We start from the raw sequence: 144,179 nt of genomic DNA, 5'->3' as shown, positions 1-144,179 counted from the left end.
TTGAGGTGCAAGGTGTGGTCCCTGCTTTCAGTTCTCTTGGGTATATACCGAGAAGCGGAATTGCTGGAGCATAGGGTGATTCTATGGTTACTATTTTTTCTTTTTTTGAGGAGTTGTCCTATTGTTTCCCACAGACATTGAATCTGATCACTCACCTAGGAATTGTTCACAAGAAACAAGGATCTCCTGAAAACTTCACCAGTATCTTCCAAAAAGGACTTGAGCCAAGGGACTTACAGATCAAAGTCAAGGTCGGAAGAGGCTTAACTAACCTCCTCACCTCTATAGGTGGAAAGATGGCACTGCAGGGGACCCTCCGAGGACCTGGCACCCAATGCCCTCACTTTACAGAATGAGAAGATGGGAGTTCAGAGAGGTGAAGATGCCACACAACTTTGGCTGGCTTCTTATCTGCCCAGGCCTCAATCCAAATGTCACCTCCTCAGAGACCCTGGTTACCCTGTCTATGTAGTCCTCCCACCCTCAATCACTCGCTAGCCTTGTTTTGTTTTCTGTGCGTTACAGTCTAAAATTATCTTACTCATTTATCTCCTTGTTTTTCTCTGTATCCTCACAGAGATGTAAGCTGGGGGAACTGGTACCTTATCTGCCTTACTCGGGACCCACCCCCAGCCTCTGGAACTGTGCCTGGCAGGCTGTAAGCACAAGAGTAGTTTTACATAAATGAATGAAATATGAATGCCTTACTAAAACGTATACACAGCTCTAATGTTTGCAAGAGAGATACACCGAGACCTTCACAATTCTCGCAAGCATAAAATCTTTCCATAAAAATGAACAGCCAGTTTTTAAAAGACAGACAAAGCCACTCCGAGATGCTCGCTAAGTGACTGACGGCAGCTCCTCAGTCCTTGCAATGAGTCTAAAGCTCAATGTTAGCTCTGCGAATCCCAGACCTCTGCTGTCTCTGCAGGCTGGGCTGGATACGGAAGGGTTAACGTTCCCCCAGGGAGCTGAGGTCTTTGATTATGATCACACCGATAATTTTCTTTCCATTAAGATGTTGAAGCCTTTTGGCTGTTCCAAGGATGACAGAAACGGTTTTCTAAGTAATGGTCTCTTCTGGCGTAAAAATGCTGTAGGTAATGGGAAGGAAGGGAGGAGAGAGAGGGACGTGGCCTCTCACCCCATCTCTGTATTCAATCGATGGTGCTGTTTCTGCTCCTGATGTTTTAATAGGACTCATCATGGATTGTGGCAGAATTGCCAGGAATGGCAGATGTGGTTTTACTATTTTTATTTCTGATTGAACACTGAACAGAGCACGGTGAGACTTTGTCCTGAGCCTGAACTACAGCTAACTGGGGGGCAGGGAGGTGAGACCACCATAAGCCACACAACTTGCTCGGGACCTGGGGATTTCCGCTTGTGGCTTAGTGCTCCCCTCTGCCTCCCCTTGCCATCCTCACAGGCCTCTGTCCTGGCCTCTCTCTTAGTTGCTGTGCTTCTGCTAAGGCTGAGCTGCTTGTCCCTGGCCAGGCTAAGCTGTCCATATTCCCTGCAGTGGCGGTGGGATTGGGAGGGAAGAAGCAGAGCAAGTGACCCAGCCCAGAGGGAGTCATCCAGGGTGTGGCCTGTCAGTGGTCCTGCCCAGGTGACTGCTGGGATGGGGACAGCCCTGGGGGACTAGCGGGGAAAGTCATTTCTCCTTTCTCAGTCTGCTGTGTCTCTTCCCTCTTCCTCCTCCTCTTCTTCCTCCTCCTCCTCCTCACCAAGCCATACTCCTTCCTCCCCTCGGCCAGCTCCTGTGAAAGACTCTTTCCACCTGACTTAGGTCGCTGAACCCCCTGTGACCCCACTGACCTCATGTGTATTTATGATGGGCCTGACTTCTTTGAGGGCAGCATCTGCTTCTTCACGGGCCGTTCATGTATTTAATGCAAACAAATGTTGGGAGGCCGAGATGGGTAGGTCAACTAAGGTCAGGAGTTCAAGACCAGCCTGACCAACAAGGTGAAACCCCATCTCTACTAAAAATACAAAAATTAGCTGGGTGTGGTGGCGGGCACCTGTAGTCCCAGCTGAGGGGCTGAGACAGGAGAATGGCTTGAGCCCGGGAGGCAGAGGAGGTTGCAGTGAGCTGAGATCGCACCACTGCACTTCAGCCTGGGCGACGAAGCGAGACTCCGTCTCAAAAAATAAAAGGGGGTAGAGGCTGGGGACACCCATGAGGAGCTGTAGCCTAGGAGGCGAGGGCAGAGAGAAGCAACCAGAGACGTGGCTGGGGATGCAGAGCAGTGGAGAGTCATGGGTGCTGAGGGAGGAGAGGACTTCAAGGGGAAGATAAGGCTGTGGAGTCCTACAGAGACACAGCAAGAGAGATCGAGAGAGGGAGAAGGCACCAAAAGAGGTTTTGGGATTCAAGAATTAGAAAATCACCAGAGAACTTGGAGAGGTGGCAATTTTGTCACCATCACAAAGGGAAAAGCTAGATGGAAGAGTTAACAAGTGAGCGCAGGATGGTTACCTGTGCCGGTAAGATGCCCCTTCAGATAGCTCACAGAGTATTCATTGATGTGCCAATGTAACTGAGACCTGCAAAAGTACGCATGTCCACAGCAGAACATGGTGGTTCATCTCTGTAATCCCAGCACTTCGGGACACCAAGTCCAGGAGTTTGAGACCAGTCTGGGTAACACAGTGAGACCTTGTCTATGCAAAAGAAAAAAAAAAAGAAAAAGAACAAAATTAGCCAGGCGTGGATGTGGTGGCACACTCCTGTAGTCCCAGCTACTTGGGAGGAGGAGGTGGGAGGATTGCTTGAGCCCAGGAGGTCAAGGCTACAGTGAGCTGAGATGGGACCACTGCACTCCAGCCTGGGTGACAGAGCAAGACCCTGTCAAACAAAACAAAACAAAACAAACAAACATAAAAAAACTCATATCCTTTGGCTCAAAATTTTATTTCTAGGCATACAATATAGACAAAGATGGAGACATCAGGTTAGTTACCTCAACACTATTTATAATTGTGAGAAAATGAAAACTGCCCAAGTATCCAATTTGAATATCAAAGATGAAATATCAGTGAACTGTTACCGTTATTATAAATATTGAATCACCTAGGATTACAATATTATGTTAAACCAAACTTCAGGGTATAAAACACTATATTCAGAAATTTGTAAAATAAAAAGTCGGCAAAAAGTCTAGCTGTCTGTCTGTCAATCTATCCACCTACCATCTATTTCTCTAGCTCTATAGAGAAAAAGACTGAAGAGGAAACCTGTACATTAGTAGTCAGTGGTTATGTCTGTACTGTGGCTCGTGAGTGACTTTTACTTGCTCCTTTATATTTTTCCGTATTTTCCAAATTTCTGTAGTAGTTATGAGTCATGCCTATAAACAGGGAAACAGAAAAAGTTGCTTTTAAAATGAAAAGCAACTTCTACCTGTGGTGAAGGTAGAAGCAAGGAATGAAGATTGTCTTGTAAAAAGTCCTGCAGTGAAGTGGCAAGAAGAAAGAAAGCAGTAACTCAAGGGGTAGCTGGTTTGCGAAGACTTGGCTCGGGGTTATTTTACTTTATTTTTTTAGAGATGGGGTCTTGCTATGTTGCCCAGCCTGGTCTCCAACTCTTGATGTCAAATCCTCCGCAGCCTTGGCCTCCAAAATGCTGGGATTACAGGCGTGCACCACCATGCCCAGTTCAACTTGGGCTTATTTTTTAAGACAGGATGCTCTAGACCATCCTTTTAGGCAAAGGAGAATGCAATAGAGAGGGTGAGACTGAAGACTCAAAAGGATGGCAGTCATTCACGAGAATGGCCCTGACTTCAAGGGGTTCTCACGAAGTCAGCTCAGCAACCAGGAGCGGCTGGTCTGGGAGGGAAGACGGTCTGAAGCTGGGGCCATCACCGCTGCCCAAGCCAGCTGCCCTCCCAGGTCCTCTTCTGTTAAAGGCTCTCATCTGCAGGTGCAGGGCTGCAAAACAGAGCCATCTTTGAAGCCTTCCTCAAGGATCCTGTCTACTCTTCTTTGGGTGTCTCCTGTGCCCATCTTTTTCTTCCTATTCTCACTTCCACTGTTAGCCTCAGATCCTAATGTCTCCAAGGGATGACCAAAGTCCCTGCCCTTTGACCTCTGCCTCCAACTGCCCCCGCTGCCCCCACCCCCATGGTGCTTGCTTTCCCTGGCTTGGGGGTCTTTGGCTATGCTGTTCCCTGCTCTTAAAATCTTCCCACTACCTTCTCTGGGCCAATTCCTGGTCATCCTCCAGACTCAGCTCCAGTGTCCCCTCCCAGGGAGGCCTCTCTGACTCTCCCACTCAGCTCCAGCCGGTCCGGAGGATCCTTCCCTGATGTTTGTCCTGGCATTGAGCAGGCAGCGCCATGTGCCTTTACTTCTCTGGATACCCCATAGGATGGTGTGAAGACGGGGCCATGCTTCTATCTGTCGTCTTAACCTTAACATCTAACCTGATACCTGGGACTCAGGGAATTCTTGGTGAGTTTTGATGAAGGAAGGAGTGATGTGCACAGCTTATTCCATTCAAGGAAATGATGAGGGGAAGGAACCAACATTTGTCTTCTGTCTACTCAGGCATTATACAAAGTGTAGTATCCTAAGTGCTTTGAATATGCTATTGCAATAAGTCTCAGATAACACAGGGAGGCGAAGGTTATTATTACTCTTTTGCAGATGAGGAAACAGGCTTAGAGAGGGAAAATAGTTCCCTGGAATGTATCCAATTTGCACATAGTTAGCACCCATAGCTAACTCTAAAGTCCCCACAGGGGCAGACTGTGTCATCCCTCTATCTCCTTCTCCAAGAAACTTCCTGGTGATTGATTCCCATGCCTAGGGAACTAGAAAGTTACCCCTTTGCATAAGTTCTAACAAATAGCTTTGTATCACGCACACATCTTTAAATAGCTATTTCTTTTCTTCACAACAGGCTGAGAAATCCTTGCAGGCAGGAACTGTCTTATTCATCTTTCTACAACCCATGGTTCTTGGCAAGTTGTAAGTGTTGTGTAAATATTTACTGACCTGATTATCAATCAAATTATTTGTGATTTATTAAGCGAAACTAGAATGTTGGATTTTCTGGAGTCAGAGGAGGAAGTATTTTTGAGCAGATGGCCTATTCCGCCACTCATCAAATTATACTAGATGGGTCATTTTCTAAGCACAGGGCCAACCCTCAGGCTGTAGAGAGAACACATCTAAATTCGTGATGAATTCATTTAAAATTCCAGGACAAGAAATCTTTCAGGAGCACTAACGACATCCCCATTTAAAACTAAATTAATTCTGTGTGGTTTAAATGTTATTATAGTGAAGCGCAAACGAACGTCATTGTGATGAGGCCCTGCTTCTGAAAAGGAATCCATTAATAGAGTCAATCATCATAGTTTCGCTATTCATTAATACTACTTGACGTCGATGCTACGTCACTCTTCTCAGCTCGTTTAGTCAATACATATTTATGGACCACCCGTTCCAACCACGCAGGGGACGGGGTGCTTAGAAAAACACAACAGAGATGGAAGGCGCGGCCCTGCCCTGTAGCTCCTCGCGGCCCCACATGTGGTCTCACAGCCGGCCGCCTCAGCATCCCTTGGGAGCTTGTTAGAAATGCAGGCTTTCTGACCTACTAAATCAGAGTCTCCAGTTTAGCCACATCCCCAGAAGATTTGTATGGCCATTGCAATTTGAGAAGCACCGTGGAAACCATGATCATCCTGTTGGCAATATAGGACCGTCAAATGAGCTAATTGTTGAATGATATAAAATCTCAAAAGGGCTTACCTACCCTGACTACTTGATTTGCTCCTGCAACCTGAATCTCCCTACCTCACCACCCTTATGATCTCCTTTCTCTGCTCTACTTTTTCTTTTTTCATGATATTTATCACCTTCTCACATATGGAAGAGGAGTCTTTGTCCATTTTGCTCACTGATACATCCCAAGAATTACAGATTGGAGCTCTTCAAGGGCCAGATACTTCTGATGTTTCTCCAGCCCCCAGCACAGTCAGAGGCTTTCTAAGTGAGGAAAAAAATCTTTCTTAATAATCAGATGGAACTGGGCGTGATGGCTCACACCTGTAATCCCAGCACTTTGGGAGGCCGAGGCGGGCAGATCACTTGAGGTCAGGAGTTTGAGATCAGCCTGGCCAAAATGGTGAAACCCCGTCTCTACTAAAACTACGAAAATTAGCTGGGCATGGTGGCATGCACCTGTAATCCCAGTTACTCAGGAGGCTGAGTCAGGAGAATCTCTTGAATCCAGGAAGCCGAGGTTGCAGTGAGCCAAGATCGTGTCACTGCACTCCAGACTGGGCAACAGAGTGAGTCTCCATCTAAAAAACAACAACAGTAACAACTCAGATGAAGATATGCCTGGCTGCTTCCAGAGTCAAAGACTCTTCCTTCCCTGGGTTTTCAGCGTGTCTCCTTGGTCTGAGTCTTGCAGGCCTCATGGCTAGTGTGATTATATCATCTGGATTGGGACACCTTTGAGATTGCTGGGGTGGGTGGTGGTGAGGAATTATTAATAGCTCCACAGCAGGTACAAATGGGGACCATTTCAAGCAACTATGCCGTTACTTACGGGACCCATTGAGTTCTGTTAGTCTACAGTCCAGTTCCTGGAGGATGGATCTGAAAGTTGCTTCCGTGTTAGTTCTTCTGATACAAACTCAGATTTAAATATGTGTGTAGCAAAATAGTGCAAGTTTTCCCCCGACATACTTTTATGACATAAAGTGAGATCATCTAGGTTGTACATTTGTATTTTTGTTTTTGTGGTGCACGGTATTGCTATTTTTATCGGAAAGGGGGAAATGCAAACATACTTATTTTTCCAGAATTGGCTTGTATGCAGACAGTGCTGCCTATCCCAGTGCCAAGCAGAGGAAACAGCAAGTGCAAGAACTTGGGGGTTGGAGGTTAGGGGTGGTGGGAAGCAGGACCCTGCAGAGTTTCAGAGTTTGGGTTTGGCTGGGTCTTCTCCCCTCTGCTGCTTGCCCTAACAGGGCTTGGACCTCTTTCTCAAAACGAAAACCAAACCGAAACAACAAAACAAATGACTCTCTCCCCAAAATCTACTTTTCCTCCTTTCTGTCACACAACCCAAGTATATATACTATTTATCTTTTTTCTTTTTTTTTGCAGGAATGGGGAAATATTTGATATTTTTTCATGAGTATTGAACCATATATTCGGAGAGACACCCTTATTATGCTACCTTCAGTAAAGCAAAGACTGACAACGAATTCTGTCACTAGGACACACCAGCCTCATTACTGGAGGTGCTGTGTAAGGGTATGTGATGTTCACCTACTCTGTCCTGTCTCTCCACTGAGTTCTAAGCTTGTTGGGGAAGGGATTGTGGCATATCTTTTTTCTAAGTCTAGACTCATTTAGTTGCAAAAAACTAATTCAATTCAAACTAGGTCAATTTTTTTAATGCCTTATTGGAAGGTAATAGTAACATCTCACACCACCACAGAATGGAGAGCATGAGGAGTAGCCGACCTGCAGACAACAGGAGCAGTGCCTGGAACAGAGCCGTCTCACCACCCTTCAGAGCCTTGAGGTCTCCCTCATCTTTGTTTCACTGTCTCCCTTCTCAGAGCCCGCTTTCCCTCCATGCCTGTGCTCCCACACACACAAAAAAAAAAAAAAAAAATCACCTTTCCTTGACTTTGTGTTTTTCCAATGGAAGTGCCATTGGCAGCTCCGGTGGGACAATTCTTTGTTGAGTTGATTGTCTGATGTGTTGGTGTATATTTTGCATCCCCCAATGCATGTCAGTGACATCTCCTCACTTGTTCATTGTAACAAACTGAACTACCTCAACGCCTTTCCAAATGACCCCAACTCTGTGATAAGATGGGTACAGCATCCACTTCCAACAGAGTTTCAGTGTCTTCGGTTCACATTTTCCAGAGAGAAACTGACTGATCATCCTGCAACCATTAAATTGGACTCTGGTCCACTCAGCCATGACTGGAAGGCTGCCAATTCCTGCCCTTTCCACAGGACCTCAGAGAGGGATTATTCCCAGAGCGGGGTCTGTGACCAGGCAGTTAATCCCAGGTAATTAACCAATTTTTTCCCTCCTTGCTCCTGGACATCTAGCTTTTGGTAAGTGCCTATAAATATGTATTAATTGTTGACTGACTGAAGGACGGGGCCAATGGAAGCTAAGGGATAATGAGACTGTCAAGAATAAAGGGGTTACTGGAGAACCTCCAACCAGCCTGCACACTGGGAGGAGTGCTCACTGGTGCCTGTTGAAATGTATGAGGTGTGTAGAGGGGAATGGGGGGGAGGCTGGCCTCTCCTGTTCCAGTGCAGCACCTGGGATTCAGTCTGTGAGGTGGGAAGCCAGCTAGCTAGCAGGACTTTCGCTTTGTTGAGAGTTCCTGTTTCCCTTTTTGCCTAAAACATTCCATTTTTCTCACCCTTCAAAGTGTCTGCAAGCTGCCGGGCGCGGTGGCTCAAGCCTGTAATCCCAGCACTTTGGGAGGCCGAGACGGGCGGATCACGAGATCAGGAGATCGAGACCATCCTGGCTAATACGGTGAAACCCCGTCTCTATCAAAAAAATACAAAAAACTAGCCGGGCGAGGTGGCAGGCGCCTGTAGTCCCAGCTACTCGGGAGGCTGAGGCAGGAGAATGGCCGGAACCCGGGAGGCGGAGCTTGCAGTGAGCTGAGATCCGGCCACTGCACTCCAGCCTGGGCGACAGAGGAGACTCCGTCTCAAAAAAAAAAAAAAAACAAAGTGTCTGCAAGCATAATCTCTCATGGTTGTGTGACAAGGACCCCGTGTTTAGCTGAACTAAGGAGATGGTCCTACAACAATAATAGTCATGTTTGCTCAGGAGGCCCCGTTTCTCTGCTGTCTCTTGCCACACTTTTGGAACCAATAACTCCAAGTCGTCTATTTTCCCTTCTCTTTCCCTTTGAATCTCAACTTTAACCCTATCTTTCATTTTCTCTATTTCCACTTTCCCTCATTTTGCATTTTTCTATGTCCCCTTCAACTTTTATGTCCATAAACATGTGACCTCAGTGATTCTCACTCCTCTTGCATTCCAGATAACATAATACTAATTTACTGAAACTTGAACATACTACTTTATAATCACAAGAATATATGAAAATGCCCTAATTTACTCCCTGAATTAACATACTTTTTGCTTATGTGTTTGCTTTGCACAGCTGTTCACCATTTGAAGAGGTCATCACAATGCTGAAAAGATAATCAAAGAAGCTACTTAAGAATAACATGCCCTTTTTAAAAATAAAAAACAAACAATCCCCATGCTGAACTTGGAATGGTAATGAGCTCAGGCAGGAACCCAACTGTGACCTCCATGGCCAACCCACCCAGCTGGGATATTTGCATTTTATACAAACCATTTTATGATGCTATAAATTTCACATTTTTTACAGTTACAGGTCTTAATCATCATGAAAACCATTTCTGCACGTATCTTTGGTAAACGGAATTAAAATTTCCACATGATCTGAAAATGCTAAATTGTTAATAGCTTCTCTAGGGCTTTGCAGCTTGGTTTGACCTCTGATGATCTCGTCATTGTTTAGGCACATAAAAATCACAATTTAGGCTGATGAGCCTAATTTAAGTCTCCAGGCAATTTTCAATCCATTTTTGCTGCTTTTTCATGTTCTTCACCATAGAAAAGCCATTTAATAAGCAACCTGGGTACAAAATAACAAACCCCAATTAACAAACCTGGCATATATTATAAACATCACTGTATCTGTCGCCATCTCTAAAGCACTCTTTTGTAACATTCAGTCACAACGTGTAATCCTTAGATTTTTAGTTGTTTTATTCAGTAGTTGGCCCATAAACAAATCTGCTCTTCCATTTAAAATTTTCCTCTTGGAGTTGGTTTTAACCTCATTCATTTGAAGTTTTTAACTTGTTCTTTTTATATTTGCTTTAATTTTAGGTCATACAGCTTTTTGAAGCACATTCAAGCAAACTTCTTGGATCTAGATAAGCATTCGATTTAAAAGTGATCTTTGAGCTATTTAATAACTTCTTATGAATATTGTGTGCTCTATGGGAATTCCTCTGAGTTTTTCATTCACTGGCATTTTCTTTATCAATTCTGTATGTTTTGGGTAAAAAAACAAACAAACAAAAAAACCCACATAAAATAGGGGATGTGTTCACAAGACAATAAATGTAACAAGCTGTTCTTGATTTAACCATGAAATGAAAGCTTGTACTTTCTTGAAAACATCTTTTGCACGAAATGAAGGCATTGATGATTTCTATGGCTATTAGCTGCCATAGTTGATGGACAAACACTCGGTGAATACTGAGCAGGAAGCAGAGTGGCTGGTTCAGGAACAGTGGCATCAGCTTTGCTGCAATCTTGAGGACCTAGGACTGGAAGAGCAGTGAGTGTATTGGTTGAGGCTTGTAAACCCTTTTCTCTCACCAAGTGTGTGTAGTTGATGGAGTAATGGAGAGATACAAAATTGACTGTTAGTTAAATTTTCATGAGAATAAGTGAAAACGGAAGAACCTGGACACATTGGTAAAGGTTCTGATGAATTCATCTTGTCCTTATGGGTATGGGTCATATCAGATGCTGAATTTGTCTTTTGGATTCATGTTAAGAATTTCCAGGAGGCCGAGGCAGGCGGATCACAAGGTCAGGAGATCGAGACCATTCTGGCTAACATGGTGAAACCCCGTCTCTACTAAAAATATTAAAAAATTTAGCCAGATGTGGTGGCGGGTACCTGTAGTCCCAGCTACTCGGGAGGCTGAGGCAGGAGAATGGCGAGAACCTGGGCCTGGGAGGCGGAGCCGAGGTCGCGCCACTGCACTCCAGCCTGGGCGACAGAGAGAGACTCTACCTCAAAAAAAAAAAGAATTTCCTAGTTGATCTTGCCTACTTCAGCTTCATCACACTGCCCCTAGTTTATCCTTTCCAAATGTAAATGTGATTCAATTATGCCCTCTTTAAAACTCTTCACAGTGGTTCTATGGTTTATAAGGGGAAAATACACATGAGTTGGCAAGACCTCTAAAACTAGCATGAGTTGGCCCCAAGTCACCCATCTGGCTATGCCCCAAAGCCTTCCCCATTTGCTCATTCCATTGCAGCCACACAGCACTGCATGGAGCCCCTGCAATGAATCAGTTTTCCCTTCATGTGTGTGCATCTAAAGAACTCTCCCTTCTCTGCCCCTATAACCCCTTAGCAAACTCCTATTCATCCTGCAAGACCCAGTTGAAGCATTACCTCTGAAGTTTTCCCTGACCACATCCCTCTCCTAACTGAATTAATAGTCCTCTCCTTGCTGACACATCTCTGTGTTCACACCTCTATTCCAGCACTTACCATATAATGTTGTAACTACTTTTCTATGACAGGCTAGTAGTTCTTTCCTTGGTTACATAACAAAGACACACAGGAAGACTTTTTCGAAATACCTGTTTTTTGGCGGCAATCTTAAAGATTCCAATGTAGTAGGACTGGGGTAGAGCTCAGGAATCTTTTCTTATCTTTTTTTTTTTTTCTTAAGTGTAGCAGGTGACTCTGACCAGGTGCACATGTGGTTGAGAATCATTACACAGAACTGGGAACTCTGTGCAGGCCGGGACTGTACCTTGTGCATTTTTGTCCCCCCTGACCTTAAAAGAGTGGCACATAGTAGACTCCCAGGTGATGTGGAAAGCAGAAAGAAAGAGAAAAATGAAGGAAGGAAGAAAGGAAAGGGAAGGAGGGGAAAGGAAGGAAGGAAGGAGGGAGAAAGGAGGAAGGAAGGAAAGAGGAAGGAAGCAAGAGAGAGTGAGAGCAAATGAGAAAGAAAGAGAAAGAGAGAGAAAGCAGAGCAGTTCTAGACTTATTGGAAGAATCTTACCCTTAGGGGGAAAATACTGCAAATTAATACAGGGAGTTTTGTGAAAAGATGTCCCCTGGTTTAGCTATAAGGACCAGATCTATCTCCCAAGAAGACAGAAACCAGAAGATAGATACACTTAGAAAAGTGTACTGGTATCTGCTGAGTGTGTGGGCACAGTCCAGCCATGGGAGTTGTTCCTCTTCTTCTAGTTATTGTGTAAGCACCAATCTGAACCATCCATGGAAGACACCTCAATCGGCCTCTTCAGTTTGACCTGCAGTACATCACCTTCTCTGGTAGTCGGACACCCAGTTTTCGCTTCTGTAAGTGGAAGCCTCGCCAAGTATCCCCACTCCCAGAGCAATCGTGTGGCCATCAGGTGGTCCTTATGTCACTGCAGAACACAGGGATCCTCCTCATGGCTCCATTTGTCAGTCCCGCCCCAAGCCCAGAGCCACGGCCAGGCTGATTTACTCTGATGTCAAGGGTCTGCACAGGACTGGCATCTTGTAGAATAGGATCGGGCACACAAGAGAAGATTCCAGAGTGGGGGTCTTTTCAATCTCTGGAGGAGCTTTCCAGTGGCAGGCATAGTGCCATCGTTCTGCTCTGTACTGAATACCAGGCTTAAGGCTAAGCACCATGCAAAATCAGCCCCACCAGGGCTGCCAGACTGGTGCAAAAACAGATCTTTCCCAACTACTGGGATAACGCTTTTACACTCCTGGTTTTCCCAATCATTGGAAAACAGACCTCAAGATTTCAGCAGCCTAGATGCCTGATATGTGCCTAGTCAGAGCTATCTGGAATTGCTAACCACTGTGGGGTTTTGTTTTTAAATATATGCCCTGGTTATGGAAGGAAAACTCATTGTGCAGAGCTCTGCATTTCAAGCACAAAACCTGATATGAGGAAGAATTATGATTGCAGCAACCACAGTGCAGCTCCACTTTGGGGCTCTGCCAGAGTTCCCATAAAACCCTCCTTTTTCTGTAGTCTACACCATGCTCTCTTTGTAATCAATTTAAGAGGCTTTTATGAGATGCCAGAGCATGTTACTTAAAACATTCCCATTTATTTTGCCTTACTTTAAGTTTTTATTACACAGAATTTGAATTAAATCCATTTGGCAATGTTTTACAGTGGAGGGAGGCCAGGCAGGGGTCCATCAGGAAGAGAAAAGGCATTTGTCATGGAGGAAAAGCGCACATGGTCAGGTGGCTTAGACCCCAGCATGGGGAAGAGAGATGGAGGCACCCGAGGGTGGGGAAGTGCGCCAACCCTCCCCTCAACTCAGTGAGACGTGGAAAATTCCCCATGCTCATCTGGAGCCTCTCTCCTTCCTACAACTTTTGGTAATTTTTCCAAGGGCTGGCTCTGCCCTCGATTGTTCTGTTCAAAAACCTTCCATGACAAAATTTGTCTTCAGAATAAAGCCCAAATTCCACACTGTGGTATTTTTCATCACTTAGGATTTTCCCTCAATCTGCCCCTACCACTTGATGAAGTTCTTTCCTTCTCTTGCTTTTTATTCTCCAGCTAAACATGAAGTGCTTTCTGTTTATGTCTCCTGCAGCAGCCTTCAAATCCTACTCCATGGTCGAAGCCAGACAAAGTGTCAGCTCAGCCCCCATATTTCCCTTAATCCTTTCAGAAGGAAGTAGTTGGGCCCCACTGTGAGTGCCTGTTGGATTTTATTTGTTCTTCTTATGACAATTAACACGTTTTGTCTTGATGTCTGCAATACACGCCCTTTGTTTTCCAAATTATAAGTCTAGAGCAGTAGTTGCCTGAATATTTTATCTTTGAATCACACTTACCACCTAGCCCAGTGACTCGAACATCAGAGGACTCAGAAAGTACCTGTTGAATGGCTATGTGTATGCTGGCACCAATAAGCAAGTTCAGAAATAAGAAACATTTGCCACTTATCTGTAAGTGGGGCTAAAGCTCTTGTTTTAGAGGCTGTTTCCACTGTTGCAGCTACTCGCACACCCACCCCACAGCAGACGGGCGATCACATGAGTCTGCCCCATGGCCTCATGCTCCCACTGATCACCCTGCTCCACACCCAGGGCCACGCCAGGCTGATTTGCTCCGAGGCCAGGAATCTGCATTCATGTCTTGTAGAAGTGATTCGGGCAGACAAGAGAAGAGTGGCATCAGAACGAAATCCTCCCCATCTCTGGAGGAGTATCCTAGCCACGGGAATAGTGCCATCCAATCAGGCCAAGCCACTGGAGGACTCACCCGGATCTGGGGACTGACAGAGGAAGAGGGCGGAAGAGGGCGGAAGAGGACAAAAGTTTAGTCAAGGACCTAAAATGAAGCCAGGAGACCATTTTAGCTTGAGCCTCAGGCACATCTCAAGTAGAGAACACTAGACCCTGGAGATCACAGCCCCTGGTTGAGCAACTGCCAAAACACCTGCTGTTACCTTCATTATTTCCTGCTGAGCTGGGCGGTCCCTGACCACAGGTGCCCTTTTAGACTATTATAACCAACCCCTTGACTCCAAGCCTGCTTTAGATACAATCACACCAATTGCAATATTTGAAAAACAACTCTTGTAATTGCCCCATCTTCTCGTTTGGCTTTTTTTCTGTAAAAGTTTGAATTTCGTTTTTGCTCTCAGGAGCACTTCCCAAAGTAACTTCGAAATGTTTCCTGGGCTGTGGTCGCTCAAATTTGGGTCACATAAATTCATTGTTGCCCAAGCCATGCCTTAGTATCTTTCTAGGTCCACAGGACTCTGCCACAGGGCTGAAACCTTATTCTGGTGTTCCACCTTGACTGGACGCAGCCACACACTTCACATCTGTTTTTCCTCTGTGGAGCCACCAGCAGGGCTCTTCACCTAAATAAGGTCTGACTCTGCTGCATGACCTTTTGGCTGTAATTCCTACAACCAGTGGGCAAATGCACTGCATCTTTCTTGGTTTGAATTTCTGAGCAAAAAAAAAAAAAAAAAATGGGATGGGTCCTGCCCATCTCTGTAAGCCAGATGATCACAGCCCTTAGGACAGGTGCCTGCCTTTGAATCAGTTAGCAGAGACCAGGAAGCAGGGGCAGGTGTGCACCATGGGTGTGAGCAGTGGGAGCTTGGTCAGGCAGGCACCACAGCAGAAGTGTCCAATAGTATCAATGCCCCCCTCCGCCATGACCTTACAACTAGGGAAGGATGAGGAAGAAAGTCACTCTGCTCCCTAGTCGGAGCAGCAAGAGAAACCTGGTGATCAGAAGATATGGCAGCTCATTTCCTCAGATGCCAAAGCTCTGACACACTGCAGATGACACCTGGGGAGAAATGAAATTACTACAGGTGAGCTCAGAGTTACTGGTGCTATGATCTGCTATTGGTGTGGTCCCCAAATTCATGTGTTGAAATCTAATCCCCAGTGAGTTCGTAGTAAGAGATGGGGCCTTTGGGAGGTGGACTAGGTCATGAGAGTGCAGCCCTTGTGGATGGGATTAGTGACCTTATAAAAGAGGCTTGAGGAAGTCTTTTTGACCCTTCCACCATGTGAGGACACATCGAAGGTGCCATCTACGAGGAACAGGCCCTCACTAGACATTGAATCCACTGGTGCCTTGATCTTGAACTTCCCAGCCTCTGGAACTATAAGAAGTAAATTTCATTGTTTATAAATTACCCAGTCTAAGGTACTTTATTATAGCAGCCTGAACCGACTAGGACAGTTGTGAAATAAAAACTAAAAACATACACAAGGGAGAGAAAGAGAGAGGAAAAAAGTATTTTAAACACTTTAATTAGTAGCTGAAGCCAAAGGCTAGTCTTTTGAACTGAATAATAACCAGCTATATTTTAGATTCATTTTCTATCCTGGGTCCTCATTTTTAAGACATTTGAGGTTTGGCCTTAGATACTTAAAAAGAATAAAACTTCATAAGACATTGCTTGATTCATGCCTAAGACACAACAGCTTCTGATGTTCATTGCAAGTTTTGCCGCTAGAAGTGACTAATTCTCATTCAATTCTTACCTAACAAGACTTCCATTCTGAGCAGCTTTCGCTCCTTTATAATCACAGATGGAGAGCCATGATTAGCTGTTTAATCTGGTGACTGCAAGCACTAGTTATTTCTTTTAGCAGATTCAAGCAATCACCCCCATGTATCTCTGAGAGAAGAGTCTGCTAAGATCTGATTACAGGGTGCTAACAATCAAGGGTAGCCTAGTGCCCTCCTCTGCCTCCTCCCTCCTCCCTCCCCTACTCCCTTTTCCTCCTATTCCCCTCCTCCTTCCTCCTGTTGCTTCTTTCTCTCTTTCTCCCTCTAGGCATGCTCTGGTTGAGAGGACAAAGCCAACAATGATCATAAGAGCCAACATCTATTGAATGCTGAATACATGCCACGCACCCTGGCAAGCACATTCTGTAATTACCTCATTTAATTCTCATGACAGTCCTAGGAGGCCCATATCTCTGTTTTGCAGAGGGGACCACGAGGCAGAGAGTAGTTAGGTAATGTGCCAAAGATCACAGTTGTGGTGGGAGGATGAGACCCAGGGAGGCCACCCCAGAGTTCCTGGGTCTTTCCACTGGCTTCTCTTTGTATCTTTTATACTCTCCTCCCAGTCCCAGCTAGGAATGCAGTTGAGGGAGCGGGGAGGAGGGCACAGGGAGATGAAGGCAAGGCATACGCCCAGCAGGGCTGGACTTGACAGAACTTGCTAGCTGTGGGACCTGAAGCAAGCTACAGAACCTCTCTGGACCTCAGTTTCCTCATTTGCAAAAGGAGAATAATAAGTGTCTCTCTCATTGTTGAGAGGGTTAACTCATGCCTGAAACAGATGAACAGCTCAATTAATGAAAGCATTACTATCACGTTATCGTACTTCACTTTAGGGCTACGCTGTGGCCCATCCTGAAAGGTCTTACTTCCTGAATGGACTAAGATAGCCGGGAAATAAAAACTGAAAATATCCACAAGGTAGACAGAGAGAGAGAGAGGAAGCAATCTGTACTATTGATAATTAGGACTTTCTGAATTGACCCTTCCTAAGAGACCTACAAGTCTTTGACAAGAGGGAATCTTTTTTTGACAAGATGGAACTTCTGGATCCACAAGGTGATAAAATGTTCTTAGGTTGTGGCACGTAGTATTAGTTTAGGTTACATAATTTGCATAACAATTTCTGAGATAATAGATGCAATTATCCTCATTTTATAAGTGGGGAAACTGAGGGACTTGCCTAACATCACAACTGGATGAGTGGCAAAGCCAACATTTAGAACTGGGCATGAATCAGCAGCAACCCCACCTCTTACCACACAGAGTTGCCACAACCAAAAGAGCAGAGAGCCGTGGGAACGTATCTAGAAGAGACTTGAGTTTCATCAGTGGGTCCCTGTCTACGTGACCTTTTTTCCATCCAGCAGCCCTGCCACCTCCTGCTCCCTAACCTTGGCAGCCCCTGCCCCACAGAAGATTTAGATCTAGGAGTCAATGCCACTCTAACATCAAGACGACAGAAATATATGATGATTATGGGCTACTTATTTTGTCAATTCATTTTTAATTTCACATTTTTTTCTGTTTACTTTCTTGGCGAAAATTCCACATTCTGCCCCTCTGTGCTGTGGGTGGAGGTCTTCAGATCTCTATTATGTTCCCTTGTGATTTTCATGCTTTAAACAAACAAACAAGCAAACAAACATTTTTTTACTTTTGTCATTCCCTGGGGGTTATATAAACTCTCCTAGTTTCAGTGATCTCCTCTCCCTGGGCCGTATTAAAATTCACACCTGACTTCTGGCCACTGGCATCCCCATGAAGTTTCTCATCTCCTTACAGCCAGGGCTTCTCTTGTTCTGACTCTGTTGATGGAGGAAGACAAAGGTGAGGAGAGTTATCTTTTGAAGTCTGGCCACATCCTGTGTTCAACATTTGCTGCTTTTGAGTTAGACAGATGAGTGTTTTTTAAAGAAAAACTTGAACCTTTATTTCCATTTCCCTCAAAAGAATTAAACTTCGGCAGGGCGTGGTGGCTCAGGCCTGTAATCCCAGCACTTTGAGAGGCCCAGGCAGGCAAATCTCAAGGTCAGGAGATTGAGACCATCTTGGCTAACACAGTGAAACCCTGTCTCTACTAAAAATACAAAAAATTAGCTGGGAGTGGTGGCGGACACCTGTAGTCCCAGCTACTCAGGAGGGAGGCTGAGGCCGGAGAATGGCATGAACCCGGGACGGGGAGCTTGCAGTGAGCCGAGATCGCACCACTGCACCCCAGCCTGGGCAACAGAGCGAGACCCCGTCTCAAAAAAAAAAAAGAATTAAACTTAATCAAATTCACGTAAATTTTATTGTTCCAACAGAAAGTTCCTTACTGGTCTTTGCCCTGGGCTGGAACAATTCCATTTCATAGATAATCTTAACAAAGCTAGAAGACCCTCATACTTCAGCCTCAGCCAATCAAACTTGGAGGTGTCTCCTCCCCCACCCTTGCCCTACCCCTGCCTGGAAATCCCGCGTACCCAGTGTTGTATGACAATGAGTGTGCTTTGCACTTTTCCTACAGTGGGGAAGGAAAGTAGGGGCCTCCCATCCCCGAATCTTTGAGCAACTTATTATGCAACAGATTGCGAGCACATATATTATGTACCAGGCCCTGTGCTGGTCATGAGGATGGAAGCGATAAGGAGAACCTAGTAGGGTTCTAAGGGAGAAAGAAATCACATTCCTGTCTTCGTCCTCTGAGTTTGAAACCAATGGAGAGTTATTCAGGAGTCTGAAGGAGGGAGATTGAAATGCCAGCTTTATTACTGGTAAAAACTGGATTGAAGGATGTGGCTTTGATGTTCCACCTCCTATTACTTCACAAGCTTGTCCAATCCATTACCGCAGAGCCAGACCACTTGAGTGTCCTCCCCAGAAGGGCTGAGTGCGTCCAGGGAGCTTGCTGTGAGGCTGAGGGCTGATGGGCATGCGCTGGCTCCTCCACGGGCAGCCAGATTGGAGACAGAGAGAAGGGGCAGAGCCCAGTGTACCAGGCATTTCAGCTCATCAGCTAGATATGCCAGTTACTCTTCTGCAAAGAAGGAATTAATATTGGGGGGAGGGGGGTGGGCAGGAATGTTCTGGCGGGAGCCCTTCCGCCTGGAAACATGGCCAGGAAAATAGAGATGCTTCCCTATCAAATATGCTCCCTCCTCCCATGGAGGGAACAGCCCAGTGGGAGGAGAGAAAAAGACTTATATAAAACAATACAGTCATTGCTTTACAGAGCAGGTGGTCTCTGGACTAAGGCCAGGGGATGATCAGGGCCCCAGTTGTTGGACAAGTTGCAGGAGGACGAGGGTGCACCAAGGATCACAGATGCAAGAGCCTGAGATAACGAGGGTGAACATGAGAGGAGTGTGGACCTGTGGGAAGGGACGGAGACGGCCTTCCTCCCCCATCTCTTTTGTGGTCAAGGAATAGAGAACTGAGCGCCAAAGCTGGGAGGCAGAGGCACGGCAGGGCAGAGGCGGTCTTGTCCGTTGCCTGCTGCAGTGCCTGTTACTTGTCTGTGCTCAGCAAAGATTTGTTCTTTGAATTCATGTCATGATGCTTTGGCCTCTCTGTATCCTGCCTGGAGCAGGCCACTTTTCCTTTATGCCTGTTTCTTTTAACTGTGGAGATCCTAGTCCAAGTCACCTCCTCACTTCCCTGAGCCTCCGTTGTCATTCCAGAGTGATGTTTGTACAAAGCCTGGTGCTCTCACAAGCACAGCTCTCAGTAAATACAGAGTTTTCTTATTAGACGATACTGAATTTTAAAAATGTCAGTTCTGGCCTTTTCATTACAGAAGCGTGAACTCAGGTCTGCATACAATTTGCTCCTTCTTCATCACACGCCTCCCCTGAGGCCTCAGCTCTGGGCTGAGGGCGTGAGTTCAGGTGGCAACCAAGGTCACAGATGCACAGGGAGCTAGGCAGGTCCCGCGGGGAAGGGAGCCCCCCCACCTGCAGCACTGCTGCCCAACTCCTGGGGAATGCTTAGGAGCATAGGCCCAATGTGGCTTGTCAAAAGGAGGTAGAAATCGGCATTTTATGTAAAATCTCCTGAATTGTAAACACTGAGTTCAAGTTCAAAAATGCTAAAAAAAAAAAAAAAAAAAAAAAAAAAAACAAAAAAACTTCTGAAGAAAAAAATAAGGCCAGATGCCATGACTCATGCCTGTAATCCCAGCACGGAGACCAAGGCAGGCTAATTCCTTGAGCCCAGGAGTTCGAGATCGACCTGGGCAACATGGTGAAACCCCGTCTCTACTAAAAATACAAAAAGTTAGCCAGGTGTGGTGGCATGCTCCTGTAGTCCCACCTACTCAGGAGGCTGAGGTGGAGAATCACCTGAGCCCAGGAAGTCTAGGCTGCAGTGAGCCATGATCTGGGCCGCTGCACTCCAGCCTGGGCAATGGGAGTGAAACATTGTCTCAAAAAACCCAAAACAAAACAGAACAAAAAAACAAAATAAAAACACTAAAAGGTCAGACATGATCTAGCTGAGGGCTGAATTGGCTCTCCCTCCCCTCCCCCAGGCTCCTGGCTTCTGATCCACTGCAACCTGACCCGAATGTCAAGTTGGACCCTATCATGGGAAAGAGAGCCAAGGTCTCAAGGGAGTCAGCCTCAGTCACCCGGGGTGGGGGGTGGCGGGGGACGGTGTCTGTGCTGTGCGTGATGTTTTAAACTACTGGTCTTTAACATTTCCAGCTTCACACTAATTTTTCCTTTCATGTTTTCAACTGGAAAGCTTGTCCTAATTAAGATTTATGCCCAGTAGTGTTGATTCTTAGCCAAACTGGGAGGCTGTAGGGTGAGGTACACAGAGCAGAGCCTGGACCATCAGACAGGCCTTCGTTCCAACCCTGATATCATTACTTTTTGACTGTAGAATCTGAGCAAATCACTGAACTTTTCTGACCCTCATCTGCAAAACAGGGATAGTCATAATCCCTAGTTCAAAGGATGACTATGAGAGATACTGTAAGTGAAGCACTGAGCACCTGTCCTGGCAGAGAGCAAAACCCAGAAATAGGGTTTCCTTGTCCTTGATGTGTCCCACCTTCAACATACAACCCCAAAGAATATGGGAAGCCAGATGGGCAACTCTTGGGGAGAGAAAACTAAGAAGGAGACCAAAATAAGCCGGCACTTTGAGCATGTCCTAAATTCTCAGCAGGCTGCTGATCTAACTAGAAAATCATTTGCCACACGTGTAACTGGCCTCTTTTACTGACAGGATGAATTTCTTTTCAGAACAGACTTGGGGGCACGGAGCCCTGGCATGTACCATCAGCCCTGCATGAGTAGACAGTGATTCCTTCTCTTGGATGGAGATGACTTCCCTTCCTCCTCCTGGGCTTGCACCGAGCTTGATATCTCCTTCCTCCCAGAGCATTGACTATTCTACCTGATTTTCCAGTTGCCTGTGGGCAGGTCTCTTTCCCTCATTAGAATGTCAGTGGACAGCAGGTGGGATTGAGGGCAGGCAGAATCTGTTCCTCAATCATCATTTTATTTCTCTCTTCCTCCATCAACTTGGTTGGTGGATGCTAAAAAACCCAAAGTGCCAAAAAAAAAAAAAAAAAAAAACACAAAAAACAAAAAACAAAAACAAAGAAAACCCTCTGTTAATTAAGGGCTAAGGCATGAGGCATGAACACCACAGTACCTAAATTCTCTATTATTCCTCTTCCAGCTTTTATCCATGAATAGTTTTCATGTACCTTTCTGCTTTAAAGCTCTCAATGATATCGAAATTATTGCCTCCATTTCTAGATTGTTGTCTGTCTCCTCCATTACATTACAGATTCTTTGGATGCCCATACAACTCCAGACATAAAACTGAAAATAATGCACTGTGAGGAATAAAAATTAGATCTTAAAAAAATTATGTTTATTTTGGTGAAATTCACACAACATAAAATTAACCATTTTAAATTGCACAATTCAGTGGCACTTAGTACATTCATATTGCTGTGCAACCACCACTGCTAGCCAGCTCCAATTTCATCACCCCAAAAAGAAATTCCGTACCTTTTAAGCAGTCATTATCTATACTGCCCTGCTCCCAGCCCCTGTGTTCTGTCTCTACAGATTTACCTCTTTGGGATATAAGGGGAGTCTTTAATATGTGACTGCTTTGGTTTGGATATGGTTTGTTTCCACCAAAATGCATATTGAAATTGGATCCCCAATGTGACAGTGTTGGGAAGTAGGGCCTAGTGGGAGGTGTTTGGGTCATGCGGGTGGATCCCTCAGGAACGGCTTGGTGCCATTCTCGCGTACTTAGTTCTCATTCTCACGAGACTGGATTTGTTCTCTGGGAATGAATTCATCCTGTAAGAGTGGGTTGTTACAAAGTGAGATTCCTCCTCCCATCTTGTCCCTCTTTGCATGTGTCTGCTTCCCTTTAACCTTCTCCACCATGTTATGACAGCACAGAAGCCCTCGGCAGATGCCAGTGCCATGCCTGGGAACTTCCCAGTTTGCAGAACCGTGAGCTAAATAAAACTTCCTTTCTTTTTTTTTTTTTTTTTGAGAGAGTCTCACTCCGTCACCCAGGCTGGAGTGCAGTGGCGTAATCTCAGCTCATGGCAACCTCCTCCTCCTGGATTCAGGCGATTCTCCTGCCTCAGCCTCCTGAGTAGCTGAGACTACAGTTGCATGCCACCACGCCTGGCTAGTTTTTGTATTTGTTAGTAGCAGTGGGGTTTTGCCATGTGGGATAGGTTGGTCTCAAACTCCCGGCCTCAAGTGATCCACACTATGTGCTGGGATTACAGGTGCCCAGCCTAAACCTCTTTTCTTTATAAATTACCCAGTCTCAGGTATTCTGTTATAGCAACATAAAATAGACTAATATAGTGACCTTTTGTGATTGACTTCTTTCATTTAGCATATGTTTTCAAGCTTCATTCATGTTGTAATGTATATCAGGACATCATCCTTTTATATAGCTGAGTAATATTCTGTTGTGTGTGTGTGTGTGTGCACACACACCACATTTCGTTTATTGATTCATTTGCTTATGGCCACTTGGATTGTTTCCAGCTTTTGGCTATGATGAATACTGTCATTATAGACATTCTTGGGGAACTGGGTCTTGTTCACCATTGTATTCTCAGGGCAGTAGGCCTGCAATCACTATGTATTAAATAGTTGGGTGGATGCTCAAAATATGTCTGTAGAAAATGCCAATGCAATAGATTTTAAGCTCCAAGTTTAAAAGGTGATGTTGCCTCTTCTCCTCTAGCTCCAAGGAAAACAGCTCACACTGTTTTGGTGCTTGACAAATTGTTATTGGTGCTGAAACCAGGAATGATGTTTATTCTAGAACCTGTTCTAGTAGTAACATTGCATTTCATAGAATCATAGGTGAATTTATGATCATAAAATTGGATAATTTAAAGACAAATAGCCTGTGTTTTAGATGTTCTCAGCTCCTACAGAAATCCAGAAAAGGCTAATCTTGTGTGGATTAGAATCCAAACAAGAATTATGATATTGGAAAAGAGCTTCACATCATCCCCACTCCTGCATAAGACAGCATTAGAATTGCAGCACACAGAGCAGGGCTGCTGCACACTGGGGCTCTGGAACCACCAAGATTCCAGCCTGCTGAGAGATGATGGGTGACAGGGTGGCTCTTTGGAGGAAAGGCAGCAAGCAGACCTAGAGTCGAAGAGAAGAAGTTATGAACAGAATACTGACAGACCCCGAGGAAAGAGCCACGCGGTGGCATATCAAAGCAAATCACATTGTAGGAAGAAAAATTAGTCATGCAATGGCCTTTCAGTGACACCCGAACAAATTGTTAGTAAGTATTTTCAAGGTATTCATGTGAATATAAAGTATGTCCTAGTTTATGACACATTTTGAAGTATAATGAATTGCACAGTTACGTCGTTAGAGTGCCGCTCTAAAGTTGTGTGGGATGGAGAGCTTGAAACAATCAGTGATCCCACATTGATTCACTTATTCATTCATTCATCAAACACTTATAGAGTAATTACCATGTGCAAGGCTCTGTAGTATGGATGACTGAGTGGAGCTCATGGTCAGTGGTGACATACAATTTGGTCTTGAAGACAGAATAGAAATTTACCTGGATGGGCATGGACTGGGGAGAGGAAGACATAGGACCGAAAATCAAACTCAGGGAAGATGGAAAGATATGACATAGGGACAAGGTTATTTTAAACCACAGATAATGCAATTATTAATTTTAAATTATTTGTGATGCTGTATAGCTGGGCAATATTCAAAGAAAATGATTTTGGAGTAAAATATCTTACTTGTAATTTATTAAACAATGGTTACCTGCCAACATTTAAAAAGGAATTGAGGTGATTTACAACAAAATCTTATTCTCAACAAAAAAGATTTCTCTTCTGAGCACCTGAAGTTGGAGTGGACGTTCTTGGTAGTCCACAGCCCTCACTACCCCCAGGCGTGATGACTGTCTACTGCCGACAGGACTCCTGTGACTCTGCCCCTGTGCTCAGGTGCTGGGTGTCTTGCTGTGTGCTCAGATGCTTGTTATTGCACTCTGTACTGGTTGAATTCTTCCTCTTCCCTTTCTCATTTCCCCACTTACTTCCCAGTGCTTTCTGAGACCTCCTCACCAATAAGCTATTTGCATTCAAATATTTGTCTCAGTGTCCATTTTAGGAGGAATCCAACTGCTGTGGTTTGAATTGTGCCTCACATAAAGATAGGTAGGAATCCTAACCTCACCCCCTACTTGTGCACGTTACCTTATTTGGAAATAAGATCTTTGCAAATGTAACCAATCAAGTTAAGATGAGGTCATCCTGGATTAGGGGAGACCCTAATCCAATATGACCGGAGTCCACATAAGAAGAAGAGAAGAGACACAGACACACACAGGGAGAACACTATATGAAGATGGAGGCAGAGATCGGGATGACCCATTCGCAAGACAAAGAACACCAATGAGTGCCAGACGCCACCGGAAGCTAGGAGAGACCTACAGGAAGGAATGTCCTTCAAACCTCCGGAAGGAGCCAATCCTGCTGACATCTGGATTTTGGACTTCTGGCTTCGAGAACTATGAAAGAATATATTCTTGGTTTTTTTTAAGCCACCCTGGGAAACGAATACACCATCCTATGACAAAAGTATTTCATTCTTCTGAATTTTCCAGGAGTCTGGGGCTCCCGAGTCCCTTATAGCAGGGGTCTACATTGTTCTTGCTGTGGCGTCAGACTACGATGGCCAGAGAGATCAGGCAGAGGGGATGGAAGAAAGAGATGAATGGATTTTTCTGGAATCTTCCTGGGTGGTTAGAGCCAAGGAAAATAACAATGAAACAAGATATTACAAAGAGAGGATTGGAAAGCCTAATGCTTTTGTAACACTTACAGATCTTTCTACACACATCTACAAACCCTACACTCACAGGTAACTGACCTTGTACATCTTTTAAATGCTAAGGTATGTTTTTTGTCCACTTTAGGTGGATCACAGCACTTATCAAAACCTGGCACAAGACTGACTTGCTGGAGGGTGTATAATTTTGAAACTTGCCTGTGTCAAACTATGCATTCCAAACCTCTTTGCTTTTTACATTTCTATTCCATTTTTTAAAACAAAAACAAAACAAAACAAAGTACCCACAGGCACAATTATTGAGAGCTCTTGAAAATTATCTTAATGCTTTATCAAAAACAAATTCCAATTTTCAAATCTTCAAATGTTTTTATCTTCTTTTATCTACCTTCATTGAGCAAGCTACCTCTTCACTAGTTTGCATGTCAGTCCATTTCTATAACAGATAAATCTTTTAAGTGTTTGACTTTGAATTTGGAAGATGAGGCAAAGACAGAGGAAAATAAGCAGAGCCTGATAAAGACCCTGAGGCTGGGGGAGATGCTTCATATGTCTTCAGTAACTTTGAGTTTGACTCCTGGATTTTCAGGCCTTAGGCTAGGATCATCAGATAGATACCCACAGCAAAACCCAGTGTGGGCCTCTGGCTGCAAGTGGCCACACCAATTTGGAAGTCTCTTTTAAGGATTTGATCCTGCCATTCTGCAGACAGGGGTTGCCATGGTAACTCCCTGGGGGGGCATTTTCAACTAGACAGAGACATTCCAATACTTGGAGATTGTTGGTTAAGAAAAGTCTATCTTGACAAATAGTTGGCGTTTTAATTTGGGGCAGAATCAGAAGCTCTCCCAGCATCTCTGAGTGATCCTTTGAGCAGAAGAATGTCAGTGATCAAAGTAACCTGTGATGTCTGTAATCAGATTCCCAGTGGGGAAGAGGAGGGCCCAAAGCCCTTTGTGGGAGGACTCTTCTTAAGAAAGCAGCCCAGTCAGCTAAAGACCCTGTTAGTGCTGTCAAGAGCAGAGTTAATGATGCTGATTTTAGAAAGGGAGACCAGCATTCTCTTTCTTTTACTCACTTCCTCACTCATTCACTGTTCCCATCTCTCTCCCAGAATCTTCCTGTCTTTCCAAGTTCTTTTTCTCTTAGCCCGTGTACCATGTTGGATTTTGGATTCATTTGAACATGGAGTTCAATCCCAGTTGTGTGACCTTGTTACCTAACCTTTCTGGGTCTCAATTTTCTCATCTGTTAAAAGGAGATACCACTTATGGTAAAGGATATTTGAAAACAGTAAATAGATGAGATCTGTAAATGGCTTAGCACAAAAGGAGCACAGTGCTATCCAATAAACACTGGCTCCTTCCCCTCTTATAACGTTTCTTATGTAGTCTTTGTGTAAAGAAGAATGACTACAAATTAGAGATAAACATGTTATTCACCATGGTTCTGTGGGAGGTTGGCTGAAATTAAAGCGTTTGGTGGTATTACTGTTCAAATGGAGGAGAGACCCTCACAGGACAAAGGTGTGAGGAGTTAGAATGGGACAAGTAGAAATAGCAATTAGTCAACAGAGTCTTCTGTGACCATTATCTGAGTCCAGACTGGTAAGGGTGGGGGTAGGAGGAAGGGCAAAATTGTAACAAATAGCACGATATGAATGTACTTAATGCCAGTGAACTGTATACTTAAAAATGGTTAAGATGGTACATTTCATGTTCTATGTATTTACTGCAATTTTTTTTTAAAAAGGATCACAAGTGGTTTCTTGAGGATTTTGTACCAGATGGAATAATAATAATGTAGAATGAAATTAATGCATTAAACTAAGAAATAAATCCATTTAGGTTCTTCATTAATAACAACAGCGACATGCTTCACTGGAGCTCTGCAAGGAAAAAAGTTGCTGTACATTTTGAAAAGCCAGTGAGAGAATGAAAAATCAAATCCCACAAATCACAAATGTCTTTTCAAATCTCCTTGAACCAGGATCTTATGCACACACACCACCGATAAAGCTTCAGGCTACCTTTAAAACATCGGCATTTGGTTTTCTCTCTAAATGTCTCCATATTTTACCCCTGAAGGTAAATTAATCTTCATGGAATTGCAAAGTCATTAGACAACTGCGTTTTGCCAGAAAATATGTGAGAGCTTCTGGCTTCTTATACTACCCAGATTCCCGATTCCAGAAAACATGGCCGCCTCCTAGAGGAAGGCTACTTCTCATTTATGGAATGGGCCCTAGGGAGGCACTAGGTCCTGGCCTTCTCTTTGGTAGGAAACTTTTTAAATATTACTGATTCAACCTCATTACTTGTTATTGGTCTGTTCAGGCTTTCTGTTTCTTCATGATTCAATCTTGGTAGGTTGTATGTGTACAGGAATTTATTAATTTCTTCCAGGCTTTCCAGTTTGTTAGCATATAGTTGTTCATACTAGTCTTTTATGATCCTTTGTATTTCTGTGGTATCAGTTGTAATGTCTTCTTTTTCATCTCTGATTTTATTTGAGTCGTCTTTTTTCTTTGTTAGTCTAGCTTACGGTTTGTCTATTCTGTTTATCTTTTCAAAACACCAATTCTTCATTTTATCTATCTTTTATAATGTTTATTTAGTCTCTACTTTGCTCATTTCTGCTCTGATCTTAATTATTTCTTTCCTTATACTAATCTTGGGTTTAATTTGTTCTTGTTTTTCTAGTTCCTTGAGGAGCAACATTAGGTTGTTTGAGATCTTTCTCCTTCTTTGATGTAAGTGTCTATCGCTGTGAACTTCCCTCCTAGAACTGCTTTTGTTGTATAGGTTTTGGTATGCTGTGTTTCCGTTTTCATTGTCTCAATAAATTTTTTAATTTCCTTTAAAATTTTTTTGTTGACCCATTGGTTGTTTAGGAGCATGTTGTTTAATTTCCATGTAATTATACACTCTCCAAAGTTTCTCCTGTTATTGATTTCTAGTTTTATTCCAGTGTGGTCAGAAAAGATACTTGATGTAATTCTGATTATGATTTTAAAAAATTTGATAAGATTTGTTTTGTGGCCTAACTTACAATCTATCCTGGAGAATGTTCTGTGTGCTGTTGAGAAGAATGTGTATTCTGAAACTGTTGGATGGAATTTTCTGTAAATATCTGTTAGGTCCATTTGGTCTAGAGTCCAGTTTAATTCTGATGTTTCTTTGTTGATTTTCTGTCTGGATGATCTGCCCATTGCTGAAAACGGGGTGTTAAAGTACCCGCCTACAAGTGTATTGCAGTCTATCTCCCCCTTTCGATCTGTTCACTGCTTTACATGCTTAGGTGCTTCAATGTTGAATATAGATATTATTTTTTTCAATTGTTATATCCTCTTGCTGTATTGACCTCTTTGTTACTAGAGGATGCCCTTGTTTCTTTTTACAGATTTTGGCTTAAAGTCTATTTTATCTGATATAAGTATAGCTACTCTGCCATTTTTTGTTTCTGTCTCAAAATTTCTGTCATAAAGGAGGCTTCAAGGATGTTTATAATAAATTACCACTTAAAATGGCAAATGCAGTAAATTATTTAATGACTTTTCCACTGCAAGGTTTGGGCTTTTGTTTTCTTCAAATTAAAAAAGAAGAAAAAAAGCAATTTCAGCAAGACACCATTCAATGTTTCTCAAGCCTCTGGAGTTTCATTCCCAACTTTACTGCCAGAAAAAAAGCATGTCAATCATGTAACTGAAAGGAGCCGAAAGAAGGAAGACCTTTCCAGAGGAGCTCTGATTCAAGGCGTGAGGACCAGCGCCAGCAACCACCGGGTGGATTCTTCTATTCCGGGAGTGAATGAGGCCATGTGCCAGAGGTGTGAGGCCACTCATCGGCCAAAGACAGAGGCACTAAACACTGACCCTGCGTGACACGGATGAGCCTGTTCCTGCCTGGCTCACAGGCTCCCTGTCAGGGAGAAAGAACAGTATTTCTCAATCTTCTTATATTAACACAGGACAATTGGTGCTTTATGTTCCGTATGCTTCTGAGTCCTCACATCAACCCTGTGCAGTAGATACAACTTTGCCCATCTCCTCCAAGTGGAAAACGGCTCAGAATGAGAAAATAAGTCCTGAAGTTAATGCCGATGGTGAAACAGGGGGCCAGTAGGACTCTGGAACCCTCCCTGCTTCTGCTATACCACAAGCTTCATTCAGCAACCTCAGAGGAGAAGCCGCAGCAGCTCTTGGGAGAGGAGGTTCTTCCAGTTCAGTGGAACACATGCAAGTTGGAAAGCAGCAATAAAATATGGTGCTGCTAAACCAAACAAACAGTTAAGGCCAAGTCCTAGGGGCTTTGAGTGCTACGATGAGGCTCACTGCCTGTGTGGAATACTTAATGGGGAGCCACTGAGGAGCTGTGAGGAAGGCAGCATCCACACCAGATCTTTAGGGAGTCTCTTCCCACAGCTATCTGAGGACAAACCAAAATGCAAGGGCTTTAAGAGAGTGTCAGACAAGAGTAGGGCACTAGGAAGAGACACCAGAGAACACGTGGTGATGATGTAGGCTCCAGAGCCTGGACTATCGCTGTTTTCTGAACAGCGAGACTTTCTTTCTGTACACATCCTCTCATGGGAGGAGGCAGCACAGTGAGCTGGTCATATGCACTACCCCGCTCTGCCTTTTTATAGCTGTGTGATTTAGGGCAAACTACTTTCACTCTCTGTGCTTAGGTTCCTCTTCTATAAAATGGGCATCATAACATGCACCTCACAGGATTATTCTGAAAGATATCTGAGAAAAAGGTTATTTAATATGTAGCAGAGTATTACATATTTATGAACGGCAGCCATTATATCACTATTAGAAATGGATAAAAGTACTTTGCTCTTTCAGTATACTTGGGCAGGCAGGTCTGACTAGAGTCAAAACTATGAAGTAAGTAAAATTAATCTTTTACTTATTTAATCAAATTCTCATCTTCCAAGCTCCAAAGACCAATGATTATTTTGTAACTCATTTGGTGCAAACCTGACCCAAAGTCAGGAAGGCTAATGATAGACTTTATCTTACTTAGTGCGAAGACACACTTTGCTGCTAAAGTGTTCATGCGTTTGCTAATGGGGAGTTAGGCTGTGGTGCCTAGGATTTCATCAAATACTAGTTTAGAAGTTGTGAAGGTATTTTGAAGGTGTGATTGACATCTACAATCAGTTGACTTTAAGTAAAGGAGATAATCATTAACTTGCGGGTGGACTCCTATATTGGTTTCCTAGGGCTGCCACAACCAAGTAATGCAGACTGGGTGGCTTAAACAACGGAAATGCCTTTCTCACGGTTCTGGAGGCTGGAAGTCCAAATCAAGATGGTGGCAGGGTTGGTTTCTCCTGAGGCCTCTTCTCGGCTTGCAGATGGCTGCCTTCTCCCTGCGTCTTCACGTGGCCTGTTCTCTGGTGTCTCTTCCCATTACCCCACCCTCTCACCTCATTTAACCTTCTTCACCTCTTTAAAAGCCCTGTCTAGGAGGGGCACAGTGGCTCACGCCTGTAATCCCAGCACTTTGGGAGGCCAAGGCAGGCAGATCACGAGATCAGGAGTTCGAGACCAGCCTGGCCAATATGGTGAAACCCTGTCTCTACTAAAAATACAAAAATTAGCCAGGCGTGGTGATGCACACCTGTAGTCCCAGCTACTTGGAAGGTTGAGGTAGGAGAATCTCTTGAATCCAGGAAGTAGAGGTTGCAGTGAGCCGAGATTGCAACACTGCGCTCCAGCCTCGGCGACAGAGCAAGACTCTGTGTCAAAAAAAAAAAAAAAGCCCTGTCTCCAAATGTAGTCATTTCGGGGATGAGGGCTTTAACACACGAATTTTGGGAAGACACATTTCAGTCCATAGCAGCCTCATCCAATAAACTGAAGGCCCTAAGAGCAAAAGCAGGTTTCCTAAGGAAGGAATTCTGCCTCAAGACTGAAACATGGAAATCCTGCCTGAGTTCCCAGCCTGTCTTACAAAGTTCAGACTTGCCAGCCTCCACTATCATGTGAACCTCACTCTTTTTGTTTGTTTGTTTTTTGAGATGGAGTCTTGCTCTGTCACCCAGGCTAGAGTGCAGTGGCACGATCTTGGCTCACCATAACCTCGGCCTCTCAGGTTTAAGCAATTCTCCTGCTTCAGCCTCCCGAAGAGCTGGGATCACAGGCAACCACCACCACACCCAGCTAATTTTTGTATTTCTAGTTAAGACAGGGTTACCCCATGTTGGCCAGGCTGGTCTCAAACTTCTGACCTCGTGATCCACCTGCCTCGGCCTCCCAAAGTGCAGGGATTACAAGCGTGAGCCACCATGCCCAGCCAGAACCTCACTGTTTAAATCAAATCTCTTTATGTCTATCATATGTATACTTTATATGTGATATATATTTTATAGGTATATTTTAAATACATATGGTATATAGCTAATAGAATAGCTATATCTATATCATATTAGTTGTATACTTGAACATATATAGCTGGATTTTCTCTGGAGAACCCGGACTGATACACTTGGCAATTATCTTAGTTTCTCTTTGAAGAACCCTGTGAGGGAAGAAGGGGAAATGTATTACCCCTTATTTTCAGTTGAGGAAACAGGTTCAGCATGTCAACATGACTTGGTGACTCTCAGAGGTTACAGAGCCAGAGAGGGCAGCACCATGCACACCTCCCTTCCGGCCTCGTGCCAGGGGCTCTGCAGGTCGTGCTGCCCAGGGGCTGCGGGCACCACAGCTGGGGAGTCAGGGCATGCTCTGTGAGTGGAGCCAGGTTGGAGAGAAAGTGGTGGGAATGTCAGTGACAGTAGCTCACTGAATATACATTTTATTCAATAGGGACCAGCCTTTTGAAAGTGAGCCCCTTTTGGTAAAATGGAAACTCATTTTATTTCACTAGATAACACATTTTCTCAGGCTTTGGTGGTCCGTGCTCCTTGCCACTTGATCTTGCCCATTGGCCTTATAAATGATCTCAACTGTGACTCCAAGCTACTAATTAAGTCTGCTGAACACTGAGGATTTTTTGCCTCTAGCAGTGCTAAAGAAATCAAGTGTTACGCTGGCAAGTGACTAATCTGTCTGAATCTATTAATTATGGCATGAACTGCTAAAGCTTTTAGAACACTCTAAGACCATTTTAAGAATACCTTGGTAAAGAAACATTTTCCCCAAGACTGTTCTTTTCATGGCCAGGAGAATGTCTCACACCAAAGGAAACCTCTTTCTGTGTTAGACACATCGAAATAAGAACTCCAAAAATTAGAATTAGGTTAGGTGACCATTGAATGTTTGACGAATGAATAAATGAATGTTATTTCACTGTGTTAGATATGAGTTCTAAATTTCTTTTCAAAGAATCAGTGTCAGTATGTTCAATTCTTTGCCTTCTACTTTTAAACTTCCTCATAAAGCAACCTTTTTCGATTACCTGCTCCACCCTGACTCATTTCAATCACCTGCTCCACCTTGACTCATTTCAATCACCTGCTCCATCCTTACTCATTCTGATCACCTGCCCCATCCTGACTGATTCCTATTACCTGCTACCTGCTCCACCTTGACTCATTTCAATCACCTGCTCCATCCTGACTCATTCTGATCACCTGCCCCATCCTGACTGATTCCTATTACCTGCTACCTGCTCCACCCTGACTCATTCTGATCACCTGCCCCATCCTGACTGATTCCTATTACCTGCTACCTGCTCCACCCTGACTCATTCTGATCACCTGCCCCATCCTGACTGATTCCTATTACCTGCTACCTGCTCCACCCTGACTCATTCCGGTCACCTGCTCCATCCTGACTCATTCTGATCACCTGCCCCATCCTGACTCAGTCCTATTGCCTGCTACCTGCTCCCCCCTGACTCATTCTCCACCCTGTAGAACCATTTCTTTCCCGCCAAACCACTCACGCCGTCACTCTCTTTAAATTAGCCAATCGGAATTAGTTTAGCCTGTGCGGTCTAACCCTAGCCAGTAGGGGAAGGACACAGCAGCAGGGCCCACGTGCGTCAGGGATAAGAACCCCTTTCCCTCCCTTGTCCAGGTGTGCACTCACCATTGCTCCATCTCACCCTTCTATAGAAGTAACTTGCCTTGCTGAGAATTAAAAAGAAAATCTTATATTCGAATGCTATTTCTTTTGTGGCACTGAAACTTTATAACAACAGGCTTCCACTCCATCTTGGATTTTGTTTTCAATGAAGGGAAATAGTACCTTGGCTACATATAGCCACCTTAGATCTTTCAGAGAAGTTAGATACATAAAAATAAGGACTCAAAACATTTCTCTCTTCTAAGTACTTGTCGTTGTCTGTTGTCCTTGTTGACAGAACATTCCATCCAACAGCTTCAGAATACACATTCTTCTCAACAGCGCATAAAACAGTCTCCAGAATAGATAATAGGTGAGGCCACAAACCAAGTCTTAATAAATTTAAAAAATGAAAAACCATATCAAGTATCTTTTCTGACCACACTAGAATAAAACTAGAAATCAATAACAGGAGGAACTTTGTATGTGTATAAATACATGGAAATTAAGCAAATCAGTGACAAATCAGAGAGTTACAAGTGTAGATGGTATCTGTCCACAAACCCAACATCTGTCTCATGTGTAACCGGAGAAACTCCTTCAAAGGCATGCCAAGGAAATGAGGGAGAAGGTTCAGAGCAGCACTGTTTGTAAACCCCCAATCTGGAGCATGCTCCATGTCCCTCATCCATGGAGTGACACATACATCGTGGTGCAATTATGGGAAGGAATGCTGTACCACAGTGAAAATGAATGAACTCCAGCTGCACACATCAACAGAGATAGATCTCACAAACCACCATGAGCAGAGGAAGCAAATCTCAGAAGAACAAGTTACACAGACCTCAAAGACAGGCCAGACAAAACTCTCTTTTTCCTGATGTATACATGGGTGGTAAAATCATAAAGAAAAGCAGGGAATTATCATAAAAGTTAGGATGATGGCTGCCTCTGAGGGGATGGAGGCAAGGGAGGGAAGGAGAGTCCGGAGATGGCTTCTAAGGCACCAGCTCTGTTCCGGTTCTCAATCATAGCAGTAGGAATTCAGGTTCCTGCTTCCTTAGACTCTAAAATAGATAAATCGTATATATGCTGCTGGATGTTTATTTCACAATAAACATGAAGGTTAGGCTGGGTGCAGTGGCTCGTGCCTGTAATCCCATCACTTTGGGAGGCTGAGGCGGGAGGATCACTTAAGGTCAACACTTTGAGACCAGCCTGGCCAATGAGGTGAAACCCTGTCTCTACTAAAAATACAAAAATTAGCTGGGTGTGGTGGTGCACTGCTGTACTCCCAGCTACTCAGGAGGCTGAGGCATGAGAATCACTTGAACCCAGGAGTGGGAGGTTGCAGGGAGCCGAGATTGTACCACTGCACTCCAGCCTGGGTGACAGAACAGGTTCTGTCTCAAAAAAAAAAAAAAAAAAAGTTTAAAAAATAAACAGAAATACACGGTATGTCTTACTCTAATACACACATTCATATATCTGTGTGTATGTGGATACACTAAAATGAAAATTTCACAAAGAAAAGTACTTTTATTATAAGAAGTACACTCATATTTTAATCCTATTCTATTTGTTCCCCTTTTAAAATGCTAGTTATAAACTACTAAGCTGATTTCAGAACCCACTAATGGATTACAAAGTATAATTTAAGAACACTGCTTTAGACTAATGATAAATACCACTATTCCTCCTTGCTTAGCTCAGAAAGGCAATTCGAAATACTTGGTGAAGCCCAGTTACCACGGGCAGCCCTTATTCTCAGAAGGGATTCACCTGTTTTGATCCGGCATTTGCATTTCAACAGCAGAGCTTTTCCCCAGGAAGCTCGTCCAATAAGTGGCTGCTGGTTATTGTATTGCAGATTCAGATGCCCTTATCATCTTTTTCAAACAGTTGAAGAAGAAGAAAAAAAAAACCTATGCAACGGTTTAGGTGCTGTGTTTCTGGGGTGGAATAACAGTATTGCCAAGAGACAAAGTATATCATCAGGAAATAAGCAACAGAAACTATGTGCAGAGGCAGCAGGAGTGAGAACTGTAGCAGGCGCACCCAAAAGACAAGGAATGTTGAGATGAAAATGGAGCTGGGAGAGTGCATCCCGTGAAGAGCACTTTGTTCTTCAGTGCTGTCCTGTTGTGGCTGGCAAAGTATGTCCAAGGTACGGCTTGTGGATGGAAGGGCGGCTCGCTGGCCAGATAACAGGGTGGCAATAGAAACAATCAGTAGACAACGGGCGAACAATAGACAATCCTTCAGTGCCTAGATTACTCAGAACATTCCTCTCCAGTGATTCAGCTTTAGCATTTTTTTAAAAGCGATATCTCGCTCTGTTGCCCAGGCTGGAGGGAAGTGGCATTATCTTGGTTCACAACAGCCTCGACCTCCTGGGATCAAGAATCTTCCTGCCCCAACCTTCCAAGCAGTTGGGACTATAGGCATGTACCACCATGCTTGGCTTATTGGCTTGTTTTTTTTTGGCAGTGATGGGATCTCAATTTGTTGCCCAGGCTGGTCTTTACCTCTTAGCCTCAAGAGATTCTCCTGCCTCGGCCTCCCAAAGTGTTAGGATTACAGGCATAAGCCACTGAGCCTGGCCTAGCATTGCTTTTAAGGTTGAGAATGATCCAAGGTAGAACAAGCCAGCCACATCAGAAGGACCAGGTACCTGCTTGGATGGTCTCATGCCTTTCAGGCTCCCTGGAGTAAAAGCCTTGCTGCCCTCTGGCTTTCCTGGACACTCCCAAGTTCAGAACTGAATATACGTCCTATTCAATAGGACAATACAAGCAAAGAGGCATGAACAGTGTTCTGGGGTGAAGGGGCAAGTTCGGCAAATGGTGACTTCCACACAGCCTCCAGAACCCAGCTAGGCCAGGGCGAGAGCCTGTGGGGTGCTATTTCCAGGCCCCCTGGCTCATCTAGCAAAGCCCCACATGGGCTATATCAGATGGCCTCTGCCCTTGGTTGGTCTCAAACCCTTCTTCAGGGTGTGACTGGAGGAGGGGAGGCTCTGGCTGCTTCTGAGTACTTTGGGACGCACTCTACTGAAGCTTTGAGAAGGTAAGTGGATGGAGCATCCAGGTGTTACCCTCCAGGAAGGGTCAGAGTTAACTGCCACCCAGTTCCCACACTCAACCAGAAGGAGGTAGAGTACCACGTGTCATTCTGACAAATCCCGGCTGGTGGAGAGGGTCAGAACCTTTGGTGTGAGCTGCCAGGAGGCAAGGAGATCATCTGGGCTCCAGATGGTCTCTGCAGTGAGGGCAGGGCTGCCAGAGTCCGGCCTCATTGTATGAGTGGGTTTTGGTAGGACAAGGGCAGCAATGGGAGAAAATGAGGAAGAAGAAACGACAGCACTCTCACACTCCCGTATTTTCTCCATAGTCGCTGAAAATTTCTAGCCAGAGTCATAAAATCTGGGTTCTCAAATTCCTTTCACTGCAGTATTTCTCTTCCTAAGTAGGAAGGAGGCGTTCTGCAACATTATTGGCTCTCTACAAATCTTTTTAAAGCAAAAAAAAAAAAAAAAAAAAAAAAATTCTTACAGGGGTAACGAAGTCAAAACTACAAATCTTTTGTCACCTTTTATGTAGAAGAGAAGACAGTCACCAAGGGCAGTTGGCCTGAATATACTCAGAGCCTTAGTTTTGCATCAGGGTACAAGTAATGCAGAAAATTAGGAGCATTCTGTCCTCCAAAAGTGTTCACGAAGGAGGATCTGCTGAGATGACACGAGACGCATTCCCTTCACCCCGGAAAAGTCTTTAATGCTTTCTTTGTGTTGTGTATAGGTCTGCAATATTGCAGGTGTGTGTGTGTGTGTGTGTGTGTGTGTGTGTTATGTTTTTTCATAAATTAGAGAAAGAACAAGTTTCAGAGAGAAAGACCAGAAACTAAAGGAAACACAAATGTTGGCATAATCAGGAACCAGCTATTCCTTTTCAGGGTGGCGCTTTTAGCTCTCGGGGCCTTCTCCCCAACAGCCGTGGCTATTGGCTCTTAGCCCAGTCTCCTGAATGGTAATGCCTGTTTCTAACCTACTGGGTAGAGAGGGCTGAAATATAGATTTTATGTAGCCCCCTAAAAGGAAAACCCAAGTCTGAGAAGTACACCATCAAAGCTTTATTAAACAAAAACCATGTTTCACCATAGGAGCGCACATCTTGATAAATGTGGAGATGAAGCTGCTGTGGCTTTCTCCTGTCCTACCTGTAAATGTACCTGGAGGGTAATAAGCCCTGAGCACATCCAGTAACTCTAATAATCGAATAATAAATAAGCACGCAATCAGGACACACTGTGAGAGAGTAATGCCAACAGGCTGAGGCAGCACCTCCCCGGGGCAGGGCAAAGGCAGGTTGCGACAGATCGAAGAGGAAATATTAGGATAACCCATTATAGATTTCCTGACTTTGGCATTTGTCCAGGATGTGCAGCCACAAGAAAACTCCTAAATACGGAACCAGCACATAACCACCAGCCTCCTTGGAGCCCCGATAGAGTCTGCTGAAACCATGGTGGTGGTTTTCACGTGGGCTTCAGATAGTCCCTGGCAGCTTCAGGCCAATCGCCTTGGGTGCTTAGATCATGGCAAAATTAGATGGATTCTGACTTCAGCGTTAATCAGCTTCTTCACCAGGAAAAAAAGAAAATGTGTGTGGTGGGTGGGGAAGGAAATTTGGTTATTGAGTTGGAAGAATTAACATAACGGAAGGGAACTAGGAGCTACATAAAGCGTATGAATCCATTGCCATGTATAACTCATTTTTTGAAGCATCCTTTTTCTTCCTTATGACTCCTGGAGGGTTTGGCCCGGTGATTGGTACAATGTGTGAGGCTGCGTTTAAATCTGAAGCAGGGAGGATGGAGTTCCTTTACTGCAGAAAGAACTATGGGGCAACGGCGAGTAGAGGAACTGTGGATGCGTGTGAGGACTTGCAAGTCCCTCTCCCAGGAGCCTCTACCAGGAATGCCATGGCCACTTTTAATAGAAACACTCAGAGCTGGCCTTTGGCCATGTTCCTTCGGGTCCTGGGAGAGGAAAACGGGCTTGGGACCGGTAAATTGTGGTGCGTCCTGTTACTATTGTTAGCATGACCTTCAGAGTAGCAACAAAGTACTAGAGTGTCATTTAGACATGGAAGACACGGTCTCTAGTTCAGTCCACAGTGTAAAACAGTTCCAAGGTCACACACAAATTAATCGAACAGATCTCTGTATTCATTTTACACACTTAGCATAGTACCCTGTACACAGGGCCTGTGGCAAAGGTTGTGGCTGATGATTGAAGGAGAAAGGGAGGGGGAGAAAAGGAGGGGGAGGAGGGGAGGAGGAGAAGGAGAAGAAGAAAGAAAAGGAGAAAAGGATCAAGAAGAACTGAGGGAGAGAAGGAGGTAGAGGAGGAGAAGGAAGAGAAGCACAGGGAGGAGGAGAGGTTGGTGATGAGGCCTTGGAATGGTGGTTGTAGTCTTTTCTGCAGAAAGGGGTAAATGAAATGATCTATACTATTCCTTGTAGCCTATGACAAACTACTTTACTTTCATGCTGATCCTAAATTCTATAAATACTAGTATTTTACCTCTCGGTGTTAAGCCTATAATCATTGAATAATAAATACCTATTAACTGATTTTATGAATCTATTTAATGGAATGTGAGTGGAAAAACTAAGGCTGCTCCACCTCCAGGCAGCTTGTTAGCAGTGGTGTGCAAAGAGAAATTGATTAGGCAGGATCCCAGATGGAGAACCGGTCCTTGAATACTGACCTTTTTTGATTCCATTGCTAAGTCCACCTTTTCTGCTGTGAGGGGAAGAGTAAGAAAGCATCAAAGCTATGATGTCAGAGGCAACGCCTTCCTTAACAAGGGAGAATCGCACACTACCACCAAACCATTAGGAGCGTGAAAAGTTAGCTTTTGTTTCTCTTAAAGAGGTCCAACTTCTTGTTCTCTCTGTTGATGGAAGTGAGTGGATTTTGAGCGCCTGCTCATTCCGCTCATGAATGAGCACTCATGAATGAATGAATGCTCATTCATTCGTGCAATGATTCTCTGTTTAACTAGATATCTGCTAGGTGCTGTATATCATTCATGCCAAGCCAATTTAGAAATTGTTGGTGCCCTCAGGGAACTTTCAATCTAGTAAGAGTCTTAAAAGAATTTATATATCACTTCAGCACAAGGCAGGATAAGGTCAATGTCCTGAGAGCGTTGCATGGGAAAGCTAGCAGGTGTTCCAAGGTGATAGAGATGTGGCGAGAGAAGAAACCTGCCATCTCCATTGTTGTGTGAGGATGGGAGAAGGAAGGAGCCCATGAGAATGCTGACCACCAGGTCCTGAAACTGATCTGACACTGCAGGTGTATGGCCAATGTGTTGCCCCCCACCTCAACCCCCTCCTGCCCCCACCTGAACTCACTCTTTAAGAAACAGTGACTTTTGGCCCTCTGCTTTGTGTCTCAGGTTCTAAAAGTCTGAGACTACTTCAAGTACTCTTAACATTTGTGCAGTCAGGAGACTAAATCTCTGATTACAAGTCAGCAGTCCAAGAAAGGAACAGGGTAACGCGATTATATGCTGACATTTCTGCAGTGTCCAATCTGAAAAAGTGCTGGCTGTTTTCTAGCTTATCTATTCTATGAGCACTCAAGGTGAAATGTCCCAGCATTATCAAGAAATAGCATCATTTCAAGCCCTGCCATTACATACACTAAAAATATCAGGTCTCAGGGTCTGCAAAGAGGAGGAAAAGAAATCAACTGTCCTCACTGAAACATGCACACATGCCCGCGTGTGCATGCGCACGCACACACACACGGTTTCTCAGTACTACCTTTGTTTATATTACTGACTTTGTTTTTTTTTGTTTTTTTTTTTTTTGTCATTAGCCCCAGAACCTTCTTGATGAATTTAGGTTAACAAATCTCAAAGAGATGCTGTTTTTATGACAACATGGTGGCAGGGCCTCTCCTAGAATTAACCGGCTGCCTTCACTCACTATAGTACGTGATCCAGACTCTTTACAAGGAGCTGTCTGGTACTGGTATCCGTGAGCATTTTCTTTTTTACAAAAGACAAGGAAAACCAATCTGAGAGGTTACCATCAACGTTGATGCTAAAATGCCAGCGGGAGGTGAAAAATAACAGATAATGCTGAGAACAATTTTCCTCCCTGGATGCCCTCACGGACCTCAAGGAAACCTAGCATCTGCCCTTCTAACCAGAGAAAGGAGGTCATAGGACAGCAAGCAATTAATACCTAAGAAAAACACTTTCACTTTGGGAGGCCGAGGTGGCCGGATCGCGAGGTCAGGAGTTTGAGACCAGCCTGACCAACATGGTGAAACCCCGTCTCTCCTAAAAATACAAAAATTAGCTTGGTGTGGTGGCATGCACCTGTAATTCCAGCTACTCAGGAGGCTGAGGCAGGAGAATCGCTTGAACCAGGGAAGCGGAGGTTGCGGTGAGCCGAGATCACGCCACTGCACTCTAGCCTGGGTGACAGAGTGAGACTCTGTCTCAGAAAAAAAAAAAAAAGAAAGAAAGAAAAGAGAAGCACTTTCCCCTATTTTTTAAAACATACACATAAGAGTAAATTCAATGGAGAAAAATTAAAAATACAGATAAGTAAAAAGATAAAAACAACCAGCCAAATTTCTACTAGCCAGAGAAAGTCATTCTAAATATTTTGGTATATATCAATCAAAACCTGTGTGTGGGTTTTAATGAAATTATTTTTATATATAGTATTTTATGACCTAATTTCCTTTGCATATAAATGTTAACAGAAAAACCTTAGCCAAATGAAATTCAACAGAGTTTAACTGAGCACAGAACAATTCATGAATTGGGCAGCCTCCTGAGCCAGAGTGAGCTCAGGGAGACTCCAGTGCAGCCCCACGGTGGAAGATTTATGGATGGAAAAAGAAAAGTGACAGACAGAAAACTGAAGTGATGTACAGAAACAGCCAGACTGCTTATGGCTTGGTGTTTACCTTATTTGAACATGGTTTGAATAGTTGGCCCCCTTTTTTGATTGGCTAAAAGTTGGTGATTGACACAAAAGTAAGTTGCAGTCTGTTTACAACCCCATATAGGTTATAGTTCACTATGTAGAGAAAAACCTTTAGGCTGAATTTAAAATATGTAAGGAGGCAGCTTTAGGCTAAACTTGATTTAATGTATATATACATACATTCATTATATTCCTATCTGCAGGAATTCTGCCTGCAAGCAGACACACACTTGTATATCATCATTTTATCATTTTTAACGGTTACATAATATTCTATTCTCAAGATGAATTGTCATTCATTTATTCAATCCTGCATATTATTGGGCATTTAGGTTGCTTGCAGCTTTTCACAATTAAAAGAATAATGAGTATCTTTGTATATATATTTTGCTTTCTTGTCCATCATTTTTTCTAGGATAAATTTCTTAGAGTAGAATTGCTAGGTACATACACATTTTTGAAGCACTTGCTATATATTTTCAAAGTGTATTCCAGGAATATTGTTCTCATTTACACTTTTAGCAACAGAGTCTAAGAGAACCTCTTTCCCTAGACCCACGAGAGGCACCTTTTAAAATGCTGGGTATCATCTTTGCCCTTGGACTTCCAACCAGGACATGCGGCTTTTCTGACAGCAGGTTACAGAAAGTGCTCTGCACCTCTCATGTGCACCAAACAAAGAAAGATGGGCAAGCAGCCATAAACTGGGGGAATAACTGAGATGGGCTGTCAGGACCTGGTGAAATTTTGCTCCAGAGAAACAAAGCGAGAAAAGAACAAGGTGTCATCCTCAGAGATACAGGGCTCAGTTCTCTTTCCTTTTTTTCTGTCTTAAAAGGAAGCAATACCTTGAGTTTACAGAGTATCACCCTTCTAAGAAAATCAAATCACCCCAGCAAGGTCTCGGCTTTCAATCCTTTTCCAGATTCAAGTACAATAAAAACTCATGCACTTTTATGTAGATGACTGAAGCAAATCTTCCTGCTACTGTATTCAGCGTAGGTCTGATGGTCTACTTCACTACGGCTGGCCTAATGGCAGAGTGGAGGGGGAGACTCTGGTCCCGAGTCCAGTGGTCCCTTTAGATATCTTCCTTTTTCATTTAATATATTGGCATGAATATCTATGAACCCCCAAATCTGTGGAAGAAGTTGCCTTTTTGACATTATTCTCGGTATCAAACTTTTGTTGTCCTTTGTTTTATTTCCTCCTAAGGAAGCACAAATAAAGAAAATCTAAGGTCTGGCCCCAACTACTCTATGCCATTAACAACATCAATAGGACCCTATTCATTGTGTCAGTGAGTTATTAGGGTCACGGTTACTGACTTCACAGAGGGTTTATGTGAGATGAGAATTTTTGATGTTTAGACAGTGCTCTATGGGGCCCTGTGATGGTTATTTTTAAGTGTCAACCTGGCCAGTACCCAGATATTTGGTCAAACACCAGTCTAGATGTTTCTGTGAAAGTATTTTTCTTTATGAGATTAACATCAGTAGACTTTGAGTAAAGCAGATTATCCTCTTTAATGTGGATGGGCCTCATCCAGTCAGTTGAAGGCCCTAGTAGAAAAAGACTAATCTCCCTTGAAGAAGAGGGAATTCGGCCTACAGACAGCCTTCGGACTTGAACCACATAATTGGCTGTTCCCTAGGTTTCCAGCCTGCCAGCCCCATCTGCAGATTTTGCACTTGCCAGCCTCCACAATTGCATGAGCCAATTCCTTAACTCTCTCTCTCTTTCTCCCCACAAACCCCTCTCTATCCATCTATCTGTTGGTTCTATTTCTCTGAAGATACCTAACACAGGTCCAGTGCCAATTTGTAACAGAGCATCCTGGTCAGGGTTTTACCTCACCTAAACTTACTTTTAAGTCCAGGAAGCAAGCACAGGTGAATTCCATTCCTTCCCCTGCTCCAGTGAGAATGATAATCCTAGCAATGTCCCAGACACCGCACCTAAGTCACTGCCCAACACCACGAGGATGGCCTCAGCTCCCCCTGTCTATAGAAGAGGAAAGACCCCAGCGGGTGGGCTCCCTGCCTCTAGCCTCATATGTGTGACTATGAACAGCTCTGAGCTCAGGGTTCAGATTCAGGTTCCCTTGACTTGCCTGATTCCCAAGTTCAGGTTTTGTTCCCTATGCCATCCTGCCTTGCTGTAAAGTGGTTTGGCATTTGAAAACATATTCAGTCCCAACTGGGCACCAGCAGGACTCTAAATGCTCTTACTTGTGAGTGAGTGAAAACCACCCAAAGACTCTTGCAGGTTCTGAACACACTAAATGAGGTTCCGAGGGAGACTCAGAACAATATTCCTGGAATACACTTTGAAAATATATAGCAAATGCTTCAAAAATGTGTATGTACCTAGCGATTCTACTCTAAGAAATTTATCTTAAAAAATTACAGACAAGAAAGCAAAATACATATACAAGGATTCTTTTTTTTTTTTTTTTTGAGGCGGAGTCTCGCTCTGTCGCCCAAGCTGGAGTGCAGTGGCCGGATCTGGGCTCACTGCAAGCTCCGCCTCCCAGATTTACGCCATTCTCCTGCCTCAGCCTCCCAAGTAGCTGGGGCTACAGGCGCCCGCCACCTCGCCCGGCTAGTTTTTTTTTTTTTTTGTATTTTTTAGTAGAGACAGGGTTTCACTGTGTTAGCCAGGATGGTCTCGATCTCCTGACCTTGTGATCCGCCCGTCTCGGCCTCCCAAAGTGCTGGGATTACAGGCTTGAGCCACCGTGCCCGGCCAAGGATTCTTATTAGGGTATTCTTTTCATTGTGAAAAGCTGCATGTAACCTCAATATCTGTGTTAGGACTCTGTTTCTCCAGTGTAGGAATATTTAGATGCTCAGCCTCTCCACACTCATTGTTTCCATGTCTCTCTCTTCTTGCCCAGCTCTGATCCTTCTCTAGGGCCTGTTACAGGTAGAACTGGCCTCTGTCCTGCCTAGAGAGCCCTTGACCCAGCTTCACAGGTTCCCAGTGGCCGTCTCAGGGCTGCCTTCTGGAGGGGATCCTGTTGGCCACTCTCTCCTTTGGGTGAAATTTCTTTAGCACCCTCTCATAATCTCTCGCTCCCTCCTTGCTGCCGCATTCTTCTGACTTCATCCTCTTCCTTTGCAGGTAGAAAGATTTGTAGGCAAGAGCCAAGGGGAGGAGAGAAGGAGGAGAGGGGGAGGAGAGAAGGAGGAGGAGGAGGAGGAGGAGGAGGAGGAGGAGGAAGACCAATGCTATTTCTTTCCTCTCTTCTTCCCTCTCAAGTCCAGGCAAAGTAAAAGCATAATAAGCATCTTTCAACCATGTGAATAGATGCCGCGGCAACTGTCACAGAGAAACATCAATGTGTTGTTGCACTCAAGGGGATAAAGCTGTAAGGAAGCCTGTCCACCACTGTTTGGAGACGTGGAAGGGAAAATGACAACATGACAAGAGCCCCTAGGCTCCCATTCGGTTCTAGGAGGATTATAATATGAAAAACACCATTTGCCTTTCATTGTTGACACATCAAGTGCTGGGGAGTAGGCTTACCCAGAAAGTGTTTGCTGTTTTATCATATTCTTTCCCATTTCCCTAGGAAAAATTTACAGAATCATCTGCCTCTTTATTCCCACAGTTTCCCCCTCCCACCGCCTTCCTTGTTGCCAGAAGCAGCTGCTGTTGCCTTGGCAACGTTACAGAATAAACTTGTTGCTCGTGGACCATCTGTACCCAACCGGGCTGTGTGGAGGCTATTTGCCTCCTTTGCTTGTTATCTACCAAAAATCAGACTTCCTAGCTCAGCTGCTGACCGTCCTGAACAGTTCTATGAGGGTTAACTGAACTTCTTATTCCCATCTCAGAGCCAGAAGGTGAGCCCTGATTCATTCCCTCGGATTCAGATCTTTCCCACAAGACTCCTGGTAAAATACATGCCTGTTACCAGGGAGACGGGACCCATCGACACATGACAATCCAATGGGATTAGTCAATTTTCTTGTAGAAAATAGAATCTCAATGGATGAAAGCATAGATGGGGCCATCATGTGAAAAAAAGAGTGTTTTAAAATTGTATGATTCTTACTGATTTTTAAAACCGAGTTATCTATTTCTCCTTATTAGAAAAGGGATATAATACCGTGATAACAAAAATAATATTTGCTTCTTAAAACAGATTTTAAAAATAATTTTTTTAAATTGCCAATAATCCTGCTACCTGAAGACAATGACTGTTACTACATTTGTATTTTTTTCTTTCATACTGTACAGCGTACTTCTTTTTTAAAAAAGAACTTTTTTATAAATACAATTTTATATCCTAATTTTCCTAACTTAATATATGTTGGACTTTTTTGCACATTATGAAGATCATGTAAACATGATTTCTTTCTCTTCCCTCCCCATCTCTCTCTCTTTGCAATGTGTTCCTTATTTGTTAAAAAAGTGGGTCAGTCTTCCCGTAGGGTTCCTTACAATCTGGATTTTGCTAGTTGGATTTTCATGCTGTCATTGCTAATGTTCCTCTGTCCCCTATACTTGCTAAAAAATGGTAACTAAATCTAAAGGTTGGATCAGATTCACATTTGGTACTTTGGCAAGCATACTTTATAAGTGGGATGATAAGTTTCCCGGGAGACACACGGTACCTGGTTGTCTGTCTCTGTGTGGTCAGCAGCCATTGAGGGTCACTGCCCAGAACCATTATTTCATTAGGAATCTCAAAAAGTATTCTCATCTGACCATTATTTCTTCATTTATTAACTGGAATGCTGCTGCAAGAGAAAACTTTCTCACTGATGGTTTGATTATACTAAGGAGCCGTTCATACAAGAAAGGCAGGATAAATGCTCAATTTATTCCCTTTGTTTGCCAGTTATCAAAACAATGAATGAATTAAGTGCCACACATAATCCAAAGCAAGCTAGGTTTTAAGTATCATTATGAATACAAGGACTTAAACATGTTTGATGTGTTTTAATCTATTGCAGCTGTCATTTTAATGATGCTCCAAAATTGTCCCATCTTCAGCAAGTAAGAACCTCTTCATGATCACTTCTGAGTCTTTCACAAGACCCTAGTATTTTTTCCCTTGTCTTTTTAAATTGCTTCCTTACTTTCTGTGGTGATGGGATGCTCCAGGCTCATCTAATACATGTTCTGCTCCAGACACCTAGAACTAGCCACTTCTTCAAAGATAACTAGTTTGTTTGTTGTTGGGAAAATTTACATGGAAACCACAATCTGTGTTCTTTTTTTTTTTTGAGACAGGGTCTCACTCTGTCACCCAGGTATGAGTGCAGTGTACAATGATACGGTCTCCACTCACTGCAACCTCCGCCTTCCAGGCTCAAGCGATCCTCCTAACTCAGCGTCCTGAGTACCTAGGACTACAGTCATACACCACCACGTCCATCTAATTTTCTTTATTTTTGGTAGAGATGGGGTTTCGCCGTGCTGCCCAGGCTGGTCTCAAACTCCTGAGCTCAAGGATCCACCCCACCTCAGCCTCCCAGATTACAGGTGTGAGCTGGGATTACAGGTGTGAGACACCATGCCTGGCCCTACAGTACTCATTTTTAAAAGTCTTTTCAGTAGACAGAACTAAGTAACATATCTTCTTCTCCTTCTCCTCCTTCCCTTTTTCCTTCCCCTTTCCCTCCCTTTTTCTCTTCTCCTTCTCCTCCATCTCCTTTACCTCTGCTCCACCTCCTCCACCTCCTTAACATAAAATACATCACTGCAATCATTGCAATTCAAATTCAAGACTACAGTATATGTATTTCTCACTTCATGCATCTTATACCTGTAACTTCTTTCTTTCAATGACACCAACATAATTACTCATTTGCTTCATCAACAGTACACACACATCAAATTACTCCAAAACTTGATGACTTGCCACAAAGACAAACACTAATTATATTACAGTTTCCATACATCCCTAAGTCATAAGGCTGCATGACTCTGGAACAAGGTCTCTCATAAGACTGCAGATAAAATATTGGCCAGAGCTGCAGTCATCTGAAAGCTTGACTGGTGCTGGGAGATCTGCTCCCACCGGGGCATATTCACATGGCTGGTGAGTTGATGCTGAGTTGATGCTGGCATTGACAGAAGACGTCGGCTGCCCTTCACATGGCCTCTTACACAGCTGCAAAAGGGTCCTTATAGCATGATGTCTGGCTTCCCCCAGAGTGAGTGATCCTAGGGAGCAAGATGTAAGTGGCAATGCCTTTGATTGTCTAGCTTCAGAAATCACACATTTTTGTGTCTATCACTTTCTGTTGTTATAAGTGAGTCATTATGTCTGGCTTACTTTCAAAGGGAAGGAATTCATCTCTTCCTGTTGAAAGGGGAATGTTAAAGAATTTGCAGACCTATTTCTTCCTACCCTCTGGCTGCAACTTACTTACATTTCTCCCACATGCAATATACACACACCACTTCCAAAGATCCCCAAAATCTTACTCCTTTACAGCACCACCTCACAGTCTAGGATCTTGTTATCTAAGTCAGATCCAAGCATGGCAGAGACTCCTCAACTTCCTTGAATTCAGCTCCTTGAGTACAGTTTCTCACAATCTGAGGACCTGTGATCTAAAGAGAAAAGTTATCTGCCACCTGCTCTCCAACATACACTTAATACAATCGTAGCACAAACACAGGATAACTGCTATAGACTCACCCCGTTCAAAACAGGAGAGATCAGGAGACACAGCAGGCAGGAGAACCACTTGAACCCAGGAGGCAGAGGCTGCAGGAGTCCCTGACCCACAGCAATTCTGAAATCCATCAGGGCAAATGTTGGAAGTTCCTTGATTAGAACACAAGACCTGAGAATGAGTTTCCATAGCTCCCAGCTCCCATATCTGAGCCCTTGGTTCTACCCATTAGGTCATTCATTCTTTTCCATGAAAGGTAGCCTATGTTCTCTGCTGAATAGTTTTCTGATCTTGCTTCTTGCCGGTAGAAACTTGAGGGTTCAAAGGCCTCTTTCAATTTTATATGGATTATGCAAGCTTTCAGTCCAAGCTCCTGACATTTCTGCCAATTTACTTCTCTTAAAAACTTCATGGATCTCCTGTTATTCTTTTTTTTTTTTTTTTTTGGAAGTCTTTATTTTCCTTTTTAAAATTTTTTTTTTAATTTTACTTTAAGTTCTGGGATACACATGCAGAATATGCAGGTTTGTTACATAGATATAATGGGCCATGGTGGTTTGCTGCACCTATCAACCTGTCATCTAGGTTTTAAACCACACATGTATTAGGTATTTGTCCTAATGCTCTCCCTCCCCTTGCCCCCCACCCCTTGACAGGCCCCAGTGTGTGATGTTCCCCTCCCTGTGTCCATGTGTTCTCATTGCTCGACTCTCACTTATGAGTGAGAACATGTGGTGTTGGTTTTTTTGTTCCTGTGTTAGTTTGCTGAGAATGATAGTTTCCAGCTTCATCCATGTCCCTGCAAGGACATGAACTCATTCTTTTTTATGGCTGCAGATCTCCTATGATTCTTATTGTAGCCTACTCAGATTAAACACAACCACAAGCCTCTCCAGAATAAACTCCTCTCAACCTTGGGCTTCCACTAAAAGCCTTTTCAAGGTCCTTTATGTTTTCATTAATATTCCCAACTCCTACCCACTACCCAATTCCAAAGCCACTACTAAATCTTAGGTTTAATTATGGAAACACTCTATTTCTGGTGCAAACTCTTTATTAGTTATCTATTGATGCATGACAAATTACCCTTGGAGAAAAGTTACCCTGAAACTTAGTGGTTTAAAGCAACACTAAACATTTATTCTGTCACAGTTTCTGTAGGTTAGAAATTTGAGAGCAGCTCAGCTGGGCAGCTCTCATAAAGTTGCACTAAAAGATTTGGCCAGGACTACAGTTATGTAAGGCTTGACCAAGACTTTGGGGTCTGTTTCCAAGGTGTCTCATTACGTGGCTGGCAAGTTGGTACTGGCTGTTGGTAGGGAGATATTAGTTCCTTTCCAAATAGGCCTCTCCAGAGGGTTAATGGAATGTCCTCATGGCACGAGGGCCGGTCTCAGAGTAAGCCATCCTGGAGAACAAGAGGGAAACTGCAATTCCTTTGACAATCTAGCCTCAGAAGTCCAACATCATTTTCATACTTTTTATTAGAAGGAAGTCCCATGTCTGGCTCAGTTTCAAGGAAAGGGGAATTTGGTTTTACCTTTTGAAGGTGAAGATCTATTTTTAAACTACCCAAACACTACTACCAACAATATAATTACTGAAAGTAGTTAAAATTTTTGCATTTGTTTTTGTCCCTAGACTGTATCTTACTAAGGACTTCTAGTCAAATTGCTATGTCTAAATTCAGTTAAAATTGTTCTATGTGCCTATGCCACCAACCTGAAAAACAGTTGATTTATTTTGCTTTTGACGAGGTTTTGTCAAGAGCAATTTTGAGGAATTTCTTGTTTTGAAATTTTGTAAAATAATTTCAAGGTTTCAAAGCCAAAGTATAGAACAAGCTATATTCAGAGAAGTCTGGCTTCATTTCTGCACCCTCTGCCCTCTTTCTTTCCCTCCTGTATATTAACTTTGTTTCCAGTTTTTCATTTATTCTTCTTTTCTAAATACATAAATAGCTATTCAAATAAACATGTATCCCTCATTCGAAGATAAACATTTGCACATTATCCACACTATTCTTCATATTTCTTTCTTTTCTACCAGTATAACCTGAATTCATTCCATAGTAGTATTTGGAGATCATTGTTTCTTCTATGGCTAATGGTCACCATTGTGGAGATGTATATAGTTATTCAACCAGTTCCCTATGGAGGGATATTCTGGAGGTTCCTAGTCTTTTATCATTACAAATAGTGTTTCAGTGAATAGTGTTATGTATATGTCTTTCTACATTTTTTACAGAAACATATTTTTGTAGCTGTAATTTTTTCTGTATTGTGGATACATACACCTTAAATACTTTAAGTCTGCTTCTATTGTGGACATATAGTCTCTTTCTTTTCTTTCCCCCCCCAGTGGTATAAATGATACAACAGCAAACACCCTTGTACTTAAATCTTTGTTGAAATTTCTGATTATATCATAAGAACAGATTTCTAGAAATTTAGTTAGTAGGTCAAAGTTTATGAACCAGCCAGGCACAGTGACTCAAGTCTGTAATCCCAGCACTTTGGGAGGCTGAGGTGGGCAGATAACTTGAGGTCAGGAATTTTAAACAAACCTGACCAACATGGTAAAATCCCACCTCTCAAAAAAATACAAAATTTAGCCGGCCATGGTGGCACACACCTATAGTCCCAGCTACTCAGGAGGCTGAGGCAGGAGAATCACTTGAACCCGGGAGGCAGAAGCTGCAGTGAGCCAAGATCATGCTGCTGCACCCCAGCCTGGGCACCAGAGTGAGACTCTGTCTCAAAAAAAAAAAAAAAAAAATTAGGGACCATTTTAGGCTGTTTATGCATATTGTCAAATTGTTTTCAAGGAAAAGGTGCAATAAGTTTATATTCTCAGAGGTAGTACAACTCGGTATCTGTCATCAGCAAGGTCTGGGCTCAAATCCTACCTTTACAAATTACTAGTTGAGTGACCCTGGGCAAGTTACTTAATTTTCCTGAGCCATGGCTTCCTCGTCTGGAAATGAGACAAATGTTACTTATGGTTTTGTGTAAACAAAAAAATAAGATATTTGACTACATATGTACTTGAATACATAGGCCAAGTATTTAGTATAGTTCTTGACATATGACAAATGTTTGTTTTTATTATTCTTGCCACTAGCAGAAGAGAATGTCAGCCTCATAGCAGATTCATCAGCACTGGATATATACATGCTCCTCCAACATACACTTAATACGATGGTAGCATGATCATAGGATAACCACTATAGACCCGCCCTTGGATATATAACATAATATATACCACATATATATTATATATAATATAATATTTTAAATAATTATATCATTTTAATAATTTTAATATTAAAATATGTTTTCATATAATATTTAATAGTAAAAATATAAAGTGCTGACTTAAAAGGTAGAATGTTGTCTTGTTTTAATTTTCATTTCTTTGATTTCTTGTTCTAGTGAACTTTTTAATTTTCGTATTAATTTTTATTTCTAAGACCACTTTATTGAGATATGATTGAGATACAAAAATCTGTACATATTTAATGCGTACAGCTGGATTCTGGATTAATTTTTATTTTTAAGGCCACTTTATTGAGGTATGATTGAGATACAAAAGTCTGTACATATTTAACATGTACAGCTGGATTCTGGAGCTCTCCTATAGCTATTTTTATCTGTGGATGGTGGTTCAGTTGGAGGTGGATGGACGGCGGGGACCTCCTATTTTACCATCTTGTTGACCTCATCACTCCCTACTTACTCATCTTTTTATTACTTCTTCTCTGTACTCTGTTTGTTTATTTATTTATTTATTTATTTATTTGTTTATTTATTTATTCGTTTATTTATTTTGAGACGGAGTCTCGCTCTGTCACCCAGGCTGGAGTGCAGTGGCCGGATCTCGGCTCACTGCAAGCTCCGCCTGCCGGGTTTACGCCATTCTCCTGCCTCAGCCTCCCGAGTAGCTGGGACCACAGGTGCCCGCCACCTCGCCTGGCTAGTTTTTTTGTATTTTTCAGTAGAGACGGGGTTTCACCAGGTTAGCCAGGATGGTCTCGATCTCCTGACCTTGTGATCCGCCCATCTCGGCCTCCCAATCTCTACTCTGTTTATATTCTTTGTCTATGCATGTACAAGAGTTCTTCATTAGAAATGTAAATCTTTTCTCATACTTGTTGCACCTATATCCTCAATATTTTACTTTTCCATTTTATTTGTTAGACATTATTTTGACATACAGAGTTTAACATTTTATGTAATCAAGTATTTCCCGTTGTGATTACTTCAATAGATTTTTAAAAACCTTTATGAAATAATTCACTATTTCAATATTCAATTATTTGCTCATTCACTGGTTATTTTAGTGTTATCGAGGCCATTGATGTTATGTACAGAAAAGTGCACTGATCATTCGTTCACAGCCTGATGAATTTCCATGAAATGGACATACTTATTGTATTCGTTTGCTAAGGCTTCCATAACAAAGTGCCACAAACTGTATGGCTTGGGTAACAGAAATTTATTGTTTCACAGTTCTGGAGGCCAGAAGTCCAAGATCAAGGCATCAGGAGGGTTAGTTTCTTCTGAGGGTTACAGGGTCCTTTTCATGCCTCTCTCCCACCTGCTAGTAGTTTGCTGGTCATCACTGGCCCTCTTTGGCTTGTGGATGTGTTGCCTCACTCTGTGCCTTCATGTTCACAGGCTGTGCTCTCTTATATGCATGCCTCTGCCCACATTTTTCCTTTATATAAAGACACCAGTCATATTGGATTATGTCTCACCCTAATGACCTCATCTCAATTTGATTATCTCTGTAAAGACCCTATTTCCCAATAAAGTCACATTCTGAGGTACTGGGGGTTAGGGCTTCAGCATGAATTTTTGGGGAGAAACAATACAATCCATAACATTCATGAAACTAGGACATAGATCAAGACAGAATAGTACAAGCCCCCCTCACATGCCCTTCAGCTGTCCCTCCTTGCCTAGGTTACCACTCTCCTGATTTCTCACACTATAGGTCACCTTGTCCTTGAACTTCCCATAGATGGAATCACATATACATATTCTTTTGTGTCTGACTTTTCTACCTGAAACTTATTTCTATGAGATCCATTTGTGTTATTACATTGTTGCGTGCAGCAATAGTTCATTCTTTTTCATTTCTACGTAGTATTTAACAGAGGAAAAATAATACAATGTATTCATGTTATTGCTGATAGACATTCAGGTTATTTCTAGTTTTTAACTCTTATGAATATGTTGCTATGAAAATCCTAGTGCATATCTTTTGGTGAGGACATGATCACATCTCTGTTGTTTGTGTATGGAGAGTAGAATTTCTGGGTCATAGAATATATATATATGTTTAATGTTAGTAGATGATACCTAATGGTTTTCCAAAGTGACTTCTAACCATATATGAGAGTTTTGGTGTTCCACAACCTCACTGGTACTTTGTGTTATTTACACAAATATGTTTTTGATAAGAAGGTGATGATGACGATGATGATGATGATGATGATGATGATGATAGCTTCTCATTGCTACTTTTATCATAAAAACTAGGCATTTGGCTGGTCATTTTTTCTCTAGCTACTCATTTAATCTTTTAAATTACACTTTAATGAAACTAATAGCTTTGTTTTACAGACAACAAAACTAAGCATAAATGAGGTTAACTAATTTGCCCAAAGTAACAGTAAGTAACAATTCAGGGTTTGAATCCAAATTTGTCTGATTGTTAATCCCAGACGCTTTCTAGTACAGATAAAATGTAAATTTGGTTGCCATAAAAAAGAAGGGGACGTTCTAGCCTTCATGGGTAGCATGAGGGGATTGGTGTGTCTCTTGCAAAGGAGCCAGCTTGGTAGTAAGAAGTGAACATAGCTCCAAATCTCCACCTCAAGGCTAGTTTGTGCCACCCTATTTTGGGACATTAATCATGAACATTTATTATTAGGGTAAGTTCTAAACATTGCCCAATGAATGATTATTGTTAAGACTGTCTCTAGGAAGAGATTGATGTAGTTCATATTCTAAAATAGAGTGACAGAAGCCAGTTTTGGGGTATAGAGTTAGAGCTAGGGCTCAAGTCTGAAGCCAGGGAAAGAATCAGTAGTAGCAGGTGTGTGCTGCTAGTCTCATGACTGATATGGATCGGCACTCTGTAGCCCTTCAGGCTTCACCTTCCCAGTTCTGGTCTCTGGGTAATATCAGGAACATTTGCCCTTAGTATATTGTACTTAGAAAAGGTTTATTTCTATTATAATAGAAATAAATGTCTATTATTCCCATGTCATAGTTGTGGGAATTGAGCCTTGGTGAGGTTAAGATAACTGGGTGAGGATACAGTAAAGGAAAAAGGCAGTATAATAATGGGTTTCCTCCAGGTACACAAGGCTGGTTCAACATTTAAAAGTCAATTAATGTAATTAATATAATTAATTACATCAACAGGCTAAAGAAATAAAATCACATGATCATATTAATAGATGTAGAAAAAGTATTTGACAAAATGCTTTTATCATGCCCTCTTTTATCATGCCCTCTGCTTGCTTGACTCTGGGTAGTAGGGTAGATATCAGTGGGGAAAAATATTTCAGGGTACAAGGAAAAAAAAAACCCCATATTGCCAAATAATCACCCATCTGCCAAAGATACTCAGTAGAAGCAAGTATTGGGAGGCTGCTTCAAATCAGGCAGTATGCTGGTACTTCCAAATATATCATCTTAGTCTTCACAATGACCCTGAAAAAGAAATAAATGTCTGTTATTCCCATGTTATAGTTGTGGAAATTGAGCCTTGGTGAGGTTAAGATAACTGGCTGAGGTTATAATAAAGGAAGAAAGCAATATAATAATGGGTTTGCTCCAGGTACACAAGGCTGGTTCAACATTTAAAAGTCAATTAATGTAATTAATTACATCAACAGGTTAAAGAATTAAAATCACATGATCATATTAATAGATGTAGAAAAAGCATTTGACAAAATCCAACACCCATTCATAATAAAAACTCTCAGTAAACTAGGAACAGAAGGAAACTTCATCAACTTGATAAATAATAACTACAATAAACCTACAGCCAACATCATATTTAATGGTGAGAAAATAGAAGCTTTCCCACTAAGATCAAGAACAAGGCAAGGATGTCCTCTCTCACCATCTCTTTTCAATATTGTACTGGAAGTTCTAGCTAATGCAATAAGACAAGAAAAGGAAATAAAAGGTATACAGATTGAGAAAAAAGAAATAAAACTACCTTTCTTTACAGATGACATGATTATGTAGAAAACTCAAAAGAATCAGCAAAAAACTTCAAACTAATAAATGATCATAACAAAGGTGTAAAATACAAGATTAATACATAAAAGTCAATTTGTTTCCTATAAGTAAACAATGACCAAGTAGAATTTGAAATTACACAATACTATTTACGTTAGCACCCAAGAAGACATAGTTGTAAATCTAACAATTTTTCAACAAATGGTGCTGAAACTGGACATCTGTATGCAGATTTAAAAAAGGAATCTAGACACAGATCTTACACAATTCACAAAAATTAACTTAAAACTTGAACGTAACCAAGATATCCTTCAGTAGATGAACAGATAAACAAACTGTGGTCACCCAATGGGACATTACTCAGTGTTAAAAACATATGAGCTATCAAGTCATGAATAGACATGGATATTAAATGCATGTTACTAAGTGAAAGAAGCCAGTTCAAAAAGACTACATACTATATGGTTCCAATTACATGACATTTTGAAAAAGGAAACACTATGGCGTAGACAACATAAAGATCAGTGGTTGCCAAGAGCTGGAGGAGGTGGGTGGGAAGGGATAAATAAACAGAGCACAGAGGCTATTTAGAGCAGTGAAAATACTCTGTGTGATACTCTAACAATGGATTTGGGTCATTTTGCATTTGTTCAAACCCGTAGAATGTACAACACCAAAAGTGAACCCTAGTATAAGCTATGAACTCTGGATGGTGGTGATGCGTCAGTGTAGGTTCATTAATTGTAACAAATACACTCCTGTAGTGGGGGGTGTTGATAATAGGGGAGGCAGTGCAGGTGTGGGGGTGGGGAGAAATGAGGTATTTCTGTACTTTTCTCTCAATTTTGCTGTGAACCTAAAACTACTCTAAAAACATTAGGTCTTTAATTTCTTGAAAATCAAGATAAAATTAAAGGAGCATTGATTTTTATATCTTAAGCACAAGCATGAGATTATCAACACAAAGTTTTAGATCTTTGACCTATTGGATGGCATCCTCATTTTGTGTACATTCATTTTATTTTAAAAATACCTTTTCAAAGCCTTTGACAAAATTCGACAGCCTTTCATGCTAAAAACTCTCAATAAATTAGGTATTGATAGGACGTATCTCAGAATAATAAGAGCTACTTATGACAAACCCACAGCCAGTATCATACTGAATGGGCAAAAACTGGAAGCATTCCCTTTGAAAACTGGCACAAGACAGGGATGCCCTCTCTCACCACTCCTATTCAACATAGTGTTGGAAGTTCTGGCCAGGACAATCAGGCAGGAGAAAGAAATAATGGGTATTCGATTAGGAAAAAAGGAAGTCAAATTGTCCCTGTTTGCAGATGACATGACTGTATATTTAGAAAACCCCATTGTCTCAGCCCAAAATCTCCTTAAGCTGATAAGCAACTTCAGCAAAGTCTCAGGATACAAAATCAATGTGCAAAAATCACAAGCATTCTTATACATCAATAACAGACAGAGAGCCAAATCATGAGTGAACTCCCATTCACAATTGCTTCAAAGAGAATAAAATACCTAGGAATCCAACTTACAAGGGATGTGAAGGACCTCTTCAGGAAGAACTACAAACCACTGCTCAACGAAATAAAAGAGGACACAAATAAATGGAAGAACATTCCATGCTCATGGATAGAAAGAATTGATATCGTGAAAATGGCCATACTGCCCAAGGTAATTTACAGATTTAATGCCATCCCCATCAAGCTACCAATGACTTTCTTCACAGAATTGGAAAAAACTACTTTGAAGTTTGTATGGAACCAAAAAAGAACCCTCATTGCGAAGACAATCCTAAGCCAAAAGAACAAAGCTGGAGGCATCATGCTACCTGACTTCAAACTATACTGCAAGGCTACAGTAACCAAAACAGCATGGTACTGGTACCAAAACAGAGATGTAGACCAATGGAACAGAATAGATCCCTCAGAAATAATACCACACATCTACAACCATCTGATCTTTGACCAACCTGACAAAAAAAAGAAATGGGAAAAGGATTCCCTATTCAATAAATGGTGCTGGGAAAACTGGCTAGCCATATGCAGAAAGCTGAAACTGGATCCCTTCCTTACATCTTATACAAAAATTAATTCAAGATGGATTAAAGACTTAAATGTTAGACCTAAAACCATAAAAACCCTAGAAGAAAACCTAGGCAATACCATTCAGGATATAGGCATGGGCAAGGACTTCATATCTAAAACACCAAAGCAATGGCAACAAAAGCCAAAATTGACAAATGGGATCTAATTAAACTAAAGAGCTTCTGCACAGCAAAAAAAAAAACAAAAAAACAAACAAAAAAAAAAAAACAAAAAAAAACTACCATCAGAGTGAACAGGCAACCTACAGAATGGGAGAAAAGTTTTGCAATCTACTCATCTACAAAGGGCTAATATCCAGAATCTACAAAGAACTCAAATTTACAAGAAAAAAAACAACCCCATCAAAAAATTGGGCAATGGATATGAACAGACACTTCTCAAAAGAAGACATCATCACTGGCCATCAGAGAAATGCAAATCAAAACTACAATGAGATACCATCTCATGCCAGTTAGAATGGCAATCATTAAAAAGTCAGGAAACAACAGGTGCTGGAGAGGATGTGGAGAAATAGGAACACTTTTTATACCTTTGGTGGGACTATAAACTGGTTCAGCCATTGTGGAAGACAGTGTGGCGACTCCTCAAGGATCTAGAACTAGAAATACCATTTGACCCAGCCATCCCATTACTGGGTATATACCCAAAAGATTATAAATCATGCTGCTATAAAGACACATGCACATGTATGTTTATTGCAGCACTATTCACAATAGCAAAGATTTGGAACCAACCCAAATGTCCATCAGTGATAGACTGGATTAAGAAAATGCGACACATATACACCATGGAATACTATGCAGCCATAAAAAAGGATGAGTTCATGTCCTTTGTAGGGACAGGGATGAAGCTGAAAATCCTTCTGAGCAAACTATTGCAGGGACAGAAAACCAAACACCACATGTTCTCATTCATAGGTGGAAATTGAACAATGAGAACACTTGGACACAGGAAGGGGAACATCACACACCAGGGCCTGTCATGGGGTGGGGGGAGGGGAGAGAAATAGCATTAGGAGATATACCTAATGTAAATGACGAGTTAATGGGTGCAGCACACCAACATGGCACATGTATACATATGTAACAAACCTGCATGTTGTGCACATGTACCCTAGAACTTAAAGTATAATAATAATAAAAAGAAATACGAAGAAGATTATATTTTAAAAAATACCTTTAAAAAAAAAATCAGAAATTCCCATTCTCATGGAACTTACTTCTAGCAGGATGGATGACAGAAACAATACATTTTTAAAAAGTGAAGAAAAACAAAAAATCAACACAATTGTTCCACTACAGCCAAAGATGTAAAAATAATTTGAACCTCTCTGAATTATGAATATATATATTTAACAAATCTATAAGAGTACCTGCACACTTTTAGTTTTTAAAACAAGTAAGCCAATGAAAGGATATTAAATGTTTTCCCAGTGAACTGCTGAAAGCTTATTTTCTGGACAATTCAAACTTTAGAAAGCAGGTTCTGGTTTTGTGGATCAGCAGCCCTTATTAGGTGCCATGTAACAGGTGGCTCCAGGGACTCATGTCCTATAAAAATATCACATTGATGAGGTTCTAATCAGTTCAAATGTTGTCATCTTCTAGTTTGGTGCCAGTGTAGTTATTTTAAAAGTGCAAAGTTTCCATTTTTAATTGGTGTTCAGTTTGTCTCTTAAAACATTGGTTTGATTTTAAGTTAAATGCAAGTTAAAATGAACAACCTGGGCTCTGTCCTGGCATCAACAAACTTGTGCATTATTTTTATCCTGTATATTATTCTGTTGTTAGTTTAATTGCCTGACCAAGTCACAGACCTAGGTATTCCACGTGTGCATATGTTTTGCATACAATACAACCCAAGCATTGTAGCCAGAGCAGAACAAGAACCATGCGGGAGGGGGCAATGGGCTCACACTCACAGGGTACAATTCACAGTGGGGGCTGATCCTGCTCCAGGCAGCGCTGGATCTGGCCTGACTTCTCAACTGAGAAACAGCCAGTGAAGAGGGAAAACACAATACACGCAACTCCCCTGCTTCAGCTGCAAAGACTAAACCATCAGAGCTAGTCCCGAAAAACCCAAAGCCCTTCAAGTACTGCTTAGGAATCTTTCTTGAAGAACCAGCGGCCTCCCGTCCCCCCACCAACCCTGTTCTGGGGAGCAAGGACAGGTTTGCAGTCTGAGGACTGGAATCCCCTCTCCCTGTGCCAGCACAGAAATGTGCTGCTAGCATTTGCAGAAACAAGTAAATGATGTGGTGTGTGCATCCTTAATCTCTCTTTTAATGTCTCCAACAATCTAGTGGTTAATTAGCAATTTGCTGCCCACCAATATGCAAATGATAACAAGCAAAGGTTCTCTGCATCTGTAATTATTTTGCTGATTTACAAGCCTCTTTCCTCTCAGTGTAGGTTTTTCTGTGTGTGTGCATTCATGCATCAGGGATTTCATTATTTTTTGAAGCATAGTCTGTGCATTTTTATCCTTTAATACTTTCAGACTTCAGTGATCACAGTATTTTGAAAAAAAGAATATACATATATATGTGTGTGTGTGTGTATATATATATATATACACATACACACACACACACTTCCTTCCACCCCTCAACTCCAAAGGCATTTGTCAGGGATTCTTTTCTTTGATAAAGAGTGGAGAGTAAGATTTATCAAGGGGCTGTAATCCAAATTGCAGAAAGTCAGAACGCAAGATTGAAAGATACACATTTTTGCTGCTGCCAAGTCCTTATCTGGAATCAGAGTCTAGTAATATTTTATTTTCTCCCAAGCAGCTCTGGTGAGTCGAGCCACGATCTGCGTTATCCATCTGCCTACTTTGGAGCGGGGTGTTGTACTATTTGGCGGCTTAAACGCTTTACGTTCTTGCCAGGGCATTAAGAAAGGCTCTCATGTTAAATTAAGTCAATTAATAAATGGAGACACATTAAGCAATCAATTTTGTCAGCCTATCTCCCCAGCATTAGGTATGGTTGGCTGTAATCACAAGATAAATGCAATGTGCTGATCTATGGTAATGTTCAATAATACATTCTCCGCCAGGCTCAATTCATCAGGGAGTTTCGGTAGGGAAGGCATTTGTTATTGGCTGTCTCTGCACCTCAAGGATAACATTTCTGTCCTTTTGATTGGCCGCCTCACTGCTGCAAGATTCTAACCGTCTTATTTTGATGATGAATATGAAGGCGCGCTAAGCCGGGCTGGCGCGGAGTGTCTCAGAGGCTGCGCTCCTTCCAGAGCCCAAGGACTCACAGCTTCCTCCGCTGCCTTCCCGGGCCAACAACCCCCCAAAAGTTGTGATGCTTTTCTTTACCCAGTGCTTTGGGGCTGTATTAGATCTCATTCATCTCCGATTTCAGCACTACAAAGCTAAACGGGTTTTCTCCGCTGCCGGGCAACTTGTCTGTGTCGTCAACCCCACTCACAACCTAAAGGTGAGTCTCTGTGTCATTTTATCTTCACCGGGCTCAGGTTCAAGTCGTTTCTCGGAGGCGGCAGCGACCCTCCGGCGAGCGCGTGCAGCCCTTTGCAAAACCGGGTCGCGGGGGCTGGGACTGTGTCTGGAAGCCGGCGTGTTTGCCTCGGCTCACTCTCGCTCTCTAGGTGGCTGGGTGCTGTTAGTGACCGAGTGTTGTTTCCCCAACTGGCAGGAAAAATTGGATTGATGGTCTGGTGTCTTTCCCCGACGCTGTCAACCCGAGAGTGGCGTGGGGGGCAGAAGTGAGGGTGGTGGCGGGAACAGGGGGGCGTCCCTATCGCTCCCCCTAATATTTGTGGGCAAGTGCTCGGGAGACAGGATTTGAAGTTAGCCAAATTGCTCTCTGTCCCATGTGTTGGGAGAGGTGGTCAAACACGAGGATTTTAGACGCTACTGCGGGGTGAGGAATCCTGAAACAGGGACCTGGAGGTTGGTGGGGTTGGGGGAGGGTTATTTCTGCAAAGTGTTTGTACTTGTCCTCAGACGTGTGTGTGTGTGTGTGGTGTCGGAAGGATTTTGGCTTATTTCCTTCCTGCTGGTTAGATGCGCTCCTTGTACTGGAGCAGGATTTGCCTGGATTGTGTAATAATGTAATCAGCTCCGAGCTGCTGCCGCGGCTGCCTGGAGCTCCCTAGGCAGCTGGGTGCTGGGTTCCTCGTGGCTGCCTAGCTGCCCCGCGGCCTCTGCATTTGCACCCTCACGTCAGTGCCCTTTTAGAGACCAGACAAAATATGGGGTCCGGCAGAGCCACTAAACATCACAGCCAAGACTGACCGGGAAAGGAACGCTGGGCCACGGGCTAGTGGTAGGGAGGAGGGGAATTCAGCGGAGTGGGGGCTGGGGAGACGGTGAAGCTGAACTCCCCGGATGGGAAACTCAGCACCTTGCCTCTCTCCTAACATAAAAGGTGGACTCGTCGGAAGTTCCTTTCCTGTCCTCCTGTGGAAGGCAGACAGGACTGAGTGCCGGGGGGAGGGGCCATGTCTGCAGCGCCCGTGCCCGACAGTCTCTGTGAGGATAGATCTGTCCCTCTGACCACTGCTGTTGGGGAGGAAGGGCACTGCCTGTTGTCCATTACTTTATAAACTCCTACGGTCAGACTATCCTCAGCTGGAGCGCCGCAGGTCAGCGCTGATGGGTACCCCCACTCCTAGAAGTTCCGCGGAAAGACAGCTGCCTGGAGCTGCTGGGGCTACATGCCAAGGCCAGTCCTGGTGGAGGAGCGATGGACTGTCCTGGGACCCCTATGGTGCACCTGACCTAGGATCTGACGCTCTCTGGTACCCCAGCTGTGACCAATACCATCGCATGCAACTGTTCACACCTGCTCTTGCTTGCGAGCTGTTTCCTCTCATTCCACTATTTCTCTTCTTGTATAATTTAGTTTTATAAATAAGAATTCACACCAGCATCCTTGGCAAAGCAAGTAGATAGCATACACATTAAAACATAATTCTGAATTCCATTTTATGGCCACTTTTGAGACCGCATTCAAACTTCCATTATTTTGTCACTTTGCATTAGTTAGTTCCCTGGGGCAAGAAATTTTGTTTACTTCTGTTTTGTATTTTAATACCTTCAAAAATTGCTTATGAGACTTTAGCATTTCTGAAGTTTGAATTTATATGGTTCATTGACTGCAGCTGATGATGGAGAATAGCCAGGTGTTAAGGTCTCTGTGTGGAGCCAGAGGAAACCACTTGTGTGTATTTCTCAATGATGTCTGCCTGGATATTGACAAATCATCTTGCCGCCCTGACCCAGGAGTTCAGAGTTAGGGTTGGAGGCCTTGAGTCAGCTCTGGCCAGCTGTGTGAAATTGAACCCCTCCTGCACCTCTTTGAGCCTTCCCTTCCTCACCTTTTAAGTGGGCTTATGAACATCTGCCCTTTCTCCGCCTCAGCTTTTGAGACTGAAGAGAGGTATCAGAGGTGTTTCATAACTCTCCCCTAAAAATAATGTATGTTATTGTATATATAATTTGTAGAGTTCCAATAGCAAATTCAAAAGTTGTCGCTTAACACATTCAGGCAATTTAGAAATCATATAATCAGTAACATAAAAATGGATGACATGCTTTGAGAGGCCAGGGCTCACTTTTTCACTTACACGCTTATCTGGCTTTTCATTTCCCATAAAAAAACACTTACGGACTTTTGCTCAGAGAAACATCACCCCAGATAAAGCAAGTTGAGTGCTGCTAATGTCCCCAGGATGTGGAATGCGGCACACAGGATTTGGAGAGGGCTCCAGGTAGGGAGAGACCTGGAGGGTGCAGGTGGCCCCCATCAGGTAAGTTGTACCCCCTTCTCAAACCTAAGGGCTAATAGTCATTTGCAGAGCTTTAAAAGGACTAACTCTATAGGAGCGTCATTGCCCCACTGCTTGTATTAAAAAGCACATGTAACCTCAAAAAAAATCTCTTTCTAAACACTAATTTCCATAAACAGACCACCGAAATATGCCTTGGATGTAATAAGCTGTGATCTATGTAATGAGGAGGAATGTCTTTTTAGAGGAAAAAAAAAATTCTGTGGCAATATTAACCCAGAATAGCTATTGATCTGCCGTGCTTCCCCACACTTTGTATGACAGGCCAGTACATGAAATGGTGACCAAGGACAGAGAGACTACAACCTTGCTTTCAATTTTCTGGGTTGCGTGTAGCTACAAAGAGGGCTGGGAAGCTTGTATTTTTCTTTGTGGAAGCATTTATGTGTTTTATCCTTTCCTGGGCTTTCCTGAGAATTCGAACCAACAGCATTTTAGAACCTGAGGCAAGTGCTGAGTTATAATCAAAATTCACTTACAAAGCAAAGAAAATGGTGTATTTGCCATGCTTCCATAGGTCACCTTCATTCTCAATCTTATTATGGTGATTACTCAGTAACCTGGGATTCCTTCAAGCAAGCTGATGCCTTTCCTTCTAAATGGAAGGCAGAGCCTTCCCGGGGACATCAGATCCTCTGGTTAAAGCCATTACACCCCTGAAGCTCACCCTAATTAAAAGGGACATTTAGAGTAGCCAGCCTTGAACATAGGAGACCTCAGCTTTCAGTGAGTGCCAGGCAGTGGAGTGCAAACAAGACCTTTTCCCTCAGTCTCAGTCTCTGTCTCTGAGGACCACTTGCACAGATTAGGGTTCCAAACGGTGCCCACACTTCTTTCCACCCTGTGAAAAGTGACCGTCAAGGAGCCAGCTCTCTTGGCCGGCTGCCCTCTGCTTCCTCATTCACAGTGGTTATTGAAATGTGGCGAGCAGGCTTCAGGCTGGCGCTCATGAGGACGCCTGCTCCGGGTCCTGATTCAGCACTCCTCTCTCCCTCCTGTCCTTTGCTTGTTTCTAAACGAAGAAAGCCTTTCTCTCCTGGCTCCACTCCCACTGGCACTAGCTGCTTCTACAGTGTCCTGCCCTGGGCGGCCCTGCCTTGTTTTGCACCATCTGCAGAGGTGCCCTTTGAGGGGAGGATCGGTCAGTCCCTGTGCCCAGGTTTTTCCAGAGAAGGCTCTGTAGTGCTAGCCAGAGCCCTTCTGGCGTCGGTCATGAGCACTTCCCAAGCAGGCAGTAGCTAGGCTGAGGCTGGCTGAGTGGCTTCCTCCTCTTAACCACAGCCTTTGATAAACAAGTTTCTGAAAGAAGAATAGCAAAATGCTTTCTGGCAAAGTTCCATGAGGCCCTCTCTGATACCTCCACACCGTGCCTGCACCACCCCAGACAACCCCATTAACCTTGGGTTACAACAGAAACACACACACGAACACATGGAATGGGAGGGGCATATGGGACAATCGTGGCTTTAAGTGCCTGACAGATATGAAATGTAAAGCTAGGGCACTTCAGTACCATTTGTTGATGCATCCACGTGCCTTTCATTCTAAGACCGACCTGTGTGGATAAATGTGTATTGAGTGGCAGTGGGGAGGGTGGGAGCTGTAAGGAAGAGGAGGAGGCAGGACCAGGAAAGGAGAGATGTGAGATGTGTGCCCGCCTTTGCCATTTATGGGATAATCTTTGGAAATCCCGTGCTGCACCGGGCTTTGCTAACTCTGTTTCACACAGCACAGCAGGCGGCTGAATGAGAGGTAAAGACCTGAGCATTGTCTTTAGAGATTTAGAGGTGGCCTTTGGAGTGTTCTGCATGAATACCGACTTTAAAGCAGTTAAAGGCTTCCTACGAGATTGTTTAATAGCTGCTATGTGGGTTACTCAGTTCCTCTCCACACAGTCACCTCTGATGGTCCCATTCCCAGAGCTCTGGGCATTTCACAGTCTTCTTTCTCTGTCCAGCCTGGAGTCACTTTGCCAGAGGGGCTGGAGAAAGGGTAAGGAAGGGGACCCCAAGCTGGTGGGGGTCACTGTGCAAGCGTTATTCTAAAGGCTTTGCAGCCGGAATAACGGAAGAGGCTTTGCAGCCCCTTCCGGCCCATGGGTTTCTGTGAATATTGTATGACACTCCACTCTGTGGGCTCAGAGCAGTCGTGCGGCTTTTCTGGTTAATAGTGATTGCAAATGAGGCTCCTGAGTCACATAACGGGGAGGCCCAGAGCCCGGAGCAGTAATTTGGTTAGCCGTGTGCCAGTGATTGAGTTGTAGGGGAGGCTGAAGCTGGTGGCTGTGATGAGGTGAGCCGATTACCTCTGTACTACATTTATCCAGCAGCCTCGAAGCAAATTTGGTGGAATTCTCTTCACCGTGATCCCTCAACCTGCAGGGACTGTTTGGGAAAATTAGAAAATAGATACTGAAAGCTTTCTTTGAAATCCACAGAGAGGTCTGAGTCATTTGGATGGCTTCCCTGGGGTAAGATGGATTATTTTCCTAGCAATTAACAACAAGAAAAAAAATTAACTGTCTGTGGAGATATCTTACCCTTAGCAAAGTCATCTTCATCCACTAGCTCTGTTCCTCCAAAGGGAAACAGTGACCTGGTTAGACACGAAATGTCCAGTGGAAGGAATCAACCCAAAGAATGGAGACCTTACTGACAAAATTGAGACTAGAAGTTAAGTCTTCTAGGTCGGGTGCGGTGGCTCACAGCGATAATCCCAGCACTTGGGAGGCCGAGGCAGGTGGATCACCTTAGGTCAGGAGTTTGAGATCAACCTGGCCAACATGGTAAAACCCGGTCTCTACTAAAAATACAAAAATTAACTGGGCGTAGTGGCGGGCACCTGTAGTCCCAGCTACTTGGGAGGCTGAGGCAGGAGAATCACTTGAACCCGGGAGGTGGAGGTTGCGGTGAGCCGAGATCGTGCCACTGTACTCCAGCCTGGGCAACAAGAGCGAAACTCCATCTCAAAAAAAAAAAAAAAAAAAAAAAGAAGTTAGGTCATCTAACATCAGATCTATATTCCTACACTGCCCCAGGTTGCCTTCAAATTATGCTAAGCTAAAAGTCCCTTCCTCCAGGTGCATGGTGTGAGAGCGAAAACTTGCAAGAGTCCCCTTCCTGTACGCTATCTCCCCTCCCAGGGCCAGCAGCATGACACCCTGGGCTGCACCACACACCTTCCCATCTCCCCTTTACCACAGCCACATTTTCTTCACGAGTTAGAGCTTCTAAGTCATCATCCTTCCTTAATCCCTCACCCCTTCTATGAGTTTGGGCCATAATTTTGAAAGACACAATCTGAATGTTGAAATTGGGAAAGATGAAAGTCCCAAAAATATAACTATGGAAAAAAAATCCTTTAAATTTTAAGACCTTTATTTACATTTTTAAGAGAAACATACAAAATACAACAGAGTGTTTTATAGGCCACTTAACACCATAAAAGAGGCAGTAGTAACATACATATTTTTGCAAGCATAAACACTCAGATATACTAACAACTGTAGCATGGGGATAAGTTATAAACAGACAAACTATATTCATAAAGAACTAGATCAAGAGGGAAATGTATAAATGCATATTACTATGGTTGGTAATTGTGTGCACCCAGCTTTGTAACTGTGGCCATCTGAAACACTGTGATGGACAACGTAAATCTTTTGATGGATGGCTCAAAAACCAGCGAGTCACCATTGCATGTGCAGTCACCCAAACCGCCGAGATCTCAAGAAATTGTATCTTTCACAAATGCAGATGTACAGAAAGGACAGCTGTTTATTCACTGAGGAAGTTTCAGCGTTTTTACACACACGCACAATGCCTACACACAAGGTCAACATTGTGATAATGCACTTTCCTGGAGTCAAATTTGCAGGAAAAAAAAAATCCACAAAACAAAAGAGAACTCTCTAAAAGTCTTTACACAATGTATACATCTATTATTGGAGACAATACGAAGATTAAATACATAGCATAGTATATTGGCACTATGTGTGAAAGGGCAGAAGTAGTACATGATTAAATAATTTGGCAGGGGAGTTTTTTTTGTGTCTTTCACCTCCATTTTCACTTCTTCTAGAATCTTTAAAATAGTCGCCACACTTGTATTTGGAGAGTGGTTGTGGTCTACAAATTGTACAAGTGTATGCTGTCCACTTGAAAGTTTGGTTATTGCTGGGCCATTGCAATTAAGTGATTTTCTGCTATCATAGCACCAATGTAATTAGCTTTTAAACTTTTACCTTTCACCATTAAATAGCTTCATACACTTAACTAATCACAGCATTTTTGTGAGGGGTCAATTTCACAGATCTCTTCCATTGTGTTGTAAGGAATGTATAAGAATGAATGATATTCGGCTTCCCCAGTACCAAATCTGTATTAGTCAGGGTTCTCCAGAGAGCTAGAACCAATAAGATAAGTGTGTATATGGATATATGAGAGGGGATTTATTAGGGAAATTGGCTCACACGATTATGACTGCTTAGTAGTCCCACGACATGCCCATCTGCACGCTGGAGACCCTGGGATGCCGGTAGCATGGCTCACTCCAAGTCCGAAGGCCTTAGAACCAGGGAAGCCAATGGTTAACTCTCATTTAAATGTGGTTGCTGGTGTAAGTCCTGGAGTCCAAAGGCTGGTGAGCTTGGGGTTCTGATGTCCAAGGCAGCAGAAGAAAAATCTGTCCCGGCTCTCAGAGAGAGATCGATTTGTTTTCTGTATTTGTTTCTCCCAGCCATCAGCCAATGAGATGGTGCCCACCAACACTGAGAGCAGCTCTTCCCCCAGATAACCCACTCATACTCACACACTAACCTCCCCTCACAGAAACCTAACCCTCACAGAAACACCCAACATAATGCTTTACCAGATTTCTAGGTATTTTTAAATTCAGTCAACTTGACACCTAAAATTTAGTTCACAAGTCCACAACTTAGCACCCGTAAGCATCTCCTTAAATCATACTTAATTTCCACATAAGACAATAACAAGGTAATAGTTCTGCCTAACACAATACAACTAACATGGTGCAGTTATCCTGCACACAACCTAAATGTACGAATCCTTTCTCCAGATTTTGACTTTCAGAATTTTAACATTTGGGATTTTAATCTTTTGGGAATGAGATTTTTCAGGATTTTAGACTTTAGGGATTTTGATCTTTGGGGATTTCAACTTTCAGGATTATGATGTTTGTGATTGCATCTTTTGGGATTATGACCGGCACCAATTGTTAGCATTGTCATTATGATGAAAGCAGCTACTCAAAGCTGGCTTTGACTCCCTACACGCCCCACCTGGCTGTCTTTCTCCGCCTTCCCTTCCTCTCTGCAAACTTTGCTGCTTGCTGTTTCTTGGTATTTTGTGAGTTATCTTTGGCCTTGAAGAGAATTGTGAATAGAACGATTTTTTGCCTCATGTGAAAGTCAGATTTGTCCTTAATGTTTAGCTTCAAAGAAAGCATGGAACCCCGTTGGGCTCTGAGCCTGGAAGACAGGCTGGGTCTCAGGAAGACACTCATGCCTGCAGTGGGACAGGAGCTGAACGAACTGGGGCCTGTCATTCACAGAGCCGGGAGCCATGCAGATAAATCCCCTTCTCTGCTCATCCTGAAAACGTGCCCCTCATGACTTATGCATTCCTTCTTTTCATTAGCAGAAGCTCGAGTAAGCACGTGGGTAGGTGGCTCTGTGAGGGGTGTCTGATTTGAAGGGTATATATCTGCAGGCTCAGTGACACCACTCTGAGATTCAGCAGGGTAGAGAGACAGATGGAGGCAGAAATTGCATGTCCCTGTGAGGTTGTACATTTTCTCTCTGCCCTGCAGTTCGCTGCACCTTGAGGACATAGCTTCCCTCTGAGCGGGGCATGGATGACAAGGGGGATGATGCTCAGTCCAGGCTGCAGCCTCTGGAATCAAGGAAGGGCAAGACAGAACTCCTAGACCCCACTGTCATCAGAAAATTAAACATTAATGAGCTAAGCCCTAGGCCTGAGTTCCCTACACTCCAACTTGAGTTTCTACACACACACACACACACACACACACACACACACACACACACACAGAGAAATAATGGCAATTCTGAGATGCTCCCCTGTGTGGGCCCTGAGTGGTCTCTGAATAGAAGTGTAAGATCACAGAATTCAAAGCCCAGTGGGTGGGGAAAACTGGCCCCTACCACAGTGGAAGAACAAATAGAGATAAACAAGACCCTTCTTCCCCACCCAGTCTGTAACCAACCAGCCTCAGGAAAGAGGTAAGTGGAGAAAGTGGTGTTGGAAAAGAAGAGAAATGTTTTAGCTGAGGACCTAAAGTATGAGTTTTGGAGTTAGATCTGGGTTTGAATCCAATGTTGCATTCCTTGGATAATATCTTTGGCCTCCCAGAGTCTGCATGTCCTCCCCTATAAAATGGTTGTTGTTGTAAAGATTAAATAATATGATGTACAGTCCGGGCACGGTGGTTCATGCCTATAATCCCAGCACTTTGGGAGACTGAAGCAGAAGGATTCTTAAGCCCAGGGGTTTGAGACCAGCCTGGGCAACATAGTGAGACCTCATGTCTCCAAAAATATAAATATTAGCAGAGCATGACGGCCCACACCTGTAGTGTCAGCTATTCAGCGTGGAGGAACTGAGGTGGGATGATCGCTTGAGCCCAGGAGGTCCAGGCTGTGGTGAGCCATGATTGCACCACTGCCCTCCAGCCTGGGTAGCAGTGCAAGACACTGTCTCAAAAAATATACATACGATTTACATAAAGTGTTCAGCACAGCACCTGGCATGTTATAATTACTCCATTAACAGTAGTTATCATCATTACTAGTAGATGAGTCCCGCAGAGATGTTACCTGGTGCACGAAATGTGACCCAAGTTCCTTTGCCTAAGTTTGGGTGACCAAACTTTTACTCCAACTGTATGTTGGAGGGAAGGGGGAAGGTACAGCAGTAAAATGACATACCTGTTGAGGACCATGCTTTTGAAGCGCACAGTGTTTAAGCTGAGAGCCAGAATAATGTTCTAGTTCAAGGACCCGGTCTAACAAATGTGGTTCAAGGGGATGAAGTGACTTGCCCCAGGTTCCCACGGATGAGGCTCCAACAGAGCTGGGGATGGCACTTTGGTTAAGGACATTGACTCTGTAATATGTCCCCATGACAGTGTTGGACCTCTTCCCAGAGGGGTCTTGTTCTCAGGACCTTGCCAAGGTATAAACCAGCTGGACAACAGCGGGGCATTACAAAGGCAAATGTTCCTCGTGTCTCTAGTGCTGGCACAAATATATAGTGAGAGACAGGGATGAGGCTCCAAGTGAAGTCACCAAACCCTTGCAGCCATCATCCCAGACCTTCAAACAGCAGGACGGACCCAAAGACTACATATTCAACTTGACTATGGCACCATCAGAAAACAGATCAGAAACAAACATCATGTTTTTACCAGAAGAACCGGGTCTTTGTGGATAATTCAGAATTGTGGTCTAACTGGAAATGTCAGTTTTACTTGCAAGATGCTATATCTTGTAATCATTTCTTGGTCCTTTAATGTATTTTTAATCAAGAATAAATCCATGATAAGAAGGGGAATGCACACTGCAGAGCTGTTTTCAGCTGTGGCACCAGCACTCCAGCAAGGAGAGCGTAGCCTGAGAAAGGAAACGGTAGGCCCTGGCTCCCCAGGATGAAAAGGACATGATCTTCTGCAGAAGAGATGGGCCACTGCAGCCCATGCTTGGAGAGGGAGGGCAGGGTTAGCGTGGCATTAGGAAGGCCCCATAGAGATGAAACCAAATGCAGATCAGCAACACAAATTTTACAAGAGACTAGTCAGCAAGCCTTGCCACCTGCCAGCTTCGTAACCAGACTTCATGGCCCCTCGGATCTAACTGCTACGACTCTGCCAAGATGTGCCAGGGAGTCCAGGGCAAGTGGCCACTTGGAACTTTGGGTTCCCGCTGTGTACTTTAGGGATGTATGATGACTTATACTAGGCCAAGGCGGCTACACATCCTGAAACCCTGACAATAGTTTTCTACTGTATTAGTTACGCACACAATAAAAACAATAATGATAATAACCACAAAATGCTACATCGAGGAACTATGTTAAGTGCTATTACATTTAATCATCACTGGGAAGTAGTATATTATTATCATTCTCCGTTATACAGAATATCAAAACAGAAAAAGGTTGAAAAGCTTACTCAATGTCACCCAGCTCTTTGTGGCAGAACCTTTTTTAAAAATTAAAATTCTGTGCTTTAAAGCATGTCTTGATATGTCATCCCTCAGAGTTACTTTTCACGACAAACAACTGAGCCGACCTGCTTGGCCTTAGGATTAATATTGGGTATATTTCACTTTAAAACGCTGAGCCGGGACCCTGTCTTATTCATTCTGTGTGTATAAACGCACACAGAGATGCTCCGGCTCTGGGTGGGCCATCCTGGTAGCATCCTCTGTGCTTCTCTATGCTGCCTGGTGGGATGGAGTGCCTGTGGCCTGCAGCAGTCACTTGTTCCCTTCCTCCTGCTTGCTGGAATAACCTCCCAAATTTACCACTGCATCCAAATTCTTATCTCGGGCTCTGTTTTTGGGGAACCCAAATTAAGACTATGTGTATATTTTTTAACTGCCTAACATTTATTGAGCACTTACTAAGTGCCAAGCACTGTACTAAGTGATTTACCTGAATTGCCTTTTAAAAAATCCTCAGGATAATTCATTAGTCTATTTCCAGTTTACACATGAGGAAGCTGAGGCACAGAGAGATGAAGTAACCTCCCCAGAACCCATTCCATGAGCAGCAGAGTTTAGCTCGTGGTTTTGTTTGTTTGTTTGTTTGTTTGTTTGTTTTTGAGCCAGAGTTTCCCTCCGCCACCCAGGCTGGAGGGGAGTGGTGCGATCTCCACTCACTGCAACCTCCGCCTCCTAGGTTCAAGTGATTCTCACACCTCAGCCTCCCGAGTAGCTGGGATTACAGGTGCACACCATCACTCCCGGCTAATTTTTGTATTTTTGGCAGAGATGGGGTTTCACCATGTTGGCAAGGCTGGTCTTGAACTCCTTACCTCAGGGGATCCACCCACCTCGGCCTCCCAAAGTGCTGGGATTACAGGCGTCGGCCACAGCACCCGGCCTAGCTCTTGCTTTTAACCTTGATGTTGAGCTAGCTCTCTTCCTGATCATAGAATTGGTTGTCTGGAAGCTTCTACAAAGAGCTAAGCCCTCCAAATTCAGGCTTGGTAAAAATTATGATTTTTGTTTGTTTGTTTGTTTTTTGAGATGGAGTCTCGCTCTGCTGCCCAGACTGGAGTGCGGTGGCGCAATCTCGGCTCACTGCAACCTCCACCTCCCGGGTTCAACTGATTCTCCTGCCTCAGCCTCCCGTGTAGCTGGGATCACAGGCGGGTGCCACCATGCCTGGCTAATTTTTTTTTTTTTAGTAGAGACGGAGTTTCACCATGTTAGCCAGGATGGTCTCGATCTCCTGACCTCATGATCTCCCTGCTTTGGCCTCCCAAAGTGCTGGGATTACAGGCGTGAGCCACTGCACCCAGCCTAAAAATTATGATTTGTATACAATATTTCTGGAAAATCTTTGCCACAACTTTATGTAAATGCCCAATTCAAAATTATCCTGTAGGAAAGGAAGTTTGTGCTCTATGACCATGTTTTTTTAAGAAATGAGTTATCTGGTGTAACAGGTGGACAAAAATGTCTGAAACTGGGACTGATCTCCAAATCTGGGCCATATGATTGTCTTGTCATTATCTAACAGTGGAAGCTGGTTGACCACATTGGAAATGCAAATGCTCTCTAAGCATCCACATACTATGAAACAGGCTGCTTTTTCTCTAAAAAAAAAAAAAAAAAGAAAGAAGTCTATTTATACAAAGCAAAAATGGCCTTTAAGAGAACGTGGCTTTTAGCATGTAACACCTGTTCTCTAAGAGATCCACAGGCCTTTTGAAATTTCCTTTCTCGTTAGCAGTCACACTCTATAACTAAATTTTTTTTTTTCTAAAATCAAAGAGGAACGAAATTTTAATGACCATTTCCTACCTAATTTAACTCAGCTTCTACCTTGGTTTCTGGTAAATGCTTCCCCTTATGCCCTTCCAACATTTTCTTTTTCAAATACTGCTGTGAGAAGAACCGAGTGAAGGAGGCATCAGGGTGAGAGGTGGGTGTCTGGAAGGAAAGCGGGATGATGCCTCCAAGCCGTGTGTCCAGGTCAAAAGCCAGAGAAAGGAGGCACTGTGTCCACACTGACCCTAGAAAGCGGGAGGAAAACACTCAGGCAGGGGCCAAGGAGGGAAAATCACCAAAGGAGGTCTCAGAGCCACCTCATTAAACAGCACTGATATCTGGGAAAAGTCACCGAGGGGTGCAGAAGGCTCACAGGACAGACTGGAATGGAAGGAATGAAAAGGAAACCTGAGGAAAGGCCTCAGACATGTGCCATCGTCACAATTCCCTGTCCTCCATGATGTCTGCTTGTCACAGTGTCCCCCAGGGTGGTGGCCTGGGGGCACTGGGGCAGGCGCTGGCACTGCAGGAACCTGACTGTTCTCTGCCACCCCCGTGCCCTGTGCGAGCCTCCCTGTAAGCAGGAGGGCTGATGAGCACATCAAGAAGCTGCCTCATTGAAGCCAAAGTGCTACATCTGTTTATGGTAATTAAATAAATGCCAGTTGGACCCTTCTCAGTGTGCTTACTGAAGCAAGTGCCAGAAACGCGCTGCTCTCCAAGAATCGGAGACAAATTAGAAACAGAGAGGCGAGCTCCCAGGCACTTACCACCCACTCCTTGAAAAGACTTGGCCAAGGCGGTTTACTCAGAATCAAGAGGCTAAGCTTTCATTTGCAGTTCTGGCTTGCTTCCTTGTGTGGTCTTGAGCAAGTCGCTTAACCTTGGCTACTGAATCTGTCAGATGAGAAGATGACACTTGCCCTTTACCTCCCTCCAAGGTGACCTTGGTGTGCAAAGATGAGTCTTTACAATTGAACTGATTTACAGGCTGCCTCTTTTCGAAAAAGTTTGAGGCAATTTACACCAAAATGTGGGGTGATGTGGTGAATACAATAGACATAAAATGGAGAATGCAAACAGGTTAATTTTATGAGTTTAACCCATTTATCGTGGGTGGCAGAAATTTAATAGAAAAGTCCACAGAGGTATTTTAAACACTTATCAATGTGTGGGAAACATCACGGACTTTGGACTAGGATGTGGCTTCAAATTTAGTTCTAATATTCATATCTATGAGATCCTTGGCAAGTTACTTCATCACCTTGAGCTTCGTTTACCTTACCTATAATAATACATACAATGTGAGGCTAAAGAAGAATTAATATGGTAAATATAAGCAAAAGCACCTAGACCAGAGCCTGGCACACAGTAGTGCTTTCATAAACATTGATTTCTTTTGGCCTGTATGCATCCCTTCTTCCCTCCCTCCCTCCCTCCCTCCCTCCCTCCCTTCCTTCCTTCCTTCCTTCCTTCCTTCCTTCCTTCCTTCCTTCCTTCCTTCCTTCTTTCCTTCCTTCCTTCTTGTCTTTCTCTTTCTTCCTTTCTCTTTATTTTTCTTTCTTTATTTTTCTTTCCCTCTCTTTCTCTCTCCTTCCTCCTTTCCTTCCTTTTTTTCATTCTTCTTCAAATTTAAATAAGGAAGTCCCCAAAAAGCTCCTCACATTGTTTGATGAGTGAGTTAGAGAAGAACCTCTGGGAATGAGAAACAGTTTGAAATTAGGAAAGGAAGTGAGCCTTGACATGCAGAGAAGGGACACATTTTCAAAATGAGTGATGACTCTATGAACGAATCCAAAGTCACCAGATGAGTCTCTTAAATTCTTTGAGTCTTATTTTATTGCTGGAGTGTAGAATTAATAAGTTTGGTTTCCTCCTTTGCCCACTGGATCTCTCCAAAAGATTTGGGAGTAGAAAAGGGAGAGCTGGGAAGATGTTTTCTCCACGTGAAGCTGAGGAGACGAGGGCCACTGTTATGGTGTCCCTAGGGGACACAAATCCGGATAGACATGAAGCTTCAGTGGGAAACATGGGGCTGGCACTAGGGCGGCAGATGTCTACACATTTACCACTAACCAATTATAAAATAAAGATGACAAATGCAATTCTCTTTTACTCTCTGAGGTCACGTGGGTATGCCCAAGCAGGCAGGATGTGGTGTGTAAAAAGTGACCACTGGCAAATATTACAGGCAACTGGGGACATCCAGGAACGTCCAGGAACAGGAAGCAGGGTCACAGCCACAAGGTTATTGCCTGAGGCAGGATTTCTTTTTTTCAACTTTTAAGTTTGGGGTACACGTGCAGGGTGCGAAGGTTTGTTTCATAGGGAAATGTGTCCCATGTTGGTTTACTGCGCAGATCATCCCATCACCCAGGTAGTAAACTCAGCATCCATTAGCTATTCTTCCTGAAGCTCTCCCTGCCCCCATCCCCTCACAGGTGACCTGTGTGTGTTGTTCTCCCCTGCCATGTGTCCATGTGTTCTCATCAATAATCAGCTCCCACTTATAAGTGAAAACACGCTGTATTTGGTTTTCTGTTCCTGCATTAGTTTGCTGAGGATAATGGCTTCCAACTCCATCTATGTCCCTGCAAAGGACATGATCTTGTTCCTTTTTATAGCTGCATTGTATTCCATGGGGTATATGCTCTACATGTTCTTTACCCAGTCTATCACTAATGGGCAATAGCCATGTCTTTGCTATTGTAAATAGTGCTGCAGTGACCATATGCGTGCATGTGTCTTTATAATAAAATAACCTGGCAGGACTTTTCAAGACCTAGTCTCGCCTTCTCCTCCTTTCCTGATAACCCTTGACCCCCTCTGTCTGCCTCACTGGTTCTCACTGATTTTAAGCACAAAGCTCAGATTCTCCGCACAAAGCTCAGACTCTCCACTCTAGGCATTCACTTGCATATCCGTGTCCCTATCAGATGGTGAGTTCCCCAAGGGCTCTGTATCCCCAGGCCTGGTATAAATGACTGGCTTGTATAGTGGGTGCATAGTAGATGTAGGTCTAATTAATAAATAAAGGCTAAGAACTGCAAGAACAAGGCAAGGAAGTGGGAAAACTAAGCATGTTATCAATACAGAGGCTGAAGAACAGGGAAAGAATCAGGCATCTCCCAAAGCGTGCTCTAAGGCAGAAACATGATATTCAGAGAGCTGCCATGTACAAGACCAGAGCCTGAGGAGCAGTGAGACTTGGTCCCAAGCCCCGCAGATCCCTCCAGCCTATGGAGAGTGTTAAGTTTCTGAGCCAGACTGGGTCTGAGCTCACAGCTGGGGTCGAAGATATAGAAGGTTTAGCTTAATGCTAAGTGCTGGTCTCTGGAGTCACACTACCTGGGTTCAGCTACTGCCTCTACAGCTGCCAGCCATGTGACTTTGGACATGAGTTTTAGCTTTTTGGGGACCTCAGTTTTCTCATCTGTAAAATGGGGTAATAATAACTGCCTGCCTCCTCCGGTTGTTCTGAGGACTAAATGAGTTAATATAATAAAGTGCTTGGCACAGAATAAATGCTATACAGATGTTAGCTGCTATTATTACTATTGTTGTTGTTGTTATTATCATTACTAGATGTGAGGAGGGAACCCTTAGTTCATAGGTCCTGATGCTGATGCAGTGAAAGGAGAGAAAAGAATCTAGTGTGTCCGGCTTCCATTTACTGGATTGTAGCTGCTCTAACTTTGACTGATTAGTAGTTGGTAATCTGAAGACTAGTTCTCTACATGCTATTGAGAAATACTTTAAGTTTCATTTTTGGAGAGCCTGGGAAATAGTCACTATCACAATAATACCAAAGGTTGACTTTTTTGAACAATGGGTTTGAAATTTGTTTGTGGGTATATTCAAATAAATCAGGGAGCTTTGTGGTTTGGGAGGCGGTGGGAGAGAATCAATCTTCCTCTTTCTGCCTTTCTAGTCTATCTTGTGGCCTCTCACACCTGCTGAAGGGAACAAAAGAACAGGAAAAGGCCCTTTAATAAAGAAAAGTTTCTATTTACTTGTCTTTAAACACACACTTATAAAGCACTTACTATGTGTTAGGCACACACTGTTCTTTTTTTTTTTTTTTTTTTTGAGACGGAGTCTCGCTCTGTTGCCCAGGCTGGAGTGCAGTGGCTGGATCTCAGCTCACTGCCAGCTCCGCCTGCCAGGTTCACGCCATTCTCCTGCCTCAGCCTCCCAAGTAGCTGGGACTACAGGCGCCCACCACCTCGCCCGGCTAATTTTTGTATTTTTTAGTAGAGACGGGGTTTCACCGTGTTAGCCAGGATGGTCTTGATCTCCTGACCTCGTGATCCACCCGTCTCGGCCTCCCAAAGTGCTGGGATTACAGGCTTGAGCCACCGCGCCCGGCCGGCACACACTGTTCTAATTACTAATATTAACTTATTTGATCCTCAAATAACCCTGTGAAATAGAGCTATGATTATATAGATGAGGGATCTGAGGTCCAGAGAGGCTTAGCAATGAGTCCAAAGCCACACAGCAGCAAGTGGTGGAGTCAGGATTGTGAACTCAGGAGTTTCTCCTGCATCACCTCCAGAAGGCGTAAGATTAGGTACCGGCACAAGACGGTCAGCACACCTCTTCTGGCCCAGAGTAGGTCGGTTTGCGGGCCTGACTCTGGGTGGCCCAGCTTTGGAGGGGAGGTGTCATGTCCCACAGACACTGAGCTGGAAGCCCAACGGGACAGCCTCCAAGAGGACCGGGATGCTGCTCACCAGCCATGGACCCTGAGCTCCCAGGGAGCACTGCCCTGGAACCTGAGGCCTCTCTGCTGCATCTTCCCGTTGGTTTCCTATTCCTTAGTCTCAGAAGGTGCTCACTTCTGAATTTCAGTGAAATTTGAGGCCCAGGGGATACTCTCCCTTTTTTCCAAGCAAAAAGAGAAAGCCCCAGGGAGCCCATCCATGTCAGTAAGCAGCTCTGTGTGATTGCTGGGCCTTCACAATTGGACAGCCTTTTCTTTCCCCCGATAGAGATAAATGTTGATAACTCAATGATGATAAAAATATTGTAAAGTGTCAAGCACAGCATGTTTAGTTACAAAAGCTAGGAATAATTGCTTCAGCTTTGCTGCTAAGAAAACCAGTTGTTGAGTCCAGGCTAATTCTAGTAAGAAATTGGCATTCAGGGATTAATTATTTGGAAGGTAATGACTGCTACAACCCAAACTAATGAGAACAGAAGGCAGTTTCCAATTAGAATTCCGGGAATGAGATAGGCTTTGCCAGGCTGAATGGTACAGAATGGAAGAGCTTTTTTTTCCCTTTTGTTGTTGTTGCTGTTGTTGTTTTTCCTTTTTGACCTCAGTATTGGTTGGGCAAAAAATAAGAAAGCATTTTGCAAGAACAGCTTCTGAGAAGACTAGCCAAAAGTCTGTGCAGATGCCTCGGGAAAACTCTTGATTGATTGTTAAAAGCCTGGCTGAGCTCCTCCTGGAGGCCCTGAGCAGGCTGGGGGCAAGCAGGCCAGGGTGAGTCATCACCATGGTAGGGAGAGGGAGCCAGCTCTGGGCATGGAATCAGACCTGTCCCTGCCGCTTACCAGCTCTGACCTTCTGCAGGTCACGTCCCCTTTCTGAGTCTGTCCCCCTGTTGCAAAACCCGAATGGATAGCAGCACTTACCCTGCCAATTGCAATGGTTTATCGCAAGGATCAAATGAGAAAATATCTGACAAGGTGCTCTGCAATCTAAATCACAATGTGCATAGACAGTATCATTTGGACGAACCACCCTCTTTCTGTTCCTTTTATTTGTGTGCTTAGCCCTGCCTTGTTCTGAAAAGGACTGCCGTGTGTGTGTGTGTGTGTATGTGTATGTTTGTGCGCACACGCGCGTGTGTGTGTATAATTTCTTATACACACTATGAGCGCCATGTAGAATAACTGTCATGGCAAGCAGTTGGTCAGTACCAAAAAAGACCCAGGGTGGTTGACTGGGTCCGGCTACACAATAGCCTGACGGCCCTGGGAGGGAGTTGATTCACTCTAAGAGAGTCTAAGATGTCTGACCTTTAGCGATGCCCTTGTCAGACCTGGATCATGGATAAGGGAGGAGAAATGAGGAAAAGAAGCGGGAGTAGCTTTTTCATTCAAGTGTTTATTTATTGAGCACCTACTATGAGCATACATTTATTGACACCTGCTGTGAAGAGTGGTGCTGTAATGGAGAGAAGAAAAGAATCCTTAGAAGATGCCCACTATAATGGGTACCTCATGGGAGAGGTCCCAAATTTGTCACCTGTTTCCCAGTTCCTATCCAGTTCCCCCCACCTCCGTCTCTGCTTTCTGGCTGTCGTTGGCAATGGGGACGCTGAACAGAATTTCCCTGAATTCTTTCAACTACCCAGAAGGCACATGCATCAAAGTCCCACCACAAAATAAAGAGTCTTCAGATTGCCAACAGGACTTGGATGATCAGAGTACGTTCTGAGAGAGGATTTAGACTTGATGCTTTTAAGATAAATCAAAGTCAACAGAAAAATAGCAAGATGTGGGGGAATTGAAACCCTTGTGCCTTGCTGGTAAGAATGTAAAATGGTGCAGCTGCTATAAAAAAACAGTATGAAGCTTCCTCAAAAAAATTTAACATAGAATTACCATATGACCTAGAATTATACTTTGGGGCATATACCCAAAAGAATTGAAAATAAAAAGTCAAATGGATGTTTATTGCAGCATTATTCACAATAGCCAAGAGGTGCAAACCGCCCAAGTGTCCATCAACAGAGGAATCAATAAACAAATGTGGCAGATACATAGATTGGGATATTATTCAGCCACAAAAAGGAATGACATTCTGACATCCCACATGAGTAAACCCTGAAAACATTATGTTCAATGAAATAAGCCAGACCCAAAAGGACAAATATTAGATGATTCCATTTACATGAAATTTCTCAAGTAGGCAAGTCCATAGAGACAGAAAGTAGATTAGCGGCTACCAGGGATGGGGGAATTGGAAACAAGGAGTTCCTGCGTCACGGCCACAGTGTCTCTCTGGGGTGAGGAAAGGTTCTGAAAATAGATAGTGGCAACGGTCACACACATTGTGAATATAATTAATGCCACTGAATTGTACACTTCCACATGGCTAAAATGGAAGATTTTATTTTAGATATGTTTTACCGCAATAAAAAATATATATACTTGGCTTAAATCAAAACAAACAAAAGAAAAAGGCCAAGTCCCCAGGCAGAGTTGGGCATGGCAGGACCCTTGCCCACCTGGGTGGCCGCACCCCACACCTCTCTTCCCTCCTCCCTAGGCACTTCCAGCTGGCTCTTCCTAGCGCTCATCTGGCCCTCCCACTGCTGGTTTGGAAATGCTCTCCCACCTTCCCAAAGTCCGTCTTCTCAGGCCACCCAACCAAGGTGGGGTTCCTTGGCTGTATGCTCTCAGGGACCCATGCTCCTTCACTCCAGAATATGCAGCTTAGCAGTGGGATATCTGAATGGTGTCTGACTCCTCCATGAGACATGAATGCTGTGAAAACAGGGTTTTGGTTTCATCTCTCCACTATGGAGACACTGCCCATAGTAGGCCCTCAATAAATACATACCTGTTGGGTGAAGAGACACATGAAGGAATGAGCTGTTCCGTCTTCTCTCTCATGTCCCCTCCTTCCTCTTTACCCCATTATCCATTACCCACAGCACTCACGGCTGTCTGAAACAGTGTGATGTCTTCATTGCTTTATGTTTCTGTGGTGTCCCTGCCTTCTGATTAGAGTATAAACTGCTTGAGAGGAGGGACTATTTCTGCCTTGCCCACCGTAGCTTCCCCAGTCTAGAACAGTGCCTGGCATATTGGAGGGGCTCAACAAGTATCTACTGAGTGAATGCATAGCAGACCTTCATTAACTCCTTCCCCGATTATTTTCTACTCCATATCAGTGCCAGAGTTGTGGTCTACAAATATCGATTTGCACATGACCCCCTTCTACTGAAAGCCTCAGTGCCTCCCCCACTTCCTGGAGGTAATAAAATCTGTGTTCCTGTTGGTGCATACACTGGCCTCTGCTGGCACCCCCTCGTCACTGATCAGACCTTCTCACCGCTGGAAGGCTCAAGGCTCATTACAGAGACCATTCTTTTTTTTTTTTTTTTTTTTTTTTTTGAGGCAGAGTCTCGCTCTGTCTCCCAGGCTGTAATGCAGTGGCCCGATCTCAGCTCACTGCAACCTCCACCTCCTGGGTTCAAACGATTCTCTTGCCTCAGCCTTCCAAGTAGCTGGAACTACAGGCATGCACCACCATGCCCGGCCAATTTTTGTATTTTTAGTAGAGACGGGGTTTCGCCATGTTGGCCAGGCTGGTCTCAAGCTCCTAGCCTCAGGTGATCCGCCTGCCTCGGCCTCCCAAAGTTCTGGGATTACAGGTGTGAGCTACCATGCCCCACCAACATAGACCATTCTTAACTCATTCTGTGCTCTCTCCCCAAAACGCCCTCCTCTGCCTTTTTGTTAGTACTTTCTTACCTTCCAGGGCCACTCAGAGGTCCTCTCCTGCTGGGAGCCCTTCCTCAAACCTCCTATGTCTGTCTCTAACATGGTGTAAAACTGCTACCCAGCTGGGTTCTCCCATTAGACTGAGGCCCTGAAGAGCTGGGAGCAAGTTTAGTTCATCTCCATGCCTCAATGCCCGGCAGATGGTAAGCACCAGTGAAGAGGGCTTTAACCAACCCCAGCTCTTCAGAGTGAATTTGGAAATGAAGCAAGTTGCCTCTTGACTGAAATAAATGACCTCAGTGTTGTAAAACCACCCTTAGGCCAGGCAGGTGTGCACCCTAAGCTCTGCAGGACCCACTTGGCCTGCCTCGGGCTGTGCCCCCACCCCACGCCTTGAGGAATGTGCAGTCTCCCCTGAAGGTCTCCACTTGTAGCTCACACTTCCCTTGCTAGGCCTCTCTCTGGGTGCCCGGGGCTTGCTTGTCTTCTGTAGGTCTGTCCTCCTCCCAAGAGTGCACAGTGCCACCAGCATGCATGCCCCTGACAGGTATCCAGGCTCACTTTTTATAGAGACTTCAGACAGAACTTAGATATACAGGCTCAGGTGGCCACATACATCAGGTGTGGGATGGAGCCCGGGATGGGAAGAGAAGCAGGTGGCTGCCCCTGGAGCTACAGCTGACTCTGTCCAAGGGACATATTCCAGAACTCTAAGGAGTCCGAGCCCTCTAATTCAAACCTGGCTTTCTCGTGTTATGAAGATGTTCATTTATCAAGATAGGAAGACAAATGGACTGTATTTAACAGCCTATTGGCTTAGTGTATAACTCTGAAACATTTAGACAAATGGTTCATGCTTCTTTCTGTGACCCTTGCTCAGGGTCTCGCAAATGTTAGAGGCAGGCCTGCACCGCAGCCAGACAGGAAAACTGCATCCTGGGACAGAAGGCTCCTGGGGTGTCGTTCATCATGGCCTCGAACCCAAGTGCCTCTGAAAACAAGATAATTGCTGTGCTAAATAGGAGTGAGATTTATTAGAAATTAGAAGCAATGCTTGGTCTTCTCAGAGGGAAAAAAATACAGAAAGGGAAACAAGCAAGACTGTTTTGCCTCAAACTAATTGATGGAGATAGATGTCAGAACAGGGGTTATCTCTGGAGGTGGGAACGTGGGTCTGCCTGGGAAGCGGCATGAGAAAACCTTCTAGGATGTAGCAAGTGTTCTGTATCTTTTGAGACAGGGTCTTGCTCTGTTGCCCAGGCTGGAGTGCAGTGGTGTGATCATGGTTCACTGCAGCCTTGACCTTTTGAGCTCGAGCAATCCTCCAACTGTAGCCTCCCAAGTAGCTGGGACTAAAGGTTGACACCACCATGCCCGGATAATTTTTTTATTATTATTATTTGCAGAGACGAGGTCTTGCTATGTTGCCCAGGCTGGTCTCGAACTCCTGGGCTCAAGCAATCCTCCCACCTCAGCCTCCCAAAGTGCTGGGATTATAGGCGTGAGCCACTGCACCCAACCACATTCTATACCTTGATCTGGGTGGTGGTTACTGGGTCATGTATATGTTAAAATTCACCAAGCTGCACAGGTAAGATTAATGCATTTTACACACAAGCAGTTTTTGGAGTCAGTCAGCTTGCTGACTTTTGCTAGCTCTGCCCTTGAGCCAAGTTACTAATCCTTTGAAACCTCAATTTACTCCATGGCAAAGTGAGTAAAATCAACACATCTACCTCACAGCGCTGTGGTGCTGATGAAAGGTCTTGGTGCTCAATCAGAGGTAATTCTAGATTAACTATTATTAAATTAGTTATGTAAGGTATTGCTTATTAAAATGCTTTGAAACTTTGAAAAGGGTGGATTTTTAAAAATGCACTTTTTCTGCAAAAAAAAAAAGAAAAACAGAGTTAATTCTGTTCAAAACTCTCCTCCCTTCTAACTATTCTGTCAGTACCACTTGTTTTCACTGACTGATTCCTTTTAAACCACATATGGGTCTAGATGCTGACTTTTCTGCACGGTAAGCAGGTTTCCCCTTCACCATCAGGCATGACAATGAGACCGGAATTCAATCCTAGAGGAAACCAGAGCACACTGTTGAAAATGACTTATTGAAAGAGACCTTTATTGTCATGGACTTCACCTCGGGCCCCCCAAAAGAGGCTTCATCTGGCTGCATTTGATTTCTTATGGAAATGTCCTGGCTCTAATCTAATTCCACATGGAAGCTCAGCCTGGATTGAGAGGAAATTTAGACTATCTTTCATTAGATGAGCTGGGATAGCAGTTTTTGAGTCTCACAAAATAGTGAATTATGCCTTCCTTATTATACTGTGGTTAAATTTTGCTGTTCCCAAAATGCAACTTCAAAAGAAGAAGTGGGCTACGACACAGCATCCTAGCAGCTTTCAGAGTAGCATTCGTTCATTTGTCAAACCTTTACTTGGTGCCTGCTAAGGACAGGCACCATCGGGGCGAAGATCATTGGAATAAAGATCACCACGCCCCTCAAAGAGTTTAGCTAGTTCATCTCTAAATGAGGCATCAGGACCATGAACTTCAGCCACGGAAGGGTATGAACCAGTCAGGGTTAAATACTCAAGAGGAGAAGGGCAGGAGAAGAAACCTGCACAGCACTCCCATAGGCCAGTCATGGGGGGGATGCTTTGCTTATGATATCTCATTTAGTCCTCCCAACAACCCAGCAAAGCAGTTATTATTATTCTCATTTCACAGATGAGAAAACTGAGGTTCAGAGGAGCTGAGACATGGCCGTAAGTTGCTAAGTCCATTAGCGGATGTGGCACGGGCTACCTAATTTGTGGGGCCCAGTGAAAAGTAAAAAGTGGGCCTCCTTGCTAAAATGTAAGAATTTCACAGCAGTGACAGTAGTGCATTAAGTTGGGGCACTGTTGGAACTGCACAGATTGGATGTCCATGAAGCCAGTCTTCAGTGGAGATGCTACAAAGAATTATGGAAGCAGACAGGAAGGAAGAACCGAAGTTGACTAGAAAGATAAAATTAAAAGCTTTATTGGTAGAGGTGGCAGGGGCCTGGAAGGGGAATGTGGCTTTGGTATCATGTAGTCTGGACACAAGGCTACCCTGCTTACTGCTTTGACTGAATTAATCAGAGCCTGATGTAGCGGGGAGTTGAATGAAGTATCTCCTGAAGCCTATGGGACTCAGAAGTCTGTCCTGGGAGCAAACCACCTACACTGAGGGAGGAAAGGAATCCAGCTCTAGGGTTCATTTGTGGCTGTTTGGAACTTTCCCAACCCCCTCTGAGAACTCTGTGACCTCCTAGACTGGCTCCAGGCCTGGACTGGACATGTCTGTAGAGTTCCATATTAGTTAGAAATCAAATCAGTTATAAACAGCAGAATGGTCAAATAACTGTGGCTTGAACAAGTAGTGGTTCGTTTTTCTTACAAATCACAGCCCGGGGATAGATGGTGTCTAGCATGAGTCCAGGTGCTCAGAATGTCAGGATTGGCCTGTCTGCTCTGCTCTTGCCCTTTCTTTCGCATTCGCCGCCTCATATTTGTGAGACACTGGCTGCAGCTTCAGAGTCTCGACTGCATTCAAGACAAATGGAAGGGGAAAGAGTGACACTGTTTCATTTTATTAGAGAAGCAAAAGCTTTCTCAGGATCCTGTCCTCCAAAAGACAGCTCTTAAGTTTCACACACCAGAGCTGGGTCAGTCACACAGGCACCAGAACTGTCAAGAAGGGCCAGGGAAACAAAGAATAGTGATTGGCTCAGACCTAAGAGTGGCCACTTAGCTGCCATGAATGAAACTAAAGAGCTGTTCACCATGAAGAAAAAAGGAACTGGTGGTGGGCAGGCCATTAAAACCATGGTTTACTCGAGAGACTAATCTAGCCCGCTGAGTTCATCACAGTTAATGTGCACATCTCCCAGAGACAGTCCTAGGGGATCCCCAGGTCAGGGTTGGTCTGGGCGTCAATCTGGAGATGTTTGTCACCCCAGAATGTTGGAGGGGTGCCAGCCTCTGCAACCCACAGCCCTCAGCCCTCACATTATCTCTTTATTTTAGGGCACCCACAACTCACACGTAGAGTTTAGATCTTTCTGAACATGCCCTACCTTCCCTCCTGAACTCTAAACTCCTAGAGATTTTCATGTTCAATTTGAAGAAATATGTTTAACATGTCTACTATGCTAGGAGCTATGATTGAGCTATTAACGTGATAAAGGCTGCAACATGACAGGAGGCAAGTGATAAGATAAAGCATGGAGTGTAATAAATAATAAAGCCCCGAGAGTGCAAGGAGCGCTTGCAGAGAAGGCTATTGATTGATCCATCCATCCATCCATCCATCCACCCACCCACCCACCCACCCACTCATCCATCCATCCACCCACCCACCCACCCACCCACTCATCCATCCATCCACCCACCCACCCACCCACCCACTCATCCATCCATCCACCCACCCACCCACCCACCCACTCATCCATCCATCCATCCACCCACTCATCCATCCACTCATCCATCCATCCATCCACCCACTCACCCATCCATCCATCCAAGCATCCATCCATCCACCTACCCATCCACTCATCCATCCATCCATCCGTCCATTTAAATGTTTATTTAGCACCTACTATATGCCAAGCATCATCCTAGACTCTCAAGATGTATTAGTGAATGACATAAACAGGTCTGATCTCACAGGGTTTACAATCCAGTCCAGAGAAGAAGAAAATAATAGTAAGTAAATAAATACATCAAGTAATGTTAAATGCTTTACAGAGAATTAAAACAAGCTTCTATGGACTGAGTCATCCAGGAAAGCTTTCTTTAAAAAAATGTCACATGAACTCACATTTGAATGAAAAGAACATGCACGGAACCAGCCGTACGAGGCTCAACGGAAAATGCCTTCCAGAAAGAGACTAAGGAGAAACCAGGAAACAAAGACAGAGGGCTGGGGTGTTGAGGGCCGGGGGAGGAAGGCAGAGATCTTTGAATGCTGAGAGACTTGGGTTTTGGTCTTCATGGTCAGGGGAGGGAGTCTTTGGAGGAAAGCTGTAACTCAGAGAACAAGGCCTAGGAAGCGAGGGAGCTGGGGAAGGGCCATCCTCCAAGACGGAGAAATGTCGCAGGCACAGAGGATGTAGCCAGAGCGTGTGTGATATGAGGGCCCAGACACAGGGAGTCTTTGAGAAGGGACCCCGCCCTAGATCCTCAGAAACTCTCTGGGAGGAGAGTGAACAGGAAAGGCATCATCAGGGTGTTAAGCTCAAGGACCACCTAAGGGAGAGGTGGCTGGAGACCTGTTAAAGGCTGTGGCAAAATCCAGAAAAGAAATCAAGAGGACTCACCACAGAAAAGGCTAGCAGGTGGGAAGCACAGAGCTGATCTGGGAGATAAGTGGGAAGCAGAAGTGTGACCCGGCCTGCATCGACAGGTACCTTACCTACTGTAGCTGTGCAATGATGCTGTTGAATGAACGAACAGCTGAGGAAGCTGCTCAGAGCTCAGGAAAGCAGTGACAGAAAGTATTGTCCCAAGGAACTTCTTGCTCACCAAGTTGTTTCCTAAGAGACACAGCGTTTTACATTTTTCCCTATGGTTACCTTCTGCAGAAAAGTGAGCTGGGAAAAGTGGATCCTCAGGAGGACTACTTCACAAAGCTGTGAAAAGGTCAGTTCAGATGTCACTCCCTCCAAGGTGACACTGAGCACACGCCCCAGGCAGGGCTGGGGGCTGCGCTCCTGGCTTGGGGGAAATCCGTTTTCTGGGGAAGAGTATGGTGTGAGGTCTTTTCTCCATCACCCACATTCCCATCTGTTAACGGAATGCTCCCAGAGTCGAGATAATGATTTAAAAGCTCTAATTCTGTTACATTCTGAATCCTGTCTGCCATCAAGGCTGATTGTAATGAGATTTGGCCAGGAGCTTGGCTCTTAGCTGGGGTCAATTTATCTTTGGGAGAAAGTGCTCCCATCAAAACGCCCAGGAATTATTAGCACTTAGAGGAAAGCTGAAGAGACCTATTAATGCAAGATGCCTAGGGAGTCCTGAAGTGTGAGGTGCAATTATATTTCTTATTTATTTCCCCCAGCTTCATGTTTAAGGGTGAAGAAAAGATGGGTAAGTAAGATCTCATGGAAATCGATAAATATGTATTAAGCACCTAGGATCCCGTCATGCTGCCGTACGTTTGCATACCGCTTTTGCACTCACAGCGGTGAACACATCAGCACACGCGCTGGTTCTCTGTCACTTCTCAGCACAGCCCTGCAGAGTAGAGGATGCCTTCTTTTTTGGTTTTTGTTTTTTAATAAATGAGGAATAAGGCTCAGAGCAAATAAGTCCCCTTCTCTGATAAGCGATAGAGATTTAAACCTGGATTTTCCAATTCCGATGCACTGCTTTAACAAATTATACCATAACACATTCTTTCTGTGCCAGGCTGTGTGTGTCTGGAGGTCCAAAGACATTTAGCACTGGTCTCTTTTCCAGCAGTGGTTTTCAACTCCACCTGCATGTTAGAATCATCTAGGGAGCTTTAAACCAAGGTGAAGGGCTAAAACTTGGGTCTCGACCCCAGATACTCTGCCTTCATTAGATGAGCTCAGGCCCAAAGCCTTCCAGCTTACAAAGGGAAGAAAATGGCCAGTGACAGGTGAGGGGTATGGAGGCTACCCCAGACCACTTTGGGTATTCTGTTATTGCTTTTGTTAATAGCAGCGCTTTATTGACAGCAGCAAGGGGCAGGTCCTGTGCCTGCTGTTGGCCTGACTACATTCTATCTGATTTATAACCCTTTGAGGCGGCTAACGTTACTGACACTCTTAGGGAATTCAATATGGCATTGTGGGACAAATAAAGGGTTTGGCACTAAAAGAAACTGACTTCAGAACCAAGTTCTGCCAGTTTTTACTTGTATAATTTTTTAACTTAAACTGAAGTTCACTTAAACCTAAGTCAGATTTGCCTAGTATGTAAAATGGGATATAAAAATTGCCCTAATTATACAGTGGTGAAGATGAAACAGATGAGAATGGGTATTTGACCTTTGTAAGGCCTACAGTGTAGACTATTGGGTGCTATGTTCACCGTTTGGGTGATGGGTTTACTAGAAACCCAAACCTCAACGTCACTCAATACACCCATGTAATAAGTCTGCACATGTACCCTTGAATCTAAAAATAATATTTGTAAAAAATATAGTCCCAATGTTACTACAGAGGAGAGAGCTGAGGCTCAGAGCCAGTAAGTAATTTGCCCAAAGTCACAGCAGGTCACAGCCCGGCTCTTTGACAGACACCGTCAGCCCTATAGGACTAAACCACCAGATTAACACTTGCACAGTGCCTGCTGGCCCTGAAGGCCTTTGCATCTTTTGACCCTGTCTTAAAGAGAGGGTAGGATAGTGCTGGGTGATGAGAAGCAGGACGGGCTTCCTGGTGTCTTTGGATAGCAGTTTTGAGACCAAAATCTTTCAAGTGCTTGGAGAATCACAGAATACACAGAGTTCTCTAGGGCTGAGAGTTTACATTCAGATCACTGGAGAGTTTTAAAGCTGAAAGGCATATCAACGGTAGCTTTCACAAAGAAAAAGAAAATTGGAAAAACTCCAGAAGTAGACTAAGATTTAAGGTTTCTGAAGTAATGCTATAAAAAGACCTGCCTGGGAAAATAGGGCAGACTCGCCTTGCCTATAGCGGTTCTGAGGATCAGCTGACATAGTGCCCACGTGCTTTAAAAACTCGGAAGCAGCAGTTCTCAGCTCTGGCTGCATATTAGAATTGCCTGGGGAGCTTTTATAAAACTCCAGCTGTGGGCGCCCACCCCAGACCGATGAAGTCAGCACTCTAGGGTTGGACCAGGCAGTGGTCTTCGGTAAACGCTCCCCAGGCAGTCCAATTGTGCCCTTACAGTTAAGAAACCACCACTCTAACGTGTCATGAGAATACGAGTTGTAATTATTTTATTATTCAAGCAGACCCAGGACTATTACGGAATAGGATGCCCCCCTTCTACTAAGGTTCAAATAAGAGCTAACAGCTTTAATCTGGAGCAGAAGGGACAGGTTAGATCTAAGGAGAAGCTTTCTGTCTGGAGAGGGAGGGATTCAAAGAACTCCTAAAGTGCTTGCCTCTCTCCAGCGTGACGCAAGGACAGACCTTGGGACGACTTCATGGCCTTTGTTCTTCGTTTCCTCATTAAGAAAGAAAATAAAAAGAGCCTCATGGGGATCACTTTTTAGGCTGGGGAGGGAGGCCCTGGGGCAGGCGGTGAAGTGCAAGAACACGGCACTTCAAAACCAGCTTGTTTCAGGACAAGGATGAGTTTCTGTCTTCCAGGCCTGCGGCACACCCAGCTCCCAAACAGCAAACACGTGTCACCTATGCTGAGGATTTCAAGTCCTTTACAAGTAACATTTTTCTGATGATATAAAAAATAAGTGTTCATTTTCAAAATTAGGAAATCAAAAATATAAGAAAATAAAATCACCTATAATCCTACCGCCCAGAGGCAATCATTATTAATACCATTTTTGCCTGTTCCCTAGTCATATATACACACACACACACACACACACACATATATATATTTGATAATGAAAATGTTAGCTCACTTTTTCACAGCATTGATCACTCAAGTTAGTAAATTTGTAACTGGAGCTTAGATCAGAAAAGACTCAAATTCAAATGCAGTTTAATTATTTTAAAAGTCCTCTCAGCTCAGTCTATTTTCAAATGGTCCAATATACTGTCTTCCTATACTTGGAAAAAATAATGAATGATTGCTAAGAAAACATGTTCACCTCTAAGAAAATTATATTGGAGCTGAAGAACAAGTTCCCAAATCACATGCCAGAAAGACAGCAATTTTTCCGTTCTCTGTTCCCGAATCATGGCAGTGGGACACCATATAGGTCCGCATTGAGACCCCAGTGTCTTCAGAAAATCTCCGTGTTACACCAGCTAAGCGAGTCTTAGGGATGATGCTGGGGAGTTTGGACTGGGAGCGCCAAGGAGTCAGATTTCTCTGAGACACCCTGGGTCCATGTGTCACTTGCAGCAGGGGACACATGTCACAAGAGCAAAGGTGTGTAGTCCTGCTGGGGACACACAGGTGTGAAGCATTCCCTACAACGGCCACTGATAACCCTCATAAATCACTCCTGGCTGGTACTCAGGCCCCTACCCCTGCTCTGTGGAGGGTGGTGCTGAAAGACAAGAAGCAGAGATCAACTGGGCACGTGAAAAAGAACCTCCAGATATTTCACAGTGAACATTTGTTCTTGTTCTCTCTTCCTACCCAACTTGCTGAGCAACAAACTGTCTCTTGACTGCCTTTTGGCCTCACTCTCATTGATTTTCAACCCAAGAATTGAGCACAGTTATTTCCTAGGGGCCATATCTAGGTAATGATATAATTAAGAGGGCCACAGAGTCATTTGCATAACACTTGCTCATAATTAGCATCTTTGTTACAGTTAATTAGGACAATGGTTAAAATTCTCTATGGTGATTGTCCACCTTGAAGTCTAATTATTTTTATGACAGCAAATTTTTTGATGGCCTACTATGTGTCAGGCACTCTATTGGGCCACGGGGCAATAGATTCAGGCCCGTAAGAACTGATGGCTTTGCTGGGGAGACAAGAAATCAAATTCATGTGACAGTGTGATTGGGTGACTAGTACCTGTATTTGAGTCCTAGAGCTGCCACAACAAAGTACCATGAATTAGGTGGCTTGAATAACGGGAATTGATTGCCTCACAGTCCAGGTGTCGGCAGGGCTGCTTCCTTCTAGGCTGTGAGGGAGAATTTGTCCCAGGCCTTTCTCCTGCCTTCTGGCAGCCTTGGGCATTCCATGGCTTGTAGATGGCATTCTCCTTGTGTCCTCACATCATCTTTCCTATGTGTTGATGTCCGTCTCTGCCTCCAAATTCCACTTTTTACAAAGACACCAGTTGTATTAGATTAGGACCCACCCTAATGACCTCATCTTCATTTGATCATCTGTAAAGACCCTATCTTCAAATAGGGTCACATTCACAGGTTCACAGGTACTGGAGTTGAGAGCCTGAACATCTTTTTGGGACACTATTCAACCCATAATGGTACTCATATATATGCAGAAAGGACAGAGGGGAACACAGAGAAGGAAACAACAGACCTTGGTAGGACAGAGTCTGTGGAGGAGGGAGGTGGGGAAATTCCTAGAAGAGAGAATATTACGTGCAGAGGGCCGGAGGGCAGGCATCAGCCTCCCAGAAACCGCAAAGACAGTAACACAGCAGGAAGCAAGCCCCAGGAGCTGCCTGGTTCCCGGGTAAGGCCAGTAAGTTCTAAGGGCCCCAGAACCTGGGGGACGAGAGGAAAGAGAAGCCTCAGGTAACCCAGAAACTTGCAGAAGCATCCAGGCAGAGTCTGTTTACTCCGGGAGGGGATTTCGGAGACTGGTGGAAAAGGAGGGTTGGGGTGGTGGGAGGAGGGCTGGAAGGAATGCTGCTGCTCAATAGTCCTCTGAAAGTGCCTAGCTCTTCCACCCACACCATACCATATGTCTGCACACTTCAGAAGTAGAAATCAAGTGAACAAACTCTTAAACAAAATATGTTCTCCCCTTCTACCTTTGCAAACATAGGCCTTAAACAATCGGGAAGACCAGGTTCCAATCACAATCCCTAGATTCCGAGGAGCTCCTCACCAGCACGTAGTGGTGTGAGGAGACGCAGCCCCTGGCCTGCAGCCCAGTCCCTTCTCGTCCCATCTCTGGCTCCTTCCCCACCACAGGAGGTTCACCTGCATGGTATCCTGGCCCACTCATCAAAGCTTCATGTGGTCAACAGAGCTTCTTGACCACCTGTTGGCTTAGGGGTTCGCTCGTGTTGCTGTGAACCATCTGGGGAGGTGCTGTGGTTTGAATGTGTCCCCTCCTAAATTCAGGGGTTGACACCTAGTGGCCAATGTGATGGTATTAAGAGGTGGGGCCTTTAAGAGACACAGAGGTCATGCGGATTCTTCCCCCCTGAATGGGATTAAGGCCCTTATAAAGGAGGCTTCACACAGCATTCGGCTCTCTTGCCCTTCTTCCTCCTGCTATGTGAGGACACAGTGCTCCTTTCCTCGGAGGATGCAGCAGTGAGGCACCATCTCGGAAGCAGACTGCAGCCCTCACCACACTACTGAACCTGCTGACTTCCCAGCTTCCAGAACTGTGAGGAACCCCTTTCTGTTCTTTAGAAATGACCCAGCCTCTGGCATTCTGTTATAGAAGCACAAGTAGACACAGACAGGAGGGCAGAAGCCCTGCAGGCCCTGGAAGTGGGTTTGGGGCTTTGAGGAAAGAGACCAGGTCCCCGGAGTGACATCCATCTAAGTCACAGCCCTGGAGACCCTGCCCCTGAGGTGGGCACAGCCAAGGCAGCCAGAGCCAGCCCTCCGACATGCAGGGCTCATTTTACCTATAAGCACAGAGCAACCAGAAGCTATTTCTAAAGCCCACGTTGTGTGGCCACACAATAATTATATTCCTCCTGAATGCCGATTTCCACCACAACCTCCTTTCTCTAATTTTCCAAAGTCTGATTTCCTCTTTGCCATTTGTTTCTTAATTTGCAGTTATTGGTTTCTTGTAGAGGCCATAATGATCTGACTCTTCCTCAGCGACCACCACTCCTTCCTGTCCATCCACGCAGCCATGCCCAACACTGTGCAGCCCAAGGCCATGGCTGCCTCCTGGCGCTGTGAATGGGTGCACACTGTTCTTCCTTTTTTCCTTAAGCGCTCTTCCCATCCTGTGTCTGTTAGAAGTAAAGTCTAGCAGCAAATAACAACCCAACAAAACAACCAAAAACAATGACTCACGTAAAACTCATTATGTTGCTATATGAAAGCAATCTGGAGGCAAGTGGTCCCTGATGGTTTGGGGACAGCACAGGGCCATCTGGGATCAGGCTCTTTTGACTTTCTACACTGGCCTCTCTTCCTTTCTCTGTGTTGTGCATGGTCAGAAGCTGGTCCTGGTGCTCTGAGCCATCACATGCACACTGCAGCCAGAGCCCTCTTCATGGCTCTGGGTCAGCATCTAGCCAGCACCCTGTAAAGATGGGTTTCCTTGTCCATCTCTCCATTAGAATATGAGCACCTAAGGGACAAGGACTGCCTTTTATTCATCTCCATACCCCTAATATCCTAGCACATGAAAAGGATTAAGAGTGAAATTGTTTTGCATGAATGACTATGTAATCATGGTAAACTCTTGATGGCCCCCACTGCTGTCCACCTCCTAATCCCAGCGACTTGTGAATGTGACCTTGTGTGGCAAAGTGTTTGTAGATATGACTAAGTTAACCATCTAGATATGGTGAGAATATCTTGGATGCTCTGAGTGGGCCCTAAATGCCATCACAACCGCTCTTACAAGAGGGAGATCTGACACAGGCACATAGAAGAGAAGGTGATGTGAAGACAGAACAGAGAAAGATTTGAAGAGGCTGGCCTTGAAATTGCAGTGATGTAGCCACAAGCCAAGGAATGCCAGCTGCCACCAGAAGCTGGAAGAGGAATGATTCTCCCCTAGAGCCTCTGGAGGGAGCACAGTTCTGCTGATGCCTTGATTCTGGCCCAGTGATAATGATTTCAAACTTCTGGCCTTCAAAACTCTGAGAGCATACATTTCCGTTGTTTTACGCCACCAAGTTTGCAGTAATTTACTACAGCAGCCATAGGGAAAAACAATGATCTCTTTAGAAGATCTCTTTACTAGATGCATGAAAATAGCAAATATACGTATCTATGTGTAGGTATCTTGGCTTGAGTTCTTCCAGGAAGAGACCCTGAAACAAGGACATGAACACAAGTAGTTTATTTGGAAGGTGACCTGAAGAAACACCAGTAGGGGAATGAGAACATGAGATACAGGTAGAAAGGAAGTCATGCAAGGTGCATGCTCAAGCAAGTTACCACTGCGGGCAGGTGGGCTGCAGTCTCCCTGGGGACCCTGGGAGGTGATGTAGGATACCTCAGAGTCGTCCTGCTCAAGAGGAAGCATCTGGGTATTTTCCTCCAATTTCTCTTCATCATTTGTCAATAGCTGCCTCTAGGGCACAGAATTGCAGGAACTTGCAGTAGGAAGGCATCATTGAATACAAAAGGGATGCAGGCCGGGCCCCTACTGTACCTTCTGCAATGTGGATAACAGGCAGGTGGTCTCTCCTCACATATACAATAGACAGCAAAAGGGCACAGCGAGTAAGAGGATAGGTTCAGGGCTCTGACAGACCTCAGATCAGATTTTCATCTCTAAAATGGGAATAGCAATGTTGCCTGCCTCACGGGATTGCTGGGAAGAGTAAAATACATATATATATATTCTCTCTATGTATAAGCTCTAAGAGAGATTCATCCTTTGCGTCTTCCAGCTTTGGGTGGCTGCTGGCATTCCTTGCCTTGTGGTTGCATCACTCCAGTCTTTGAGGCCAGCATCCTCACATCTTTCTCTGCTCTGTCTTCACGTTGCTTTCTCTTCTATAGGTCCCTCTTCAAAGGTCCCTCTGCCTCCCTCATATAAGGACACTTGTGATGGCATGTGGGGCCCACCCGGATAGAATCCAGGATATCTCCACATCTCAAAATCCTTAATTTAATCACATCTGCAAAGACTTTGCCCATCTAAAATTGTGTGTTGTTTACAGAAATACGTTCTGAGAAATGCATCAGTAGACAATTTTGTCATTGTGTGAACATCACAGATTGCACTCACACAGACCTAGATAGTCTAGCCTACTCAACACCTAGGCTATGTGGTATAGCCTATTCCTCCTGGGTTACAAACCTGCATGGCATGTGACTCTATTGAATACTGTAGGCAATTGTAATAACGGTATTTGTGTATCTAAAAATATCTAAACATAGAAAAGATACAGTAAAAATGCAGTATTATAATCTTACGGAACCACCATTGTTTATGACCTAAACACTGTTATGCAGTGCATGACTCTGTGTGTCTGTGTGTATGTTTACAATTATCCAGGCACTAGTTTAAGTGCTTTTAACAAATTAACTCGTTTAATCCTCACAGTAATACTAAAAGGCCAGTGATATTATTATTCCTATTTTACCCAGGTGGAAATTAAGGCATTAGCTAGTAAGGAGAGGAAACAGGCTGCAGGATGCATCCCATTGCCTAGTGCAAATTTCTAATCATTACCTAGTACAGGCTTTTGTCAATGAAATAATAGTACCTGGTTCAGTGAAATAATAACCTGGTTGGCAATAATCACTCCGTATATTATTGTCATTACTACTGTTCATTGCTACTACCTGTAGGCACGTGTAGTTACCGTGGGCCCTCTCTCCCCACGGCCGTCATACTCTGAGCTGTCACACTGGATTGGCTGTCTTGGAGCAGGTGAGGGGCAGTTAAATGCTGCCCAGAGTGAAGAGAAGAGACCCTTGCTGAATGTGGGTGATGTCAGAGGGCAGCCTGAGCGCAGCAGCAAGGCGGCCAAGGTGCACAGCGCAGTGAGCCTCTATCTGGGGGAAGTGTGGTTGTGGGGCATGCCCGAGGGGCTGAAGTTGTGAGCACTATGTTGACATTTACATTTGAATGAATGCCATTCCTCAGGGTTCATAACTCAGCTGTTGTAATTTATAACAAGGCTTTTAAAAATAGATGCATGTTATTTTCCAGTCCATATGTCAGTGGAAATAAGTGGCTATAAACACCCTGTCTTCTTTGGCTGGGATATCGCTGTGTTTTTCTGGATAAACCTCACTTCATGTCTTTATTCCAGTTCAGTCATCAGGATCCTGAGATGAAAAGGCCGTGGAAACAGGGCCTTGAGGGTACCATTCTCTGCAGGGCACCATTCTTTGCAGTCCTTGTGAATAGAGGCAAGGGCTCCTGGAGTTGCACAACACAGTGGCACAAGGATACAGCTTTGATGTCAGCTCCTTCAGGTCTCAATCAGGCCTCACAGAGCAGTGAAGCAGAGGGGCCCAGGCCAGCTGCCTGGGGCTCCAATCGTACCTCCATCTGCCCGTGTGCGCCTGAGCATGGCAGCTACATTTCTCTGTGCCTCGATTTCCTCACCTGTAGAATGGGTGATGATGTTCTGTAACTCGTGGCTTCGCTATAAGCATTAAATGAGATAGACACAGCACGTGCTTCATGTGGGCCTTGGCTCCTGAAATACATTATAATACAATTTGCTGTGATTTTTGTTGTGAGGATGCTCCATACTGCCATGTCACCTTACCAGCCTCTGTCGGCTGTGTGGCAGATAAAGAAACTGAATTCTGGGAAGTTAATCCACGTATCTAGACTTGAGTCTTATTTCAGGCTGAGGCAGGAATGAAATTTTGTTTTGTGTTTTCCTACCCGGCCCTCTCACATTATGGAGTGAACAACTGTATCATCAGGAAGATCCGGGAAGCACGGTCTTTCCTAGTGGATGAGATGTAATGCTTTCAGATGAGTCCAGCAACCTAAAGGGACCTGGGTTTATGCATTGTATTTGTCATGGTTCTCCAGAGACCAGAATGAATAGGATGTCTATATACACACATACATACCTATGCACACACACACATATAGAGAGATTTATTTTAAGAAATTGGCTCATGTGAGGCTGGTAAGTTCAAAGTCCACAGGACAGGCAGGCAGGCAGACTGGACACCCAGGGAAGAGCTAATGCTACAGCCAGAGCCTGAAGGCAGTCTGTAGGCAGAATTCCTCTTTCCTCGGGAGACCTCAGTCTGTTTTCTCTTCAGCCTTCAACTGCTTGGATGAGGCCGGCCCACTTTATGGAGGGCCATCTGCCTTACTCAGAGTCTTACTGACTTAAATGTTCACCTCATCTAAAAAGCACCGTCACGGCAACATTTAACCTAGCACTTGACCAATTATCTGGGTACCATGGCCCAGCCAAGTTGACACAGAAAATTAACCTTCACTTCCAGAAAGATGAAATACCCCTCTCTAGCAAGAGCTGGAATTGTTTGAAATGGTTGATTAAAAAAAAAAAAAAGAAATGAAGGTCTGTTAGGTTGGTGCAAAAGTAATTGCAGTTTCTGTCATTTAAAAGTAATGGTAGGCCGGGCGTGGTGGCTCACACCTGTAATCCCAGCACTTTGGGAGGCCAAGGCAGGCAGATCACTTGACGTCAAGAGTTTAAGACCAGCCGGGTCAATGTGGTGAAACCTCATTTCTACTAAAAATTTAAAAATTAGCTGGGCATGGTGGCACACACCTATAATCCCAGCTACTCTGGAGGCTGAGGCTGGAGAATTGCTTGAACCTGGAAGTGCGAGATAGCGCCACTGCACTCCAGCCTGGGCAACAGAGCGAGACTCTGTCTCAAAAAAAAAAAAGTAATGGCAAAACCCACAATTACTTTTGCACTAACCTAATACTAGAACTCTGGGGGCAAATAAACTCGTGACTTCCCCAGCAGCCCAGAAAGACCTGAGCAGTGTGGGGTTGTGGGGAGGGGCTGAGAAGCTAGACTGGTGAGAGAGAATGAAGCTTACTTAGGGCGGCAGCACCTCACATGCGCTGTCTCTTTGGCTGCAAGCCTGCTCCCCTTGTTCCTCTTTGCCTGCCCAGCTCTTGCTCATCCTCCCAGAGGTCACTTCTAAGAAGCCTTCCATGATTCCCCGAGATGGCGTTGGTTTTCCTGCTAAATATCTCCTGATACCGAGTGCCTACACCACGCCGTGGCACTTTTCCTGAGTAATGTAATTGCCAACTTGCTTGTCAGTTTCTCCCGTTGAACTGTCAGCTCCCTGGTGACTATACTCCAAAAACACTTCTTGAATAGATGCATGAGTGTTATGGACTGTATTTTTGTATCACCCCAAGATTCATATATTGAAATCCTAACCCCCAGTGGAATGTTTTTAAGAAGTGGCTTTGGGAGGTAGTTGGGTTTAGATGAGGTCATGAGGGTAGAACCCTTATGATGGTATTAGTGTCCTTATAAGAAGAGAAAGAACCTAGATCTTTCTCTTCCTCCCTCTCTCTGCCATGTGAGCACACAACAAAAAGGCAGCTGTCTGCAAACTCGGAAACAGGCCCTCACCAGACACCAGATCTCCCAGAGCCTTGGTGATGGACTTCCTCGCCTCTAGAACTGTGAAATATTAGGTTGGTGCAAAAGTAATTGAGTATTTTAACATACTTTTAGATGGTAGAAACTGCAATTACTTTTGCAATGACCTAATAAGTGTCTGTTGTTTAAGCCTCTGAGCCTATATTCTGTTACAGTAGCCCAAACTGACTAAGATGGATGATAAATGAAAGAATGAATGACTCTGTAATGCTGGGCAAAAGCGCTTGTAGTCACCAAGCTGGCCAAGGGGGCAGAGCTCTAGGGACAACATTCTCCAGGCTCCCTCTCACCAAGTCTTGGGCTTTTCCTTTTGCTATCTTTGCTCTGGGGAGGCCAAAAAGCCTCTTTCCCATCCTCCCTCTCTCCTTATTTCAACTGCATAACAGCATCACAGACTGAAAGAGCTGAGTGCAGCTGGTGCCAGGACTCAATACTGACACAGGCTCGCCATGTTCCCACTGGGTCCGAGACTCAGTACTGACATAGGCTCACCATGTTCCTGCTGGGTCCAGGCAATCGCCTTCTAAGTGTGAACAGTGCAGACAGCCAGGACAGGACACCCCCTCACTTCCCTGCCATCCAGATGGGAGCCCAGAAGGCCTGGATGGGCTTCAATACACTGGCTTCCTTCTCCTGGGAAGACACGGCCTCCCATTTCCAGCCCAGGAGGAGACTAGCACCTTTATTTGCTTCCTGCATTTTTGAGCATGTGAAGATATGCAAAACTTTCTCCCATTGTCTTAACTTCCCTAGTGTGTTTTATCTGCAAAGCCTTTTATGTCACTAGTGCAACAAAAAATCCTAAGAAATTCCTGTTTAGTCATGCTGGGATCTCAGGTTTCATTCTCAACACTTAGCGAAAGCTTCCTTACCTGGTTGCTATTTGGATTGTGAGTGTGTGTGTGTGTGTGTGTGTGTGTACGTTATATATTTATGCACCCATATGCATCACAGGAAAGCATGGCATTAAGGAAGCTGTACCCCGAGGTCCTAGTAATTCTGTGTCATGATAGCAATCATTATAATCATTATAATCTTAGCCACCTGCTGCTCCTGAATGAATGTGAGGATTAATGGGATGCTATTAATAATGTTCCTTGAGTCCATAGGGAAAGCTCTTTAGCAGGCACTATTTTTTAACCTCTTTCGAATGAAAAGAAAAAAAGGATGAACTGGCAATTGGACCACATCTCAGCCTCTGCTGGCTGTGTCCTAGCCTGGGACCTTGGAACAGTCACGTAACCCTTCTGATTCTGTCTCCTTGTCTATAAAATGGACTCACAGGGCTTGTCTGTCTCCTTTTCTGGGGTTTGGGTGAGGATGAAACCAGATGGCATCAGTGAATGTCCTTGAAAACTGGAAAGCATGGGACATAGGAGCACACTTGGACCTATATCATCAGCCCTCAGGCCATGTCTGCATCAGGCAGCGTGGGCATCCTCTGGAAGTTCTTCTGCAGAATTCCCCGGGTCCACTCCAAACATGACTCACTTGTTTCTGCTCCATCTCCACCGGTGCTGGGAGGCATCCTTTTGGTGAATGGCATTGGACGAACAGGTGTGCATCGGGGAGAGTGTGACCGGAGGCTCTGAAAGTTCAGACGGAACCTTCCCATGGGATTCCAGTAGCAGAGCATGCCCAGACCAGAACCCTTCTCATAACTGCACCAGGCTGAAAGTTGTCTGGTTCTTCAGAGACAGAATTGCCTTCCCTTTGGTAGACTCTTTCTCTAAAATGACCTGCAGTCCCTAGGTCAGTAGAGGTGAATGCACCCAAGAGGCAAAAATGAAGAAGCCTGGCTGAGGCATACTTGGAAAGAATAAAGTGAGTGACCATGAACATGACTATCTCCTGCCCTGAACTCTGACTTCAGAACACTAGGATCCTGAAGTGGTTTCCTGAGATGTAAAGAAAATATCATCCATGAGTTTCATTAGAAGCGCTTTACCAAATACAAAAATTAGCTGGGTGTGGTGGCATGCCCCTGTAGTCCCAGCTACTTGGGAGGCTGAGGATGGAGGATTGCTTTAGCCCAGGAGGTCAACGATGCAGTGAGCCTTGATCATACCACTGCATTCCAGCCTGGGCAACAGAGCAAGATCGTGTCTCAAAAAAAAGTACTCTTTCAGGCAACAGCAAAACCATGTCTCAAAAAAAGTACCCTTTCAAAATGTTCTATTACATATCAACAAAGATTAATTACAGAGTTCTCAAAGTGTAGTTAGCCTAAAAACATTCATTTCTGTTGGGAAGTGTTCATTGCCCTCACCATGGCCAGAGTACCAACATCACCACCTCTCACCCTCTCCAACTAGTACTGCCTCACTAAGCTCAAAGGAGAAGAGTCACCACCATCATTACCATCACCACCACCAACACTGGTTACCAACTACTGTGTCCCAGGCAATGTGCCAAAGTTTTAAATGAAATTCTTTTTAATTCTTGAAATCACCCTATTATTGTTCTGATTTTACAAATGACACTCTGAGAGGTTAAGTAACTTTGCCCAGGTTGCACAGCAAATGAACAGCTGAACCAGGACTCAGCCTCAGGGTTCCAAAGCTCATTCTCTTAATCTCTGTCCTATTTTGCCTCTCTCAGTCATACCAGAACAATCCTTCAACCATATGTCCATGGAAGCCAACCAACAGATATGGGTATGCAAGCAGTACATTCTCTTTCCTTCTCGCTCTGTTCCTGCTTTCTGCAAAGTTCACCCCAGGCATTTCCAGGCCCCAGGCATGCAGACGCTCCTTCTCACTAAAAGATCCATGGAAACAATGAACCAGAAAAGCAGGAGATGTTTGCCTCTTCCTATCTCTAGAGTCATCCATAACTGACCAGTAGCGACAATGCAGAGCCGAATTTTAGCAGTAGAATTTGTTCAAACGAAACGTTCTTAAGAGTATGAATTCTAGACCCCCATCAGTCACACTCATACTGCAGTACCTTGTTTCTCAATGTCTTTGTCTCTGACTCTAAGCTCAGGAGAGGAGAAACCAACCAGCCTCAGGCAAATGCACTGGGACAAAATTCCAGTCTACATGAGTCCCTGTCACCGCATTTTTCTATTTCCAGAGGGTGATTGGCTCCAATTCCAGAACACATCAATACCCCCATATATAAGCCACCAAACACCAGCTGCTGGTAGCAGAGTTTGCAAAATACCTCCTGGATTTTAAGTATCCAGAGTGGTTTGCAGCAGCACGATAGCAGCCTGACAACCACACACACAAGAGTCAAGATATATGTGAGCTTCTGGTGCAGACCATTCCTCACCCAGGCACTGGTGCTGAACGGGACTTCATCCCTCCGTTCAGCTGACTAGCCATGATGGAGTGTCCCAGTGCATGACGGATAGGACTGGGCCACTCGTCTTCGATCTCCTTCGGGTAGTCAAGGTGGGATTGAGCATCCTGAGGAGGCTGGTGTCTCCTGCAGGAGGATGGAGAGTTCAGGGTCCAAAATGTTGGCTTCAGGCCCTGTTGTCTAAGCCACCTTTGTTGGACTGTGCCTTCAGGTCACTGCCCCAGGACTCTGGGCTGCTTTAGGAACTTTGGGAGCTGGGACTCAGGACTAGCTCGACCAGGGAGCCCATGGCAACCTGACAGTCTTCTGCCTGGGCCACTGAAAGTAGTTCTAAACAGAAGCGGATTTTTTGGTTTGGTGTTGCTTTTGCTTTGTTCGTTTTGTTTTATGTCTCCCCCTTGACTACATTATTCTTAAAATAACATTTAGTTTTTAAGTTATAAAAGTAGTATTTATTCTGTACAGGCATTTGTAAAATATGGAAAACCACTAAGAAAAAAACTGCCTATAATTCCACCCAGAGACAACCACCATTATCTGGCACTTTTGCTTTCAGTAACTTTTTAAGTGCAATATATTTGATTGTATGTTTTATAAGAGCATTAAATCATATTATGTATATAAGTTTTACCTTGCTGTTTAAAAAAGCTATATCTTGTAAACATTTTACAGTATCAGAAGGAAGGTAGGGACTTCTTGGGTAAGCAGTTTGGGGACTCCCAGCCCAGTAATTTCTGATTTCAGTCTTAGCCAGGCTTGGGAAAGAGGGCCCAAATTATTGATATTCTCAACTGAAACTTTCCTTATGGTAGCAAAGCAGACCATTCTGCCCTGGCAATTCCTCCATGAGGCCCGGCCTCTCAGTCTCTGATCGACATATGCGATTTATCTGGGGCATCTGTTATAATGTCCAGAGATTCTGATTCTGCAGATTTGTGGACACAAAAAACATGTCTAGCACGTGTAATGATTTCCAAACCACAGTCTATAAATTTCTGGTGTAGCCTTAAGGGTGGAAAAAATTATAGAGTCCATTTAAAGATTTCAGTTCTGCAAAGCCCCCAACACACGCATTCTCCCCACCTTAAGTCCTAGAGGCTCAGCCAATTACCCTAAGGCAGCAGCCACTGCAAGTTCAGAGGTTATGCAGGGCAGTCTCAGGATTTATGTCCACTTCAGGAGTCATTGACCCACATCAACTTCTTTTATGAGTCAGGACCAGGCGGAGATCATCAATATTGTTACAATAGGGTTGGAAGCCCACTCATTCACTGTGTGGGACGCACTGCCGGAGGTGAAAACGGAGGCCTCAGAGCCTCCTTGTTTAGCTTTTAGGTTTACTGTTAGGTTTGCTTTGCCTTATCAGATGCAAAATGGGTACAAGTCTTAAACATATTCATAATTTGAGTTGTGCAATAAATACAACATTCTTTTCTCTATAACTGAATTTAATATATATTCTGGGTTCTCATTCCATCAAGAATGGAATCTTAATTTTAACCAGGATGGAGATTCCCTACTCTGCCCAGTGTTGAGTTCAAGTTTTGAGGGGCCTATGAAGTAATGTTCTGGTAGATAAGAAAAGTATGCATGTACATAAGGACTTAAGTTTATTATAAATTTTACTGATATAAAGTATGTGCAATACAATTTATAAATAACAAAATACACAATATTCTTTATTTTAAGTTTCATATAACCACACAGAATGTGTTTATTGGTTTTGTTGAACTCTTGTACCTGTAGCCAACCTACAGTTACAATTCAGCCATCGTTTGACAAAATTAGACTCTGTTGGCTATCCAGTTCATGGAAAAAGTCACCATGTCATTGATGAATGTGTGTGACTTAAATATGAATGTTGGTTGATGTTTTCTTTTGTATTAACAAGATAAAAGTGAAACAACAAAGATAAATGTCAGATTATCACTAACTGCTCAGTGACATGAACTATTTCTTTGCTGAGTTGGATAGTAGTTTTAGGATACTCAAAGACTATTTCCATAATTTTTTGTGCTATTTAACACAAAGTAACACCTATATACCAGGACACTTTTAGGTTTAGTTTGCCCTTATTAACGAGTTTTCTTCATCACTTTCTTCAGTCTACCCTAGAAAATCAACAAAATAGAAAATCAAGCCCTGATTTATAGCATTTGCCAATTTCCATGGTGTAAATATTCCCACCATGACTAATTTTAAGCTACCAACACAACATCACTGTACATGAAGTTGGGAAGAGGTTTTTAGTATTTCCACCTTATAGATACAATACAGATCTGCAGATATGTAAGCAACCTCAAGAACATATTTCATAGCAAAATATAATAAAATATTTAGGAAGTAATGAGCTTTGAGTATTTACTACCTGGGTTGTTAATATAAGTTATTTAATTCTGTTTAATTTTAACAATGGCTGTGTTTAACTATCAGCTCACAAAATTTCTAAAACTTCAACAATTAGCTCTTGTGAGCTAATACACTACTGGGCATATGTAATGTCAATGATTGGATTTGGAGGGCATTCTTTCTAGCTGTTGTCATCTAGCCGTACTGACACCCACTGAGAGTCCTTGCTGCCATCTGGTGTCCAGTCATGGGTCACAGCAAATTGCTGCTGTGTCCTGACTTTTTCACATACTGAGTCTTCTCTAGGTCCCTAAGTTCTCTCTTGCTTCTATGCCCCTCTAGACGAATGGGGATGCAGATTTTAAAACTCAGTAGGAGGGTGGGGGGATTTTTTTTCTCTAATAATATACAGTGCTGAACATCCTGCTCTACTAAATCTAATAAATAGAACTATATGTATTTGGGTCTCTATGCTGTTCTATCAATCTGCTTTGTTTTCTCATGCACTCGAATCACCATGTTTTAATACTGTAGCTTTATTCTATGTTTTACAACTTTATCGAATAGTCTCCTTCATAACTATTTATTTTTCAGCAATCTGACTATAATTGCACATTTATTTTTTCACATAAACTTTTTAAATTACTTGAGTTTTTTTAGTATTCTGGTGTATTTATTACAATCTTGTTAATTTTAGGGAATGTCAACATATTTGTAACAGTGAACCATCCTATTGAATAGATGATATTTTTATTTATTCAATTCTTTCTTAGTGTTCTTCATTAGCATTTTACGTTTTTTCCTTATAGCCTATGACTGTTTCCTATACAATTTATTCCAAGGTACTATTTTTAACATGAACAGCTACTTCTTATTTGAATGTATGATAATTATGGATTTGTATTTACTAAATTTGCGCTTTACTGAATTCTTCAAATTTTATGATTTTTTTTCCAGTTGGTTCTCTCATTTCCAAATTTTTATACCTTTTATTTCTTTTTTCCCATCAAATTGCATTGGCTACTTCCTGTAGAATGCTAAATAACAGTAATATAGTGAACATTCATGGTTTGTTCTGATTTCAGTGACGCTTCCAGAGTGTACCCATTAAAAATGTCAGTCTACTTGTTAAGGAAGTTTCTGTCTTTTACTATTCTTATAACAGTTTTATTGAAATAAAATTCACATACCTTTACGTTTTTATTTATTTTCGTCAACTTTTAAGTTTAGGGGGTAAATGTGCAGGTTCGTTACATGGGTAAATTGCATGTCACTAAGGTTTGGTATATGAATAATTCTGTCATCCAGGTAGTGAGCATAGTACCCAATAGATACTTTTTCAACCCTTGTCCTCCTTCCACCCTCCCCACTCTCGTAGTCCCCAGTGTCTATTAGTCCCATCTTTATATCCATGTGTACTCAATGTTTAGCTCCCCGTTTTAAGTAATAACATGTGGTATTTGGTTTTCTGTTCCTGCATTAGTTCGCTTAGTATCATGGCCTCCAGCTCCATCCATGTTGCTGCGAAGGATATAATTTCATTCTTTTTTATGGCTGTGTAGTATTCCATGGTGTATATGTACCACATTTTCTTTATCCAGTCCACCACTGGTGGGCACCTGGGTTGATTCCATGTCTTTGCTATTGGGAGGAGTGCTGTGATGAAAATATGAGTGTGTGTATCTTTTTGGTAGAACAATGTCTTTTCCTTTGCATATATGCTCCATAATGGAACTGCTGGGTTGAATGGTAGTTCTGTTTTAAATTCTTTGAGAAATCTCCAAACTGCTTTCCACAGTGACTGAACTAATTTACATTTCCACCAACAGTATGTAAGTGTTCCTTTTCTTCACAACCTCATCAACATATTATTTTTTGTCTTTTTAATAGCCATTCTGATGGGGGCGAATGGCATCTCATTGTGGTTTTAATTTGCATCTCTGATGATTAATGATGTTGATGATTTTTTCATATATTTGTATGTCACATATGTCTTCTTTTGAGAAGTGTCTGTCATGTCCTTTGCCCATTTTTTAATGGGGTTATTTGGTTTGTTTGTTGAATTAGGTTTCCTATAGATTCTGGACATTAGACCATTGTCAGATGCATAGTTTGCAAATACTTTCTCCCATTCTGCAAACTGTTTGTTTAGCCTGTTGATAGTTTCTTTGGCTGTGCAGAAGCTCTTTAGTTTAATTATGTCCTACTTGTCAATTTCTGTTTTTGTTGCAATTGCTTTTAGGGACTTAGTCATAAATTCTTTGCCAAGGCCAATGTCCAGAATGGTATGTCCTAGTTTTCTTCTAAGATTTTTATAGTTTGAGGTCTTACATTTCAGTTTTTAATCATCTTGAGTTAATTTTTATATATGGCGAAAAGCAGAGGTCCATTTTCATTCTTCTGCATGTAGCTGACTAAATTATCCTGGCACAATTTATTGAATAGGGAGTCCTTTTCCCATTGCTTATTATTGTCAACTTTTTCAAAGATCAGATGATTGTAATTGTGCAGCTTTATTTTTGGGTTATCTATCCTGTTGCATTGGTCTATGGTCTGTTTGTATACCATTATCATGCTGTTTTGGTTACTGTAGCCTTGTAGTGTAGTTTGAATTTAGGTAGTGTGATGCCTCCAACTTTCTTCTTTTTGCTTAATATTGTTTCGCTATTTGCACTCTTTTTTGGTTCCATATAAATTTTAGAATAGTTTTTTCTAATTCTGTGAAAGATAATGTTGATAGTTTTATAGAAACAGCATTGAATCTGTAAATGGCTTTGGGCAGTATGGCCATTTTAACAATATTGGGCATAGGAAGCTTTTCTTTTTGTTTTGTATCATCTATGATTTCTTTCAGCAGTGTTTTGTAGTTCTCCTTGTAGAGATCTTTCACTTACTTGGTTAGATGTATTCCAAAGCATTATGTGTGTGTGTGTGTGTGTGTGTGCGCGCGCATGTGTTTGTGTATTATAAATGGGATTGAGTTCTTGATTTGACCCAGCTTGAACATTATTGGTGTGTAAAATGCTACCAATTTTTGTACATTGATTTTGTATCCTAAAACTTTACTGAAGTCATTTATCATCTCCAGGATCCTTTTGGTGGAGCCTTTAGGGTTTTCTAGGTATAGAATTATGTCATCAATGAAGGGAGATAATTGGACTAATTGTTTTCCTGTTTGGATACCTTTTATTTCCTTCTCTTGCATGGTTGCTCTGGCTTGGACTTCCAATACTATGTCGAATAGGAATAGGGAGAGTGGCCATCCTTGTCGTGTTTCAGTTCTTAAGGAGAATGATTCCAGCTTTTGCCCCTTCAGTATAATGTTGGCTGTGAGTTTGTCGTAGATGGCTTTTAATATTTTGAGGTATCACATACCTTTTAAAGGATATAATTCAATTGATTTTAGTATATTCATGGAGTTGCACTACCATTACCACTATCTAATTTTAGAATATTTTCATCACCCCAAAAGAAATCCTGTATTTGTTAGCAACCACTCCCACTCTCCCCTCCCTCCAACCCTTGGCAACCCATCTTCTTTCCGTATCTATGGATTTGCCTATTCTGTGTATTTCATATAAATAGAATTATAAAATATGTGGTCTTTCACCACTGGCTCCTTTGACTTAACGTAATGTTCTCAAGGTTTATCTATGTTGTAGCATGTAGTAATAACAATATGTTAATATTAAATATATTGACAGAATTAACAGTAACAACAAACTTGCCTAAATAATTTGTAGCTTTTATTTTTAAAAATATAATATGTAAAATAATTATTTTTGTAAAAATTCCAATCGCAGTTTACTTTTTAGAAGTCAATGTGCTTTCAGTGTACAATTGTATGTATCTCTACAAATTGATTGTAGGTAATTGGATAAAAATAAGGATTTTGTAACTGCTACTATCCTTATATCGTTTTTTATGTCTTACCCCCACTACCTGGAATTTTTTATTAGGAGTTTTCTTATGTCATCCTTGTCCATATCCCCCTTAGAATCCTTGAGTGGCTCATCAAAGCCTTGATGACGAGACTCAAACTCCTTAGCAGTCTTGATAACAGGACTCAAACTCCTTATACACAGCTCAGGGCCTCTTCTGTGTAATTTCTCATCATTCCCACCTACTTAGACCTCAACTACCCTGACCTTCCAGGATTACTGAACTATTTGTAGCTTTCAGGGCTGCTGAATTGTACGTGTCCTTGCTTTTTGTTTACCTGAATGTTCTTTCCTTCTCCCTATAAATGGTCCTTTCCCAGGATAATTCCCATTCATCCTTCAAAACCCAGCTCACTTACCACCTCCTCCGTGAGACCTTCCTTGGCCAGAGTTTTCTCATTGTCTTTCCTCTGTGGTCCCACAGCTCCCTGGGCTTATTTCTGTCATAGCATTTATCACACATTTCTTGTAGTTGTCTATTTTCCAGCCAACCCCCATTAGACTGTACATTCTTTTAGCGACAGATACTGGGTATTATTTATCATTTTGTCACCAGGATCTGGTACATGAAAGAGGGCTGATAAAGTTTGATGAATGAATGAATGAATGAATGAATGAATGAATGAATAAAACTAAATCCATATACTCCAGCTTTAGGCATTTGAATAGGGACTACCTGATCACTTGCTGTGCATGCACCTGTGACCTAAGACAGAGCTATACAAAATGCAGGACTCCCTTTCAAACTGGTGAAAAGATTAAGGCACTCCTGCCCACACCCTACCAAGCAGGCTTTCAAGCCTGCAGTTGCTTTTTTTTTTTTTTTTTTTTTTTTTTTTTTTTTTTTTTGAGACAGAGTTTTGCTCTTGTCACCCAAGCTGGAGTGCAATGGCGTGATCTCGGCTCACCGCAACCTCCTTCTCCCAGGTTCAAGCAATTCTCCTGCCTCAACCTCCTGACTAGCTGGGATTAAAGGCACCCGCAACCACGCCCAGCTAATTTTTGCATTTTTAGTAGAAATGGGGTTTCACCATGTTGGCCAGGCTGGTCTCAAACTCCTGACCTCAAGTAATCCGCTGCCTTGGCCTCCCAAAGTGCTGGGATTTTGCAGGAGTGAGCCACCACGCCCGGCCTCAAACTTTTTCTTTCTTTTTTTTTTTCTTTTCTTTTTTTGAGACGGAGTCTTGCTCTGTCGCCCAGGCTGGGGTGCAGTGGCCGGATCTCAGCTCACTGCAAGCTCCGCCTCCGGGGTTTACGCCATTCTCCTGCCTTAGCCTCCCAAGTAGCTGGGACTACAGGCGCCCGCCACCTTGCCCAGCTAGTTTTTTGTATTTTTAGTAGAGACGGGGTTTCACCATGTTAGCCAGGATGGTCTCGATCTCCTGACCTCGTGATCCGCCTGTCTCGGCCTCCCAAAGTGCTGGGATTACAGGCTTGAGCCACCGTGCCCGGCCCAAACTTTCTTACTCTGTAACAGTCTTCCAGTTGATTCTCCTGTGTAATATCACAGTTTCCAGAAAGGGCATTTTCCTTTCCTGCTACCCATGTCCTCCAGTGAATAAGCATGGACAGGCAGGATTTCCATCAAAACCCAGCCCTGCTGCCCCTTGATCACGTCATCCGCTTGCCTAGACCAATGCCTGGAGCATGCAGAATATCAGCCAGCAGATGTTATTGCCCAGGTAACCAAAGCTCTTGACCTTACCTATATTCAAATTTACATGAGGTACTAGGTATGAAAACACTTTGTAAAACGCTGAAATGATGGTTCAAGGTAATAGTTCTTGACCAGAGAGATGGCATAGGAATAATGTAACATGTTATTAAATATATGTTGACACCCAGCTGTGTGAAAGGCTGTATACACGCACATTTTCACTGTAATTTTTAGTCCCTAATATTGTAAAACATATCATATTCAATACAGCCTGCAAGTCATGGTCACATATCCAGGACATGGAACCAATCAAGTGTTGTGAAACACCTTCTGTCCTTCTTACTCTCATCTTGCTTTCAAAGCTCTCTGTGATCTGATTGCACCTTCCTTACTTAGCCTCGTTTCTCCTTGTTCTGTCAAGGCCTCATCAGCCCATGGAAAGCACAGGTCCTCCCTGCATTTGGGGATGTCCTCCTTCTTCCAGGAGTGCTCGCCTCTCATCCCTCCACTATCCAGAGTTCCTCTATTGTTTCTGACCCACTTCAAGTGTCACCCCCAACACAAACCTTTCCCTGCAACTCAAGCCATTTGGTACAGAGGGAGAACATACCCTGCCTCACTCCATGCATGCGTATATTGCAAAAGCATATGGCTTCACAGATGTCAGGCGCTGGTGAGCTCCCGGAGGCCAAAATAGCAATGTCTATAGCCATGCTCCCCCCATCACTTCACACAGTGTCCAGTATATTCTAGTTGCTTCACAGACATATGCTGATGGATAAGGATCCTGGTAGAACATGACCCTGAGCCTAAAATCAAAGGTGGACACAGGCAGAGTCTACCCTTCTCATGGAATCATTGTGGAAGTGAGGTTTCATCCCTGTCTCTCTCGTGAACATGGCGCTAGGAGAGGTCGCCCACAAAGACGATGTTCTATCTCATTACCAATTCAGTTCCCATGGAAGCCCTTGCCAGGGCCCTTAATTTCTTGTGTTAAAACAACAAACGAGGTGGCCCAAGCACAATCTCTAATAGGTAGCATGGGTCAACAATTATTCATTTGTACTAGTGCTTTTCGCATGATGGGCTGGGATGAAAATTTGTCCTCTTCCTAGCAAGAGCTATAAATTAGTTTTATGCCACTGTTAAACCCAGAGGCAAAAAAGGAAGGGATTGGAAGTGGGGGAGGGTCAGCGAATAAGGCCTGGCTGCTTCCAGCAACAAAGCAAGCTGCTTTTTGGGCCATGCGAACAAGGAAGGTCGGGGGCGGGCAGCAGAGGTCAAGAGATTGGGCCCAAAAGAAATTGATGTAGTGACTCTGAGAAAAGACAGCAAATTCTTTGAGGCTCTGAACTACATTTTATTTTTCTTTTCATCCACAATATCTGGCAGGTTTGCTGAATCAATGAACAAATAAATAATTGGATGCATGAAGCAATTGTGTCTCTCTTAGCTAGGTTTGAATAAAACCAATTATGCTACATTCATATGAGTTCTCCAAGGCCAATGGAGCCACTAAAAATAATGGTGTTCAGCTACATCTCTTGATGCGTATTGTTCCACAAGATATCAAGTAGAAAAAAAAAAAACAGTTTACAAGACTACAAGTGCAATATTTAGTCATTTATGTCGAAAATAGCATTGAAAAAAGAACACGCCAAAATGTTAACAGTGGTATTATCAGGATGGTGCTATTCTGAGGGTTTTCTATTCTCTTCTTTATACTATGCAGAATATTCTAAATATTTTGTGAGAATACATGATCGCCTAATCAGAAAAAATTAAGTTTAAAAACAATATGTCATCAACCCATAGTTATCTGTGCTAGAAAGAGAAAAAGAGAACAGTGATGTGGATCATCTAGAAGATGGAAAAAATCACCCATGCTTGACTTTGGAATATGTTACATACATTTTCCCCCTAGAAGATTTATCTTCCTAATTATGCTTTGCTCTTTACTTAATATTAGGATTAGTTCTAACTCCCTGAGCTCCCCTGCCAACTAAATGAGCTGAGCTGGTTGGCAGGGAAAAGTCAGCTTGGAATGAAATGAAATATGAGCTGCAGATAATCCACATGGGGATAATTGAGTGCTGGCTGCTTGCAGGGAGAGGAGCGGGGAGCCTGGGGCACAGCGCCCACACTCTGCAGCCAGAATCTGGAGAATCAAAGCCCACCTCCCCTACCACCAACCCCCAGGCCTTGGGAAAGACCTTCCTCCATCCTGCACTCCAGTGTCCCTGGGTATAAACTGCTTGTGATAATGATGCCCACCTCCTGGAGGTCACATGAGGATTAAGTGAGATGAGGCATGTGATGTGCTTAGAACAGACACTCAGCAGGTGTCTGTCAGAACCATTCCGTATTTCAAGCATGCTCTTCCATGATTTGCATCCATATGATACTTTCTTCCAAATGGATCTCACCATTTAAAACACATTTTAACGCATTCCTCCTATTATCCGGGAGGGAGGCAGATATCATCGTTCTTATTCTATCGACATGGAAATTAAGGTCTGAAAAAAGTGAAAGGAACTATCCTTGGTCATGTAAGGAGTGGAAGACCTGGACCCATATCTCCATTTGTCATGCACCTTCATGCCACGTGCCCCTGCCCCAACCCCATCTGTCTCTTTATGCCTCAATTCACTGTCTTAGTCAATGCAGGGAAATTGAAGTTTCATCCTGAGGCCTGTCTATAAAGACTTGTGAAGATTACCCAGGGAATTACTGTTAAGTGCTTGGCCAGGATCTAGTGCTGTGGAAACTCAGAGTTCTGGCAGTGGGGAGGAACTGAAGAGGCCCTGGTTCATTCTGACTACTTGTCGTGAGGCTGGTACATTAATAGATCTGGGATGGAGGACTTGTCATTTCCATGTTTACAGAGGAAGGCTTTAGTGCCATCACCAATTTGTCTTCCAGAAGAATTAGTCGCCAATATAAGAATCATGGAAGAAGATAGGACAATTTGCACTTGGACCAGTTGAAAGATAAACTTTGGTACATCATAATTTTTCAAAATGTATTTGTGCACACAGCAATTCCTGAATCAGGAAGCTCCAAACCAAAAGTGGTTCGGGGCTTTGCTGGAGGTGACTGCAGGGAGAGCTTCTATAGGGCCAGTGCCGAAGTGAGCAAAGCCATGATTAGACTGGTTACAGTTAGAGCATTGCCTCATCTGGACAGTTCCAGTGGGAAGTTCAAGACAATTTAACAAAATACCAGTTGGCTCCATGTGATTGGTAGTCTAAATTACCTCACCTTTGATTACATTAAAAGACCTCTCCAAGATACTGGACAGGATACCATCCTGAACGTTCCCCTACAAACCTGTCCTGACTCCCGGAAGCAATTCCTCCCCCTACTAGAAAAGGAAGCTCTCTGAGGATAGGGACGCAACAAATCACACAACAAATACAAATTCATCACTCACTATGTGCTCTGTTCACCATTTTATACCCATCATCTCCCATTGCACATAGTGAGTGATGAATTTGTATTTGTTGTGTGATTGATTGAATGAATGGATTTACTGTGTAACAGCAGAATGGGATGGAAATCAATGGGCCCTGCTGAAAAGCATGATATTTATTTGTTTATGTATTACTATTTAAAACTAAAAAGAGGAAGCTGCTTCTAAATTCTGAACATGAAAACCCAATTAAACTAAATAGTAGGGAATTACGAGTAGCCATAAAAATGGAGAATTTATTAATTAAAGTGAAGCTCTCTCTTAACAAATGAATTTAAATACTGTTAAAAGAAAGAAGATAAACTTCCCATTTTCTGCTTAAGAATTTCCTCGCAGCTCTGCTTCCCCTCTGCCCCCAGTGAAGTCCTGTGTTACCAAGCTGTCTGCAAGGTGACACTGCATGACTATAACAAATCAAGGTGTTCCCTCCCCGGAATAGGGCAGCCCTATTACCGCCATCATGAAAGTAACTATGGACCCTGCAGGGACTTGTTGTTAAGGAATCAGTGTTAGAAAGAGATGTCTGAGGTTATTAAGAATACGCTATTGGATTCCTAAAGGGATGTTAGGGCTTTTGTGAAGGAAGAAGGATGCCCGGCATAATGGCAGTGGGCAAGGACGAGTGGATCTAGCTGCTTGCCCTTCACAGTGAGGTCTGTGACCCAGCAGCTCTGACATCCTTGATAGCTGGTTAGAAATGCAGAATCTCAACCCCATGCCAGACCTGCTGCATCAGAGTGTGCTTTTAACAGGATACCCAGGTGATTTGCGTGCACCCTGCACAGCTTTTGAGAATTGTTGGTCTAACCCTCTCCGCAGACTCATGAATGGAGAGTTTCGTGGCCTGTGTAGCTGCAAGGGAAGTTATGAGAGATTTCTCCAAGTGCAGGACAGAAAATCAAGTGCTTTGGATCCGTTGAAGCTGTGTATGTACCTTCCCTTCTACAACATCCCCTTAGAGGATGGGGAAGTGCAGACAGAGAGGAAGAAAGTCCAGCCTTCAGGATGATCCTAGAGGTCACCCAAGCTGCAGGCATTATGCAGGCTGGAGCAAACCTGGTCTGGGAGAAGACTGAGCTAGAGCCTGGGGACTTAATCTCCTTCCCCTTGGGCTAATTGGAGAGCATGGCACTCCTGTAGCAACTGAATACCTCCAATAGGGGAAATAGGAACAAAATAGAACCAATGTTGAAATGTAGTCATGGTGAATTGTGTTTAAAAAAAAAAAAAAAAAAACCCTACATGGAGACTATTAGAATTGCCTTGAAGTAGATTAGGCTAATTATCTTAGCAGACACTAATAAACTTGTTCCTTAGAGATACTCAGTGACTATAATAACCCAAAGATGAATATTGGATGAATGAATGATTAGGGACTGGCCAGCCTGCCAGCCTCCCAAGCCCTGGGGGCAGGAATTCTCCCTTCTGCCTTCCCATCCCTGCCCCCCAAGCCTAAGATTTTTATTAAATATGTACCCAGCTACTGGCAAAGACTGAGAGTCAATAAAACACCTGCCCCCACCTCGCTTAAGGGGATTTACTTGGAGCTGTCAGCAGCTTTTTGTGGCTGCTGTGTCCCTCAGTTTGGGGTGAGGAGAGCCACATTGCAGAGAGGAGGAGCCATTCATTCAGCGAGGCATTTACACAAAGTTAGCGTGCACCTCCTGTGACACTACAACCAGGCCATGGCACTAGTGTTGGTCCATAGCCCCTGAGTCTAATCTCAGAGAGGAGCTTTCTGCCTCTAGGACCAAAGGGCAAGGCCTGTGCCACTCCAGGCATGGCATGAACACCTTCAGCACCTTATCTTCTGGTTTCCAGGTCCTGTGTCTCCCTGGGAGTGTCAGCCATGACCCTGCATTTCTAAGCCAGGGAGCTTATGCTCCCTGGGCCCGTCCCTGATCTGACTCTCATCCCCATCCTCCAATCCCCCTGGCTACTGGTATCACAGGCAACCTGATGCAACCAGACCTACAGACGGGCCAAATGAACAAGTGAAATAATGAAAGAAAAGACTCCCTAGGGTTCTTGAGTCCCATGAAATATGTCCATTTAACGCTGACCTGAAGGCAACGGCCACTTACATCCGTTCTCTGTCTCTCTTTCTTTCATTCTATTTTGTTTTTCGATGTATAGCATGCAGTGAAGTACACAGATCTTAAGTGTATTCCTCGATGGATTTTTACACATATATATATAAATACATATATACATATCCACAGAGCCACCACCCACCCAGACCACAAAGTATAACATATGCAGCCCTTAGGGGCTCCCTCAGGTCCCACCAAGTCAATATGTCCATGCACAAAGATAACCACTGTTCAAGCTCTGTCACTATAGATCAGTTTTACGTTTTTGAACTTCGAACAAAATTCTTAAACACGTACTCTTCTGTGTCTAGCTTTTTAAAAAATTCAACATGTTTTTGAGATCCATGTTGTTGGGTATAGCAGTAGCTCATTCTTTTTTATAGTAGCATGATATTCCATTGTGTAGATATATCACAATTTACCCATTAGAAGAACATTTAGGTGACTGTTAGATTTTGGTTATTATGAATTAGTGCTGCTGTAAACATTCGTGTGCATGTTTTCTGATCACATAATGCTCATATCTGTCAGGTATTGATTACAACTGTGAAGGGGCTCAGATCTTACCCCGCTACTTGCAAGCTCACAGGGTGACCTGCTACAGTTTCATGGATGCTGGTAAAAGACATGAGACTCCTGCATCAGAGATGAAGGGGTGCAAAGTGTCAGCTTGTGCCAAGCAGCTAGCCCTGACAGGCTAGGAACTCAAGGCACAAATGTACAAGCAGTATACTCTTTATGTGACCATCCCAAGCTGTCAGGGGAGTTTATCTTAATAAACAGGCCCCAGACTATACAGAGGCATTTGTTATCTCAACCTCTGTTGCCTGCTGAGTGCTGGGAAATTCTCATACTAGTATCACCTGCTTGGTGTCACACATTAGCAGGTCTGTGACTGGAGGCATCCTACATGGTGCCATGAGGAATGTGGGTGACTGAGATGCTGTTCACATAAACATCATCTTTAAATGCTTGTGGCAACAAGGGTCTCTGGGTTTCTTTGTGTATCTCTGGGAGTGAGCTTCTTGGATCATGGGGCTCACATCTTCTGTACCCACTCTGGGAATGCCATAGTGTTTTCAATGGGAAAATTACCTCTGGGTTTCTCCATGAAAGGCTTATTGGTTTGAGTCATGTTTGGAATAAATAAATTAGCTATATTCAAAAGGAAGATTTTTTAAGATGAGCTCTCATTCTAAACAACTACTGGTTATCTATGGAAAGATCAAAATAACATTTTTTAAAAAAGGAGAGACACAGTGACCTATAATGACTAATCTTAGAAACTTGCTTAGCAAGATTTAAAAAAAAAAACAAAAAACAAAAAAAAAACATGGTCCTGGTGAGAATTGCTAGAAGGCCTTAAGGGAGACATGGAAGGACATTAGTGTTTTTATGATTTAATCTTATTCATACATGATCCTAGAAATTATGGAGAGTGCATTTCCTTAGCTTACACCTCAATCAGCTAGATGTGTATATTAGTTCATTCTCTCACTGCTAATAAAGACACACCTGACACTGGGTAATTTATAAAGAAAAAGAGATTTAATGGACTCAGTTTCACATGACTGGGAAGGCCTCACAATCTCAAGGCAGAAGGTGAAGGAGGAGCAGAGGCACGTCTTACATGGTGGCAGGCAAGAGAGTGTGTGGAGGGGAACTGCCCTTTATAAAACTATCGGATCTCATGAGACTTCTTCGCTATCACAAGAATAGCATGGTAAAAACCCATTCCCATGATTCAATTACCTCCCACCAGGTCCCTCTCACAACATGTGGGGATTATGGGAGCTACAATTCAAGATGAGATTTGGCGGCGGGGGTGGGGTGGGGACACAGCCAAACCACATCACTGTGCAATAATGATGACAATGACAATGATAATAACATCTACTGCTTATGCCTTCTTGCTCTGGACTAAGCACTGTACAATGTCCTTTGGTATTAGCACATGGGTATAGAGTTGATAATCATCCTCGGAAGGACCTATAGGCTACATCCATTTGTGTGTAGACTCAGTATTTCCTGATAGCAAGGCCATTCCCAGTCTACAGTGCCTGTAGTCCCAGCTACTCGGGAGGCTAAGGCAGGAGAATCACTTGAACCCAGGAGGCGGAGGATGCAGTGAGCCGAGGTCACACCACTGCACTCCAGCCTGGGCGACAGAGTAGACTGTATCTCAGAAAAAAAAGTGTCAGGAGGGCCACACAGCTTCTGAAGGTGCTAGGGAAGAATTCCTCCTTGCTTCTTCCAGTTCCGGTGGGTCCAGGTGTTCCTTGGCTTGCAGCCACATCACTCCAATCTCTACCTCCATCTTCACATGGCCTTCTCCTCTTCGTGTGTGTCTTCTTCTCTTCTGTCTTTTCTAAGAACACTGTCCTTGGATTTAGGGCCCAGCTGAACAATCCACAATGATCTCATCTCAAAGTCTTTAACTTAGTTACATCTATAAAGACAATTTTTGCAAATAAGGTCACATTCACAGGTTCTGGGGATTAGGATGTGAACACATCTTTTGAGGGCAGTCTTCTAACCTATCATAACTAGTTAGAAGGCTATTGTGTAGCCCAGAGAAGCAATGAGGGTGAGTGCTGTCAGATGGTGAGAAGTGGTTGAATTGTGTTAGGGTAACAGGTCAACGGGGAGGAGTCATTTATTCATGCTCTCCCCACATACTTACTGGGTACCTACCATGTTCCAATCACTGTGCTGATACTTCAGATACAGTGGGGAAGAAATACAGTACTCACCCACCTGGAGCCCTTGTTGTGGTCCAGCAAGAAGACTAGATGTTGAACAAGTTTGTTGCATGTTTTAAGGGAGCATGCAACATACAGACCTGTCCTAGTCAGAATAAGGAACTCCTGAAGGATGAACACAACTTAATCTGGGGATAGGGAACACAGCGGGCAGAGAGTTCTGGCACAGAGAGCTGAAACTGTGGAGTTCCTGGTCATGACATTTTTTAAGAACTCAGAGAAATAAGGATGGCATGTGGCCTGGAGGTATCAGATTGTTTCGGGCCACCCAGGACACACCTCTGCCCACTTGTAACCTGCTAACACATCTGCTTCTGCAGTTTGCATTTGCATGTGTAACCATTTGCAGCAACCTGCCTCCTCTCAAAGGTCACGGCACTGACTCCAGCCACAACAGTGTGAGCAACAGTCTTGCCCACAATCTGAGGTTATCCAGATTGGCGGGACAATCTCTGGACATGGTGTCCAGTCACCGCTGTAGTTCTAAAGTCATCCTAAAGAAAGGCTCATAGTTAATGTGGCTTTGGGTAATAAAAAGGTTAACCTTTAAACTGCTCACGCAGGCCCCAGGTTTCACTTGCCAATTATGGATATGAAAGTCTAACTACACAAAAAGTTGCTTTGACGAAAAAGTCTTTCATCTACAAGATTGATTAGATTCATTAGCATACTCAAAACCCCACAGATGAAAAGCAGAGCCAAAGAATAGAGACAGGGCAACATTCCTCTTTGTGGTTTGACTGTAAGCCTGCCCCCAAGATTTGCAAGACGGGAGGCAAAAGTACACATGGTGGTCCACATACTGTCTATATAAACACTCAAAAAGAAAAAAACAAGGTATGAGACTCTCAAAATACATTCTGTCCTCCTACCTTAATAATTATACCTTCATGGCCAGGCATGGTGGCTCATGCCTATAATCATAGTGCTTTGGGAGGCCGAGGCAGGAGGATCACTTGAGGCCAGTAGTTCGAGACCAGCCTGGCCAACATGGTGAAATCCCGTCTCTACTAAAAATACAAAACTTAGCCGGGCATGGTGGCACCTGTCTGTAATCCCAGCTACTTGGGAGGCTGAGGCAGGAGAATTGCATGAACCCAGGAGGTGAAGGTTGCAAGGAGCCAAGATTATGCCATTGCACTCCAGCCTGGGGGACAAGAGCGAAACTCCATCTCAAAAAAAAAACAAAATTATACCTTCATAATGAGTCGCATGGCGGCAGCTCCCAGGTAGCAACCTGTCTCACTTTCTTCCTAACCTGGCTTCATCCTGGGTTTTGATGAGTCTCTTACAAAGGCAAGGAAACACCCCAGCCCACACATTCAAGCTCTGCTTATACCCCCACCCCCGAAATCGTCACCCATTGGGCATATCTCCCACATCTAATGGTCTGCCTTCCAGAATATGGATCCCAGAAAGAGCACGGGCTGCAGGAAGCTGACTTAGAGACACTGGGTAGGGAATTCCAGCATCCCACTTATGCGGAGTGTGGTCTAGAGGGTGGGCTCTGGGGTTCTGTGTGGGTACAACCCATTAGCTCCTCATCTCATGGGTAGGGACAGCTAGAGGAGCTACGGTAATCTTTGGTTGGGTTAAAGTTACCTCCTGGTGATTATTGACAGAAAATGGATAAGGAAGTGAGACGGCATCCAGCCTTTTTAGCTCAGGGGTCCTGCCGAGGTGCAGGAGGGGAACATGGGCCTAGAGCAATCTGGGAGGTGGCCAGATTGATTTGCTGAGTTAACCCAGCAATCTGTCCTTCCTAAATTGGGAGAAGCAATTCATTATTGAAAAAGTAAATGCCTGAGGCATCAAGTAATCTCAGTAAAAAGTAAAAGCAAAGCAAGTACCTCTCTGGCAGGAGAAATTTCTTCTTCAAAGTTTTTATCATACTTCTCACACTGGCAGCTGGGCACGTGTCAGTACCCTCCTCTTGGTCAGGGTCAAATGCAGCTTCTGTGTCCCATCACTGTTGGATTCTGGGTGAGGAGCTGCCAGGGCACCTTCCTGAGGAGCTCACAGTCATGGACACTTGGCCACACGGACACACACACACCGTATTTCTATAGCACCTGAAATGGAAGGGTAGGGGACAGAGCCTCTGACTGAAGACAAACAGCCTTTCCACTGATATGGTCCAAAACAGGGATCTGTTTATGAATCATTCATTCATTTAAGCAGCATGTATTAAAAGTAATGGCAAAGACCGCAATTACTTTTGCACTAACCTAACATTTATTGAGAGTCTACTACGTGTCAGACAATGCAAGTCCATCACTGCACTAAACACTGGGCAGACTTAATACAACCTCTGCCCTCAATGACTTCCAACCTAGTTGAGGAGAAAAGGCTACCAATTAGTGATTTTCTTTTTTTGTTTTTCTTTTTTTTTTGAGACAGGGTCTCACTCCATGCTCAGGCTGGAGTGCAGTGGCATGATGTCAGCTCACTGCAGCCTCAACCTTCTGGGCTAACCTGATCCTCCCACCTCAGTGTCTGAGTAGCTAGGACCACAGCTGCCTGGCTAAGTTTTGTATTTTTTGTAGAGACGAGGTCATGTTGCTCAGGCTGATCTCAAATTCCTGGGCTCAAGTGATCCGCCCATCTCAGCCTCCCAAAGTGCTGGGACTACAGACATGAGCCTCTGCGCCTGGCCACAACTAGTGATTTTCAATGCAAGTTGAAATAAGTAGTGAGTTGTGTGGACAGATCTTAACAGCTACTTAACTACTTCACAAGTCAGGTAGGGAGGCAGCATTCCTGTCTTACGGCACCTGATTGTCTCAGACAATGCCAGGTGGGACAGTGGCTGGCACACCTGAATAATATAAAGGACAGAACCAGTGTGATCTTCATATTGGAAGCTGTTATTAATGCATTGATCTGTGCTATGAATATGTGGCAAGCATACATCGCATGTCGGGCACCGTACTAGCAGTAAGGACACACGAACAATTAGTCCCTGTCCTGAAGGCACTCAGCAAGCAGGAAAATATTCATGGATAAATCAGCTAATGCTTGCCAGCCAAGGTTAAGGATCTGGAAACTAAAGGACCCTAGGATCTCAGGGATGTATTTTTCTCTTCAGTGTCATCCACTTATTCCTTCCCATGTGACTGGCAAATGTGTTTATAAGAAGACCAGCTTGGTCAGGCGGCTTTTGAGATCATGGGACCGGTGTCTATGAAGACATCTGTATGGACCCTTGTCATCTGCATGGACCCATAGGTCTTGGTTTTAAATAATTTTGTTCACAAAGTTGTCATCTTTTCAAAGCCACAGCCTATTAGCCTCTTTTCTAGCTAAACAATGGCATAGATAGGTCAAGACTCAAGGCTTCTGTGTGTATTAAGCAATGTCTCCACACTCAAGTTACATAATTTTGATCACCAGTAAAGAGAATTTGTGTGCAGTGGTATTTCAGAGGCAAGATGCCAATACAGTTAAGACATGGCATCAGAGCACCAGAATTCCTGACTCAGCAGCTGGACACAGGATATTTAGGCAACCAGCTTTCAAGACCCATTCATAAAGTGAGAAATCTCTCTGCACTATTTTAACTAATCTTTACAGCTCGAAAACCACTAATTTCCTCAACTAGAGCCCACTTCTAGCATCTATTATGCTGATTAACAAACTACTAATTTCACCAACCAAAACATTTGTGGAAGTGTTAACTAGCAGCATCTGATGTGAATCTGAAATATGGATACTAATTGAGGCCATTGCAGTCATTATCTCAGATATGGACTTTTCCAATACAATGTTAGGTGATTACCTTGATGTTGAATTCCCGATTCAGGAATTGACAGGCCCTAGAGTATAGTTTAAAAATGCGTACGTTTAGGCCGGGTGTGGTGGCTTATGCCTGTAATCCCAACACTTTGTGAAGTTGAGACAGGCAGATCACTTGAAGTCAAGACTTCGAGAGCAGCCTGGCCAACATGGTGAAACCCCGTCTCTAATAAAAATACAAAAATTAGCCAGGTATGGTGGCAGGCACCTGTAATCCCAGCTACTCAGGAAACTGAGGCAGGAGAATCACTTGAACCTAGGAGGTGGAGGTTACAGTGACCTGAGATCACGTCGCTGCATTCCAGCCTGGGTGACAGAGTGAGACTCTGTCTCAAAATATAGATAGATAGAAGGATAGATAGAAGGATGGATAGATAGATAGATAGATAGATAGATAGATAGATAGAGAGATAGATAGATAGATAGAGAGATAGATAGAGAGATAGATAGATTGATTTATATCACATTCTCTATACTAAAGTATTTTAAAGGAAATTGCAGAGATGCTTCTACTGTCCACATGAAGATCTCCTCCATCTACATAGCAAGAGCTGAATCTGGTATGGAGGAGGAGGAGTATAAGATACATTTTCTAATTAAGATGTTCCTGTCCCATGTGGTAAAAGTCTTCCTGTTGTTTTCTCTCTTGGCTTAACTTATTTCTTACCTGTTTGGAAGCATCTAGAGTCCTCCTGAGTTGTGTGTGCAGGGCACAGTCCTGGAGCAGTCAGTTCTTCTCCCTTCCTAGCAGACCTGACTCCCAACTTGGCTCAGACGTGGACTTTACCTCAGTACACTGATGCCTGCCCAGAAATGTTACCCTACCCTCCACCCCAACCTGCTCATTCTCCCTTTGTGTGAAATGCATCGATAGCATTGCTGCCTTCCCCACTTCACCCAGGACTAAAAACTTCAGTTAATTAATATTCACAAATAAGGGCATGAGCAAACTCGAAGCAAGTGCCTGCCACGTAGAATTGGGGGCAAAAGTCTCTTTCAGCTAAAATGCATGGCAATGTTCCTGGAAGCAAGTGGAAAGGAAAAGCAATCCTCTAAGTGAGTTTGCTGACCCCAGGGAGCAGAGGCCAGAGAAAGGGTCATGGGGTATTCCAGAGGCAGTTTTCGCCTTCACAAGCCAGGATTTGGAGAGCCATTACCAACCATGGGAGTGTGGCTGATCAAATTAAGGAATGTGTTTTTAAATTCAATTACACCCTCGGTGGAAATGGCCTCACTAATGCATAGAGAAAGTAGTATCCCCAGCCTATAAAGCCTAACATTGCTAAACCCAATTTTGCGCATTATTCTAAAGGTTAATTCAAGATCTCTCTTCCAAATGGGAAGTTAAACACAGCCAATGGAAGAAAGGCATCCACTGACTGACTGAGGGGTTTATCAGTCTGTAAGAGTTCATTAGTTTTAATTAGTGTAATCACTAATGTTGCATTAACAGTTTAGTGAAGGAAAGTAATTACTCACACATCCACTGTATTAGATAGGAAGATTGGAATCCATTTTCTGAAACAATTAGCATTTTGCCAATTAAAAGAATTCCCTCTCCCTGCCAGCAGCCCTGTGACCTCACTCACCCAAGGATCGTTTAAATGAAACGTATTTTGCATCAGAAGATGGAGCAGGAAGAAATAAAAAATTAAGGTTGCATTTATTCTGAGCGCCTTCCCAGGGCACAGCAAGTACACAGGTCTCAGAAAGTGTATCACGTTCCACTCTATTTGCATAGTTATTCACTTCAGGCTCTTTGGATTATACCCTTGGCTGCTTTGTAACATGGCAGCAATTAAAAAACAAAAAGCTAGTGGAAGATGAAGCCATAAGGAAGCATTGGGAGAGTCCAGGGGAATGACTGTTGCTGGGGTCTGCTGGTTAGACAAGGGTTGGGTCTTGCTGCTGGCCCCATTCTGAGCAGCAGCTTAGAGCAGGCTGTGCTGCTGGGCATAGGGGGCATCGTGCTACCCACAGGAGCCCCCTAACGCACATAGCTGGGTCTCTTGGATAGTCCTGCTAATATCCACCGTGCACTGGGTGCCATCTCAGAGCCTCAGCTTGGCTTACAAGGCCTGGGCATGATGACCCAACATCTCCTCTCCATCTCCACCGGATTCCCTATCAATCAGCCACTTGGGACTTCTTGTCACTTCTTGAACATCCATGTTCTTTCATACCCAGCTCCTTCAAACCTGCTGTTTTCCCTGTCGGCGAGCCCTTTGCCTATTCTGCTAGAGAATTCACCCTTCACGCTCCAATTAGTTTAAATGTCACCTCACACTGGCTAGAACAGCTGCCTCCCCCACTTGGTGCTCTCAGAGCCCCTGGCATACCCTGCATTTCTGCATTGCTTTCACACAATCACAGTGAGCTAGTGAGGCAGGAACAAGGAGCTTATTCTGTTCAGTATTCTCAGCCCCTCGCACATGATGGTGGCGTGTACGTGGACGCTGAATGGCTTAATGAACTATAAGACATCTGTGCCTCTCCCCCTGCCATAAGCCCCATCAGAACTCAGCCCAGGAGCCCCAGCCTGTTCAAACCAGCAGCATCACATAAGATGCTACAAGATATTGCAAGTGCAAATATCTCCATTCACCCATCTTCACCCATCCGCCTGACCCAGTACCACTTTCAAAGGGAGCCAACCTTTGCTGAGTGCACCTGCTGGACTCCCTTTGCTGGTAGGTTTCTGCTTGGGTTTCACCAGTGGAAGGCACTGGCAGGCGGAGAGAGGAAGATCCAGGTATTTCTTCCCACTCCCTCCCTACTACTTTGACCTCCCATCTCTGACATTCGCTGACCAGGTCAGGACAGAGAAGATGGAAAATAGATCTGAGGAAGAATATGGAGAAATGGCAAAGAATAGGGGAAAGCCCAGAGGTTATTTGTAAATGGGGATTTCGGGACATTCTATCTGTCCTCACAGGTCAGCGCTGGGACTGGCGGTCCCTGGCCAAGTGTGAGACTGGGTTCTCCAGGTTTTGTGGTGGCCTGTGCTCAGCCCAGATTGCTGCTCGTGTGTGAAAGTGAGTTGATCAGAATGGAGACAGGCAGGCACAGACTGCAGTGGAGGGCTGTCAAGTCTTCACCCAAAACCACATCTAAATGGAAATGCCCTCTCGAGGTAACACTTGATAAAGTTTGTAACGCCGTTTTACAGGGATGCTCTCATTTGATCTTCTAACATGCCCTTGAGATAAAGATTTTGCCAATAAGAGAACTGACTGAAGGCTGCTGGCCACGTAAACAGTGAAACAGATTAGTCTTTTGACCTCCAGCCTGTGATCTTCCCAGTCTACGATCTGTCACCGTTCACTGATCTGGGCCCCGTTCCCAGCTGCAGCCCTTATGAGCTGTGTGACTTGGGCCAGTGTCTCAGTCTTTCTGTGTCTCTGTTTGTTCATCTGTAAGACACACATAAAATGTTTCTCTCTTGATTGTTGTAAAGACTGGGAGAGAGGGGCCTTCTCGGAGACTGGAAGAGGGACACCATCTGGGTTTTTCATGAGAGCCCAAGACCAGGTCCTCTTGAGTACAGGAGAAGTTGCCTGCCTACTGGGCCTGCAGACAGTGGGAAGGTCCATGGGAGGGTCCTGATCCTGGCTGATGGAAGGTGTGGGTCCTGGACTTCCTGCATGATCCCAGGAGAGGGGAGAAACCCCCCAACCCAGTCACTAAATGGCCCATGCCACCAGCAGGCAGGTGGGGACAAAGCCAGATTTTTATTTTTTAATAAGGAAATAGATCTTTTCTGTGAAAAATTAAATGAAATAATTATTTAAAAAATACCTCCTTTCCATAGCAGCTGACACTTAGAGATGCTACATACTAGTTAGTTTCCTTCCCCATACTTAACACTGAGGGGTAAGCCAGACTCATCGCTAGCAGGATTTTGGAACACAGCTTGTTCCTTCATAGCTGAAGACACACTGTTCCCCTTGGGGAAGGGGAACCAGGTGGAGTTGCAGGATGGAGGACAGCAGACTGCCCAGCAGCTCCCATCCAGGACAGGACAGGCGCTACTGAAAGAGCCCCTGTAGAACACACTTCTGGGGGAAAAATGCAGAAGCCAGCAGATGGAACTAACAACCGGAGAGGACAGCTGACCTTGCCCCCGCCTCCTCCAGGTCACCTCCATCACTAGGGTGACAATCCCGGTGCACCGTGTGGGGGGTGTGTGTGTGTGTGCACATGTGTCCTGAGCATGTGTGCGCATGCATGCATGTGTATTTCGTGCATGACTGTGCATGTATGTACATGTATGTGTGTCCTGAATGCCCTAAAGAAAGGAAGCTGGCTGGCTCACTATGAGCCACAGGGAGTCAGCGGAGACAGAAACTCTGGCGGCAGCAGTAGCTGGGGACCTTCACCCCTGTCCTCTGTTCTTCGGGAATGAACTGAAGCAGGGTGAGGAAGCAAATGCCCAAAGGCATCTGAAGTCCAGAAAGCATTTGGAGAGCTAGGGCAGAAGGGACACTCCCTACCTGAGGACAGCCTAGGAAACGGCTGCAAGGTGAGCGACTCGTGCCTGGAGCGCACTGCAGAGCTGCCACCTCCCCTGTGCGACCTAGATCATGCAGGTTAATTACAGAAAAGAAGGACTCCGGAAACGGAGGAGGGAGCTGAAGGCAGGCCTCACTGGATGGGGGTGTGCTCCTGTGCTCAGAGTCAGGGGGCGTGAAAATGAATCCCAGTCTTTCACTTACCAGTTTTGCAGGCTCTGTCACCTTATTACTGAAGCCGCTTTCTTCAACTGAAAAATATGAATCACGGTCTTCATGTCACATGCAGGACCTCTGTCAAAACTGTAATTAATTATAAGTGTAATAATGTCTGTGCCACCCACACCAAGAGACACAGTATCTGTTGTGCTCACAGCTGTATCCCTACAAGGGCCTGGCCACAGCAGATGCTCAATAAATGTCCACAGACACCTGATCAGAAGGTGTCCTCACAGCTCTTGGTGTTTTGGGGGGCACTTGTGGGCACACCGCCATGATGAACAGAAGGTGGGGGGATTCTCCAGGTGGAGGCTGCCTGGTGATGAGGCTCTGGGAAGCTACTCTGGGGCAGAGAGCTGGAAATAGGGTAGATGTGTGCCTGGTGCGGCGGTCTCAGGAGTCACAGCGGGGACTCTCTCCTTAGGGACTGTAGTCCCATTGCACACAGTCAGCTCTGCATCCCACCAGATGCCTTAGGACGCAGGAGAAGGGTGCCCAAGACAGATCAATCCCTGGCTACACTAGAAGGACAAATGGGCATTATGTAAATTTTGTTCCAAAATTAATAACTATGATAAAATAGAAAAAAAATATATTGACCTCCATTGCCTGCACAAAAATATCAACAATATCAAAAAAGCAAAAAAAAAAAAAAAAAAAAAAGGCTGTCTTTGTTCTTTATGATTGATGACCATCCTACTGCATGTTACTTGAGGAGGAAATTGCCCATTTGCTTGTGTATCTTATTAAAGAACCAGAAAGGCATAAATACTGCATTTTCTTGGACTGAGTTTTCAGAATCTCAACACCCCCCAACCCCAAGGTGCCCGCTCTGCCTTTGTTTTTTTGTTGTTGTTGTTGTTTAAGAAATGAATCTTTCTCAGCCTGCACTGGAGGATCTGCTTTTAACACTTTGAACATCCGGGAGTGGCGGCCAGGGAGAAATGGGCCTCACCCCGGCACTGACTTTCTTCTCTTTCCTTACAGTATGTGTCCAGTCGGCGCGCCGTCACTCAGAACGCTCCAGAGCAAGGCAGCTTCCACCCTCACCATCTCTCCCACCACCACCGCCACCACCGCCACCACCACCACCTCCGCCACCACGCCCACCCCCACCACCTTCACCACCAGGAGATGGGGCTGCACGCCGCCCCGGTGACGCCCTGCCTGTGCATGTGTCCCTTGTTCTCCTGCCAGTGGGAAGGCCACCTGGAGGTGGTGGTGCCGCACCTGCGGCAGATCCATAGTGTTGACATCCTCCAGGGAGCTGAGATCGTCTTCCTGGCCACGGACATGCACCTCCCCGCGCCGGCTGATTGGATAATCATGCACTCCTGCCTCGGCCACCACTTTCTGTTAGTGCTGAGGAAACAGGAGAGGCATGAAGGTCACCCCCAGTTCTTTGCCACCATGATGCTGATCGGAACCCCCACCCAGGCCGACTGCTTCACCTATCGCCTGGAGCTCAACAGAAACCATCGGCGCCTCAAGTGGGAGGCCACCCCCCGGTCTGTCCTTGAGTGCGTGGACTCAGTGATTACGGACGGGGACTGCCTCGTCCTCAACACCTCGCTGGCACAGCTCTTCTCTGACAATGGCAGCCTTGCCATTGGGATTGCCATCACCGCGACAGAGGTCCGACCCTCAGAAGCTGAAATGTGAGGCCAGGAGCCACGGATGCTCCCCACACAGCCTCCCTAGCAAACACTCGGACCTCCCAATGCCAGGACTCCAGACTCCTTTTTATTCTTCTCCTTCCTTTCTTTTCTATTTTACTTTATTTTATTTATTTTATTTTATTTTATTTTATTTTATTTTGTCTCAGGTACTTTGTGGGATTTAGTTTTTGTCTGCCATGGGCATTATATTGTGTAAACATCCTGTAATTTAAGATCTTGGTGTGACGTTTGTCCTGTCTTGTTGCTGTTGTTTTATGGAACGTTTGTAAGATTTAATCAGAATAGTTTTTTCCTGTCACCTCCAATTCCTTTCCCCGCTGCATTCGAAAGGATCAAAACACCATCAAGCAGACTGTTGGGGTTGAAAGGAGGCTTAGTGTGAGAATCATTTCTTGTTTCTCTTTTCAGTCTATTTCAGAGCAAGCTAAATCTGAACCTGTGCGTTCAGCAGGTTGGGGAATGGGCCCAGCTCAGAGATGGATCACATTTCAGACCAACCAGACATGACTCTGACACCTTCCCAGGAATCTCAAGGTCAAAGCTGAGCTACCCGGGCACGAGGAGATCGTGTCTCCACCGCAGGGCTGGAGACTGGCTTAGAGGTGTCATTGTGTGCTGAGTGCTCAGGTTGATGCTGGGGTTCAGGAGAGTGGTCAGAGGCCCACCTTCCTGTGACGGGCTCTTGTCACCTTGTTCCCAGGCTGTGCCATCTTCTCCTGCTCTGGAATCAAAGTTCTCAGATTTTTGGTGCTTTCTTAAAAACCCCTTTGCCCTCTGTTGAGCAAGTAGTAGAAAAGAATAGGCAAGAGGGGGTGGGGATGAAAAGTAACAGGAAAAAGAGAATATAAAATTAATCTCCCATCTCTGAGAGGGCACTCCCTCCTCAGAGGGTTTTATTATCACGTTATAAAATCCATCAGTTCCTCCCTAGGGTGCAGTTCTTTCATATCATGCAAAAAGCAGAACCAGGACTCAGCCTCAAATGCAAAGAACTCAGAGGGCGGCACCCAGGATCTCTGACCTGGCAGGCTGGCCATCACTTACAAACCTGAGAGGCTCTCTTCCCTTTCCTCACTTTCTAAAATGCTCCTACCGTCCCATTCAGCACACAGATGTGACCACGGCTCAAGTCTGTATTCAGCACCTGTTGCAGTGTGAATGACACAGTGTCGGAGATCCATATTGCCTCTGCGCAGGCTGCTTTCTCTTATTTGGTTGTCAGAACAAGTCATCAACATCTTCTTGTAGAAGTCTCTCGTGTATTTGAAGAAAGTCAGCATATTTAGTCAACTTTGTCTTTTCTAAGTTGGACACCTTTAAGCCTTCCCAGTAGGACCTCTTCTAGCTCCTTTTTATCGCATTTGTCCCTCCCCTCCGGCTGCTCTCCAGACACTGCAGAAGCCAGGCACCCATCCCCAGCACATCCTCATGACAGCCCAGTGGAACTCTGGCCAACCAGACATTACTCTCCATGCCCTGTTCCTGCACCTCACCCCCTCAGCTGGGTCCTGGCGGGCCTCCAAGTGACTACTTAAGTTTCAGGCAGATTGCCCTGGCTGGCCATCTACAATCTTTTCTCCACCAAAAATAATTGATCCTGAAACAGAACACCCTTCCCCCAACAACTGGGTTAATGGCAGCCACTTTTGCTGCCAACTTACACCCCACGCCCCAGAAGGGTGGTGCCAGTCAATAGGAGATTTAATAACAGAGGCTGCTCTGGTCACACAGTAATCGCTGGGCCCCTGGGGCCGAGACTGCATTCCATCAGAGCCCTGAGAGGGGCAAAAAACATCGCCACAGATGGAGGCGCATGTCAGATGCTGCAGTCGCAAGGAAAGGATTGGGGCCTGCTCGTTCTCTGAGCGCTCAGATGCTCTGCCAGGGCACCAGCCACTCCCCCCCAATCACACAGATGCTCAAGGATACCTGCGGCTGGTCCGTCTGCGCGTGGAGAGACTGGCTGTCTTCCTTCTCACTGCATCCCCAATCCCCTTCCCAGAACCTAAGACCCCCTTGGCTGTAAGTCTGATGCCTTTAGAAGCCACTGGTCCTCTCCTGGTTTTTGAGACTCAACCACTTTGAAAGCATTTGTGTAGCATCACAGGTGCTCCAGATCAACAAACAAAACCTCACCAAGCATATAACTAACATTCACAGGGCCTTAGGGCTCCGGCAGACATCACCTTTGCCTTCCGGTTGTGCCAAGTTACCTGAGCCACACTGGGAATGACTTCAGGTTATTTTCACTGCACACAAGACTGTATTATGAATAAGTGATCCCAGATGGGAACTCTTATGTTGGTTCCTAGAAACCTTTAGGACAAAGCATGGGAAATGTATTATTCTCTTCCAGCTATGGTGCTCCCCCAAAGGCCTTTCCATGTCCATATGTGAAGAATTGGAGAAGAAGGAGCAAACTAGCAACCAAGAATCGGGAATAGAAAATGGTAACAGCAGTTTGTATTTGAGCTTCATAGTTTCTGAACGGTTCTTTCATTTGAGTCTCAGGTTAATCCTCATTAGCATCCTCAATATACCAACAGAATAGAGGTTCTAAGACATGAAGTGATCTTTTCAAGGTCACACATCAAGTGGTTAGACCACAACCAAAACCCAGATCAACTGACTGCACACTTGGTGTTCTTAAAGCTTACTTCAAGACTGACCCGAAACATTCAGCAGTCTTGCCAGCTCACCAGTGGACTGAGGACCTGAGAATCAACTGAGTCTTGGTCCTGGGATGGTTGAGGGAGCAGGGAGAGAAAGACTGGAGTAGATTTGCTTTTAGAAGCATCTCTGCTTTAAGAACTAGGCCAGGCATGGTGGCTCACATTCATAATCCCAGCACTTTGGGAGGCCAAGGCAGGAGGATTGTTTGAGCTCAGGAGTTTGAGACCAGCCTGGGCAACATAGCGAGTCTTCATTTCTACAAAAAATAAAAAAATCAGCTGGGCATAGGTGACACAAGCCTGTAGTCTTAACTACTCTGGAGGCCAAGGCAGGGGGATGGCTTGAGCCCAGGAGGTTGAGGACACAGTGAGCTGTGACTGCACCACTTGTAACTCCAGCCTGGGCAATACAGTGAGACCCTATCTCTTTAGAAAAAAAAAAAAGCACTAGTCCACCTGGAAGCAGGGGGCCCAGGAAGTGGGTGGGCTGCATATGGAGGTTTCAGTGTGCCAAGCCCTTTCTGAATCCCTTTGCCCACACCCAGGTTTCTCATCTTAGAGTCCCAGGAGTCCCTGCACAGAACCCTGGGATCTGGTTGCCTCATTCACACCAAGGTGCTAGAGTTAATGACTCACTCTCTAAGGAGTAATTACCTTTTAAAAGAAGGCCTAGAGAGACAGCAGCACTTAACAGTTACGAGTATCTGAACTTCAGGCATCTGCCAGAGGTTTTTTCAGGAGGTGTGGAGAGAGGAGCATTCCTCCCCTTGAGGCTGAGCCTACATACATGGTTGATGCCGAAATGGAGGTCAGGCCACATGAAGATTGTCTTTAACAATCAGTATCTGCATGAATCTGTACCTGGTGTACCCCATCACTAGCTGTGGCTACTCTGGACATTTTAGGACTAGATCAGCATAGTAATCATAATAGTACTCATGGCTACCACTTATTGAGGCTTTTCTATATGATCCAGTAGGCTACGTACTTTGAATATAGTAGCTCATGTAATCCCCATAACAACCTTAGCAAGCAGGTGCTCTTTATGTACTCATGTTACGGGTGGGAAACGTAAGCTAAGAGAATTTAGCCAACTTGCTTAAGGTCACCCAGCTAGCAAATGGCAGAGCTGGGCCTGGGACCGGACACGTATGGCTTCTGACCAACAGCAACCATATCATTTCTATAAACATATGGACCCAAGGCTCAGATGGACCGAGTCATAAAGTGTGAATGGCATAGAGGCCTTTTAGTGCTTTCATACTCGATATGGCCTTTCAGCTCTCCTTTTTCTCCTTCTTTTTTCAGCCCAAGACCTAGTGGAGTACTAGAGTTGGCTTGCATTCTGGTTGTTAATCTTTCAGGAATTTTGTAAGCTGATTGTTATTTAAGTACAGTCAGTATTAAAAATGATATACATTTACAATTAAATAAATTATATTTAAAGCAAAGGTTGAAAGTACTTAAAACTGATCACTTCCTAATTATTTCACTACTCTTTTTATCCTCTATGCTCCGGGGGTTATTTACATCTATCACATCTGCATGATGAACATACGATATAATAATATGCTGCACTGCATCTTCCAGCTCCACATTGAGTGACGTCATGGTGATTGCTTGAAATTAGCCATGGTGGAAGTATTCACACCATGGAAATTAGCAAATGCAACTAGATAGGGATTTTTCTCCCTAGAAAGCCAGCTGTTAAGCACTTAACAGTACAATCATCCCTCAGTATCCTTGGGGGATTGGTTCCAGGAATCTCGTGGACACCAAAATCTGAAGATGCTCAAGTCCCTTATATAAAACGGCATAGTATTTGCATATAACCTACGCAATCCTCCCATATACTTTAAATCACCTCTAGAGTACTTACAATACCTAATACAATGTCAATACCTAAGTGTATTGACTTAGGTGTACTGTAAGTGCTGTAAGGTGTACTGTAAGTACACCTCTAGAGTACTTACAATACCTAATACTATGTCAATAGTTTTCATACTGCATTATTTCTTATTGTTGTATTATTTCTTTTTATTTTCCTGAATATTTTTGATTCACAGTTGGTGGAATCCACAGGTGTGGAACCTGTGGACACAGAGGGCTGACTTAATACCACTGCCTAGATGTTACTGATGAGCACAGCCGGGTGGGAGAGGGGACTTTGGAAGGAGAAGCAAGGCCCTGGAAGGCCATACTGACAAGGGCATAAATGATAGCCAAGTCAGCGGAACAGCAAATTGTTGGGAAAACACAAACTCTTCTGGAGAAGGGACTCTGAGGCTTAAGCAGCTTCAAGAGCATTTTCTGCCAAAGAGCACCCTCTGCTCTCCCGCCGGACACTTCCCTATTGCTGTTAGTGTGGAAAGTTCTATTTGGTGGCTTTCACGGAAAAATTGGGCTCTGCAAACTCAGCCTATTGGCTATCCCAATCCAAAAAGCAAAACCAGCTCTATAAAGCTCAGATTTCCTATTATTTGTTCTTACAGGTCACCCTCCCTACTTCTTTCTTACATGCTGGCCAAAACCTAATCTAAAGAAATGTTTTACTTTGAAGTTAGAAATTGGAAATATCCACCATTCAAGAGACACAGCAAGCAGTGGTGTCAAACACCACATAAGATACATTACCACAAAAGTGGGACCCCCGTAAAGCATGACACTGAGGGACGGAAAACGTAATGAGCCAAGGAACGTCACATGAAGAACAGGGCCCAGGGCCTTGCTTTCCTACTTGGCTACTTCACTTTATTGCAACCCAGTGAGGACCCTGTTCACAATCCATAGCCTACCCAGACCAATACTCTTTCTAAATCCAGGGCACAGTTTCCACCAGGATAAGAGTCACTGGAAACTCCCAGCTAAGTCCCTTGAAGCAGGCAGAATCTTCAAGGTCAATAGTGCATCAGTTACTCTGATCCCAGTGGTTTCAGTGGAAGAGATGGAGAAGTGAGGGCTGCTAAGTTCCTACGTGGATGCATTTCTAAGGGAAAGGGGAAGAGATCGTGGGTGGGACCCCAAAGAGTTAGACTTTGATTTTCAGCTGCAAATAGCATCATTAGTGGCATCTCCTAGTCAGATTGTTAAATTTCAGAATTTTTTTTTATGAAGAAAATCATAAGATTTTTTTTATGAAGAAATCATAAGATTTTCTTCAAGAGTTGGTGAGTTCCCCATTGTGTTCACCTGGAAAATAGTCAGCTGAAGAAAACCTTCACTGAAAGGAGATCCAAGAGATTGAGTGTAGGCAAACATTAATTTCCCCCCAAATCAGGTCATCACATGAACTACCCACCTGGGTTAGAATTAGTCTTTTCCAATATTTTCTGAAAGTATTTCACCTTGGCCGCTATACTATAAATACTCCTCAACCTTTTTCAATCTTTTCTTTTAGGGTATTGAGATAAGAAAGAGAAAGGAAACTGAGAAGCATTTTACTTGCCCTGAATTAGTGTAGATATAATTTTCTAGGCTTTCTTATAATGTTAAAGACAATAATTTGAACAAACTCGAACTGCTACTTCATCTCTGCCCTGTCTCTCATAGAAAATGTCATTAAATTGCATTGGATATTGTTTCCTTTGACCCTTTGGAGTTGTTTCTGTGACGGGTTTCTTTTCTTTCCACAAGCTGCTGTGCAGCATGAAGGAATAGAAATGAAATGCTACGAGGGAAAGTGCAATTATCAGGAAGTTGCCAGCTGCCACATTTGACTTGTGCTTCATTATCTTCCTCCCCTGTTCTTTTCTGCCTCCATTTTAAAGTCATAATTGAATGTAAGGAAGAAATTGCTACCAGAGGTGAATTGAAGCCCTGGCAACTAACCTGCCCCCGGAACTATTCCAGCATATGGCACTGCCCTGAGTGGAGACACCAAAGCCTCTTGCTGGATTGTAAAGAAAGAGACAGGGCTTCCCTCCCACTCCAAGCACCCCAGGGTCCCTTATCTTTGCTCTTCCCTGCCTCTGCCTGACAAGGCTGCCCCTGAAATTTACTTCTGGGCCTATCAGATCAGTTGTCAAGGCAGCCTTCATGGTTTAATTCTTTAATTTCAGGCCACTGTTAGTTACTGGCAAGATCAGGATTGAGCAGAGTTCTAATCCTATTGCCTGTCAATTCACTTTAACCTCAATCTTCTTCCCTGCCTCCTTACTCCCAAGACCTGTTTCCTGCTCTCACAAAGGCTTATAGCAAATGCCTTGAATTGATCTGAGTGATCAAAAATGACCGCATGGCCAGCATTAATATTCATGAGGCAGCATACTATTCAGGCCAAGTCCTCTCTTGGGGCCATTCTGCACCCCTATAGTGTCTTAGATATTCACCTCTTCCCTCAAAATACCCTCAAAGACCTGCACCATGATTGCTGAGTGCTGGAGAGAGAGATTTCCCTGAAAGAAGGGAGAAAGTGGCCCTCCTGACACTAAACAGGGGAAGAGAAACCCAGCCCAACCCCAACCCTGGGATCCAGGGTTTTGGTTCTCAAATGTCAGTGTGCTTGAGAATTACTTGGAGAACTCGATTTCTGAGCCCCAGAACTAGAGATTCTGATTCAGGAGGTCCAAGTGGAGGCCAGCATTCTGATTTTTAATAGCCTCCCTTGAGACATTCTGCTGGGGGTATTTGGATGAACGTTAGGTTCTTAAATTTAGAGCCAGGCGTCTGGTGAGACAAGCGTCCACAAGGATCAAAGAAGTAGGTAAAGTCACCTGAAGAAGAGAGCTGGTGCTTCTGCAAGAGAGAGGAAGGCAGGAAAGTGACTGGAAATGGCCACAGTTGCATTCTGATGGAGAAGCAAGAAAATCTTAAATAGAGTCCAGAGAAGATAGCAGAGTAGTATTAGGTAGGAGGTCCCTGTCACCTGGTGCTAGAGGGAACACTAGACTTCTGTCATTTGGATATAGGAGGGGAAGGCGGAAGGGACAGAGGAGCAAGGGGAGGTCGTCCTGGCAGATCCAGACACAGGACCTCATCAGTGTGACAGATGTACTGGAGCTGGCTGTGAGGCCAATGTGGTGCAGTCCCACTGCTGAGTGTCACACAGTCACAGTCCCCACAGCTTGGTGCTGATGAGGTGGCTGTGTAAATCTTCCCGTGAGCACAAAAGGGGCTCATTCGATAAATCCCTGCCTGGTTGGGATGGTAATTCATATTTAAATCTCTGCCCCCAGCCTTGACAGGGAGTTACCTAGCAAATCCCTGGGGAGGCATTTATTCATCCTGCAAATCTCCCCTGGCTGCCTGAGCAGGGGGCCACCATTTCAGGGCCCTCCGAGGGGAGTGGGAATTTTCAGACCTCTTTCTCTGGCAGCTCAGAGCTAAGCCCCACGTAAGCCTTGCCTACAGGGTGAGGGAGAAGGAAATCCCTGAACTAGTTCCTTATTAGCCTAGAGGTAGACAAGATAGACTCTGTGCACGCTCTGCAAGGGGGCCAATGGGAAAAGCGTATATTAAGTATCAAAGTTGGGGGCTTTGATTACCACCCATTTAGGAAGTAATTGAATCTTCCATTCTCTCTGCCTCTTCCTTGATTCCAAATCAACTTCCATTAGTACACAGGAGGTAGACATTTCTTGATTTTTAGATCTGACTTTGCAAACAACTCTGGGAATTACAGATTTAAAAAATGAAACACAAACAGAAAAGCAATCACCCCAAAACACTGAAATGCTTCCAGGCCATTCCAAGGTGAGCTCACCATCCACCTCACGGTCCTACAAACAGTGACAAAATCTAGGCCAATCAGCAAAACTCAAGGAAGCTCTCCTGAAAGACTGTGCGTATTTCCTAAACATCCAGCTCTGCACCTTCACCAACCAGGAAAGGTGCTCTATTGAAAAAAAAGAATAAAAAACCCATGACCATGGCCAGGCGCAGTGGCTCACACCTGTAATCTCAGCCCTTTGGGAAGCCGAAGCCGACAGATAACCTGAGGTCAGGAGTTCAAGACCAGCCTGGCCAATATGGTGAAACCCCGTCTCTACTAAAAATACAAAAATTAGCTGGGCATGGAGGCTAAGGCAGGAGAATCGCTTGACCCTTAGAGGCAGACGTTGCTGTCAGCCAAGATCGCGCCACTGCACTCCAGCCTGGGTGACAGGGCGAGACTCCATCTCAAAACAAACAAAAAACCCATGATCACAGGAGAGAGTTTAGAGAAGTGGCCAGATCTGAGGATGAGGCACAGTTGAGGAATGGGCTCTAGAGGAAAGAGGGCAGAGAATAAGCTTCCATGGTAAAATACAGGACACCTAGTTAAATTTAAATTTTAGATAAACAATGATAACAAAACTTAGTATAAATATAGCCCATTAAATATTTGGGACATATTTATACTAAAAAAGCATTCAATATTTATCTGAAATTCAGATTTAACTGGACGTCCTCTATTTTTATTTGTGGAATGTGGCCAACCTAGGAGAACAATGTCCACAAAATGCATTGGTTTCATTGTGGGCACAAGTGGCTATCTGAAGCAAGCAGCAAAAGGGAGAGTTCCCCCTGCTTGCCAACTCTGCCCCTAACCTGGGGAGCTAAGTGTGTGGCCAATTACCTCTAGCCACAAGACTGAAATGCTATAAGCCTGTTTTCTGTGTGATCACTGGTGAGGTGGAACTTGACTCTGAATCTTAACAAGGCCAGGATAGGTTTAGATCCCAGAGTTTCGGATAACACGGACACTTGTGCAGAGGGAAGCCATGGCAATTTAGAAAGTAGTTCCAAGTCTTTGTGCACCATTAAGAAGAGAATTTCAGGACAGGATGTATCCTTGAGCAACAAAACATTACTGAACGCCTACTGGATGTTGGGCTTGCTGGAGGATCCAAAGAAAAGAGAAGATTGGTCCCTTCCCTAAAGGAGCTTCTCAGTACACTTGAGGAGACAAAACAAATGCATTTATACCTGCATCAAGCAACTATCAAGTGGTCCATCAGTTCCTGAGCAGCAGCCGAGTAGCAATAGTTGGGCTGGTTTGCACACTTCCATAGATTAGGCCAGTAAGCAGAAAATGAGCACAAATGTATTTAAACAGCTTATTGATTTAGCAACAGAAACATTTTGGTGCAGGTTCGCAGAGCTCCAGTTCCAACAAGACAACACAACAAGGTCTGGGTGCTGCCTGCACATGCAGTGGATGGGCATTACAGACAGCACAAAAATCCTGAGACTACAAAAGAAACCCTGATATTATATGGAGCTGCAAGCAAGCCTGCATCTTATCCTGTGGAGAAAGAAACTATTTTTATTACCCTGGAATATAAGCAAATCTCTCTGAGGAGGGAATACTTCTATCTTTACTATTCTCAGATAAATAAATTTGCTCCACAGTGAATCACTGTTTCCATGCTTATACAAACATTCCTGAAAAGATAGCTCTGGAGCAATTGATTGCTCATGTCTAGACATGTAGAAACATGAGATTCACGGACAATTGTCTCCCAACAGCAACACACAGCCTTATATAATGAAGAATTAATGAAATGATTAAGATTTTAACTGATATGGTTTGAGACGGAGCTTGATGGCAGCTATTACAGTTAAAGAATGCTTTATCAAGAAAGAACTTGAGGTTGTCCCTGAAGACCTTGTAAATAATGTCCAATATTACCAGCCTATTTTATCCACTAAAACAGGGGTCAGCAACTGTTTTCTGTAAAGGGCCAGATAATAAATATTTTAGGTTTTGCAGACTATATAGCCTCTATCACAACTATTCAACTCTGCTATTATAGTGTGAAAGCAGCCATAGACAATATGTAAATGAATGAAGGTGGCTGTGTTCCAATAAAACTTTATTTACAAAAACAGGCATAGTCTGGATTTGTCCCATGGGCTATGGTTTGTCAACTCTGCGTTAGAACTTACAGCAATTAACGTTCAAACAGATGCAACAGGATAATCAATTGTAGGAAATGGTAGAAGGAATTTATTTAAGGGGACATTTGGATAGCAAGGCCCTGAATAACAAAAAAAAGTAATAGAGAAAATACCTTCATGAGGTTATTCCTAGGGTTCTTTTTCACTCTGAAATTCCCTAAAGGTTTAAGGATTGGGTGAAGTAACTACAAATTATAAAGGCATTCTGGGCTTTTTCCCAAATATAAGAATAAAGTCAGAGTACTGTGGAAACTTAATCTATGTATTTGTATTCAAGATTCTACAAGAGTAGAGCAGGCTACAGAATCTTACTCATATGGTAGCACGTAGGTTCCCTGAAATCAATGATAAAAGAGGCTTTGAGTCTGATGGCCCAGGACCTGTCCCTAACATCCAGATGAAGTTATCATAGCAACGAGGAGGAAGGCATCATAGCAACGAGGAGGAAGGCATTGCTGGGGAATCCTGCAAGTAAATTTCCTGAGACAGAAGACCGTCAAAATGTCAGGGCTCTGTCTCGGGAAATCCAATTCATGATAAGAGATAAACACTTTGGAATATGATACTATGTGGTGAGATGACAGGCATGGAGATGTCCTCTTTTAAAAGAAAAGTTTATGACTTACAGTTTCCAAGAGGAAGGGGCATGTCACACCATGTGAGGCCACACAGGGAAGAACAAGGCCAATTAGGAAGCAGAAGGATGAGGAAAAAGCATGGGCGAAACCTTTACTGTTGTTTTCACAGAAGGCATGGGTGAAAGAGTTAGCAGCCGGGCAGGCTGAGGATTGGATAGTTTCAATAACTTTGGCAGGCTCTAAGCTATGGGGTGAGCTCTATTTTTCTGGTTCCTGGCCCTGAGGCGATTTAGGGCAGGGGGACAGCCTGCAGGAGCAGATAAAGTAAAGATGGTGAGGGTGTGAACTCAGAATTGGTTGGTTTGCATACTAAATACATGCTCTCAGGTAAACTGTTTGCTCACTCTAGCAATCAGCTAACCCTGGGATGGGCAGTATGCCCTCTAGGTCTGCAAGGCCCCAAGATGTCAAAGCCTCATAAAATATGGAAAATAAAATAAATGATTAATATACCCAACCCCTCAAAAATTTTGTTCTAAGAATGTGGACAAAAGAAGCAATATCCCAAAAGAGCTTAATCTCTTGGAGGTCTTGTGGGCTGAAAGAACTGTGATCTTTGTAGAAATCTCTTCCTTCACACTCACGTGGAAATAGAGGCCCAAACTAAGGCAGTAGGAGCAAAAAAAGAACTTAAAGAAAGAAAGCAGCCTTTCAAGAGGACAGCAGTTCATAAGGCAGTGTTGGTAAGCATATGTGAATGGTGCCTCTGGATTGTACAGTGCACTATCTGCACAACTGTGTACAGTAGTCCTGAGTCTGAGTGCCCAGGACACACAAGAAAGGGAGGTTATATCAGTCAAGGTTTTTAGTTACAAACAACAAAATCTACTTTAGCTAGTTCAATCAGAAAATATTAGGTCATTTATAGCATTGGGGCTCAGAAAACAGTACCCCAATATATGGTGCTCTGACATGCCAAGCACTCGGAATTAAAGAAAATTGGAAGGTCTTAGAAGCTGCTTCAGAATTAGTCTCTTATCTTGTTTTTCCCCCAAGGGTAGGGAAAGGATCTCTCTCTCTCTCTCTCTCTGTCTTTCTCTGAAGTTTTGTTATTTGACTGAGGGAAGTTTTTCCAAAAGAAATACAATTGTCTTTAATCCCTGCCTGAAATCTTATTAACCAGGGAGAATTAATCACCAAAGATGAAAACAAAGGTCATCACCACACCCCTGCCCAGACAGACTTTTAATCTATTCTTGTGAGGGATAGTACCTGAGAGATTTTATCTTCATTGTAAGACAACCTTTGTTCCCAGTGCAGTTCTGCCCCTCACCTTCCCACAACTTGTCACCACCTCCCCACTAGCCCAGAAGAACTTTGTCCCAGGCTATTATTTGTTTTTCAGGCCTATCTTATCCCCTGGAGACTATTCACTCTTCCTCTAAAATTGCCTACACTCCCCACTTCCCTCTCCCCTAGGAAGCAGGCATGTAAGCTTTAATCTGGCCCTTCTTTGAGTTTCATATTTTGTGTGACTCCCATGTGTTTGCATATTAATAAATTTGTATGCTTTTTCTCCTGTTAATCTGCCTATTGTCAGTTTATGTCAACAGACTCAATTATCCAACCTTCAGAGGATGGAGAGAAAGTTCCCTTTGCTGTGACCACAGAAAGGCTAGAGAGTGACAGCCAGGGGCAAAGCAGCCAGAGGAAACACCCAGCAATAGCACAGAGCTATTCTAGCAGAAATGCCACTGCTGCTGCTTTCTGCTGCTTGGCACCTTGATGCGAGAGACTGAACTCTAGGGGCAGAAACTCTACCCCAGCTGCCCCAGAAGAACCAGCTACGCCTGCCAGAAGATTAAGTCTCTAAATCATATGAGGATTCTTAAATGCCAGGGAAACTGGGGAATATGGATGTCAGCCTTTAGGCACTCTAGCTCAGGCAGGCAAATTAAAAGGGCACTGGAACCTGGGTTAAGTGAGCCAATTATGCTATCTGCCACAGTAAAATATTAGAAACTTGGAGTTTCAGGAATAAAACTGGGGATTAGAGGCAACTACCACTGGGAGTTTTACCTGAGTACTCGACTGTCCTCATGCCAGCATGAGCTGGGGAACAAAGGCTGAAGCACCTGAAGTAAGAAGCACCTGAACTCTTTAAGTAGACAGCCTTTTGCCCATAGACACATTCCCGAAACAATGAACTAAATCACATGCTAAGTGCCACATATAATATTTATCACTTTAAGAATCCCATTGTGAATTCTTTTTCAAAGTGAATAACCATTCTCCTATATTTCTTTCCTGTGAAACTGGATTTAATATATTGAACTTTCTTAAATCAAGGTATACTGTCCCACTGGAGCCTTTTAAAAGAACAGAACATCAAAAATCTCATGACAGGAGGCTATAAAAAGTCACAGTTTTGACATAACAGGCATCACATAACTGCACATGGAAACTGACAACTGTCGATGCCATTGTTCAATTTCCAGCCTTCCAAATTAAGAGCTGGAACTCATCTGTTTGAACATAGAAGGAGAGAGCTGCGTGATCCTCATACCTGGCCATGCCTGCAGAGTAGCTAAAGCCCTGAAAGGATCAACTCAAATGTAGATCATGGGCCCCACATTCACATGTGTACTATAAATACTCACCATGGTGCCACTGGTTGGGAGGAATGGGTAATCAATGCACTTATAAAAAGCAGCAGGCAGATGGTAATTAACACCTCACACCTTCCTTCCCCAACATGCAAATTGTTACAGTGGCAGCAGCACAGAGAGGGGTGTTGGGCTTCATGGCCAAGCTTTTGCTCTTATTTATTACCTTAAATTTTTTTTTTTTGCCCAGAGAGCTGGAGGCCAAAGCAGCACATTATGAAAGATTTCTCTGCCTGCTCACTCAAATCTCAGCTCATAATGGAAGTTGGTTCTCGTTAATAGATTCATGTACTCCTTCCCCAGTGCCTTGTCAAATAATAGCACAGTCAAAGCCATAGCAGAGTCCACACTCGCACATCTCATAAGCCCAACAGGAGGAGGGGGCTTGTTTATTGCACTGTCTGGAGCAGAATCAAATTATTTATGGACCATTTAGATGCAAATGTATCACTCATTTAGCAAACATGCTGCATATGCAGACAATTTAGCCAAACAATGGATCTATAAGGACATCCCCGCTAATCTCTGAGTATCAACTGTGCCTTTTCAAAGGGGATTTGGATTTTCTGTGAAGTGATCAAACTTGACAAGTAATTTCTACCTAACGTTTAGGCTAGCCTCTTCTCTCTTCACCATCTGCAGGTGAAAAATCCTATTTTCTGCTAGTGACGAGGTAATGCAAAAGGCTACAGATGCAGGTTAAGGAAGAGAAAGAGATTTCGTGCCCACAACTATGTTGCCACAGAAAATAAAACCATTCTGAAGGATCTATTCTGTTTGGTTGCTTTGAAATTACAAAACATTTTCATTCAACACACGCCCCAACCCCCAACCCATTTATGCTTCCTGAGCTATTGCAGGAGGGGAAGCTGTGAATAAATCTAAGCCATCTTTGCACAAAGAGAGTGATCTTGCACACCCACTCAGAAGAACGTCTGAGTCTCTGCCTGGGAATTATAAAAAAGCCTCGACTGCTCCAGCAACTCTCGGGATCAATGAAAACCATATTAGGGAAAGAGACACCAAATTTGAAAACTCCACTAGTCCTGGAGTTTATTATCAAAATGTCAGCCTGATTCAGTTGTGCTAAACAATTTGGTGAATAGGAGAAAGGTAACATAATAAGCACAGCAAGTCAGGGAGGTAAAATGGGATTAGGTGAATTTTTCTGCTGCGGGCTGGGAAAGAGGGGCAGAGGGGCTGTGCCGCCTGAATGAGGTCTGGGGATCAGGCTCTAAATATTTTAATTTCACAACTAAAACCTACATGCATTGCTGCCTGGTGCCCATGAGTAATCTTTTTAAAAAATCACATTGTCCTTTTCCCATGTCTAAATGGAGAAATGGTAACCTGTGATTTGTCCGTCACCTCCTCAAGGAGATTTAGCCCAACAGAAAACTCCAATTGTTACCACGGGGTCCTTGCTCCCAGAGCTCCCAAGATGGCGGCTGCTGCTTCCAAGATGGTGGCAAGCCTCGTGTTCTCTGACTTGGGGTTCTTGGCCTCACATGTTCCAAGGAATGGAATCTTGGGCCATGCAGTGAGTGTTATAGCTCTATTAGAAGCCGTGGGTCACAGGAAAGAACCATGGAACCCAGTGACCAGTGTTCAGCTCGATTAGGATGAACCCAGGCACTTAGCCGTGCAGGAACAATGGCAAGCCTTTACCCCCATCGGGAGCGGCAATGGGCACCTCACTGGATCAGGAGCACAGCTGACACCCTGCCGGATCTGGAGGGATGGAAGTCAGAGGCAGGTCTGCGACTGCTGCAAATAGCAGTGGTGGACGGCAAGTGAAAGCTCAGTTCCAGCCGTAACAAGCATGGACCAGAAGAGTGC

At 44.0% G+C, this 144,179-nt stretch overlaps 1 protein-coding gene and 1 long non-coding RNA gene across 2 annotated transcripts; one reads left to right on the top strand and one right to left on the bottom strand.

Annotated features, from left to right (window-relative positions):
• Positions 1-60,536: 60,536 nt before the first annotated feature.
• On the top strand, positions 60,537-129,790 carry SIAH3 (siah E3 ubiquitin protein ligase family member 3). Its single transcript, XM_015121024.3, has 2 exons — positions 60,537-60,765; positions 127,852-129,790. Exons 1-2 carry the CDS (start codon positions 60,631-60,633, stop codon positions 128,524-128,526), a joined length of 810 nt encoding a protein of 269 aa, XP_014976510.2. The 5' UTR covers positions 60,537-60,630; the 3' UTR covers positions 128,527-129,790.
• Positions 117,104-126,711, bottom strand: LOC144336318 (uncharacterized). The gene is made up of 3 exons (XR_013407965.1): positions 122,802-126,711; positions 120,190-120,411; positions 117,104-118,026 (listed from the first exon to the last, which is right to left on the bottom strand). It is a non-coding gene; the product is annotated as an uncharacterized LOC144336318 (long non-coding RNA).
• Positions 129,791-144,179: the final 14,389 nt, after the last annotated feature.

This window comes from Macaca mulatta, chromosome 17 (genome assembly GCF_049350105.2).
Source record: "Macaca mulatta isolate MMU2019108-1 chromosome 17, T2T-MMU8v2.0, whole genome shotgun sequence".
Taxonomy (NCBI): domain Eukaryota; kingdom Metazoa; phylum Chordata; class Mammalia; order Primates; family Cercopithecidae; genus Macaca; species Macaca mulatta.
The sequence above is the reverse complement of the archived record's forward strand: the minus strand, read 5'-3'. Positions and strand labels throughout refer to the sequence as shown.

Excerpts from the sequence above, each read along its gene's own strand:
- SIAH3 (XM_015121024.3), top strand. The coding sequence starts at position 60,631 with ATGCTTTTCTTTACCCAGTGCTTTGGGGCTGTATTAGATCTCATTCAT. Across the intron at positions 60,766-127,851 it reads ACCCCACTCACAACCTAAAG|TATGTGTCCAGTCGGCGCGC; the intron begins GTGAGTCTCTGT and ends CTTTCCTTACAG.